Source organism: Schistocerca americana, chromosome X, assembly GCF_021461395.2.
Source record: "Schistocerca americana isolate TAMUIC-IGC-003095 chromosome X, iqSchAmer2.1, whole genome shotgun sequence".
NCBI lineage: Eukaryota > Metazoa > Arthropoda > Insecta > Orthoptera > Acrididae > Schistocerca > Schistocerca americana.
Genome location: NC_060130.1, coordinates 377,685,893 through 377,830,071, shown reverse-complemented (window position 1 = coordinate 377,830,071; position 144,179 = coordinate 377,685,893).

The following is a 144,179-nucleotide window of genomic DNA, read 5'->3' as shown; positions in this document are numbered from 1 at the left end:
GACATTTGTCATAGCGTTGTACAAACTTCCCAACGCCCTCATCGCAGATGGCAGTCGCCAGTGCTTTGCGCTAATTCTCTAAGCTGGTCAATAGCTCGTTGCCTGTGTCACATTTTCTCTTCATAGCCAGTGGTTCGTGTGAGCAGAAATGAAACGCTTAGGGAACCATTTACGGGCCGTATTGTCGATGATCAAAGACTTACCATCGATAACGCTGCAAGAGCGTCTTCATTGCCCCTGCGGAATGGGGCCGAGAATTGTGTTGAAGAAGGAAACGCATGACAGTCATGTTATGTGGGCTGCATCGCTTCAGGCGAAATTTCTGATCTGGTCTTCGTACTTGACAGAAGACACGATGGTTGTAGGCATCTTTATGTGCTCTCTGTGCGTTCAGAACTGAAAAGAGCGACGTGACGCCATTGGTGGGCGTACTAGACATACTGCCCAACACATATGTGCAAAGCTTCATCGGATTTTTCACAGTGGTTTGCATTTCGCGACCGATCGGGCCTTACTTTCCGGCCTTTAGCCTGAGTAAAGTCAGCACTCTTCTATTGGCAGCTGCAAGTTATTTGTAAGTTTCCATATCCTTTCGTATTCCTCTGTTTAAATGTCTTGATTGGATTCGTTTCCAACAAGTTTACTGTCCATTTCTCTCGTCTCGTCGTCTTGGTATTCCTCATCTGCATCTTTCTTATGTTTTCTACGTGCCACATTTAGACCTGGTTTCGCTTTCCTTCTAGGTGGCTTCTCAACATCTTAAGGTTTAATAGCCTTCTGTTTGTTAATACTTCCTACTGCTCTCTTTAGTGTGGTCTTCGCAAGATCTTGTGGCGATAACGAAAACTGTTTCCTTACAATCTTCTACTTTACTTCGCTATTAACCGTTTCAGTCACAGCTGTTGTGATTTACCTCAGCTCTTCATGGGGAACATTTGTGTCCACGTGAGTTTCCGTCTACATCTGATTTACACACTATATTGGTGTAACGTTATTGGACATCTGCCCTTGCTATCTGTGCCGATTGCTGTTCAGAGACTACTTCTGAGCTTATACTGCCATTTTCTACTGGCTGTTTCCGGTTTTTCTGATTTGCGTAAAAACTGGAGAGACTTTAATTTTCAAATCCAAATCGTTAACTTGCGCTTGGAATTGCATGGACTCTTTAGCTACTCTCTTGGAAAGTAGTTGCAGACTGGGAGGGGTTCAGTTCCAGTACTTGTAATCTTGTCCGCTGTTGCAGGTTGTCTCTCAGAATAAACATGCGTCATGGGTACTTTCCTCGAAGATATCTTGGTTCATAGCGCACGTGACGAGGGAGTTTGCCCAACATACCTTGTATATTACAATTGCCCGGCAACCATTTACAAGAATGTGGAACTGAGAATGGAACGTAACAGACATTCGTACAGATCTAATCCTTCTGCAACGTTGAATCTTGTATATATTAATCCACTTTTTCGAATTCGATACTTTTTACCTGTCCATATTTAAAAAAATGCCTGTATGAAATCCTTGTCTAGCTCTGATGGAAGATTTAGCACCCAGACCGTTTTCAGTTCGCATTTGGTCAACAGAACTGACGGAATCATCACGATACTTTGATACCTGTAGGTTCGAACAATACGCAGGTAGCACGGAGATGCAGCGGGAACTAAAATGGAAGTCCATGGAGAGAAGACGAAGCTTTCATCGAGGAACACTACTGCGAAAATTTAGAGAACCGGCATTCGAAGCTGACCGCATAACAATTCTATTTTCACTAATGTACATTACTTGTAAGAACTACGAAGATACGGTAAGAGAAATCAGAACCCATACAGAAGCTTATAGGCATTCGTTTTTCCCTCGCTCAGTTTGCGAGTGTAATAGGAAAGGAAATGACTAGTACTGGTACAGGGACGGGGTATCCTACGCCGCGCACCATACGGTGGCTTGCGGCTTATGAATGTAGATGTAAATGGAGACGAAGATGGAATTTAAGTGTGACCTACGTTTTCAGTAATACGTGTTGTGACTAATATAACTGAACTGTGCAGTTTAGCAAAAGCACAATATTTCTCAATATCCATTTGAATAATGTCAGCATTATCACCAGAAATACCGAAATTTTAAAGCAGCCTGTCATGAACTTCCAACGTTTACCACCAGAGGCGAACCTCAAAGTATTTTTCCTGAGCCAATCTATGGACAAAATTGGACATGATATACAAGAACGAAGCGAAATCTTTGCCTCAATGACGATACACAAAGGGGATGAACAAGAAGTATTACTATTTACGTGTTCCGTGGCTTCACAAGAAACTCGATACACATGTACACTTGACAGCAAAAAGTGGGTCACTGCCGAATACAACCAACATAACGTAGCTGTGTTGCAGGTCATCTAAACACCAAAACCCCCTGGGCTACAGTAGTTTGACTACACACACTGGGTACCGCAACAGACTACTATAGACCAAAGGTCTTTACGGCAGTCAGTCTCAGCGTCAACTAATATCAACATACAAATCATATTAGAAAACACGTTCTTAGCGATGAGACACCCCATAGCACTCATAAACTAACCTTAACTATAACAAGTGACATTCCAAAAGTTCTGAGAAAACGGATTATTTTACATACATCTTACAGCAATCCTTAGTCAAAATTAAATACTAGAGACAATATACGGAGTTACAAAGCTGTACGGCAATTGGAAAAACGTTTTTCGCTCTTGAAAAGGTTTTCCATCCACGTGTTGAACGTCGGTCAACGGCGAGTAGCTCTGGAAACTGGATATTGGACGAACAAGTAAAAAAACACGATTAACGGCAACAAGCACTCTACGGATATCTCAATATTAACAGCGAATCACAAGTAATACCACTGTTCTCGTAACACATCAACAGCTACGTGTACACAAATTTTAACTTTAAATTACATGACCAACGTCGTCGTTCTGGACCTGGATTCAAACCCAGCACCTATAGCCATTGCTAACCAAGCTAAGCTTTGTTTGTGCCTTATTGAGACCCGATCACTAGGCATAAAGAGACGTGAAGTATAGACGTTTGCACCAGTATCAGTTATCAATTCAGATCCTGAAAATAAATGACGAAAATGTTTGTATTGAACTGGGAATCCTGTCATAACAGTTACCTTCCTGGGAACTACCCCCAACGACGTTTAATATGGTGTCATTAACCAAGAACAAGGTATGCTCATGTTTAAAATTGAAATTCCATTAAAAAAATGGCTCTGAGCACTATGGGACTAAACATCTGAGGTCATCAGTCCCCTAGAACTTAGAACTACTCAAACCTAACTAACCTAAGGACATCACACACATCCATGCGCGAGGCAGGATTTGAACCTGCGACCGCAGCGGTCGCGCGGTTCCAAACTGAAGCGCCTAGAGAAATGCCATCATGTAAAGCTTGTGACAGGGATGCGAACCCAGCATCTAACCGGATTGTTAACGAAGTACGTAAAACCAGAAGTTAAATATCAAATGTTTTCACCAATAGCGAGATGTTGGAACCTTAAATGACGATAGAATTGTTTTTGCCTGACTGGGATTCGAACGCAACATCTAACACCGTCGTTTTCTAGCCAGGAACAGACGATAAACAACTATTGTTGGTCCATCAGTAGCGAGATGTGCGTATGTTTAGCTAGACATCAGGCAACGAAAAGTTGTGTGCTGAATGGAATTCAAACCCCACACACGTGGTCATGAAGACACTTTAACTCTCAAATTCTTTTCCAATAATAGCTAGGAGTGACATGTTTGTACTTTCAGTGATGTGATGGAAAATACTCTTCTGGCTAGAAGTTGAATCCACAACATATCGTCGTTGGTGATCACAACGAACACAACGTCAAACCCAAATCCGTTTTCGCCAGTAGGGTGGAGAGGAATGTTTGAACTTGAAAAGATGTAAGGAGACGTTTGATCCTGTAATGGTGTGCTAAAAAGCTCATCATGTGGCTGTGAGTTGAAACGAACACGTTACCGCAAACAACGAACGAAGAGACGTTGAAAATGCAACTATTTTTCTCTAGTAGTTCGGAGAGCACATGCTAGCGCTTGAAATGAAATAATGAATATTTTGTGCTGATCAGAATTCGAAAGCAGATGGGTGCCTTTCGAGGAGACGTAGAAGAGTTTGCAATCTTGGGAACATAGTGAAATCGAATTCGAATCCCAGTCCAGCACCACTATTTTCAACGTCTCAGTTTCAAATAAAGAGCCTTGTGAACTTACATGGCCATTGGTTCATTAAATGAAATATGTTTTCTAGTTTACGACGGCTTGCTGGTGACAGAATCTCTGCCTTCCGGGGTTTCTCCATCTGTCACAGTTCAAAATGAATGCCACTTTGCCCCACTCGGCAGCGAAGGGATGTTATCTTTACTGCGGATATTGAACTACGGAGCTTACTGGCGTTCTGCACTTGGCGTTACTAGGGATGAAGGAGAGTTACTTGTGTGTGTTAAGTATCTACGTCTGACGCGAGATTTGAACCTACACATTTTACACATCAATACAAGATTAATCCACCAGACCACAGACCCCCTGACAAGCTCATAATTATGAATTGCAGAGTATTCGTTTAGATGTAGATGCAGATGTCAGGGGACGGGTAACAGGAAGGAGGGCGGGATCTGGGAATGGATAGAAGTGCAGAAGTGCAAAATATAAGCGTGAAATGCTTCTAAAGTATTGCTTACTTAGATATGTGCCACAGTTCGTTCTATCGTAGGACCGAGAGATAAGGAAGGACTGTTTTCAGAACGAAGAATGGGTTATAGGGAAGGGGAGATCAAAGAATACGGTTTCATAGGTGTTGAGAGGAATGATAGAGAGTAAAAACAGCAGCAATTGAAAGAGAAAATGTAGCGTCAATAGAAAACGCTATATTTGTTTATAAAGTTTTGGGGGAATGGAATAGAAGGGCACTTGCGGCGATAATGTCAAAGAGAGAGAGAGAGAGTGTGTGAGAGAGAACAGAGGAGATATTAACAACGAGTAAACATAATATAAAATCTTTTGCGTATTGTGTGGAGAACGGAGGGTGTATTCATGGATGGAGGGGAAGAGAGAGATGTATTAGAAATATCAAAAACTACTGTGACAGAGTCCATCTACGCTGATTAGTTTGTAAGTATCTAGACAGGGTATAAATGAAATCAAAATAGAATATTTAACAAATTGTATATTCAAAAGAAACCCACTTGAATAAAAAAGGCAACTCAAAGGAAAACTAACCCGTACTGTATCTTTTCTGCTGCCACGCGATCTTCCACTAGCTCCCAATGAGGAAAAATGACTAAAGAGGAGACACAACAAAACATTTTAAGGACTCTAATATTTTATCCAGAATCCTTCATTATTTTGTACTTCTATCATGTGTCTTGGCATAGAGTGTATAAGCCGTTGGACGTGACAGCCGGAAGCCTCCCAGGCTTCCAGGACGCAGTCCCAAAGAGCGTCCGCAGTAGTTGGTTGGTTTCGTGGCCAGTTCTCGGTTAATGTTCTGGTGACCTCATCCCACAAGTTTTCCATGGCGTTTATAGCAGCCACCCGCGGCGGCCAGTCCATGACGTTGACGCCAATCGTGGAGAGCCGGTGCTGAACAAATGCAGACTTGTGAATGGGAGTATGGTCCTCTCGCAATGTGACGTCCCCTTCTGCGTACAGCATTCGCACCGACGAAAGCATCACATTTTCCAATTTGGGGGCATACTGCACGCTGTCCAGTGTTCCTTCTATCCTATGAAGAATTCCCGCCTCTCCCGCAGAAATCTAACCCCAGCCGGTAACGGATAGCCGGCCACTTCTTCTCGTCGTGGTTACATATTCGCGTCGATGGCGAGTACCTTACGACCTGTAAACGATTCGTGGACCGTCGTTGCTGGTGGAAAACACCTTCTCGTCAGTGAAAATGATGTTGTCCCACGACTCCCTCAGATGGAGCTCCGCAAATGCTAGCCAGTATAAAACATTGTCTTCGCTGAGCTCTTGTTTCACGGCGGACCGTCGTGCATACAGTCCAGCGTCCCTCAGCCTTCGGCGAATCGTGTCACTGGAGCCGGGGAAGTTGGTCTCCCGCCGCAAATGCTTCGCGTTCAGAAAGGGATTTTCTCTGCTCCTAGACACAAGGTCCCTGTCTTCCTGCTGTGAGCTCACTCTCTTCCTGCCTGAGCCAGGAGCCCTGTTGGTGGTGCCTCTTTCAAGGCAGATCTTCCACCATCTCGTTGCAGTGGGATGTGGTACGCCATACCGTCTGCCAGCTTTTCCGATGGAACATTCTCCTTCTTCAATGAGAACGATGACTCTATCTCGAATAGACCTCTCCCAGTGAGCCATTACGGCAGACAGCCTGATGTGTATTTCTGCTTGCCGCTCTTATACTGATGCCAGGAGGGGAGGTAAACATATTTACGTCAAACGGAGCGGCAGAGGCAGAGGCATGCGGCGCAGCCGTGCTGGCTCGTCCCGGGCTGTTGGCCCACCAACGCCACCATCAGCTCGCTCACTTCCGTCTCGCCTCGGCCAGCCTGGCTGGCCCGTAACTCGCGAGCCGCGGCTGGTACAGACCCGGGCCGCAAGGCCACGATCACCCCTTGAAGGATCAAAAGTTACACCTAACCTACCCAAGTCTGTAGTATAAACTAACGCAACTACAGCTATTATGCTATAACATGTGCAGGCACACCTACAGTTGACGATTCATTCAAATATTTGACGAACAATACGTTCCAAAATACATTAATTTTAAGCATAGCTACCAAAAAATACTTCACCTAGCTAGCAATAGCATGATGCAGGAAACTATTCTTTCTTGTAAGCGCTCTGCATCAGATATAGCCTTGAAAAACCGCGTATTCAACCACGACAACTAATCGGAATGAAAAAGTAAACAGGTTTTGCGGCACTTTCTCCAAATAATAGTATATACGTAGTATACAGGGTGGTCCATTGATCGTGACTGGGCCAAATATCTCACGAAATAAGCGTCAAACGAAAAAACTACAAAGAACGAAACTCGTATAGCTTGAAGGGGGAAACCAGATGGCGCTATGGTTGGCCCGCTAGATGGCGCTGCCATAGGACAAACGGATATCAACTGAGTTTTTTAAAATAGGAACCCCCATTTTTATTACATATTCGTGTAGTACGCAAAGAAATATGAATGTTTTTAGTTTGACCACTTTTTTCGCTTTGTGATAGATTTCGCTGTAATAGTCACAAACATATGGCGTACGATTTTAGACGAACAGTTGGTAACAGGTAGGTTTTTTAAATTGAAATGCGGAACGTAGGTACGTTTGAACATTTTTTTTTCGATTGTTCCAATGTGATACATGTACCTTTGTGAACTTATCATTTCTGAGAACGCTTGCTGTTACAGCGTGATTCACTATAAATACCACATTAATGCAATAAATGCTCAAAATGATGTCCGTCAACGTCAATGCATTTGGCAATACGTGTAACGACATTCCTGTCAACAGCGAGTAGTTCGCTTTCCGTAATGTTCGCACATGCATTGACAATGCACTGACTCATGTTGTAAGGCGTTGTCGGTGGATCACGATAGCAAATATCCTTCAACTTTCCCCACAGAAAGAAATCCTTGGACGTCAGATCCGGTAAACGTGCGGGCCATGGTATGGTCCTTCGATGACCAATCATCCTGTCATGAAATATGCTATTCAATACCGCTTCAACCGCACGCGAGCTATGTTGCGGACATCCATCATGTTGGAAGTACATCGCCATTCTGTCATGCAGTGAAACATCTTATAGTAACATCAGTAGAACATTACGTAGGAAATCAGCATACATTACACCATTTAGATTGCCACCGATAAAATGGGGGCCAATTATCCTTCCTCCCATAATGCCGCACCATACACTAACCCACCAAGGTCGCTGTTGTTCCACTTTTCGCAGCCATCGTGGATTTTCCGTTGCCCAATAGTGCATATTGTGCCGGTTTACGTCACCGCTGTTGGTGAATGACGCTTCGTCGCTAAACAGAACGCGTGCAATAAATCTGTCACCGCCCCGTAATTTCTCTTGTGCACAATGGCAGAACTGTACAAGACGTTGAAAGTCGTCGGCATGCAATTCCTGGTGCATACGGGTGCAATCAATGTTGATGTAGCATTCTCAACACTGACGTTTTTGAGATTCCCGATTCTCGCTCAATTTGTCTGCTACTAATGTACGGATTAGCCGCGATAGCAGCTAAAACACCTACTTGGGCATCATCATTTGTTGCAGGTCGTGGTTGACGTTTCACATATGGCTGAACTCTTTCAGTTTCCTTAAATAACGTAACTATCCGGCGAACGGTCCGGACACTTGCATGATGTCCAGGATACCGAGCAGCATACATAGAACACGCCCGTTGGACATTCTGATCACAATAGCTATACATCAACACGATATCGACCTTTTCCGCAATTTGTAAACGGTCCATTTTAACACGGGTAATGTATCACGAAGCAAATATCGTCCGCACTGGAGGAATGTTACGTGATACTACGTACTTATACGTTTGTGGCTATTAAATCGCCATCTATTACAAACCGAAAAAAGTGGTTCAAGTAAAACATTCATATTTATTTACGTACTACACGAATATGTAATAAAAATGGGGGTTCCTATCTAAAAAAACGCAGTTGACATCCGTTTGACCTATGGTAGCACCACCTAGCGGGCCAACCATAGCGCCATCTGGTTTCCCCCTTCAAGCTAGATGAGTTTCGTTCTTTGTAGTTTTTTCGTTTGATGCTTATTTCGTGAGATATTTGGCCCGGTCACTATCAACGGACCACCCTGTATAATACACGTTTTGTACACTTGTAACATTTACTCAGTGTCTCTGAATCAATACGTGCTGCACGACGGAAATTACTTTCTGCTGAGGCAGTTCACTTACATCTCAATGATACACGACTATTAGAGAACATTGCTCTTTACGGCAGCCACTCCACTTGTAAATTAACACCATGATATCGCAGATATTAGGCAACACGTTACTAGCGATGAGAAAGGCTTTAAGGTTTGCAACTAAACATGCTACTCCTAGCTACTACTGAATAAGAATTTGATTATTAATGTGTCTTCGTAACCATGTGTGCAGCGTTCGACTCTCAGTCGGCATAGACGTTTTCGTCGCTTTATTTCTAGTTAAACGTGCGCACATCTCGCTAATAGTGGACCAACATTGGACATTTCTCGTCTGTTCCTGTTCAGACAACGACGGTGGTAGGCGCCGGGTTCGAATCCCAGTCAGGCAATGTAACTTCAGTCATCATTTAAGGTTCCAACCTCGCTACTGGTGACAAACTGTGATATCTACATTCTGATTTTACGTACTTATTCAACAGTCCGATTAGGTGCTTGGTTCGCATCCTTGTCATCAGCTTTACATGATGGCATTTCAATTTTAAACATATACATCCTTTGCTCCTTCACAATCCAACAATATACAACGTCTTTCGAGGTTAATTACCAAGAAGTTAATTGTCATGTTAGGGTTCCTGGTTTCGTACAAACATTATCATCATTTACGTTCAAGTTGAGAATTGATAACTGATCCTGTTGCAAACGTCAATACTTGACGTCTCTTTCTGCCTAGTGATAGAGTCTCCAGTCTCGATAAGGCACAAAGCTTTGCTTGCTTAATAATGGCTTTACGTTCTGGGTTTACATCTGGATCCAGAACGAAGATGATGGTCATGTCATTTAAAGTACATCATCGTGTACAAGTAACTTTTGGTGAGTAATGTGAACAATAATATTACTTGTGATTCGCTGTTAATGTTGGGATTTCCGTAGAGTGCTTGCCGTCGTTAATCACTTTTTCTTTTAACTGCTTAGTATCACATAATGTTGATGCAAAACCACTCCCCGTTGAACGTTGATCGACGCTCAGCATATGTTGGGTAAACCTTTTAGACAGCAAAGTACTTGTTTCCAATTGCCATACAACTTTATAAATCCATATACTGTCTCAAATATTTAATTGTGCCTAAGCACTACTGAACGATTTATGTGACAAAGTTAGTTGTCCCATAACGTTTGAACTGTCACCTATTATAATTAAGTTTAGTTTACAAACGTTAAGGACTGTCTGATCTCTTCTGCACTATCGTGGTGTTACTTTACATCTGGACGGACTGTCATAAAGACCGGTGTTCTCTAGCAGTCTCTAGCGGTACCCATTGTGTATCCTACAACGACTGTACTGTGGAGGTTTGCGACGATGTGCAACACAGATTTGCTATGTTGGTTGCATACATTCAGGTGCAGCCTACACGTTGGAATTCAGGCGTGACCCACTGTTTTGCCGTCGAGAGTACAGTAACACCTGTTCACGTAAGCAATCTTTTACACAACGGAGCGGCGCACAGCACTTCCACGATTGCGACTCAAGACGCTGCTCAGTCTCGCTAGCTTATTCGCTGAGTGCACGGCCTATTGTCGCCACATAGGTGCGTGGAGTGGGGCTGGCTGACGCCACTCTACTAGACGCGAGGCCCACGAGATGTCTTGAGCCCCGACGAGATGGTGAGGCCCACTAGAAACCCGTGGGCCACTACAAGACCGAACTGCGACGAGAAATGTGGAACGCGACACGTGTCAGCCCGAGACAACGAGATCCAGTGCTGGGAGAAAGTATCGCATTATCGTTACGCAGCGGCAGGCTAAAAATTGTCACAGACCAAGCTGAACATGAGCGGTTGCCGAACAGGGTCCAGTAACGGTCACTGTTGATGACTGCCACCTCAGAAGATGCTGTGTTGAACACACTTGCTGATGGAACGTAAATTTTAGTAAATAAATTGTGAATAAAATGTAGTAGAGTTGGGAGGAATTTTCGCCCTTCTATGATAAATAAATGTAAACGAATATAGTTTCCAAATTCGAGATGCGAAAGTATTTGATTAATCGAATCGCTTCATTGGTGTAGCATTTTTCAACGAATTGCTGAGTCCGTTAACTACACACAAAACTATTTTCACGAAACATATATGATTATGTTTATTGTGATTGTTTCAGGTGTTGTTGGAAGACATACACATCTTCCATGTGGCTACGTTCAGTGCCAAAAGGAGATCTATACAGCACTGTTTGTTTATAAGGGAAACTCAACTGGAATGACCGTAGATGTAAGGATAATAGACACTTGTCAAGCGCTGCAGCTGCCAGTTCTGATAAAATATCCATTAGGGAAATATCCGCTTTGATGTGAGCAACAGACCTCCTACGTCATAACATTGTGGAAGTGGTGAGGACTTCACAAGTTCAGGAGCTGATAAATACTAGAGAGCAATACAGACAGATCATTGACCAAGAGATGCTATGTTCTCCAAGGACTGTACCATGCCCTATTATGGATTTGGATGAGGAAATCAAGGATGAACTTTTTCCAGAAGTGAAAGACGCGATTGTTAAAAAGTAGGGTTCAACGACATGCGATCTGTGGTCAGAGAGCCATTGTAAAACCCATTAATTGACTGTCACGAACATTTGTATTGATTAGTTGATGGATAAATGCAGACACAATAGTAGTATACTTTTAACTACAAGGTTTGCTGTTGTTGCCAAGACTGGTAATCACACCATTACGTGAATATATGAATAAATGGCAAAGTTATACATAACTTTCTCAGAGTGAGGGAAGGTTAATTTCGTTACAGATCAGGGGGGCTAACATCAAGAAAGCTCTAAAGCTACAGAAACTTCTAGCATGTGTGCTGCACTGTATTACTACAGCACTGAGGTACACATTAGTAAGGGAACAACACTGGCATCATCCTACATTGTGGGTTGCCTACTTTAAGGGCAAGTAAACATTCAGGGGCAAACCTATTGTTGTCTTTTGATTGACAGGACCTTAACCTATTGTTCTTCTAAGATGATTCTAACCCCCTTTCGTTATTGTGTTCTTTCGATTGGCAGGTCTTTAACCTATTGTTCAGTTAAGTCGTTTTCCATGTCATCCTCAACTCTCCCACTCCTCCTTCCCTTCCCCCTCCTCCTCCCACATCACTCTGGGAACTCCCTTCGCTGATACAAGCACACTTTTCATATCAATTTCACTGACTAGAAACCCAGAGTCCTCTCTCTCCCCTCCCCTAAGTGGAAGTTGGTGGGATGAAAAATCGACTGCAGTGTATGGAATATTGTTTAAACAGTTTAGACAAGGCGTAGAATATTGTTTATTTAAACAATGTATGGGATATAAGGCAGTCTTTGAAATATATTTTATTCATTTATAAAAAAAAGTTGACTCCAGTGTATGGAATACTGTTTATTTCAATAACTTAAGGGATGCAAGGTGGTGTATGGAAAATAGTCTATTTAAAGTATTTGTCAGGAAATAGACTGTAGTGCGTGGAATATTTAAACAATTGTGGCGCTTTTTCATTCTGGTCGTGTAAGGAAACAGATGATTACACTGTGACAGATCGGTTAAACAAATCTGAAAAACCCTCTCATTTCTCGCCACTTGCACATGCTGCCAGGAGTTGGTGGACGCTGACTCCGGAGGGGCTTAAAAAGACCAGCGGGCTCGCTGCACCACTGCTGGCTGCCAGCTGCTCCACAGCTGTGTGAAGTACCACACTAATTCCTGGCCAAAAGCGTCAGGTGGCGGTAACCCTTTGGAATTGAAACCTGAGAAATTCCCGTCGAAACACATTTTCTCTCTCTCTCTCTCTCTCTCTCTCAATGGCCTACTTCTTGTCACATGCCACTGCCGGGCCTGCATGTGCCGTCATGGTCGGACCGAATCCTAAACAAAGCTGCAGTTACCTGTTAAACACCCAGGTGTGGATGTCTTGGAAATATTCCCTCGCTCTATTAGACTGATGGACTAATTAATTAAATGAATATCCTTTGTGTGGGACAGTTTTTCCTTGCTTCCTACTGATGTATACTAGGACTGGAATATTTGGTGGGATTCGGTTCTGCAACCACCCGTCTTTCAAAGTCTACTGGATTTCTTTTTCCATTGCCTCCTATCAGCGGATAGGTACACAACTAGGTAACTTGGTAGGAAATCGAATGCGTTGAAGGTAGCTGAACATTTGAAGTTTCAGCCCAGCTACATGCTATGTTCTTAAACAATTTGCGGAACGGGCTGTACAGCTATGTGCTTGCAATACAACTGTCGGAAACAATAAATTGATCAACCGGGAATTTGACGTCGCAGTTAGGTTTTTAAAGAGCTATAAGATTGCTAAATTAGTTCTCTCCCATACTTTGGGAAGGAGTAAGGGCCTACTGCATGATAGGATAGAGACAACAGCAAATACCAAACCAAGACAGAGTCCACTGTGACGTATTGGGAAGCACTAAATACGACAACCTCAAACCTCTATCCGGTCCGTAGGGGTAGTTGTCTTGGCTGGATGTCGGAGATCGCTGAAAGACTCATACAGCCCTCGTGCTCATATTCCGACACCCACACACAGCACACTGATTAATTCATACACCGCTGGTGCTAACGCTCAGAGGTCAGTGAAAACTACCGCCGTGGCTTCAGTCGCAGTCATGGACGTGCGTATATGTCAGAGTGCACGGTGCCTGGTCATGGAGTACATCAGGGACGATTGTACTGGTAGAAATTCAGATGTTATCAATACGTCCAGCGCAGACACCCATCATGTAGAATCTCTTCTCATTCAACACACATGTCCAAGTCGAGCCCCACTCACCCAGCTCGCTGGTCATTTCACTAGCCCCTGCTACCGCAGACAAGAGCAGACACGCCGGCGCATTCTTTATACCTATCCGCCCATTACATGCTGGGTTAATCCGTTACTTCTGATCGCCAACTTCCCGTGACAGCCCTTGCAGCCTGCTGTAGTGCACAGTGAAACAAGCAGCTGTGGCTTGGATGAACATAGTAGTTCAAACCAGTTCCACCCTGGCATAAATCCCACTTCCAGTTTAAAAACACCCACTTTACACAATCCGATACAGTGACATTGTTGACCATACACCGAATTTCTCACGCGAAGAGTAAATTTCTCCCTTTTATACAAGTTAATTTTGAAGGCAGAAGAAATTAGGGTAAACTCGCTTTTTCACATTGATGAAGTATCGTTACTTGTTGTCAAAATCCTGTAACAGTATGGTATAGGTTACATTTCCCTTAAGTCTTTTCTTATCAGGTAGAAACAAATCTGTTCTAATCAGCTGAATATCTGTTACATCATGCATCACGGGACTAGAATACTAAACTCATTTTTGGCTTACGACGGAGTTCTATGATTGCCTGTTCACAGGTTGCCTCCTCACTTTTGAATTCCCGTAAAACGTCTCTCCACATACAAAGTCTCTTAAGGTAACAGCAGAGAGAACTTGAAAATATCAGGTTTGTACTACATATCACTTTATAAATTCGACAAACAATCCTGTTGGAAGAACATCCACAATTATAGCAGAAGTTGAAAATACCGGATCAATTGTAAATTTCTTTATTTTCACACGATCGGTTTCGGACTGTTATAAGCCCATCTTCAGGTGTCGTAGCTGTGAAGTGGTCTGCGAGCGCCGCGTGTACCAGCAGCGGTTTGCTGCCTATGAGCGCTCGGGGACCACAGCACAGCTAAGACACCTGAAGATGGGCTTATAACAGTCCGAAACCGGTCGTGTGAAAATAAAGAAATTTACAGCCGAACCGGTATTTTCAACCTCTCTATAAATTCGGTAATATATGTGATTTTATTACTATGGTCGTCTCTCCCTGTGTAGGTGGGAGATTGAAATTTCGTAAAAAGATGTTGGCGCAATGAAACAAAAGCCTAATTAGCACTCCAAGTCAAAAATAATGCCCGTGGTGCCCCAACCATCACATCCACCCGTCAGGCGGCATCTCATTGATTTCATATTTATAGGCTAATTAGTTAAATTGATCATGAGTCACTTTCATGGTGAGTAATTTTTTTTTCAGCAGTCGAATTCAACTCACCAGGTAGTTCAAATGGGGATCACTGTAGGGGAGACGATGTTCTTTTCCAGGAACACTATTGAGAACCGACTTTTGAAGCTGATCGCAGAAGGATTCTACTGCCGGCAACATGCATTTCGTGTAAGGATTGTGCTATTAAAAATACGATACACAGCGACTATGTTACTGTCATCCCACATAAAAAGCCGTTTTGGTTCTACAGGCGCACAAATGAGTCGCTGACAGTCTTATGCATTCTGGCAGAAATGCTGTCTCCGATTTGATATCAAGCCTATCCATTTAACTACATACTGGTTTTGGATCCTATGAAGACGCTTTTTAATAATTACAGCCACTGACGAATCATATTCGTGCCACTCTTACATCTCGAAACGAGTCACCATTTTCGAACCTATCTGCTAAGGATCACATACAGCAAAAGCCCAGAGTAGTTTCAGAGAGTCTCTCTGCATCCTGTAACTGCTCCTCGGTCTCTGCCAGTCCCTCCCTGCAGCTCTGTCAATTTGATCGTTCTAATTTAAGTGGGAGCTGAATGGAAGACAGACTATATCTAAGATTGTCTGCATCGCATGGAGAAACGGGGTGAGCTGAGTTACTGCGACGATCGTGTTTTGACCATTCGGTGGAGATGGGAACATTTTATAATGGCTCCGCCAACTGTGTGTATTGCATAAGGCCAGCTTTTAACGAAGCTTTCTCCTGTAACATGAGGTTGTAGAAAAATGGTATGAGGATTTATAATAGTATTTCTTATGGGAAAATTAGGATGGCTCCTCATCGTACAGGAACTGGAAGAGCGACGAGGATTATGCTACTGCATTATGATACGTGTCCAAACTACATACATGTACAGGAGTTCGATGGAGATCTGCATCTCTCAGGGTGCATTTATGTCTGTCACCCAAACATTCTGTCCCTCCTAGTTATTTTGTACCACCCAACACAGAAAAACTATGAACTAGAAAAACTCCACTGACATCACCCGGTAGAGAACACGATAAGGTATTACCGCGTGCATGTCTGCCGATATATCGAAAAGAAATACCATCAGGGTGCTGGCTTTGAGGATATGTGGTGACCCAGTTAAATATACAGGAATTGGTTCATTGGAGCAGGTGGCTCGTGCTCAAAGTCGATTTCACAGACCAGAGTAAGGTTTCGTTACCTGCAATGTAGGCGCGCCGTATCCTAAAGACTATCAATCCCAAGAGAGGGTCTTTGTGTTTTTTTTTTTTTTTTTTTTTTTTTTTTTTTTTTTTTTTTTTTTTTTTTTTTTTTTTTTTTGCAACACAGCCCAGCAGTGTGCGACTACAGCTGCATATACCGCTATCATTTTGTTTTTTCCACCACGAGTTCAAGGTTGTGTCAAGTGCCAAACATGCATTAACACGTCCCGATCCATTGGCTCTCACAGAAAACTGGACTTAGCATAATGTAAATTATGCTGCTGCTGCTTCCAAACAAACACAGTATTATTGAAATAAGACAGAGGCCGTGTTTATTATTGACGAAAAAATGGGGATATGTATTTTAGTGTTCGAAGCTGGATCCACCTTTAAGCCTTATCCCGGATCTGACATATTGTCGATATGCCTGTGAACATCGCTCCGGATGTAACACGTTGTGTGTCCACCTTCAGGCCTTTTCCGGACGTGGAACACTGTGGATCAACATTTAAACATCGTTTAGATGTAATGCGAGTCTGGGCACACTTGAACACTAACTCGGGTTTACTCTTTGTGATGGGAACCATCTGTGACACATGCACAAACTCATATAGAAAACAGAGCAAACGCACTGCACCCGAAGAATGTGTGATTGAGAGTGGCTGGATGCATTCAAGGACAGTACTACACTATGTCATCCAACCATAAAAATAGTGCATTTGCTCTAGATGTTGACAACTATACTACATTTACAAGCAATTTTAGAATACAGAGCGAGAAGTGATGTTATGATCGCATGGGCAGAAGTGACAGAAAATCGAAAAAGTTACGGAAAATACTTATGAATTAAGGGAAAGTACGCCAAAATGCGGGGAAATTGAGGGACATGACAGAGTACGTGCATGTCTTCTGCTTGGTACAGGAAAATTTTTGTACATGAGACTGTGTAGGCGACAGCAAGAGGAATACGAGAAAAAGCTGACCTGGGAGAACCCTGAACCAAGAAACGGGTCATTTTTCGTCGACAGCGATAAGGTGGTTGGAATAGAATGTGCAACGTAGATGGGGACCAAATGTAGTGTAATAAATTTATATATGTCGGATCACAAGCCCAGGTGTGACCCCAAAGTTATCGTCAACCACTGTGTAGGATTTTATAACGTGTCCTTAGCTACAAAGCTTTGTATTACCACCTTGCGGTCTGCAATATACAAATATAGAACAGATCGCGTGTTTGACACAGTGTAGGACAGTTTAGGTGTTTTTAACCCTATCAGTCGGTATTTGCAACGTGCTTCTCTTTAGTCTCCACCAATCACTACCGTGCAACGCCAGCTAACAAATACCTTACAAACAGTTGCTCTATAGTTTTTTAACAACATTCTACTGTATGTCTATTGAGATAATAGCACTTCATGGAAGTCGACTGCTGTCTTTTGTGCTTTCCTGGAAAAGAGAGCCATTTGCCTCTAAACTGACATGGATCAACGTCAAACGACGATAGAAAGTAGATGGAGCGACCATTTGAGAGGGGGAGAGGGAGACATTGCTGAAAGTGATTTATCACGCATTTCACCATTTTTTTCTGTTGTTCTCCTGGGGCGTACCATGATGTAATCTAACTGAAATCTTCCCGTATCACCCGGTCTTTTCCAAGTATACCTCCTCCTCTTGTGATCCTTGAACAGAGTATTCGCTATTACTAGCTGAAACTTGTTACAGAACTCCATTAGTCTTTCTCCTCTCACATTCCTTGTCCTAAGCCCATATTCTCCTGTAACCTTTTCTTCCACTCCTTCCCCTACAACTGCATTCCAGTCCCCCACGAGTATTAGATTTTATCCCCCTTTAAATACTGTATTACACTTTCAATATCCTCATACACTTTCACTATCTCTTCATCTTCAGCTTGCGACGCCGGCATGTATACCTGAACTCTCGTTATCGGTCTTGGTTTGCTGTCGATTCTGATAAGAATAACCCTGTCACTGAACTGTTCACCGTAACACACTCCCTGCCCTAACTTCCTATTCATAACGAATCCTACTCCCGTTATACCATTTTCTGCAGCTGTTAATATTACCCTATACTCATATGACCGGAAATCCTTGTCTCCTTCCCACTTTACTTCACTGACCCCTGCTATATCTAGATTGAGCCTTTGCATTTCCCTTTACAGATTTTCTAGTTTCCCTAACACATTCAAACTTTTGACATTCCACAACCAGACTCGTAGAACGTTATCCTTTCGTTGATTATTCAACCGTTTTCTCAAGGTAACCTCCCCCTTGACAGTCCCCTCTCGGAGATCCGAATGTGGGACTATTCCAGAATCTTTTGTCAATGGAGAGATCGTCATTACAATTCCTCGATTACAGGCCACAGGTCCTATGGATACACGTTACGTGTCTTTAATGCAGTGGTTTCCATTGCCTTCTGCATCCTCATGCAGTTGATCATTGCTTATTATTCCACCTTTAGGGGCAGTTTCCCACCCCTAGGACAAGAGAGTGCCCCGATCCTCTGTCCCCTCCTCTGCCCTCTTTGACGAGGCGTTTGGCAGAATGGGGGTTACTCGTATAAAAGGGAGAAATGTACATTTCGCGTGAGAAATTCGAGGTGTGTGATCAGCAATATCGCTGTCTTAGATGGAGTAAAGTGGATTCTTTTGAGCTGGGCGACTACATCGGGACGGAATTGGTTAGAGCTACTGTACACATCCAAGTTGCAGCAGTTTTTTTCGCCGCTGCTGGCTGCAGGGGTAGTCACGAGGAGTCAGCAACTGGAAGTAGTGGATTATCTCAGCCTGTGATGGGCGGTTAGGTATAAAAAATACGCTGGCGATTCTGTTCTTGTCTGTGGTAGTGGGGGTAACGAAGCGACCAGCGAGCTGGGTGACTGGGGATAGAAGTGGACGTATGTGTTGCGTGAGAGGACATTCAAAATGACGGCTCTCTGCACTGGACGTATTGATAACATACTAATTCCTACCACTACAATCATCTCCGACGTCCTCCATGGCCAGGGATGGCGCACTCGGGCGTCACGCAGTAGGCCATTCCTCCTTCCGAGTGTCGTGGAGAGAACCAATTCAAGAAGTCTATAGTGCTTTAAAAACCCAATAGTGACGTCAAATTCCCGTTTGATAGCGATCTCTGACTTACAGCCATGACAACTTATTACCAGGGATTGAATCGTGGTTTGTTTGTCGTGTTTAATGCCTCTCAATACATCGCAGTCGACCCTGTCTTGCAGCGGTATTTGCTGTTGTCTCTATATTATCACGTAGTAGGCCCTTCCTCCTTCCCAGAGTATTGGAATGTTACGTGGTTTTAGGAATTCCATAGTGCTTTAGAAACCCAGTCGCGATGACAGTTTCCCGACTAATCAGCTTACTGTTTCCGATAGTTGTATTGCGAGCATGCAGCTGTCCATCCCCTCCCACAAATTGTTTCAGGAGATAGCATGAAACTGAGGCGAAGTTTTAAATTTTCAGGTACATCCAGCGTAATGGACAACCCATCGTATGACGTTACTGTGTCAGTATCGACCAATACGAGGCAAGGGAAAACGAATCCAGTATGGTTTGAAACTGGGTGGTTGCAGGATCGAATCGGCCAAATATACCGATCCTAGGATCAACCGATTGGAAGCAAGGAGAAACTGGCCTACACAAAGGATATCGTTTTAGAGGAGGAGGAGGAGATTAGTGTTTAACGTCCCGTCGACAACGAGGTCATTAGAGACGGAGCGCAAGCTCGGGTGAGGGAAGGATGGGGAAGGAAATCGGCCGTGCCCTTTCAAAGGAACCATCCCAGCATTTGCCTGAAGCGATTTAGGGAAATCACGGAAAACCTAAATTAGGATGGCCGGAGACGGGATTGAACCGTTGTCCTCCCGAATGCGAGTCCAGTGGAGTCCAGCGTGCTAACCACTGCGCCACCTCGCTCGGTGATATCGTTTTAATTAATTAATCAATGAATCTGATAGAGTGAGGGATCATTTGCAAGACATCTACAGCTTGGGGTTTAACAGGTAAACGCCGCTTTGTTTTGGATTCCGTCCGGCCACGACTGACATTGCGTGCAGCCCCGGCAGTGGCAAGTGACATGATGTGGCCCTTTGAGAGAGAGAGAGAGAGAGAGAGAGAGAGAGGGAGAGGGAGAGCATTTGTTTCGACGGGAGTTTCTCAGGTATCAGTAGGGAAGAGTTGCTACCACCTGACGCTTTTGTTCGGCGGGGGTCTACGACGGACAACCAAGGAAGTGCTCTGGGTGTGTTCAACGAAGGTTGTTACAGCTGCCACGGGATGATCCACCCCTCACACCGCATCCGACTGTGCTCCCCATGACTTATGTCGCCGCATTACGCGACGACGTGAGCCGCGAGACAGAAGCGTACCATCCCACACAGACAGAGGCAGATCGTGGCGAGCCACGGATGGACGATGTTTCGCTGGACCGCCTGCAGCAATCACAGGACGCCCTCTCTTCGGTGCCGCTTGCGGCCCCTTCAGATAAGGCTCTTGCAGACGTCGATAATACGACGGCGCACGATTCCGACGTTCCCCACGAACAATCGGAGACAATGCTGACCTCTGCTTCCGAAGCCCGAAACGCAAACAGCGATCACCAAAACGCCGGAAGAAGCTCCGCCTCACGGTGGAGAACGACCAGTCTGATCTAGCATGCAATTCTGAGACTTTTTCGTGTACAGAGCAGACGACCATGGATACAGAAGAACTGTCTAGCTTGGATGCAACGGTGGCCAGCGGGACGGCGACACGACCTACCGCTGACGATGCTCCAGACACAGCGACGGAGTACGATCGAGGGCAACAGGCTACTAAGGAGGCTACGTCGCCTGCAACGCACGACACCGATAGGACGCTAGGGAACTGGTCAGAAGAGCCACCCCCGTGGGGAACAGACGATGCCGGAGGAACTGCTCCCACACCCTCTCCCGGTGTAAGGCCGGAAGAGTGCACGGAACAACGGCAGACCATATGAGGGGATGGCGGGGGACGTTAGTACGAAAGCAGCCTGTGTACGGCAGAATTAGCGACCGTACGGCGCCCTGTCTACGTTGAGAGCCATGCAACAAGCTTATCGGATAGGGTCTGTTAACATCAATAGCATTGGGACGCCAGTAAAAATCAAGATGCTCAGTGACATGATAAAGGCTGCAGATTTAGACGTAGTACTATTACAGGAAGTTCGGGTACTTCCCCCCTCGGACTTCTACGGTTACGACATTTACTGTTCCCCGTGTGACGAGACAGGCGTTGGCACAGCGATACTGTTAAAGGAAGGGATACGTGCAGACGAAGTAGAGTATTTGCCTTCTGCCCGTGGTCCGGCCGTGACCATATACGCACCGTCAGGCTCGGATAAGAGAAGGGACAGAGCAGATTTTTATGCCCATGAGGTTACACCGTTGTTCCAGGGACGATACGATGCTTGCATGCTCGGCGGAGATTTTAATTGTGTGCTCGACAGAAAGGACCAACATCCTAACTATATTACTAGCCAGGAACTTAGGGAGTTAGTCTACGGGATGGAATTAGTCGATACGTGGGACCTGAAGTATCACAACCAACCAGGATATATATATATTTACTAGCCACTCCGCGAGCCGTTTGGATTGGATCTACGTTTCAAGGGCGCAGAAATATGTCCGACAGCGTTTACAGATCACGAGGCATATATTAGTACGGTTAACCTTGCTAGACAGCAGGTATGGAGACGGAGGGGTAATTGGAAGATGAACGATTCCCACCTGCGTGATGCAGAATGCCGACGCATGGTGGAGGACGCATGGCATAGCTGCCTCCGTCGACGAAATTCTTTCGGTTCTGTCCTGCAGTGGTGGATCGAATGCGCGAAGCCAGCTTTACGGAGGACGTTAATAGGTTACGGGAAGGAGGTTTCTCAATGGCAGCGCACGACCACAGAGTTTTACTTTACTGCTCTCCGGGAACTGTTAACTCAACCACCTACACCAGAACGCCAGACGTCCGTCCACAGAGTCAAGGCGAAGCTGGTCCAATTTGCGAGCCGGCCGCGGTGGTCTAGCGGTTCTAGGCGCGCAGTCCGGAACCGCGCGACTGCTAGGGTCGCAGGTTCGAATCCGGCCTCGGGCATAGATGTGTGTGATGTCCTTAGGTTGGTTGGGTTTAAGTAGATCCAAGTTCTAGGGGACTGATGACCACAGATGTTGTCCCATAGTGCTCAGAGCCATTTGAACCATTTGAACCAATTTGCGACGCTGAGAATGGCGGGTACGATGATACGCGCGAGGTCGCAGGATTGCCTGCCCAACGAGGTTCCCTCGATGCATTATGTGATAAAAGAAAGACGAACAAGACGAAGGGCGTTAATACATGAGATCGATGTCGGCGATGACCGTCGTTTTACAAAACAAAGGGGGATAGCACAGGCGTTCACGGATCATTTTAGCAGATTCTATGCGAGCAACGGGGAGTGTCAGAGGGAGTTGGGGAACGTCCTGGAAGAGATCCCAGACGCGACGAGTGTGAACGGGGAAGCGGACGAGTTATCTGAAATTACGTGTGAAGAGTTGGAGGAAGCGAGTACACAAGGTGCCTGCAACAAGTCCCCAGGTCCAGCCGGATTCCCTTTGGAATTTTACCGTGCCTTTGTGCCCATTATGACGCTGATGTGGCTATGCATGTTTAATGAGTTTCTGCGGCAAGAAGTACCGGGTCACAATAAATTCATATGCCGGCCGGTGTGGCCGTGCGGTTCTAGGCGCTTCAGTCTGGAACCGCGTGAGCGCTACGGTCGCGGGTTCGAATCCTGCCTCGGGCATGGATGTGTGTGATGTCCTTAGGTTAGTTAGGTTTAAGTAGTTCTGAGTTCTAAGGGACTGATGGCCACAGATGTTAAGTCCCATAGTGCTCAGAGCCATTTGAACCATTTTGAACAATAAATTCACGGAAGGGCTCATGATGCCGATACCAAAGCCCCGTGGCGGCAAACGGCCTTGTGATTATCACCCCTTGACCCTCCTTAATAGTGACTACAAGATCTTCATGCGCATACTGGGCAGTCGTATCAAAAAGTCGCTGGAGAACCGAATACATGCCGATCAGACTTGTCTTGGTGGCATCAGTAATATCCACACAACCTTTGGAGACTATCGTGACGTCGTCGCCCTCGCGGCTGCATGCCGCCTCCGGGGGGCGACGGTTGCTGTAGATTTCGATCATGCTTTTGATCGCGTGGATCATGTGTACCTCGCGGCGGTGATGAACAGGATGGGTGTCTCGCCATTATTGACCACTGCTGTGATGCGGCTGTTGCACAGCGCCAGATCAGCGATGGTGATCAACGGAGGGAGAACTGAGTATTTTACGATCTTAAGATCAGTCAGAAAGGGTTGTCCCTTGTCGATCCTCCTATATGCGATCGCCTTAGAACCGTGCCTCGCAGGCCTTCGCCGCAGTCTTACCGGGATATCCCTACGGCATCTATCATTCAAATGCAGAGCATACGCAAATGACATTGTGTTCCTCGTGCGGAATGAGGGGGAGACTCAAACATCACTGGATTGGCTACAGACGTATGGGATGGCAGCTGGAAGTGAGGTAAACTACCGAAAATCACAATTCATGCATGTGGGGCGTGGATTAGAACCAGGAACGGAAGGACCGTTACCTGCAGTGCAAACCCTCCGCTGTTGGGGTATCACCTTTCACAGGGAAACGGCGGGAACGGCTGCGGACAACTACCGAAGGCTGTTACTCAGAGTCCTCACGGCAGTACGACTAAACGCCCTACTGTAGATGGATATGCTGCAGAGAGTGTTACTCGTCAACCTTTATCTCGCGGCCATGATGTGTCACCTGACACACCTTTTCCCCTTGACGCGCTCGATGGCTATGAGGATTCAGGCGGCTTTTGGGTACTATGTAAGCCTGGGACAGCTCTTTAAGGTACAATACAACACGCTTACCCTCCCAGCGCGAGAGGGGGGTGTTGGTTTAGTGAAAGTGCAGGAGAAGGCGCGTGCCGTGTGTATTAATACTATGCTCAAACGGTGGCCCAACAGGAATCACTCGCTTACGGGGACGATCATCGAAGAAATAGTACCAACATCGCATCTTCCTCCAGTCAGTGTCGGCCATATATCGCCCCCGTTAGCGTATGTGCGCATGTTCATCGTGGAACACAGTTACGTTCGAGAGCGTTTACCGACGACCCGACAGTCGACATCGAAGGACGTGTATCATCTGCTTCTTCGACAGATCGCCCGGAATAGGGTGGAACGGACACATCCAGCCGTTAATTGGCACGTGGTGTGGCGCACGGTACACCACCCCCACCTCCCTACAACAGCCAGATCAACATGGTACATTGTAGTGAACCGAAAATACCCTGCGAATGATAAAAAGTACGTAATACATTTAGCAGATTCGCCCATGTGTCAGCAATGTGGCGTGCTGGATACGGACGACCATCGGCTGGTCTGCGACGAGACATTGGCTGTCTGGACTCTAGCAAGGAAGATAATAGCCTTCATGCGGTGCAGTATCTATACAGCAGTCTCTTCTCACATAGTATTTTTTTCCAGACGAATCGTATTTTCCGCGTCATAAGACGAACGCAGTGGCGTGGATCACAGATATGACGGTCCATTACATCTATAGGGACACACGTCTGACCGTACTGAACGTACTGGATTACTGGCAACACTTGAAAGATGGACACACAAAACTGTTACGGCTATAAAAGTACAAGGATTGGTATGCCAAATTCCTAGTGACGGTTTTTGCGGACCCGCCATAAACTTGGGGTGTGCCGGGTGCGCAAAGATGAGCGGCGGTGCTGTTGTGAAACCGACCAAGTAAAGTGATCAGCTAAGAACAACTATGTTAGCACTGGGATGTGCTTCAAATTTTGTTTTAATGTCTATAAATACTTTTCTTTCGGGTGCCGGAGGTGGCCCCACTCTCACTTTGTTGTTATTTCACGCTGCAGGGTAGGACGGCAGCGAAGTTCCTTCCAGGACAGTTATAATATATAAGGAAGTACTATGTTTATTTTGTGAGTAATAAAGGTTTCTGTTTCTTCTACTTACCTTAATAAAAATAACATAAATAAAAAAAAGTGGTCAGCGCGACAGACTGTCAATCCTAAGGGCCCGGGTTCGATTCCCGGCTGGGTCCGAGATTTTCTCCGCTCAGGGACTGGGTGTTGTGTTCTCCTAATCATTATCATTATTATCATTTTATCCCCATCGACGCGCAAGTCGCCGAAGTGGCGTCAAATCGAAAGACTTGCACCAGGCGGGTGGACTACCCGACGGGAGGCCCTCGTCACACGCCATTATTGTTATAACACAACTACGGAAAGCATTATTCAGTTTTTTATTTTTAGGAGCGCAAGGACAGTATGGTAGGCAGAAATGAGCCAACACTACCATTTATAGTGCCATGGATTTTGAAACTGTTATATCGCTGCCAAGCTGGAGCCAAAGATGTAACAGTGTTAAAGCTAAGGGAAAAAAGCTGAACTGTTGATAAAACAAAGTTCTCTATGAACTATATGACGTTCAGTACGTGGCGACGTTCCTGCACCCCTACTTCAAAAAATTATTTGTTTTGTCCAAAGAAATGAAAGAAAAAATTCATCAAGACGTGCGATGTGTCAGGAAACGTTGTTGATACTGAATTAACCGAAGATTTCAGGCCCACAAATAAGAATTCAAAGTTGGTGATGGACCACCTCAGAATCGAAAGACAATCTTGTGAAATATATGGACTTGGAGAGCCCAAACGATTACTTCAGACCTCCTTTCATGGTGGAAAACAGCTGCTTGTTTCCTTTGGAAATTCAGCAAACTCAGCAAAGACGTTTCCCGTACACCTGCCACTAGCGCTTCTAGTAGATTTTAGTAAGGCAGGGATGGTATTCACTCAGAAACGCAGTTGTATAGATTCTGGCTGCGTTAGTGTTTTTATTATCATCCATAACAATAAGCCAACTAAATCAAACCAAATTTGAAGCGCGGAAGCAAAGGCAACTGTTGGCAACTGATTTCCTCAGACATTGCGTATGCAATCAAATATTGTATTGAGAAGCGAAAAGTATGGTAGCACACTTATACAGTGGATATCATATAGTTCGTAAAAGTGATGTAAACTGTCGTATAAATATGGTAGCAGTGCAATAAAGCGGATTCGGCGCACATTTGATACCAAATTTATATCACATTAAATATGAAAATTAATTAATTCATCAATTAATTACCACCCACACTCCCGATGACGTTGTGGATTTTCCATGGGTTGCAACTGTTCTTTTCCACCCCGCTCCCCCTCTGGACAATCCCTGCCATGCCCTTCTCCTCCCTTCCCATTCCCTCCCCTTCCATCCCCACCCCACCTGCCACCCCTGAAAAAATTATGGAACACTATAATTTTGGCGGGAAATACAAATCTTTGGACGAATATCCTAACCTACCAACCCCTCCCCACGCTCCTATGATGTGACCTATCGACCACCAACACCACCACCACCCCACCCCTGGAAGTGGCGCAAAACATTCAGTCTCTGTCCAGCTGCAAGTGAGGATGGTTAGGTAGGTATACTTTACTTGCTTTTAGTGCCAAAATGAAGTAAATATCGATCCCAATTACATAACTAATCATAATGATTGGTTCTAATTACACATCTGTATGCATAGTGCAACGCAGTGAGTACCTATAATTGCAATACAGCTCAAAATTGAAGATATCACACACAAGTGATATTACCCTGCTGGAAAAAATTTCATAGTACCACTCAAAACTTGAAGCAGGCGGACTCGAAATAGATAGTAACTGTTCACAGAGCACTGTAATTCTAAATAATACGCTCACCACTTTTCGAGTATCAGCTGCTTGTTTGAAGGCGCTGTCAGAGAGAAAAAAATTCAGAGTCCTACAGCTAATTTGGTGTCCATCACGTTCCTGAAACACTGAGTGGGATTAATTTATATTGGTTACTGGAGTCAGGGATGTAAAGACATTTATTTTTTATTTTCTTCACGTTTCAAAGCCAAGTTCTACATTGGGAAACTGACACTGGTGTCACAGACTCACAGCAGATCGATGTCTAAAAGATTCTCCTAGAGTCGCAACACTATCCCACAGATTAGAAAAATGGGTGAAATTTTCGGTGAATTTTCGATGTCCTACAACTACTAGTCTGGAGGTGCCCTAAAGCCACGATGGCGGATGGAGGATCGCACCCCGCCTGTCGGAATCAGAAAAGGCTAGTCTGCCTGGACGTGTCTTTGAACACACGAACAAAGAAGACACACTAACGTCACAGAAATTTCCATATATGCACTCTTCTGCCCCTGTCTTGTTCGAAGTAGTTTGTAGAGACTCCTATTCTCACCAGAAAGTATGTAGTTAGACTCTTTGACGTCATGGAACTTCCTATGAATGGAGCACTCCGATTTGTTCTTAACGAATTTTCAGGCCAAACTGCTACTGCTGGTGCGAGAGCACTGTCCGCCGCTTTCTACAGACGGAAAAATTACGAGACTTTCGGCGGAAAGTTATTTTGTACAGATCGATAAACATAAAGCAGTCATCTGGCACTGACAGTTAAACCACACAAAAGTGGTCTACGGATCATGGAATACGGAAACTGTCGCCAAAGACATTTCGTCAGTTACAGTGCTCTTCTCCTGTCGAGGAAACTTGAATTTTTTGGCGTGAAACCGATCTCTAACCAGGCTCTATCACCACAAACGATTCTTCCACCATACCATATCGTTGTAGTAAACGCAGTTCGTATCCTGCAACATACAATAACATCACTTTTGCATCCTGCATATAGATATCGACCACGAGAGACTCACACATATAACGCGAAGACACACAGAACCCAAAAACATAAGCACATGCAACGTGTATAGTCACAGCACTAGATCTTCCCCGCGAGGTAGGTCGGTCATCCACTGCGGCCAACGGTAACAGGACTACTGCCCCGCACACAGTGTCCTGATGCATGATGGGGGCACCCTCTGTAGACAGTGGTCACTGTCCGAAATGGTGCGCAAAGGCTGAACTGGTTCGTCCTGCACAAAGGCGTCTGCTGGTGGTAATGTTTCCGGTCTGGCCTGCTTGCTGCCGTAGTTTCTGCAACGTGCTGCGACGATACCCAGACACTGGGATTACTGTAATATTTACTTTTTGAGCTCTGTCTGTGAGAAATGATTCGTCAATCGTGAATTAATTTATCGATCTCGAAACCAATATCAGCTGCAATATTCGATTTTCACGTCGAAGATCTACGATATTTGAGACTCTTTTATCCTTACATCATCATTTTAGATCCTTCTCATGACAAATCTAATTACCCACGTAAAATCTTCATACCCTTTCCAGCTACTGATTCTTTGAAATCGCAATTTTCCACGTCTAATCTGTACCACTCATAAAACCTGACATAGTCCCACTCACTTCATTTTCATTGCACTTGTCTGAACTCTGGCCTCAGTAACTTTACCCTCCCATACATACACATTTCAGACAAGCATTGCAGTTATCTTTTATGTATGTATCGCATCCGAAAAAATTATCATATGTCCCCACTCACAGCAGCTAGGTGTTTCAATTCTCTCAGTTCTATAATATTATTTGACATTCCAGTCTTCCAGCCAGTCAGATTCGAGAGCAGACTGAAGCTACTTTCAGTCAGCATTCCCGGAAGGTGCTGCATCCAACCAGGACCCTCTCAAACAAGTCTTGTAAAGCACAGGCGTTCGGCACTACGTGATAATCAAGAGCGCTCATGCAGAAGAAAGGAGTGAAAAGACATCACCATAATGTGTTGGTGTAGTGTAATAAACACTGCAGTCGATAGTGCGACAAGGAACATGTGAGGATCTGCTTAGGGAAGGTGATGAAACGTTCTGCATATCGAATTTGTTACAGCAGTATTGTCTACCCTGTTTGTACACGATATCAGATCCAGTTGAACCCTTGCATTGCTATATTGTGCAGCTGTTTACAAAATGAATCTATCATTCGCTAATGCGTTGAAATTACAAGAATAGTAGTCTGATAACGTCCCATACAGGTCTGGAGATATATTGGAACACTAATCACAGTAACATTACGTTCCAAGAACATAACATTCCCTACAAATGGCGTGATCATCATTTATAGGTGTATAGTGTCCGAAAAATTGTTATGTCCACACTAACACCGGATGGATGACGTTTCTCACGGCATATCTTAGCTCCCCAGTAGCAAAATCCTCCCGCAACATCCTCGTTATCACATATTTGTAGAGGAATAAAGGGCTTAATTAAAATTAAAAGGCCATCGTGTCTCTTATTTACGTTACGTACATTCATTCACGATAGTTGCCGTTTGTCAGAGCATGGAGAACCAATACCCACAGCCAAGTCACAGATCCCCTATAATTCCTTCGAAGTCTCATCACATTCAGACAGCACTGTTCCATAGCTACAACGCCGTGTAGTCCTCGACAAATCCCTGTCTAGGTAGAGAGCTATCACAACAAGAAAAATAGCACCTAACTTACAGGAGGAATTCACAACCATGCAGAGTACACACGAACCGCATAAAGAAGTTCAGTAGCAAAACACCTACAATTCATCGATATCGAATGACAGTCTATAAATTCCTCCTGTGTATGTCCTCATCTTTATCATATTACTATGATTACCACGACAGAAATAAGACAATGTAATGGTGTCCGAGTCTTCGTTGATAGTAGAGTGCCTCTTTCTGTCTCTGTCTCATTCTGTCAATCTTTCTTTCTCCTCGCAATTTTTGTAACATACAGCGGTGTGGAACTACGAAAAATAAAAACTTCGCTAACGGCACCTGCCATAGAACTCAGTAAGATTTTACCGTCTCTCTCTATTCCAGTATATCAGAAGCAAATACCACCTGCGTGTTGACATCGACCATGTGACTGAATTTGCTTCCATGGACCTGTGTAAAGTTTTGTCACCAATACTGAGGGAAGACCATAGCCTGCAGACTATCAGTCACAAGGTCAGGATTCTTATGTTGTTGTTTCATAAGCAGTAAGTTATATTGTTTTTTTTTCTGTAACACATTGAAGCAGTGTATGACTACAACATCTACCATATTTCGAGGTCTGTATCAGATGCCCATCCAACATTAACACGTTTCGATGCTTTGACTCTCGCAGAAAGCTGGATATAGCTTTGGGTAAGCTAAGCTTCTTCCACAGCGCACAAGTTGGTTCAAATAAAAGACAGAGGCGGTGTTCTCTATCGACAAAAATGTGAAAGACATTATAACATATGGAAACCTTATGAATCTGCGACATTCTGGAGCATTTCCAAACAGCTGTCCAAACATTTTATCTCATCTTCCACACTGATGGGGTAGCATATGTGTCGGTGTTTCGTTTTCGAAGAGACCCAGAACATTGATTCTGCTAACAGTTGGGTAAATAGCACGCAGTTATTTCATCGCTGTTTCGGTGTCGTAGGTGCTAGTCATCCCGACCTCCTAATCTATGGACTCTGCGTCATTCATTTTTATGACTTACAATGCATACCCACGTCTGGAACAAGGGGGTATTCTGCATTATACATCTGCAGAATAGATTGCACATTTGGACCTGTGCAAGAATGTTTACGTGTTCCAAACTCTAACAAACAGAATGCACAATGTGCTTCTCTGTACCCTCAACAAATCCCAACCATACCGTGTCATTGACTGCTGCCCTAGATATTTTTGTCTAAAAAAGAAACATCTCCCTCTAAATTGACATGGATCTGTGTTAAAGAGTGACAGAAGGCAGATGGAGTAATCGATTGAGAGGAGTTGTAACATGGTGTGATTTAATGTTAAACTGATGACCTGTTCTAGAGAGAGGGAGAAGTTGCGACACGTCACTTATCACAGATTTAAGCATGTTCCTCCATTCTTCTCTAGGTAGCGTATCAACTATGTGGTACAATCTGCGTTGTACTTGTATACAAATGCGTGTTCTGTGTGTTACTTAGAGCGTTAGAGCGATAGAGGGATAGAAAACCTGAAGGTTGAATATATATCAGATGTAGGAAATATTGTTCCTGCATTGCAGTATTAACAGCGATTCATTCCACACCACTAATATATTGGAAATCATACTGCTTTAAGATTATAACATGCTTAAATGCAGAAACGTGTAGCCCTGGGAAGTGGATGTTTATGTTCTACGATCATTTCTCTCTTCCCAGTACCTTCTTAGTATGGAATCCCAACTCTACAACAATATTAAAGAACCGATTGCACAAGCGATTTACATAAAATGTTTCAAAGTCCTTCCATCTGGAGCGTCATCGTGCATAAACCACATGTTACGTCTTCTTCTTAATTGTCTCTTATACCACCACAACACTATTCAATGTATCAGGCTCGTATGTACTATATGCCAATAAGGAGTGCTAATCCTCTCAGCATGATTGCAACCAGGGAAATCGGTTGTAACGTAGGTCTGATGCTGAACTCTGGAGACGGAAAGGGCAGCTCGTTTCCAAATGAAGGATGGAGTGCTGCAACTGATATAATTCGTTTGTTCAGGTGGTGTGATCTTTCAATTTCCGACTTCATCTTACAAATGCGAGAATAAAGTGTGATTCCCATCTACATAGGGGAATTTTCAAATCGTAATACAATCTTCCCGAATTTATAAAGTGTTTCGGCTAAGGAATGTAGTTTTTACGCCTCTTCTCTGCTCTGGCTATTAACTACATTAAGAAACGGTATATGTGTTATGTGATGTAGGCAGTGTAACAAGTTTTGCGATATGTCCACATGTAAATGGCCCTCTGAAATTAATGGATGGGGCAGTATGGCAATGATATAGACATTGAGAACCATGGTGTAATGTCACTGGATGATAGCATCACGAGATCGACGCTATGAGACATTTTGTTAACGTGACTACTCGTCGAGAGTGGATGTTTGGACCTTGAGTAACAGGGTAAAATACGTTGAAATCACGGAAAACCCGTTAAAATTGTGAAATTGATGGATAATATGCAAAGTTGGTGATTATAAAACAAAAATATGGTGGGATGAGCTAACTTACATGCACGCCTGGATTTATGACTTTCATTACATTCCACCACCAGTGTGATTGGCAAATGATGACGCATACTATCTGTCCTCTCTGGGCTTAAGTCCTGCAGAATACTCTTTTTTTCCTGATGTGGTTATGCATTGTAAGTTATAAAAAGAAATGGCGCAGTGTCCAAAGATTTGGAGGTCAACATGACTACCACCTAGAACAGCAAAACAGCGATCATATACCTGGGTGCAATATGCACCACCAACATGAGGAATCAATGCTCTGAGTTTGGTCGAAAATGGACCACTGAGACATCTGCTTCCCCCTCACTGTGGAAGATGTTGGAAGCGCTCCCAATGCCGCAAATTCTTTCACTTTTCATTTGTTGCAGTCTTTTATACACTTTTGTCAATATGAAACACTGTCTCAGTCTTTTAATTTAACTATTCTGTGTGCTGTGAGAGCAGTATAGTTTACATAATGCGATGTCCAGCTTTCTGTGAGAGCCAGTGGCTCAAAACTGGTTAATGTCGATTTAGCATCTGACACAGACCTTGAAGTTCTAGTAGAAGAAACATAATGTATAGCTGTGTACACAGTTATAGTCATACACTGCTTCGATGTGTGTTTATCAGACTCTATATGAAACAACAACACAAGAACCATCTCTTTGTGATTGATAGTCTGCAGGTTATGGTCTCCCTCCGATACTGGAGACCAAACATTACGCAGACCCGTGGAAACGACTTTGATCACTGGTTGCCTGCTCCATTGTGCCAATGCAGGTATGTTTAATGGGATCACCACATATGGTTGATGTCAACATGCAGACAGCATTTATTTCCGATATAACTGGAAGGGAGAGTGGCGGTAAAACCTTATCGAGTTCTGTTCCATGTGACATTAGCAAGATTTTATATTTCGTAGTTCTACTCTCTCGAATGTTACAAAAATAACGAGAGGATGGAGAGAGAGAGAGACAGAGAAACGGAGGGAGACAGACGCAAGATCTCACCTCGCAATGGCGTCAGTGCGTTGCTGGATGCTTTGCATCATACTCTCAACACAGTTCTAACAACATCCAAGAGGCAAAAAACACAGTTACTTCGTTATGACGCAGAACCAATTCTGCCTCATGTTCCCCTACTCTGCAGACAGCTGTGATGTATGGCTTTGCTCCACTTTAAAGCCTTATCAAGATCTGCCTGGATATTAGCGTATTTTCTTTCAGATAGTAATTCTGAGATTAATAGTTCTGCCTGGTCATCCACTCGCCACACGACAGGCAAGGGAGAACGTGAAGTTACTTGCACTTTTATTGACGACTTTCCGTACAAGACAACATGATGCGCTCTTCCTGACAATAAATCAAGACTCCAGTGACAAATTTCATTTAGTATCCCATTTTATCGTAATAAACGTTGTAATACTGGCTTCTGTGCAATTTGATAATTTCAGGTGTTCCGATGAAAAGCAGAAAAAACTAGGCGAAAAACATAGAAAGCATAAACAGAAATGATTAAATTCTTGGAAACATCATATCGTAACGGAATAGTAAAATCGGACCACACAAAAATAAAGACTGATTGAAGAAAAAAGAATAAAATCAAACAAATTAATCATTCTGTTGTTTCTGAAACATTCGGTTGACAGTCGATTGTTGATATCGTTCTGTGTGCTGCCGCACCTTCTACTGGCCGAAGATCATGAGTACAAATCCCTAAAAGCAGTGGAAAAAATTATTCAGCCTCAACATAATATCAAAGACGCTTCTAACGGCTAAATAAATTTCTGTGGAGACTTTCAGCAGAAGGACGTTAACATCGTAGAAGGCACAATGCATTACCACTCTCAGGTGTCATTCTCTTCTGACAGTGACGGGAATGCGTCCATTTCGTTATCATTTCTGCCCTTTGTCGCCTTCATTATGACTGCTGCGACAGTTGAAGAATAGTGAAATTTCAGGATAGTATTGTGCTACAAACCACACTCGATACTAAAATACAAAGTGGAAATGGTAGTGTGACGCGATTAAAAACAATTATTGTGTTAAACGATAGAGAATTATTTAATGTGTTGTCCCGACAAGCAAAAGGTTGGTAACACCGCTACCTATGTGTGTTACCAGGTAATGAGGCAGAAACAATTAAGAGTCCGTCATAATTAGAATATTATCATTTAACATTAACGTGTTCGATCCAGTATCGAATAATGTTTTTAGCTTGAAGTTTCAAGTCAAAACACAGAGGGAATTAATTATATGAGACTCCAGATCCGAAGCATTGTTATCTGCTGTGCTAAGCGACAACGCTGGGGGAAAGCCGAAAGAGGCCTATGCCGCCTGTCTTCAGTTGACTCTGAACGTGGCGGTCGATAACTTGAAACGACGACAGTATAATAGTGGGTGCAGTCGAGAGGAACGTGCGATATCTCAGATGGGTGACCATGTTCCATGCACAGCGAGGAGGAAGCCTCCAGCCTCCCACTCCACATTCGTCCCACATAAAATGAAAAAATTATAGATTCTTTAACACAGGCAGGCTTCCAGTTGTCAGAGTCATGCGTGTTACATACGATACACTGTTCAGTGTCGTCACAAAATTTCTAGTTATAATGATGCAAAGTGCGAGTCGTATTCTTACGGTCCGAATCACCTTAGCTAACTAAAATATTAAAACGATAGGTCTCAGAATCTCATGCTCTGGGATGTCAACTTCAGACCACCAGTAGTTATTCATTGTACACTTACCTCCACTGCACAACGAATGACAGCGGAACATTGTTCACTATTGAGCATTAAAACTGCAACACTGTGAAAATGATATCCAAAACTCATCAAATTGATATGAAATGCACTACATGCAGCAGTATACAAATGATTCGCGTTTCAACCCAGCCGCAGTGGGTGTGGGTAATGGAATCTACATTCTGTATACAAGGAAAGATTAAACAGCGGGTTTTCAGTTCAGAAGTTACATCCGAATGATTGTTCTTAGTGTGAAGATCATGCCATGCCTCATGTACGAAGCAGAAACGTCTGCCAGCACGTGTTGGAACGGGACAGCCACTCGGTCTGCAGTATCGGCGGCATCTGAGACGACTGCACCTGCCGCACCGTGTGCAGCACACAGCTGTGTGTGAGACAGTACTTCTAAATCTTCCTCCAGCACACCGCCAGGTGAGCTCGCTCTTCCATCACTTACAGTCTCAGACGAGTGGCGCCACGAATACACGCCACCAGAGGACACTAAACTGACATGACTTCACTGCCCGCGGCTCTGACAGGCCGCGCGCGTCTCTATAATCAGCTGCAATCAGGTCTTTGCCCCACAGATTTATTACATCTATAGACTTATCAACACTAGTATGGGAGGCATCACCGCACCGTGACACGATGCTGCTATACATCAACAACATTCAGAGACTATCTAAGTGAACCAGCATTCAAGACTATTTTTTTCTAGAAGAACTTTGCACTCGTTGTACGTAATTCAGCACCACAGAACCAACAGCTATACCAAGTTTTGGATATCTTAGTTGTTAAGAGAACGTAGTGAAAATAAAAGGTATCTGAGTGTAATTCTTAGCCACATTTACAATCGACAGAACCGGAGTCTAACCTCTCGAGGCAGCCTTTATGGTTTCTGTTATCTCGGAGCCAAGGTAGCCCAGGAGGGCTGGCAGAACATGTTACACCACAGAGGACGGGGTTGTCTATGTCCAAGGCGTACCAAAAACACTATGGCAAACACCGGCTATTTACATACAAGATAACTGAAACAGACATTCCGAGCACCACTTTCTGCAGGGGGAGCTCGAGCCACGGCCAGCAGGAAGTATCACTACGCCAAAACCTGATTAGCTGCAGACAGCTATTTAGGGGCTAGAACCAGCCCCGAAGTTAAGTTCACTCTGGATGCCGACCTTGTGGACTTCAATCGCTGAAGATTACGTCTTCGTCTCTGACTTGGACTTTTACTAGTGTGTGTGTGTGTTACCATGAACCTTTTGTTACTCAGTCATCAATCTTGTATACTTACATAAATAAAAGTTGTGTTTGTGAAAATCTGCGAATTGTCAGTCACAGCACAAGTGGCAACGAGTTGGTGCCTGAGTGTGTCTAGCTCATGGAGCCAGTTGTACTTAAGCAGCTGGTCCCAAGTGTGCACGACTTATACTACAAGGTTTTCAACAGTTTTGCAAGAAATCTCAGGATACACAGGAACGTTTCTTTTTGGAGCCTTTGCAAAAATGCCCGGTTCCGCCACCCCCCTCGGTTCCCGCTTTCAACGAGGATGCTGAAGACTAGGAAACATACGAGAAGCGGCTCCAGCAGCATTTTCAAATCCACCCGGTTGTCCAAGAGGCTGCTCGTCGTTCCTATTTTTTATCCTGGAACCAGTCCAGAATGTATGTTCTCTTGACGAAACTCCAACCTCGACCTCCGGATTCTTTGACTTTCTCCCAGATTTGTGAGGTTATCACGGTTTACTACTGACAACGGTTCCACATATTGGCTGCCCGTGTCGAACTTTACCAGTGTCGCAAGAAGGCTGGCCAATCCTATCGCCAGTGGGCAGCGGAACTGCAAGTTCTAAGCCGGAAATGTCACTTAAACACACGAATCTCCAAAGAATCCTACGCAGAGGAGATGGTCCGCGATCACCTCATCCAGGCCGCCCCTGACGCGGCTTTCCGGCGCGGCGCACTCAGATTCGACGATCCTACCCCGGACCAGACCGAAGTCTACGGCGGCCGAGAAGCGTTTGGAATCCTGGGCGGAAGTGCGGCCCTCCGCAACCACGACGCCTTCGAGCCCATCGCATCGCTGGCAGAGGTCGAAGACGTTGCCGCCGTCCGTTCCGATGACCGGCGCCGACCGTCCTGTTCAGCGTCGACAGGACAGCCGCCCTGTCTAGGATTTCGCGCCCTCGGATGGCTCCGTGGGACCGGCGCAGACCGTCGCTGCACGGAGGTCCCCGCGCCCTCGCCAGCGCCGCCAGACCCTCCGGCTATTGTCCTGCCCGAGATGCTTTAAGAACCACGCACGGGGAGACTGCCCTGACAGGTGGGCATATTGTGCAGTGTGTACCCGTAATGGACATGTCAGTTCGGTCCCCTCGTCATCCGGCCAATGACCGTTGGGGGCCTATACCCATGGATATCAATCAGGTGCAGTCTTCAGGATCTTCCAAGCTGATGATCAACGTTCAGGTCAACGGTCGGTTGCTGCAGATGCAGGTGGATACCGGAGCCGAGGTCTCACTGACCATCTATTCCTCTTATGTGAAGACTGGGGAGCCCCCTGGCTCCCACACCTCAGCTTCTCATTACTTATACTAAGGAAGCAGTCGCCCTCTTGGATCAGTTCAGGGCTTGCGTCCTGTATAAATCGGTTCGCTGGGAAGTTACCTTCCTTGTGATCAACAATGAAGCCACGTCAGATCTCTTCAGGTTGGATGCCTTCTGGGCCTTTGGCTTCGCCATCGACGACAATGTTCATCTGGTGTCTTCCCAGGTTCCGTTTCCAGCAGTCAATGCCTTGTGCATGGAATTCCAGGACCTCTTCTCGCCGGACATCGGCTGTGCTCGTGATTTTCATGCTTCACTCCAGCTGAAATCGTCTGTCCACCCGAAGTACTTCTGGGCCTGGTAGGTTCCCCACACCCTCCAGCAGCCTCATCAACAAGAAATGGACCATCTCACCATGGAGGGAGTCGTCACTATGGTCCGTTACAGTTCGTGGGCGACACCCTTGGTCGTCCTCAAGAGACCAGATTGGCGTCTTCGAGTTTGTGGCGACTTCAAGACTATGCTTAACCCTCAGCTACAGGTTGAAGACTATCCCTTCCAACGTCCTGAGGACCTGTTCTCCAAGCTCGCAGGGGGCCAATTTTTTTCGAAGATCGATCATGTCAAGGCCTACCTCCTAATACCTTTAAATGAGCCTTCTACTCACTTGGCTATCGTCAACACACCATTTTGGCTGTCCCGGTTGAACTGCCTCATTTATGGCATAGCTAGTGCACCGGCCATCTTTCAGCATTACTTGGAACAGCTCTTGCAGGATGTGCCAGGTTGTATCAACTACCTTGACGACATCGTCGTCACCGGCCGTACCTTGGATGAACATCTCAGTCATGTGCGACAACAGTTCCTGTGCCTGCAGACTGCGGGCCTAAAATGCAACCTTGCTAAATGCTCCCTTTTTCAACCTGCTATCTCTTACCTGGGTCACATCATTTCCCACGATATCACATCACCTACTTCCTCCCACATTGCCGCTATAGCGGCCCTTCGTTTGCACTACGTACACCAATTGCGGTCTTTCCTGGGTAAAATTGCTTACCATCGGAAGTTCATTCCCTCTGCCGCCCACATTGTGGTACCCCTCCATCACCTATGCCGAAAGAAAGTGCTTTTTTATTGGTCCCCAGGTTGTGAATCGGCTTTCCAAACCTTAAAGCGGAGGTAGCACTCTGCGGCCTGTCTCATGCCATACAATCGCTCTCTTCCTTTACTATTGGCTACGGACGCCTCAGACTATGGTGTTGGGGTTTTCCTTTCGCACCGTCTACTGGATAGATCGGAAACCTGGTGGCATACATATCTAAATCCCTCACAGATGCCCAATGCAAATATTCCAAAATTGAGAAGGACGCCCTAGCCACTGTGTTTGCCTGTACGAAATTCCTCCCGTACCTTTATGGAATGTCTTTTTGCTTAATATCTGACAATAAGTCCCTCGTGGCCCTAGTTTCACTGTCAGCCCAGTTACCCATGAAGACTTCCCACCGCCTGCAGCAATGGTCGTTACTCCTTTCACGTTTTAGGTACACCACCCATTTCCGGTCCACCTCCCAGCAGGCCAATGCTGATGCCTTGTCTCAGCTCCCTTCTGGCCAGGATTTAGCTTTAGATCAGTCACACTACCTTATTTTTCAGGTCGATGACGACATACAAGATGCGTTAGCTGCATTCCCAGTCACAGCTGAGACGATGGCCGCAGCGACAACCGCAGATCCGCTCCTGTAACTGGTGCACCACTATGTTCTCAGTGGCTGGCTGATGCTTCCTCAGCCTCGCACCCAGGTTGACCTCCGACTCTTCTCCATCTGCCACCAACTAGTGGCTGTCAACGTGGTGCTCCTCCATGCGGAAAATGACGCCAATCCACGAGTCATCATACCAACTTCCCTGCAGTCCCGGATTCTCCACGTCTTACATCAAGGTCACTGGGGTATTTCCCAGACGAAAACCCTTGCACTTCGCCATGTTTTCTGGGTATACATGACAGCGGAATGGAGCACATGGTCTGGATTTGTCAGCATTGTATCCAGGCCGTTCCCACACGACACCAGTCCCTCCAATGCTGGCTGGCTGCTTCCCTCCCATGGGAACGCATCCATGTGGATTTTGCGGGACCCTTCCTCGGCACTTACTGGTTACTCATCAAGGATGCCTACTCCCACTTCCCTTTCATTATCCGATGCTACTCTATCATCACAGAGAATACCATCATGGCCCACTCAAAAATATTTTCCACTGAAGGCCTTCCCATCACTTTGGTATTTGACAATGGCCCGCAATTTTGCAGTCAAGAATTCACTAAATTCTGCCACAGTAATGGTATCCACCACGTCTTTACCCCTCCTTTCCATCCCCAATCAAATGGACTGGCCTTGTTTGCACTTTTAAAACGCAGATGAAAAAGTACATGGAGGACCATTCTCCAGAAGAAGCTCTTATGTTATTTCTCAGTTCCTAGAGGGCCACACTGGTGGGTGACAAGAGTCCAGCCGAACTTCTCCATGGTCGCCAGCCTCAGACCCTACTCCATCTCCTCCTGCCACAGGTTGGACCTCGCGCCCTGCCCAACGCTTCCCGATATTCATCTGGCTCCAAGGTGTGGGATCAAGGTTTCGGGCTCTAGCCCAGCTGGCTTTCAGGGGTCGTTATCTGGCCCCATGGTCGACAACTGTTTGATGTACACCTGGACGACAGGGTGGTTTCGCGTCACTGCAACAAACTGCGTCCTCGTTTCCCCAGGCAGCTGCAGCCCCAAACGCTGGCTCCTCTCTCCCTCCCATTGCCAGTTCGTTTCTTGGGGCCTATGTTGATGCCCTCTCCTAAGTTGGTGGATGATTTTCCCAGAGATAGCCAGCAGACGCCGGCTGCTAGCCCTGCGCTGCCGTGTACTCCAGACCCGGTTGGTTGGTTGGTTGGTTTTGGGGTAAGGAGACCAGACAGCGAGGTCATCGGTCTCATCGGATTAGGGAAGGACGGGGAAGGAAGTCGGCCGTGCCCTTTGAAAGGAACCATCCCGGCATTTGCCTGGAGTGATTTAGGGAAATCACGGAAAACCTAAATCAGGATGGCCGGACGCGGGATTGAACCGTCGTCCTCCCAAATGCGAGTCCAGTGTCTAACCACTGCGCCACCTCGCTCGGTACTCCAGACCCGGGACAGCCCTGGGACCTTCCTCAGAACCCACTTCCCGGGTTCCACCACCTTCTTCAGGAGGACTTAGATGTAGATCAGCCTACAGCACTGAGCTATATTGGTACACTCTCCCCCGTGGTCGTCCGTGCCGCGCCAGCTTTTCCAAGGGGGGAGGGGTGTTACGCCAGAGCCAAGGTAGCTCGAGAGGGCTGGAAACCCATATTACACCACAGAGGACGAAGTTGTCTATGTCCAAGGCATACCAAATGCACCTTGGTACAAACCGGCTGTTTACATACAAGATAATGGAAACAGCCATTCCGAGCATAACTTCCTGCAAGGGGAGCTCGAGTCATGGCCTGCAGGAAGCGTCACAACGCCAAAACCTGACTGGCTGGAGACAGTTATTTAGAGACTAGAACCAGCCCTGAAGTTCAGTTCACTCCAGATGCCGACCTCGTGGACTTCAACGGCTGAAGATTACGTCTTCGTCTCTGAATTAGAGATTTACTAGTGTGTGTGTGTGTGTGTGTGTGTGTGTGTGTGTGTGTGTGTGTGTGTTACCACGAACCATTCTGGAAAATTAGAAGTGAACTTTTGTTTGCCTCAATTGGGAGATTTTTGCTGGCATCGTTAATGTTACCTTTCTTTTGTTGTTCAGTCATGAACCTTGTAAACTTACATTAATAAAAGTTGTGTTCGTGAAAAACTGCGAATTGTCAGTCATAACAATTTCACATTGTTGCTTCTTGCATTGGTCGGGATCCCATGATGTAATGAAATCGATGGGCCAAGGTATGTCATACAAACGTCATGCAGAATCTCAATGGCCCCATGCAATTAGTATGCTAGGGGACAGCCATACTGTTTCTTCGGCCAAGGATAGTACAGGCATATCATCAGAGTTTGCATTGAAAGATATAGGTGTTCGGTTTTTCCGCGCACTTTTTCGATATTGGAATAATAGAGAACTATTGTGAAAGTGGTTTTATGTGCGTTCTGCCAGACACTTAAAAGTGATTTGCAGAGTATCCATGTATATGTAGATCTAGATGTACTTTGGATCAGGAAATGAGCCCATATGCTGTAAAAGAAGCAAACACAAGGACGTTGGGATGATAACTGGAGCATCAAGGACCGACAGCACTATGACCATAGTTGATCCCACTCACAACACTGGACAGAAGTGTGATAACATCTAGTCTTTTAGGACGACGAACTCCGTTCCTACAAAGTGCATCTCAATAGATTATACCATGGGTGGAGGCTCCAGACGAGCATCAGCAGATTATAATTGTCACCGTGGTACAGGCATGGTGAAATGCTTTGCTTTTCAGTACACAACACACTCACCTAAAGTTCGCACAGTAAGTAATTTGGACAGCAGTCATTAAATATCTGACATGTTAAGGGTGGTGGCTGTATCCTGTCTTCGAGGTCTCAGTGCTCAGCTCTTGAATGGCCATGACGTTCTCCAGACCCCTAACCCACTGAAAACATCTGATGATGGAATGCAGATAGACTAACATGCTACCACTCACCAGCCGCTACTATTGATGAACTCTGACACAGAGTTGAAGCTGCAAGGAGGATTGTACCCGTTTACCACCCAAGCTCCGTTCGATTGTATTCCACAATGGGTTGGAGCAGAAGCTGATGCCGGATGTGACATCCTGCATACCTCCGAACCACCTACAAATTAAATCAGACGTTCTTCCTACCATATGATATATACAAAAAGTAAAATTTCGTTATCTATCTTTTTTCTGATTTGCAGTTTTAATGGTCAGCAATTTAAATATATATATATATATATATATATATATATATATATATATATATATATATATATATATATAACGTTCATTTACGGCCCACAGAATTAGTTTTCTTTTGTTAGGAAGAACCTTTAGATGATATCTTCCATGACAGTTTATTTGGAGGTAAATCGTCTACTACATACAAGTAAAGATAAATAAATACATTAAAAGCCATGCTCACATGTCATCCGTTCGTGGTGGCATATATTCTCTACTGAGCCCTTAATTTATTTTGTGGAGGAGGGGGATGCTATTTATATAGTACACACATACGCAGACACTCTTCGCATAAAACAAATGGGGTTATTCATGGTGAGAAATATCTGAGTATCTATTACGCCATCTTTTGTAAACCATGAGTTGTTGACCAATTTAGGGATTTCGTAGGATATAGGAATGTGTGATGGGCTTGAATATTCACAACTCAGTTATTATCAAAATAGGACTTTATTACAATAACCAGATACTCACACAAAGAGTATCGAATGTTATCAAATCGATATTGAAAGAAAAGACTCATTGAAAATCCTGGTATATGTGGCTTCTTAAGAAGTGCGTAAGAAAACTACAGAACTTCCCAAAAGAGCGAAAAACTCAGATTTTCATACAAACAACTGGAGTAGTGTAGAAATGGACATCATCACTTTCCCACTGAAGCCACTAAACTCAATAACTTTATTTATACTGCGTTCCCACCACACAAACAGGAATTCATTCTGCATAGAATACTTTGGTCTATTCAGTGGTGCCACCTGTGACCATAAAATAGTCACACTTGGCCATAGCACAACAAGACAATTGAACCCTGACACACGAGAAACGCTTACAAAATCTGAAATGAAGTTAATGGCAGCATACATGATAGCCATAGATAAATCTCGGTACATGCTTACCCAACTAAACAGTTATAGCCCTCGCACAACATGGGTATGAAACTGAAATTCATTACTCAGGATTTCTAAATTATTTACGTCCTGAAAGTTCAATATAAAAATACTTGATCCAACGAAATACGATGTTCATAAGTTGACTGAAATGAATTTTTACTGGTAGAGGCACACGAAGAGATTCAAGTTAACGGACATACGTGCGGAAGGTACAACAAAAGGCAATGCTAAGTTCAGTCATTCCAGAATAAATACCAGTTACAATGCGAGTAAAATTAAAAACATATTGAAGACATAACTGAAACAGCTGAATGATTCCCTGACAAAGAATAACCGTTTAATCAGACTAACTCAAATGGGGTCATACCGAGCCATGCTTCAGAGAACAAGGAGATACTCGCAGTTCAGCGGAGACCACCTGAGTAATTTAAAAATTGCTGGCCAACGATCACTGATGCGAAGACCAGTTTGTCTTAGCGCTTGGGGCGGTCCTCTAGCCAACTGTATGGATCTGGAAAGCTCAGGATCAAGAGGTAACTACTTTGTCACATGTCTCTGTAGGAATTCTAAAAAGCTGACATTATTCTAAGAAAGAAAAAAATAGGTTCTCTGTTCCACAATCGGCACATTACATGAGTCACTCATTCACATATTCACGCTTACTGATACCATTTACGGACTAGGTAAAGATGTAAAAGATTACTGTTTATAATAATGAATTAAGCTTAATCACCAGATGCGTATTGCATTTCAGAGGACTATATTAAATAGCACGGATAACAGCTGTGTAACCCCGTAAACATAATAACAAGGCCGATAGATGGAGAAAAGTGAAAGGGGTCTAAAATAGTAAAATAGCCCCCTTTCACCACCTCATCGTTTGGAAAGAAAGTTGCACAGGTGCTGTTTTCCTTTTAGAATTTAAAATAACGGGAAAAACGAATTTTTTCTTTTCATCTTCTGACGTGCCATTCCGACGTGAGTGGGCGTTACATTCAGTTAAGGTTATGAAATAAAGTTATAAAAACTTCGTCAGAAGTCATTATTTCCTGACATGAAGACCAAAACAATGCTGAACAATGAAATCAATGAAACATTGCCACGACGTGGGTGTCAAGGCAAAATAGGCATGGAAAAACAAACATTGGCTCATCAGTACATCATTTCTGCCATCTTACAATGGAAATATAATAGTTTAATTGTAGAATTAACAGGAAGAAATTTTATTACTATCATCTCCACGAAATCAAAAGAAGTGTATGTCCTTTGTCTATGGAAACCAATGTGTATGTGACTGTATTACATGAATGATAACCAGTAAAATAAATAAACATAACGCTTTTACACTAGTAGATGCTATACAGATGAGCTGTTAAAGCACCTGGATACTAATAAAATAGGAAATAAAATACGTGATAGCGAATTTCTGCAATGTAAGTTTAAGGGGGGGTTACATAACTCTCAGAAAACAGTGTAAAGGTAGGATAAGATCCTTCCAATTAGCACGAGAGGGTGCGTTTCTGGATGAGGTATCGAATATATTGCTTCCCCCTACTTATACTTCCCGAGGAGATCACGAATGTAAAATTAGAGAGATTAGAGCGCGCACGGAGGCTTTCAGACAGTCGTTCTTCCCGCGAACCATACGCGACTGGAACAGGAAAGGGAGGTAATGACAGTGGCACGTAAAGTGCCCTCCGCCACACACCGTTGGGTGGCTTGCGGAGTATCAATGTAGATGTAGTAGATGTAGATGCACGATAATGTACATGAAAAGTACACTCATACTAGTATTTTATGAAATCCGAAACCTAAGAATAAAAGAAAACAAAAAGAAAAGCAAAAATTAAAACATACACTGACTTACATGTGAGGCTTGCCATTGTTAATTTATTTTGTCGCACTACGCACACAAAACTTGAGGGTAGAAGAGTAGATTGTTGCAACGGTTACACGTGGATTGAGGGCACTTTCTTCCAAAGACACTTGAAACTTGGGTACGCGTGGAAAATGTTGTCACTGAAGCGAGGCCTATTCGAAGTCCATGTGCAACAGTTCAACCTATCACCAAATCCATTGACTTTCCTCTTCCTTCCAAAATTCTGTGGATTCAGTTCTTCCTAACTCTGACTGATTCATGTTTTTCTGTGAATGGCATAGTTCATGAGTAATTTCTCATATCTCACACACTCACTCCAGACAAACAGTGTTCCTGTGAAAGCTCCACTGCGTCGCTTCATATTTCTATGACTGACATCTCGTTTATTCTGCTTGAAACACGGTAGTAGTTGGCTGTGTGCAATCTCAATGTGCTTCAGACCCGAGAGACAGCTGTTCTACGCGGTCGCTAAAACTTCTAGTTTGTTGACAACCTTATTGACTTGCTCGTCATGATGTAAGATTTTCTCACGATGGACTTCGTGCTGGGAGACACCTTGTAGGATCTGTGCATGCTCTTTTTTAACTTCAGCTAAGATTTAGCGTATCATCGTTAGGTCACTCAACGTACCGTATCCTCGAAATATGATGTTACTTTCCACTGGGGTGGGTCAATCTTTGAGTCATCCGACCAGTTCTGCTTGATTTCCAATTACTCTCTCCGCCTTATCACTAAAATCTCGGCTGTCATTTATGGTTCCAGTATCAGTCCTTATTCCGTTCCTTCCTCCTACTGTCTTCCACAGTATGTCTGCTTTCTGCAGTGACTGCATATAATTTCTTATTCAGACCTGCGTTCTGTTCACCAATACCTGACTTTTGAGCTTGGAACTTTTCTAACTTTAGAATCTAAAAGGAAGTGAGATTGAAGGCAACGTTAGGCGCAGGGGTTGGCCGAACCGCACAATAACCGTGGGTTCGGTGTGAGGTGGATGTGGGACGGGTGGACTGCTGTGGCCTGTTATAGGGTTGTGAACCATTGAGGGTTACGGCGAGATGAAGCCTCTCCGTCGTTTCTAGCTCCCCAGTTTAATAGACAATATAACATTAATACTTACATTTTGTGCCGATGAACTTTTACGGACTATATCAATTAGTTAAAATGTATAATTATAGTACCTGAGCCCACTGAATAAAAAACAAGGAGGAACATTTCCTTTCAGTGGGCACAAAGAGTAATGTGGGCTTTCAGTCTGGAAATTGTGGTCACTATATTCTCCATCGCCTCCTGGCTGACCCCAAAAATAGTTTCAGACACTTGTAGATGTCGAAGGTAGGTAGAAAGCATTCATTGATAACTGAAGAGCCTTTTCATAACGAAATAACGACCATTTGATTATTAACAGGCGCCATAACTAGGGCTGGATCCATTTATATCTCCGGCTGCATCTATATGCACACTCTGAAAACCACACTTAAGTTCCTGGCAGAGGACTGAATCAACTTCAGAATTATTCTCTGCTATTCCACTCTGAAAGAGCGCGCGGAAAAAACGAACACCCACATCTTTCCGTGCGAGCTCTGATTTCCATTGTTTTATTATGGTGTTGGTTTCTCCCTACGTAGGTTGTCATCAGCAAAATATGTTCGCGTTCGCAGGAGAAAGTTGGTGACCGAAATTTCGTAAGAAGATCCCGCCGCAACGACAAACGCCTTTGTTTTAATGATGTCCACCCCAGATCCGGCATCACGTCCGTGAAACTCTCTCCTCTACTCGATAGTAGAAGACATGCTGTTCTTCTTTGAACTTTCTTGATGTTCTCCGTTACCCCTACCTGATAAGGATCCCACATCGCGCAGCAGTACTCGCAAAGATGACGGACAAGCGTAGTGTAGATAGTCTCTTTAGTAGACCTGTTCCATCTTGTAAGCGTTCTGGCATTAAAACGCAGTCTTTGGTTCGACTTCCCCAAAACATTTCCTGTGTTCTTTCCATTTTCAGTTGCTCGTAATTGTAGTTCAGATGTATTTAGTTGAATTAACGGCCTTGAGATTTGATTGATTTATCGCGTAATCGAAATTTAACGGATTTATTTTAGCACTAATGTTGATGACCTCACGCTTTTAGTTGTTTAGGGTCAGTTGCCAACTTTCGCTCCATACAGATTTCTTATCTAAATCGTTTTTCAGTTTGCTTTGAACTTGTGATGACTTTACTAGACGGTAAAGGACAGCACCATCTACAAACAACCTAAGACTGTTGCTCAGATTGTCTCCTAAATCGTTTATATTGATAAGGAACAGCCGAGAGCCTATAACGCTACCTTGGGGAACGCCACAAATCCCTTCTGCTTTAAACGATGATTTTCCGTCTATTACTACGAACTGTGGCCCTCTGACAACAAATTAATTGAGACGATATTCCATAAGCACGTAATTTCATTACAAGTCACTTCTAAGGTACTGTGTCGAAACCCTTCTGCAAATCTAGAAACACGGAATCACTTTGAAATACATTGTCGGTAGCATTCAGCACTTCGCTTGAGTAAAGAGCTAGTTGTGATTCACAAGAACGATGTTTCCTATATCCGTGTTGACTGTGTGTCACTAGACCGTTCTTTTCGAGGTAATTCATAATGTTCGAACACAATATATGTTCCATAATTGTGCTTCATATCCACTTAATGATATGGGCCTGTAATTTAGTGGATTACTCCTATTGCGTCTATTGAATATTGGTGTGACCTAAGCAACTTTCCAGTCTTTGGCTACGGATCTTTCGCCTAGCGAGTGGTTGTATGTGATTGTTAAATATGGAGCTATTACATCAACATGCTCTGAAAGGAATCTAATTGGTATGCAGTCAGAACTGGAAGACTTGTTTTTAATAAGTGATTTAAGTTGTTTCACTACTCCGAGAATATGTACTTCTAAGTTACTCATGTTGGCAGTAGTTCTTGATTCGAATTCTGGAATATTTACTTCGTCTCTTTTGGTGAAGCAATTTAGGGATGCTTTGTTTAGTAACTCTGCTTTAGCAACACTGTCATCGATAGTATTTCCATAGCTATAGCGCAGGGACAGCATTGTGTGTTGCCCTATAGCATAGTTTACATAAGACGAGAGTCTCTGTGGATCTCCTGCCAAGTTCTGAGATAAAGTTTCTTTATGGAAACCATTTTAAGCATTTAGCACTGAAGTCCACTCTGAATTTCGAGCTTCTGTAAAAGATCGCCAATCTTGGGGATATGGCGTTCGTTTGAATGTGATACGCTTTTTTCGTTGTTTCTGCAACAGTGTTGTGACCTGTTTTGTGTATCATGAAAGTCCAGGTGCGTCCTTTGTTAATTTACATGGTATGAATCTGTCAATCGATGTCGATACTGTTTCTTTGAATTCAGGCCACTTCTAGGCTACAATTACATTGTTAATTAGGAAGGAGTGGAGACTGTCTCTCAGCAAGACGTCAAGTGAATTTTTATCTGATATTTTGAACACATATGTTTTTCATTTATTTTTGTGGATTTAGGAGTTACGGCATTCAGTCTCGCTGCGATAACCCCGTGTTTACTAATCTCTGTATACGGTTTGATGCATGTTAGTGGCTCAGCACCATTTGCTGCTAAGAGGTCAAATGTGTTTTCACAGCCATTTACCATTCGAGTGGGCTCATAAACTAATAACACGAAATAATTTTCAGAAAATGCGTTTAGCAGACTTTTGGATGATGTATTATGCTTACCTCCGGATTTTAACATGTATTTTCGCCAATATATCAAGTGTAAATTGAAGTCAACACCAACTATAAATGTATAAGTCAGATACGTGTTTGAAATTAGACTAAAGTTTTCTTCGAAACTTTTTAGCAATTGTATAATATGAGTTTGGAAATCGGTAATAGAATCCAATTATTATTTTATTCCGGCGGCCAAGAATGATATCCACCCATACTACCGCACAGGAGCAATCTACTTCAATGTCGCTACAAGATAAAATGCTTCTGATAGCAACAAACGCACCACACACCTTTCTGAACAACGTCAGGTCCTTAGTAAAAATTTCGATAGTACTTATCTGCAACATTAGCCAGCTTTCAGTGCCTATAACGACTAGATCATCAGTACTTTCTATTAGCGCTTGGAGCTCTGGTACTTTCCAAACGCAGCTATGACAACAGCATATATACTGATGGTTCCTATATCCACGTTCTTCCTGTGCTCAACCTGAACGCTTTGAGACTGAAGCCCTTTCTGTGTTTCCTCGAGACCCTCAAAGGAGAAAACTAGCCAGTCCGCACCACACGCCCTCCTCCCCCTACGCGTGTAGCTGCCTCCTGCGTGTAATGGACTACTGACCTGTTTAGCGGAACCTGAAACCCCACAACCCTACGGTTCAAGCCGAGGTATCTGCGGTCAGGTGTCTCTCTGTGAGCCATTACCGATGTTGCCACCAGTGCGGGGCTCTAGTATAGCTGTTCTGGGAGTGGGCTGTCTTCACTTGTTTCTTGATTCAAGGGTCCTGCACTTTCTGCTTTCCGTGACAAGTTGGCATCGGCTCCTCTCTTGCTACCGTGACTGTTCAGCCCTGTAAATGCACTGCCTACCGTTTCTTGTCCAAAAGCGCCACGTTCTTTGCAGCTCAACCCCACTGAACTTTTCGTCCTTGAGTGAGACGTCATTTGCATTGCCAGTTTAACTTACAATGAGAGCTGATGAAACTGTTAAAAAAGCGAGACACACTTTAATTAACACCATAGTTTATTTAATAATAGAACCTATTCACAAAAAATTATATTTACCCCCAAAAGGAAAATACACATTTATTAGGCGACGAATGAAATAATGCCATTGTGCAACACTGTATGCCAAAAAGTGCAAGCAGCAATGCGTGACAGCTGTAAAGAAAATTTTTTTATTGTACTTGTACACACCATAATTAACTGCCTTGCCAGAAGACAATAGTAATGCGTAATCATGGCAGGCATTGCTAAGTAAAAGCCATATACTAGTTTTTATTTCAAGTAATTCTGATACGAGCTCCAAAATAAAAACCTTCTACTCCCTTCTCCAATTAATTCTTGTATGGGTCTTAATTGGCTAATTTTGCGTTAATTCAGTACGCCCACTTTTGCCATATAGCCATGGACTTTCTGTTCTCCCTGGACTAAAAAGCGGAAAGATGAATATTATGTCCTGCATTACACAGTAGTCTAGTGCGCGTGCCATGTCGTCTGTTCCAGGTAGGATACGTTTTTCTTAAGTTCTGAACAGCAACGGAGGGATACTAAGGATACAGTATGAACTCATGCAGACGCTATTCGCATCAAATAATAGATTTCATGAAGGTTGAGGAATATTTGAGTATGTATTACGTTATCTTTCGAAAAACATAAGTGGTTGACAACTCCAGATATATCATACGATCTAGAAATGTGTGACGCGCTTAAATATTCACAAATCTGTTACTATCAGAATACGTGTTTATTACAACACTCTGAATAACCACACGAAGTAGGTCAACCATTATCGATTGTACACTGAAAGGAAAATGGCATCTTAACATACGCAATACCCGGCAAAGACTTAGCGGGAATGCAGGCACACGTGACTAGGAACTTCACAAGAGGGAGAATAATTCGGTTGTCCATACACACAATCAACTGTCCTTAGAGGTTTTACGAACTTACGAACTTTACTTAAAAACCATGAAACCATAAAAAGGACAAGGAGGACGGAATACTGTGGGATAAAACTCGACATCATGGCTTTCCCACGAAAGTCAATATATTCAATCACTTCATTGAAATCAGGTTCCCGCCAAAAAAACAGCCGCTTAGTCTGTGTAGAAATTTTGGTCTATTCATTGGCGATGTCCATGACCATAAAATAGCTACTTTCATTACACTTGGCCATATCATGACACGAAGGTTGAAGCCTTGACACAAGAGAAAGCTTGCACAATATGCACAAAAATTAACTGAAGCACTCACGAGAATTATGGATAAGACGCTGAAGGCGGTTACCCAACTAAACAGTTACAGCCTTCACATAGAACGCGTGTGACTATGAAATTCATCACGTAAGATCACAAACTTATTTACGTGCTGAAAATTCATTTTAAAAATACTTGAGCCAACGAAATATGATACTCACAAGCTGACAGAAATTAATTCTTGGAGACACACGAAGAGACTCAAGTCAACAGACACGTGCTGAAGGCACCTGGCTGTCTTATCAGAACAAAAGGGAGTGTTAAGTTCGCCCATTTCACAGTAAATACATAGGAATTGCACTGTGAGTAACATCGAAAACATATCCGAGCGTCTAATTTAGAAAGGTGAATGATTCCCTAACAAAAAAGTGAGATCTAACTCAAACGAAACTACATCAAGGCATGTTCCACAGAACAAGGGCGTACTCAAAGCTAGGTGGCGAATCTCAGAGTAACTTAAAGATGTACTGGCAAAATTCTGTTACCGTGAGGACCGGACCGGTTTCTTTTTCTTTTTTTTATGTAGTAGAGTGAGGGCGGTCATCCATCCATTCGTACAGACGAAAGAAGCTGGAAAGCTCAGAATTTGTCAGACATCTTTGGAGGAATTAAATTAATCTGCACCAGGAAAAAGAAACTGTGTGCCACAATCGACACATTTGAAGACTTAATCACTCATACTTTCACACTTATAGATACCATTTATGGACAATCTGATGATGGCAAAGGTTACTGTTCATTAAAAGGAGTTAAATACAATAGAACCCTGCGTTTTCACTTTCCAAGAACTTTATCAACGCAACGCATAAACATAATAATAAGGATGATAAATGGAGAAAAATGAAATAGGACTAGTGTAGACTGAGAAAGGAGAAGTAACTCTCGTACCTATTTTTCGCATATGGAAAACTATTCAAGATTTCATTACAACCTGACGTACCTTGACCGAGACTCTAGAAAGTTAATGGCCTGAGCAGACATTGATGGAGCCTGGTAGGGCGCTAAAGGTGTTTTTATGATTCTTAACTAGTAGAAATGGCTTGTTGGGAGTTGAAAGCAATTGGCGGTGTGCCCATCCCTTATTGGCTTGGCTCTGAGCACTATGGGACTTAACTTCTGAGGTCATCAGTCCCCTAGAACTTAGAACTACTTAAACCTAAGTAACCACACATCCATGGCCGAGGCAGGATTCGAACCTGCGGCCGTAGTGGCCGAGCGGTTCCAGACTGAAACATCTAGAACCGCTCGGCCACTTCGGCCGGCCGGCCGCGGTGGCCGTGCGGTTCTAGGCGCTGCCATCCGGAACCGCGGGTCTCTTTTTGCCGTGTGTAGAGGAGTAACTCGATGTGGCATGGACTCAACAAGTCTTTAGAAGTCCTCTGTAGATGTACTGCGCCATGCTGCCTTTGCCGGCCTTGGTGGCCCAGCGGTTCTAGGCGTTTCAGTCTGGAACCGCTCGACCGCTAAGGTCGCAGGTTCGAATCCTGCCTCGGATATGGATGTGTGTGATGTTCTTAGGTTAGTTAGGTTTAAGTAGTTCTAGGGGACTGATGACCTCCACTGTTCAGTCCCATAGTGTTCAGAGCCATTTGAACCATGCTGCCTTTACAGCGATCCGTAATTGCGAAGGTGTCGCCAGTGCAGGATTTTGTGTACGAACTAACATCCTGATTATGTCCCCTAAATGTTCGATAGGATTCATGTCAGGATGTCTGGATGGCCAAATCATTAACTCCAACTTCCCAGAATGTTATTCGAACCAATGGTGAACAATTGTCGGCTGGTGACATGGCACATTTTCATCCATAAAAGTTCCTTCTTTGTTTGGGACCATGAATTATATGAATCGCTACAAATGGACTCGAGGTAGCCAAACATAATCATTTCCAGTCAATAATCTGTCCAGTTGGACCATAGGACTCAGTCCATTCCATGCAAACACAGCCCACACCATAACGGAGCCACCACCAGCTTGCACAGTGCTTTGTTAACAACTTAAATCCATGGCTTCGAGTAGTCTGTGCCGCACTCGAATCCTACCATCAGCTTTTACCAACAGAAATTGGGAACCATCTGACGAGGTTCCGGTTTTCCAATTGTCTAGGGTGCAACCGGTACGGTCAAGGGCCCGTGAGAGGTGTTGCAGGCGACGTCGTGCTGTTAGCAAAGGCACTAGAGTCGGTCGTCTGCTGCCACAGCCTGTTAACGCCGAATTTTGCCGCACTGTCTTAACAGATACGTTCGACACACGTCTCACATTGACTTCTGCGGTTGTTTCAAGCATTGTTTCTTGTCTGTTAGCGCTGACATCTCTACACAAAGGCCGCTGCTCTCGGTCGTTAAGTGAACGCCGTCGGCCACTGCGTTGTCCGTGGTTGAGATAATGCCTGAAATATTGTACTCTCGATACACACTTGAAACTGTAGATCTCGGAATATCTAATTCCTAGCGATTTCCGAAATGGAATGTCCCATGCGTCTTGTTTCAACCACAATTCTGCTTTCAAAGACTGTTAATTCGCGTCATGCGGCCATAATCAGGTCTGAAAGGTTTTCACATGCATCCCCTGACTACTAGTGACACTTACGCCAGTGAACTGCCATTTTATACCTTGTGTACACAATACTGTCGCCATCTGTGTATGTGCACATCATTATTCCACGATTTTTATCACCTCAGTGTGTAGTATATATTAAAAAACAGAGTATTTAATACGATGTTTGACACTCAATAATTAGTTTCAGTAAAGGCCCCCTTGACCCTGTCATTCTGTACTGCTATCCTACATACTGGTTCTTGTCACAAGTCTCCCTCACCCGGATTATGTTATATGCGCTTCCGCTCACATTATTTGTCAAGTATGTTTCCGTAGACAAATAATACAACAACTCCGATGAAAGTGATACAAGATCTGAAAATGTCTGCAACTTAAGATACTACTCAGTTTAAATATACACTCCTGTAAATTGAAATATGAACACCGTGAATTCATTGTCCCAGGAAGGGGAAACTTTATTGACACATTCCTGGGGTCAGATACATCACATGATCACACTGACAGACCCACAGGCACATAGACACAGGCAACAGAGCATGCACAATGTCGGCACTAGTACAGTGTATATCCACCTTTCGCAGCAATGCAGGCTGCTATTCTCCCATGGAGACGATCGTAGAGATGCTGGATGTAGTCCTGTGGAACGGCTTGCCATGCCATTTCCACCTAGCGCCTCAGTTGGACCAGCGTTCGTGCTGCACGTGCAGACCGCGTGAGACGACGCTTCATCCAGTCCCAAACATGCTCAATGGGGGACAGATCCGGAGATCTTGCTGGCCAGGGTAGTTGACGTACACCTTCTAGAGCACGTTGGGTGGCACGGGATACATGCGGACGTGCATTGTCCTGTTGGAACAGCAAGTTCCCTTGCCGGTCTCGGAATGGTAGAACGATGGGTTCGATGACGGTTTGGATGTACCGTGCACTATTCAGTGTCCCCTCGACGATCACCAGTGGTGTACGGCCAGTGTAGGAGATCGCTCCCCACACCATGATGCCGGGTGTTGCCCCTGTGTGCCTCGGTCGTATGCCGTCCTGATTGTGGCGCTCACCTGCACGGCGCCAAACACGCATACGACCATCATTGGCACCAAGGCAGAAGCGACTCTCATCGCTGAAGATGACACGTCTCCATTCGTCCCTCCATTCACGCCCGTCGCGACACCACTGGAGGCGGGCTGCACGATGTTGGGGCGTGAGCGGAAGACGGCCTAACGGTGTGCGGGACCGTAGCCCAGCTTCATGGAGACGGTTGCGAATGGTCCTCGCCGATACCCCAGGAGCAACAGTGTCCCTAATTTGCTGGGAAGTGGCGGTGCGGTCCCCTACGGCACTGCGTAGGATCCTACGGTCTTGGCGTGCATCCGTGCGTCGCTGCGGTCCGGTCCCAGGTCGACGGGCACGTGCACCTTCCGCCGACCACGGGCGACAACATCGATGTACTGTGGAGACCTCACGCCCCACGTGTTGAGCAGTTCGGCGGTACGTCCACCCAGCCTCCCGCATGCCCACTATACGCCCTCGCTCAAAGTCCGTCAACTGCACATACGGTTCACGTCCACGCTGTCGCGGCATGCTACCAGTGTTAAAGACTGCGATGGAGCTCCGTATGCCACGGCAAACTGGCTGACACTGACGGCGGCGGCGCACAAATGCTGCGCAGCTAGCGCCATTCGACGGCCAACACCGCGGTTCCTGGTGTGCCCGCTGTGCCGTGCGTGTGATCATTGCTTGTACAGCCCTCTCGCAGTGTCCGGAGCAAGTATGGTGGGTCTGACACACCGGTGTCAATGTGTTCTTTTTTCCATTTCCAGGAGTGTAGATTGTTAACATCTACAATTTATTCATACAAACTTTGAAAAATGATAAATTCAGGAGACCGTCCTGTGCCTCACAAATCACTTCAACAACTTCTTGTAGGTCGTCACCAAAGAAAACTGAAGGGAACGCAAAAATAGCTATTTAGGAAATAGTATCTTGTATGTTTCAACGACCTGTAGATCCAGTACTAAGGCAATAGCTAGTTTTCATTATATGAACGACATTTTTAGTGTATTCGATCACTGTAACTATCATGTGAATGTGGACCACCTGAATGCTACACCCGAAAATGCAAAAGATGGCTATGGACTCTATTAACGGATATTTTGAAGCTGATTATTATTTCACTAACAGCATAGGAGTTCATCTGAATCTTACTAAATCGCATGTAATCTCCATACCTCACCAGAGAACCACCAGTTCATGAATCTTATCAGAATTTCGTTCCAAATAACAAAAATTATTTTCAGTTTAGGATTTCGAAACACTTGCTTTATACGTCGTGACCATTTAATCTATAGTGAACGTCCCTATTTTTATGCTAGAGCAAAACTATATTACTTCACATTACACAAAAAAGTACGAAAAAACAGAAAACAGAGATATTAGAAGCAAAATAGTCCAGAGCTCCGTACTGGCAATCGTTGAGACTGCTGTGTTGTCCAAATAATTGTATGGCGTTCAGGCCTTATCACTGGCTCCTTTGTGACATAAATATCTGGTACAAGGTTTTATGAAATTATACCTTTTCAAAGTGAACTATTCTGGTTATGTACAATGCTTGGCAACCATAATGGCACACATATTCTCTCCATCGATTCTTAAGTAATCACAACACCAATAATCCAGTTTAAAACATTACATTCCTGTATTAATAACACTCAGAAAATATTTAATTCATACATTGAAAATCGGTTCATTTCCTCCTTGTACCACACCCAGTTCATTTGTGTTGGAAGTACTCGACTGTGGAGTAACCTACAACCTAACTTCAGAAACGTTACGCGTTTTCCTATTACAAAAAATCTAAATTTACGGTCTTGGTTTAGCTACAAAGCTATTTTTGCCTATGCTTTTCTCTGGGTACATTTTTAGCCTATCATTTCTTGGCCGCTCCTGTGTGCTCAGCCTGTTCGCTGTTGTGGACGACAGGGTGAGTTTCTGTTAGCGGGGGATGATCACATGTTTCAGCCCTGATATGATAGGCTTGCTATAATCCTCCTAAATGGGTGTTGTCTAGACATGTTAAGAGGATTTAACTGGTGAGTAATTGTTTCCGTGATAGTCTGTGTTTTCCAACACCTGTTTATAGAAAGTTCTGAAAATCCTGACGAGAAGCAGCACTTTACAAAAGGACTACTAATGGAGCAGAGAAGAGCCAATAAAGATGATTACACCCTGCTCCTGATTCTGATTGGCCGAGAGGACTAAAAGCTTAATAATAAGGTGGAGAGGTTTGGAGTTCGCGAAGTCTTGTATTCGGTCTGCAGCACTCGTAGAGTTAAGATGGCTCGTCGCACGGACTCTAGGACAGGAACGCTATCTAAAGAGCTCATTTAACGTCGACAAATGGAGATCTTTCATGAACAACAACCTTCCTTTGAAATAAAAAAGTTTACAAAAATAAGAAGTGCGTTTCTGAGCACGGCTGCGCAACTGATTTCAGTATTTTTATGGTTTTTATAGGCGATAATGGCCTTTTAATGAGATTGCAAGGGCTCGTTAGGAAGACTCATGTTATATGAGGTTGTGGAGCAAAATATGTAGCTAGATGTTAGTGTCTTATTAGATGGTACTTACTTGGCGAGGTTAATTATGGGGTCGTGCTGAAAAGTAGTGCCTCAGAATTATTCATGTGAAATCTCTTACAGCTTTTTAAGTAAAACGAACGATACCGATATTAACATTCTACGTCCTGATTCTTAATGTCTACATATTTGCAGCCCTCAACTCCGAATTGTAGCGTTTAACATGGTGGCATGTAATGTAGCAAGAGAGGGGAAGAAAACCAATGTGCACTCCGTGTGAATACCGGGGGGAGTCATTCCAGATGTGGAAAGGGTCCTTCCGGATGCCATGAAGGGTACATGGTGCACCCATCTGCAGGTGGTCGCTCATTTCGGCACCAATGATGTGTGTCGCTATGGATCGGAGGAAATCCTCTCTGGCTTCCGGCGGCTATCTGATTTGGTGAAGACTGCCAGTCTCGCTAGCGGGATGAAAGCAGAGCTCACCATCTGCAGCATCGTCGACGGGACAGACTGCGGACCTTTGGTACAGAGCCGAGTGGAGGGTCTGAATCAGAGGCTGAGACGGTTCTGCGACCGTGTGGGCTGCAGATTCCTCGACTTGCGCCATAGGGTGGTGGGGTTTCGGGTTCCGCTGGATAGGTCAGGAGTCCACTACACGCAGCAAGCGGCTACACGGGTAGCAGGGGTTGTGTGGCGTGGACTGGGTGGTTTTTTAGGTTAGATGGCCTCGGGCAAGTACAGAAAGTGCAGCAGCCTCAAAGCGTGCGGGGCAAAGTCAGGACAAGCGGGGACCAAGCAGCAATTAGTATTGTAATTGTAAACTGTCGAAGCTGCATTGGTAAAGCACCGGAACTTCAAGCGCTGATAGAAAGCACCGAAGCTGAAATCGTTATCGGTACAGAAAGCTGGCTGAAGCCAGAGATAAATTCTGCCGAAATTTTTACGAAGGCACAGACGGTGTTTAGAAAGGATAGATTGCATGCAACCGGTGGTGGAGTGTTCGTCGCTGTTAGTGGTAGTTTATCCTGTAGTGAAGTAGAAGTGGATAGTTCTTGTGAATTATTATGGGTGGAGGTTACACTCAACAACCGAGCTAGGTTAATAGTTGGCTCCTTTTACCGACCTCCCGACTCAGCAGCACTAGTGGCAGAACAACTGAGAGAAAATTTGGAATACATTTCACATAAATTTTCTCAGCATGTTATAGTCTTAGGTGGAGATTTCAATTTACCAGATACAGACTGGGACACTCAAATGTTTAGGACGGGTGGTAGGGACAGAGCATCGAGTGACATTATACTGAGTGCACTATCCGAAAATTACATCGAGCAATTAAACAGAGAACCGACGCGTGGAGATAACATCTTGGACCTACTGATAACAAACAGACCCGAACTTTTCGACTCTGTAAGTGCCGAACAGGGAATCAGTGATCACAAGGCCGTTGCAGCATCCCTGAATATGGAAGTTAATAGGAATATAAAAAAAGGGAGGAAGGTTTATCTGTTTAGCAAGAGTAATAGAAGGCAGATTTCAGACTATCTAACAGATCAAAACGAAAATTTCTGTTCCGACTCTGACAATATTGAGTGTTTATGGAAAAAGTTCAAGGCAATCGTAAAATACGTTTTAAACAGGTATGTGCCGAGTAAACCTGTGAGGGACGGGAAAAACCCACCGTGGTTCAACAACAAAGTTAGGAAACTACTGCGAAAGCAAAGAGAGCTTCACTCCAAGTGTAAATGCAGCCAAAACCTCTCAGGCAAACAGAAGCCAAACGATGTCAAAGTTAGCGCAAGGAGGGCTATGCGTGAAGCGTCAGTGAATTCGAAAGTAAAATTCTATGTACCGACTTGACAGAAAATCCTAGGAAGTTCTGGTCTTACGTTAAATCAGTAAGTGGCTCGAAACAGCATATCCAGACACTCCGGGATGATGATGGCATTGAAACAGAGGATGACACGCGTAAAGCTGAAATACTAAACACCTTTTTCCAAAGCTGTTTCACAGAGGAGGACCGCACTGCAGTTCCTTCTCTAAATCCTCGCACAAACGAAAAAAATGGCTGACATCGAAATAAGTGTCAAAGGAATAGAAAAGCAACTGGAATCACTCAACAGAGGAAGGTCCACTGGACCTGACGGGATACCAATTCGATTCTACACAGAGTACGCAAAAGGATTTGCCACCCTTGTAACAGCCGTGTACCGTAAGTCTCTAGAGGAACGGAAGGTTCCAAATGATTGGAAAAGAGCGCAGGTAGTCCCAGTCTTCAAGAAGGGTCGTCGAGCAGATGCGCAAAACTATAGACCAATATCTCTGACGTCGATCTGTTGTAGAATTTTAGAACATGTTTTTTGCTCGCGTACCATGTCGTTTTTGGAAACCCAGAATCTACTCTGTAGGAATCAACATGGATTCCGGAAACAGCGATCGTGTGAGACCCAACTCACTTTATTTGTTCATGAGACCCAGAAAATATTAGATACAGGCTCCCAGGTAGATGCTATTTTCCTTGACTTCCGGAAGGCGTTCGATACAGTTCCGCACTGTCGCCTGATAAACATAGTAAGAGCCTACGGAATATCAGACCAGCTGTGTGGCTGGATTGAAGAGTTTTTAGCAAACAGAACACAGCATGTTGTTGTCAATGGAGAGACGTCTACAGACGTTAAAGTAACCTCTGGCGTGCCACAGGGAAGTGTTATGGGACCATTGCTTTTCACAATATATATAAATGACCTAGTAGATAGTGTCGGAAGTTCCATGCGGCTTTTCGCGGATGATGCTGTAGTATACAGAGAAGTTGCAGCATTAGAAAATTGTAGCGAAATGCAGGAAGATCTGCAGCGGATAGGCACTTGGTGCAGGGAGTGGCAACTGACCCTTAACATAGACAAATGTAATGTATTGCGAATACATAGAAAGAAGGATCCTTTATTGTACGATTATATGATAGCGGAACAAACACTGGTAACAGTTACTTCTGTAAAATATCTGGGAGTATGCGCGCGGAACGATTTGAAGTGAAATGATCATATAAAATTAATTGTTGGTAAGGCGGGTGCAAGGGTTGAGATTCATTGGGAGAGTCCTTAGAAAATGTAGTCCATTAACAAAGGAGGTGGCTTACAAAACACTCGTTCGCCCTATACTTGAGTATTGCTCATCAGTGTGGGATCCGTACCAGATCGGGTTGACGGAGGAGATAGAGAAGATCCAAAGAAGAGCGACGCGTTTCGTCACAGGGTTATTTGGTAACCGTGACAGCGTTACGGAGATGTTTAGCAAACTCAAGTGGCAGACTCTGCAAGAGAGGCGCTCTGCATCGCGGTGTAGGTTGCTCGCCAGGTTTCGAGAGGGTGCGTTTCTGGATGAGGTATCGAATATATTGCTTCCCCCTACTTATACCTCCCAAGGAGATCACGAATGTAAAATTAGAGAGATTCGAGCGCGTACGGAGGCTTTCAGGCAGTCGTTCTTCCCGCGAACCATACGCGACTGGAACAAAAAAGGGAGGTAATGACCGTGGAACGCAAAGTGCCCTCCGCCACACACCGTTGGGTGGCTTGCGGAGTATAAATGTAGATGTAGATGTGGGGGCGTGAGAGACATAGTGCTATAATCAAGTTTCGAATTCGAAGAGTACGTCCACACATGGAACAGCCTCTCCTTCAGCATGACAGTGCGAGAAAACACACCAGCGCTGCAACATCTGCAACAATCCGACGGCATGGGTTCACTGTCATCGCTCATCGTACATGCTGCCCCGATTTGTTCCCGTCTGATTTTCATCTGTTTCCAAAACTTAAAGAACATTTTCGAGGATTTGTCTTTGATAGTCATGAAGAGGTACAAGCATAGGTGAGGCTGTGGCTCCGTCAACAATATCAAACATTCTACAGTGACAGATCAACAGACTGGTCTCTCGTTGGGAGGTATGTGTTCGCCGCCAGGGAGTCTATGTTGAGAAATAAATATGAAGACAATAAGAATAAAGATGTAGAATGTTAATAACATTTGATTTATTTAAAGAGTTTTAAGAATATTCGTATAACAAATTCGGAGGCATAATCGTTCAGAGCGCCGTTATACAACCAGTATAGCTCATAGCTTCGTTAATGGCATCATAATCAAATTCACAAGGACGTACTGACAGAAGGAACGGTATATGAAACATTAACTAATATTATTTGTCAGATTTCTGTAAACGTACTTGCTTAACTCAGAAAAATCACATTTCGTGAAGTCACATCAAAAGCATGACGTAACGTTATAACACGAAATAGACGCAATATGTAAATTGGCCAGTTCAAAATTGCTAAGTGTGCGTATAGATAAATCTTGAACAAAAACTCACATGTTAAAAGTTTACTTGATTGGTCGAGTACAACGCTGTTACTCTGCGCGTGGCTGCAGAGTTTGTTAATAAAGTTGGTATTCTCTACGCGTTGTTTCATATTATTGTCATATGCAACCGAAATTATCTACGGCGTTTTGTGGAGATTACATGCTTACACCAGAATATTCGTATTATAAACTAAGATCTAAGAATTGCATAACGTAAGCATTCTCAGACTCCTAGTGGCAACTGTTCGCATTACTTAACATTAATATTACAAAACGTACGATCCCTTGAGAAGCTTGTTAATAACTAGTATAGTATTTCTTTTAAAACATACAATACCAGGTATGAAAATAACCTCCAGTATTTAAGACTCATCTTCGTCATAGCACAGATAAAAGTAAATTACGTAGCCACAAAAAACAAACAAGATGCTAAATCGACCATCTATCTCTTGAATTAAAGCTAGTGACAGATAATAATACCAGTTTCAAAATAACCGGAATTAATTTTTTCTTTACAACTGCTTCTATTCCATGACGCATTTTTAACGTATAATATTTTTGTGTTTTCATTAATTAATTAAAACCTAGATTAAGTTTGATTTAAATATAAATACAAACTGAAACGTATCATTTCCAACCGTGTAGGGATGGGCTACATACCGGTAAATTATCCGATCCGGATTTTAATTCGGGCTGTAATTTTACGCACATTAAATTTTGTCTGAGTGAGTACCGCAGCTGGGACGTAATTGCTCTGCAAATGAAATGGCTTTAGGCGTTTCCATGTGCGCATGAGATATACGTCTTGTATAGAGATACAGCTTTTTCGTGTGCCTACGATTATATGGAAGTCTCTAAAACGGACGGTTAAGTCTTCTGGAAAGGTCCACTACTGACAAAATTTTCAGAATGGCGCTTCTATGCTGTCCTAAGCTTAAAGTGGAAGAGTTTTCTTGATTGAATTACTGTGAATAATTGTAAACACTGTGTCGTATATAATTGTTTGTGAGATGTTGACAAAAGGTAGCACCAAAAAGAAGACTGCAATTGCCACAATAGGGGCAGAACCGGGGAGAATAACTCGCCTCACTGAACGGAAGTGACGCAAAATCTGATGTTAAACGCATTTGCTGTGTTCGTTGGGACTCGAATCTTCGGAAAGTTTATCGCAGAACCGCTCGTATTATAAAAGGCGGGTAGCATCCTGAGGGATGCAGAATGGAGGTGCTCATTTTCAGCAGTTTTTCATTTGCTTAAGAAAATATTTGTGGTTCATAGTGGTCGTCAGCATTACTCTTCAAGTACTGTGAGGTATATTGAGATAAGAGTTACAAATTCTTTCGCAAATGATGAATTTTTTCTGCCACCTAATTGTGTTATGTTAGACAAGACCGCTATTATTCGCTGGGTGGAAACCACCTGTTGCACTGTCAAGCTAAGAGTTAGTTGTTCAATTGATTCAACTGTGAATGCTTAGTGAAACATTGTAAATTATATAAACTCAACGTAAAAAATGTTTGGCCTTCTTTCACAAACTTTATTATTACCATACTACCTAGGTTTTGTGTTCTAAACCTATTTACTATGTTCCGGCATAATGTGAAGTGCCGGCACGTCGGCCTGGAACGTTGCTGCAGAGAGGGCTGTGAGACGACGCCAGCCAATAAGTAAGCTGACTAGGACGACACCAAAACAGGAGCGGCATCTATACCAAGAGAACTATAAGTGACGCGTCGCGTAGCCGCGGCCGCAGTAGAAGACACGCCGTCATACAAACGCTTCAGCAGTGACTTATGAACTGATTGTTTTGCTTGCATTGAAATTGTATATACCATAGGACACTGTTTATTTTCATATCGCCATTTGCTTGCGACACAGCTTTGTGAATACGTAAACTTAAGTATTGTCAATTTAACTTACTGTAATAAAAAAAAAGTAGTGTGACTAGGGCCTCCCGTCAGGTAGACCGTTCGCCGAGTGCAAGTCTTTCGATTTGACGCCACTTCGACGACTTGCGCTTCGATGGGGATGAAATGGTGATGATTAGGACAACAAAACACCCAGTCCCTGAGCGGAGAAAATCTCCGGCCCAGCCGGGAATCGAACCCGGGCACTTGCGACTGACATTCTGTAGCGCTGACCACTTTTTTTTTCTTTTTTAATCTCATTTTGTTCGTTTTCGTTCGTTGTATCTGCTCTGGGCGGACGTCGAAAGACACCCGTTCCAGTTCGTTTTTTATTACAGAGGGCGGCTAACCCTCTGACCGAACACGCTGAGCTACCGTGCCGGCACCACTCAGCTACCGGGTGCGGATAACTTAGTGTAATAAACTTCATTAATACGATTTTCTTGAATTTTTGTCTAGGGATCCGAGGAACCAGCTACCTAGGCGCCCTATATTAGACGAGTGGGTAGGATACTACATTCTAGATTAGCTATGTACTAAGAAAACGGCTTATAAACTGAAACGTAGGTCGTACAGTAATTATAAAGTTTGTGGAACAATGCTAAAAAAGTGTTTCGTTTAGTAATCGATTTGACCATCGTTCATTATAGTGAAAATGGGAATAAACATTATTCTTTCAATGGGAATCCCAGGATCTTATTTGTGTGACTGCTTTGACTCTCATACTGTTGGATCCGCCAGAGGTGGGTGTGGAGGAATAGATGCGCTAGAGCGTAATCGTCATAAAAGGTCACAATACAGAGAAACTACTAAAAACAGTGCTGAGGAATCTGCTAGAAGACTGGACTAGCCTCCTTGCTGATTCTTCTTGTGCCGGCTCGATGGTGGCATTACATGCGCGTGCAGCAGGTGTGCATCTCACCCGACCGCGGATCGGCGGGCCACTCACTTGGTTTACTGGCTACTTCGGGATGCATTCTACCTGCTGTGGTATCGATACTATATGACTCCACACATACTTCTGAATTTTAAATCGGAGACATTCATTTTCCGAAGTGCCAAGGGTGATGCAAGGAATATTAGACGGCTTAAGACGAAATCATTGTGGGCTGTGATGTCTCGTCCAGCATTCTCATTTTGAAATTTTTGTGAATGGATTCGGAGTTCATATCAGTAATGTCAGAGCCGTGACAGTGTAAAACTTTCAAGTGTATCAAAGGGAGACAGCTGACACTTTATGAAAGAAAGTTCTGCACGTAGTAGGCTGATCTGAACATAGCAACAGATGCTTTAACCAACGACCATAGAGTAACTATGTCTCATAGTGAACTCGGTTGACTAGCACATAACGAGGACGATAAGCGAACTCGTGCACTTTGAAAATCTCTCGGACTACATGGGCATTAGCCACGATTGTTCTTTCGCTGATTCCCGGGAAGAAAAAGAGAAAGACCCTTACAAAACCAGTTACGTAAATGCTTGGCTTGAAGTCATATGCTCGTTCTTACTTTTAATACGTATATAAATCTGCTGACACTTTAACGATACAGCGAGATGTGTCTTACAAGATGCATGGAACGTGCAAATTAGTAACTTTCATACTACACTGGCGTGATAAACATAAGGATCAAAGTAATTTCGTATGTTGAGACGCTGCTAACTATAAGGGTGAGTAACATGACCGTTTTCCCGTGAAACTGCACAGCACCATATTTCAAAAGAGTGAGTAAATTCCCGTAATCAGGTAGTCGTTCAGTTACGCTGATCTCTACTGAATTAGTATCCGTCAGTGGCTATGTTTGTTTTTGAGCTATATAAGAAATTTCTATACAGGTGTGGGTTCCCTCGTTACGTCGTTTCGGAATAATGTTCGGTTCAAACATTCAGAATTCAGCATTCTGATTGGGGAGTGCAGTTAGTTTTGGGAGATCCCGTGCTTTATCACTGCGTCTACGTGCAGAGCATCGCACAGGCCCTTTTCAGATTTGTGCCACGGAGTGGAAGAGATTTTCTGCCTACCTCCACATCTAAGAGCCCTGTCGGATCAACATAGATAAAGTGTACAAGATTGTTTAACATCTTCACTTGAGTGTTACCGGTCGGCATTTGGAGTCTTGTCCAGTATTGTCTTGGAAACGAAAAACAGCAAACTTTCGGTCAGCCAGAAGGAGAACACTTCGTTTTAGGATTTTGAAAAGTTAGTAATTCAGAGTTACGGTTCCAAACATAATCTACGAGTACACTCCACATAAGTTTCTGGCTCCTCCTGCCAGGCTTAATTATTGAAATCCCCCCATCTTCTGATTTTCTTAGTCAAATTTTCTGTCAACACATTTTAACAGGAAAAGTGGGATGAACACCCAATAACAATTGAACTTCATCATATCTAATCTAATTTTAAATACATGCTCTCTTACTAATTTGTGTTTTTTATAGCAAACAACAGAAGGTTCGTGAGTAAAAGTCCGTCGTCATCTTATGATTACGTTGTTGAAATTTTTGTGGAAATATTTAGGAATTTCAGTGCGTACCGTATTGTGTAGATCAGAACTTTGATCATTTCAGAAAAAAATGTGTGGTACCTGTGTCAGCTTTTGGTAATGCCAAGGTTTTCGCGCGTTCGGCCACGCAGTTTGGAAGGAATGGGGTCTTTAAATTGCGAGGAAAATTCGTAAGTCGCGAACTTGACATGGAGATGGTACAAGGCAGTTAGCACCGCTCAGAAATGGTAGATAGTCGGGAAACTCAGGTATTACACTCCTTAGCTACAAATAGAACCACATACGTCGCGCAGATCAATTTAGAACGATCAGGAGCTGAAGTTTTGTGCGACAGGAGTGTGACTATGTCACAGGCAACGGATCATCCCGTGGCCGCTGGCACCGAAACGTGACACAAGATGTTGCTGACTGCGCTCAAGATTCATATTCACTGCCAGCCAGTATGTGGCTGTCTTTATTCGTTGGAAAAAAGACGAAGGGCTGAAAGGACAGACAAAAATTTTAAAAAGATAGACGAAAATTTTGAGAAGACACACTAAATATCAAGAAGATAGACGAGAATTTTAAGAAGGTAGACAATAAAGATGAGGTATGTTCTAAAAAAAAATTCAGGTCCATTTAAGAAACAGGATGATCACTTTAACATATTAGAACAACAGTTTACTGGTCATGTGCAAGTGTGTGATAAATGGATGTGAAAACTTCACAAAGATCGGGGAAGAGATTAAGAAATCAGAAGAAAGGACCAAACAGACCATTGAGGACGAAGTTACCAATTGCGATGATAAATTAAGCATGGCTACTCAGGACGAGAAGAAAACAACTGAGCTACGAAGGGATGTTTACAGAATTAAAGAATAGAAATAAATAGTCAATGACGACGTTTTACAAGTAAATAGCAAGTAGAAGATTTGACGTCAAACAGTGACACAGGTTCAGACAGGATCGTTCTTGTGGATTCGAAGATTCAGGAAGAGATAAAAGTGCTTTTTCAACGCAAGAAAATTCAGGCAGATATTAACGGTCGGAATCACGAAACGTTGGTCGAATAATTTATGCAGAGTCAGCAAAACAATGGTTCTACCGACAGTACGCGAATCAGAGAAATATTAATGAACAAAGAAAACAGGCGCAAAGAAAAATAGGAATTGCAGGGATTAACTGACAGGCTCTGTCGCATTCGCGGTGATCCGAAACCACCTCCGGTGATCATGGAATCATCGGTAACCATATGCATAGATTATCGGGACGTGGACGAGGATGAAATACGAAAACATTTCCTCCCAGCAGATCCTGGTGCATAGGTTACGAGATTAGGTTTGTTTTCGTACACGCGAAGAACCAGCCTCGACTATGTGCGCGAACGCGAGAAATTGCAAAGCGTTTGAGGAATTTAAAGACGCATTTCTGTACGAATTTTGAGCGAAGGAGAAGCAGGAACGTACAAAATTAGGCGTATTAATAAATGAACCTTTCGTGGACTCACAATTTATAAGTTTTCCGCAATACTTAAATGAAATGGTTAAATGAAATCATTATTTGGACACTCCGTTTGAGGCGAAGAAACTCATACGAATCTGCCAATCGAAACTGCTCATGTGAGTCCTTAGGGACATAAAATTATCAGGTCGTGGTATGAATGGCGCAGTCGCATCCTTGTTTTTGCTTGGTGAACTTGGGTACGACCATGAAAACAAGGTCTGTGAACCAGTGCACTTTGTGCAAACGCACTACGATTCACCACAACGTGGTGTACTGAAAGTGAACTGGAGAGAAAGGCGCCCACCCCGCAGAAACGGCAACAAGTGGAATAGCAATCATCAGCAAAATTCTAGGCCACAACCATATCGAACCGGCGATAGAACAGATCACAGCGGAAACAGAAATATAGATGAAAGGATGAAAGGTCTTTACAACAATTTATAGGTCCTCCAGTTCAAGTGCCAAGAGAGTTGTAGGCCATTTTCTTTTGTGCGTGTGGCATACACTCAGGGGAAAGCATACATTCAGGGGAAAATTAGCACCCTCCATTTAAATTATTGTTAATTAGTTTATGACCACATATGGGTTGCTTTATGACCTCCTGAGGACAATCTGTTTTTCTAAGAAACCTCCAACACATCACAGTCTCCCACTCATCTTGGAAATCCCCTAAACCCCCTCAATTCACCAATGTGAGTACACTTTTGATATCAAATTAATCGCCTAATTAATCAAATTGATCAATTAATTACCCCCTCCCTCTCCTGGGAAATCACCCAGTAGTCTACCCCCACACTGCACCCTCCCCTCCTAAACTCGTGAAATGGCGAGAAAAAGACTCAGTCTCAGTGGAGGGATCTCACGATATGAAATTCAAACCAATGTCAAACAGTCTGTGAGAGACAGGGCTCCCTCCAGTTGGGTAGAGCTCATGTCTGCAGCCCCCATTCCCAAAAAAAAAAGTTCAGATGTGTGCGAAATCTTATGGGACTTAACTGCTAAGGTCATCAGTCCCTAAGCTTACACACTACTTAACCTAAATTATCCTAAGGACAAACACACACACACACACACACACACACACCCATTTCCGAGGGAGGACTCGAACCTCCGCCGGGACCAGCCGCACAGTCCATGACTGCAGCGCCCTAGACCACTCGGCCAATCCCGCGCGGCCCCCACTGCCACATCCCATGACATAGTAACTGTAAGCAAAGAGGAATGGAATGAAGTGCAGTATATTAGCCGCCCTTTTGCATCGCCCACACAGGTGTCAGTCTTCCAGGCGCCGCCATCAACAAGCACCCAGTGTGCTAATTAGAGGTCACAATACTAAATACCAGTGACCGTGGACCGGACGTCAGCCACCTTTGATTTCACCACCCCAAGCAAAGCATCACATGGTGGCATTCGTTTGATTGGGAAATTCCAGACTAACTTTCAGTCTCTGTCTGTCTCTCGAGTGGTTAATTCCTGTTTGCAGTAATATATGCATCAACCAACACGTCCAAACATGCAGACACAGGTTTTCATCCCTCCTCTGAATACTATGTTCCTTTTGGCTAATGTTGGGGACGAAGGGCGGGCTGGCGCAAATGTGATACAAAAATAGCGGTAAACAATCCATCTGCACTACCCTATGAAATTAATTGTTTATCAACTTACAACAGTCAAATAGATCGCTTAAAATCCTCACCGTCACCTTACGTGACCCGTCTTCTTCGTAATAAACCATAGTTCCAGCTTTTGAGAACCACCCACAATCATTTCGCAGATCAAGCATTTACATTTCCTTCACAAATAGCTCATAGCGCTAAACGTATCGGAGGTCTTGTATGCATCATACATTTGAGAACGCAAGCACCCTCCTCCATCACAACGTTCCACTTTGCACAAAACATATCTGGCGAAAAATACTTTCCAGTCTCACAACCTTGCTATCATGAAGCATGCACATTCCACAGATAGTTGTGAGGTGCGGACACATCAACCGCGTGAGGACTAGAAACCCACAGCGGCCACATTGGCACTTGTGCGCACATAACCATCAGTATTAGACACTCAGAAGTTGCACAAACTGTAACCGTGGCTGCCAAGCAGTCAATCGATCAATTTATACGTCCAACAGATATACTCGCCATATTTAATCTTCACACGCAACACACGCGTCCGCTTCTGTCGCTAGTCCACCAGCATATAGGCTAGTTCACTATTCAGCCGCGCAGAGAGCTCTGAGAAGGCTGCCTCTGGGACTTCTACATCTACATGAATACTCTGAAAATCACATTTAAGTGCCTGGAAGAGGGTTCATCGAACCACCTTCACAGTTCTCTATTATTCCAATCTCGTATAAAGCACAGCAAGAATGAACACCTATATCCTTCCGGACGAGCTCTGATTTCCCTTATTTTATCGTGATGATCGTTCCTCCCTATGTAGGCCGGTGTTAACAAAATCTTTTCGCCTTCGGAGGAGAAAGTTGGTGATTGGAATTTCGTCCGTCGCAACGCCCTCGTGGCTGTGAGCGAGAACCGACGGTCGCCCAAGGCTAAGCCGCATCTACTGGACCACGAATGACCGTAGACAGTGTGAGAAGCTGGTTGGATTTGGACGTATAGTTCTAACTGCAATTCCGACATAGACTGCACACAGTCTAAAAAATCCACTTTACCCAAGTCCAAATGTGAATGTTGTTGTCGATATACCTCGAATTTCTCACGCGAAATGTAGATTCCTTCCTTTTTATCTGAGCTATTTTGGAAGAAAGTTGTGAAAATCCTGTACAACTGAATGGCATAGGCTATATTTCCTCTAATTACTCTCCCATAAGGTTAAAAAAATGATATTATCAACTTGATATCTGTTATGTGCTGCATCACAGGACTAACTAATTTTTGGTCCATGATGTAGTACTACCTGTAACACACGATACCTACTCACCTTCGAATTCTCTTAAAGTAGCCAGATGCCCCGTAACCCACAATGGTTCTTAGAGTAGCAGCACAGAGGAGTTGTAAGTATCAAGTTAACACTATGTATCACTTTATAACTTCGGTAATGCAACTGATTTGATTACATTGGTCATCTCTCTATGTAGGTGGGACGTTGAAATTCCGTTTCAAGATTTTTAAGCAACGAAAAAACGTCTGATTACTGCTCCAACTCTCAAATCAAATCTGTGCTTCTTTCGGTCTCGCCACCATGCTCTCGGCGGCACGTCATTGACATAAAATATATTGAATAACTAATTAATTTGATCATGAGTGTTCTTTTGCATGGTGAGTAAATTTTTTATCGAAGTTGGATTACACTCGCCAGGTAACCATTACACATGCTCCCACATGCTCCCACAGACTAGGAAGTTACTTCTTCTCATATCAGAATGAGTAGCCACCTTCGTCAAATATCTGAAGATATCCAACATTAGTTACGTTCTGTCTGTTGGGTACCTTATCATGCTGGTAGAAGTAAATCACCTAGAATCCAGGTATACCGCTCCTGAAGTAATCCTACTGATACCTGACGGTCTATGGTGGCAGTAGGAAGTTTCACTCTCTTCTAACACCCCCGCGACGCCTCAGCCACCGGGTCGCGTGTGACCAACTGTCACGGGGTCGTGAACCGCCGCTGGTGCATCAGGACTGTATCGGTCTCGGCCGACAACCCACCGCTCGCCATACCAGGCAACTGTTAATGATTCCAGACTCGTCAATGTTGCTCTATTCTTGAAAGAAGGACTGTGTGCTTAAATGCAGCTGGGGTAAATATCAGGATGTTGAACAATATTATTCTCCTCTTTCCCCACGGAAACCGAAACGTTCTTTTTATAAATATCCCGGAAAGGCTCATAAAGTGAGCAATAACAAAATATCTGTCAACTGACCTCCACACCCCAAACGTGAACGAGTCTGCTGACCTAGGTTTCCCTCCGAATACAACCCCATAGAGGGGTTCATATTGGCCCTCGCCAAATCAGTGGACGGATGATTCGAGAACTCGAATGGGAACCCCTGGAGGGAAGGCGATGTTCTTTTCGAGCAACGCTATTGAGAACTGATATTTAAAGCTAACCATCAGCATACATTTCACATGAAGATCAAGAAGATGAGATACGAGGTATCAGCGCTCGTAGCGATACATATAGGTAGTCCTTTCCCTCGCTGTATCTCCTAGTGGAATAGGAAATGGAATGACTAGTAGTTTTACAGAATACTATCCGCCATACACCGTACGATGGTTGCGACGTATGTATGTAGATGTTAATTAGTCTTCCTATTAAGATGTCAGTACGTCCATTTATAGGCACGCAAAACTCACGGAAGAATAATCTCTCTTATTTATCGAGAAAACAAAAGACAAAACTTCTGCTCCTACATCTACATCTACATGGATACTCTGGAAGTCAGGCTGGTGGAAGTGTCACTTAGATTTCCAGCATACTCACCACGAAATAATCCTGCTGAGACCTGTTGTTCTATGAGATCAGTAGGATGATTCACTCTCTTCTCTACCACCTCGATGCATCAGCCACCGTCCCTGTCATCGCCACAGGCCTGCTTGTGAACACCAGCCACCACTGCTACGGTCACTACCGCGAAACGGTTATGAGTCTGCAGATATGTGTTTCCCTCAAAATAAAACCTTATAGTAGCATTCTTATTGGCTCCTGACAAATCAGTGGGCAGATGATTCGGGAACTGAAATGCGAATGCCTGGAGGGGGTCCAATGTCCTTTTCGAGGAACACTATTGAGAACCGGTATTTGAAGATGACTGCAGAAGGGTTCTACTGCCGCCAACATACATCTCGCGTAAGGACCACGAAGATAAGAATTGAGCTCTCATACGGTTGTCATACAGACAGTCCTTCTCTCCCTCTCTCTATTTACGAGTGGAGTTGGATAGGAAATGGCTATTAATGGTAAAGCCGCGCGGGATTAGCCGAGCGCTCTCAGGCGCTGAAGTCATGGACTGTGCGGCTGATCCCGGCGGAGGTTCGGGTCCTCCCTCGGGCATGGGTGTGTGTGTTTGTCCTCAGGATAATTTAGGTTAAGTAGTGTGTAAGCTTAGGGACTGATGACCTTAGCAGTTAAGTCCCATAAGATTTCACACACATTTTTTGAATGGTAAGCAGTACCCTCCACCACACACCCCCGTACAATGGCTTACGAGGTATACAGATGGATACAGATATAAATTTAGTCTACCTACTAAGATGTCAGTGCAGCCAATTATAGGCATGCAAAACTCAAAGAAGGACGTTGGCTTTCATATCTATCGAGCAAACAAAAGCAGGAACCTTAGCTGTTGACTGTCTCTAGGTGAAAACCTTGGTGTTGTCCACTAATTTTATGATTGCAGTCACTTCGCGAAAGGTACGTGAGAGGCTGTAAGATGTTTCTCCAGAATACTTCGAAGAAACGGTATAGAGCTCATCTCTCAACTGTCCTTTCGTCAGAGTATCGCTTACCTGCTGTATTCTCACTAACCCCCCAGTTTTCCATATATAGCATTTGAATCAATGTAATATTAACAAGTAAGAGATGTCGCCCTCAAAACCATTATCCCCCGCAAATTCTTTCGAAATGACACCACGATTAGACAGCAATGTTCCCTTAGTTAAGACACTGTCTAGTTTTCCACCCGTCAATAGCTAGGTAAAGAGCTATCACAACGAGAAAAATAGCACTCTAACTTACAGGAGGAAATTCAAAGCCATGAGAGTGTACGTGGGCTGCACAAAGAATTTCAGAAGTATAGCACCTACAGTTCATTGATATCGAATGACTGTACGTAAATATCCCCTTTACATATCCTTATCTCCTTTATCGTACTTCCATGATTTCTACGCTAGAAATACGCCACTGAAATGGTGCCAGAGTCTTTGTTGACAGCACTGTGTATCTCTTTCCCCTCTCGTTGTTTTTATAACAGCGAACGGAGTAAAACTACGAACTATGAAAACTTCGCTAACGTAATCTGGTAGAAAACTCTCGGAGATTTTACCACGTCGCTTTCTTCCGATAAATCGAAAACAAATACAGTCTGTGTGCTGACATTGACCACTTGTGGTATGTATTGGTCCACCGCAGCAGGCGGCCAATTATTGAAGTCTCTTCCACGGACCTGTGTAGTGTTTAGTCGCCTACACTGGAGGAAGACCATGCTCCACAGACTATTAGCACAATAGATGGTTCTTATGTTGTTGTTTCGTCGGGAGTTTGATACATTGTTTTTTGCTGTAACACAATGAAGCACTATGACTACAGCTTTGTAAACCGCCATAATTTTGTTTTTCTTCCATGACTTTAAGGTCTATGTCAGGTGCTAAACCGACACTAGCGCGTTTCGATCCACTGGCTCTCACAGAAAGCTGGACCTTGTAATGAAAGCTGTTCCCACAACACACAGGATGGTTGAAATAAAAGACAGAAGCAGCCTTTCTTATTAAAAAAGATCTTGGAAGACATCGCAACATATGGAAACTGGAAGAGTTTGAAGCATTGTAGATCGTTCCCAAACAGCTACCCAAAGGTGATATCCTCTACATTTAATCTCATCTTCGACAATGAGGGGGGCAGATGTCTTGGTGTTTCGAAGAGCCCAAGAGCACTAATTCCTCATATTTAAGGTGCATATTTCACTCAGGTATATGATAACTTTTTCGCTGACCTAGATGGTGGCTGTAGTGACCTCCAAATCTTTGGACGCTGCGTATTTCATTTTTGAAGCTTACAGTGCATTATCGCTGGTGGAAAAGGGATATTTTGCAGGACTTAAACTCGTGGCACACGAGTAGTATGCATGAGCAGTTGTCAATACCACCGTTGGAGGAAAGAAATGATTTTCACACACGTAGGCTAGAATATAAGTACACTCATTCCTCGACAGTTTTGTTGTATTTTCATCAATTTTATGTATTCTCCAACAATTTCGTTATTTTGTCAGGTTGTCTGTAATTTTGTGGTATAATGTCTGCTATTGAAAGATCTCACCAACAGCTTTGATGATAACCACCCTAACAAGCGAATCATATCCATAGCAGTACTCTGCCTTCTGTTTCGAAACGAGCTGCACTTTCGTGTACCTAACGACTAAGTATCCTGAGGAGAACTCTAGATTATCTCTCTACGCATCTTGTAACGGTTCCTCTGTCTTCAACCAGCCGTCCCAGCAACATTGAGTCCGATTTAATTTGGAACTGACCAGAACTGTGACGGCCTAGTCCTACTACATTACACGTCTCGTGAAGGAACACAATGAGCTGAGTTCCACGTAATCAACACATCGATACATTGTTTACAGAGAAAGCATAACACGCGTTCCAAACTTACACAATCGACAATCGCTGGTGATGTAGACCGGCATTCTCATTCCAATACTCGAACTGCTATTCGGCAAAAATTGTTCTGTACCAACATTATTCACGTCTCCCATCCTATTACACATGATTTCTCTAGATGCACTCATAATTTCTGTCTGGTGCATATGTGCCTCATACATTTTAGAGTGTTATTATAAGAGACGGTTACGAAGAAGAAGAAGAGGAAGAAGAAACGTATGGTTTATGCATCATGGTGCTCCAGACGGAAGGAGTTTGCGACATTTTACGTAAATCACATGTGGTGTCAATTCTGTAGTATTCTAGTAGTGTTTGGATTCCATAGCAAGAAGGTACTGGGCAGGGAGAAATTATCGTAGAACATAAACGCGCGCTTCTAAAGCTACACAGATCTGCACTTAAACATGCTATAATGTTAAAGCGCTGTGGTTTCTGATATATGAGTCGCGTGGAATGCAATACTTTTAATACTCCAAGCAGGAAATATATTTCTAACATCTGATATACATTCACTCTGGACGTTTTCTATCCCATTTACTATGGTGAGAATCTTTAAGATGATAAAACAAGCAACTTCTACACCAAAGGGAAAACGATAGATTATTTGTCATACAAGCACTGTATAGCTTTCTGGATGCGCATATCGCCCTTCGTCCACGTCTGATTACGGTTCGGAAAAGATGCTACGCTCGCATCAGTCCTATAAATGACCATCAGCAACGGAAAATGTATGAAACAACGGCATATTATGAGGAAATAGACAGATGTATAGCAGCGGTGTTTGACATGTGAAATTACATGCCATGCAGCACTAACTCTGTGAACGAACATAGTCTCTTCCATACGCAATTGTCAAGTGAATGTGGACACAGGGATTGCTGTACCTCACAAAACCGTGCCACTGACTTATAATCACTGTAGTTATGAAACTGAAATCTGAATTTATGTCCAGCTAAACCAAAATTAGAATTTGATGCTAGAAGTGACGTGATGATCAAATGTGAAGAAGTGACATAAAATCGGTAAAATTACAACAAAATGGTGGAAAACGCATACAAATTGAGGGAAAATACACCAAAATACGGGAAAATTGAGGGAGGATGAGAGAGCACTTACATGTATGCTTGGTGCAAGAAAATTCTTGTACGCTGGAACGAGTGTATGACGACAAGAGAAATACGAGAAAAAGTCGACATCAAAGCACTGGAAACCAGGGAAAAAGTAACTGATCGTTAACAGCGGTAGTAAATTGCTTAACATGAGTGACCAACAAACGTAGAGTAATAAATGTATGTATCCCTGTTCACGAGCCCTGTTATGACTCCAAAGTTATCGGCAACCGCCTTATAGATAAGCTTTATGTCCTCATTAGCTAAGGAGCATTGTACTACTAGCTTGGTGACTGCAATATAGAACTACCGAATGGATCGTGTGTTTGACCCAGTGCAAGACTGTTGAAGTGTTTTAAACTCTACCAAACAGTATTTACAGGGCTTCTCTGCACTGTCTACTAGTCACAACCATGTGCTGTGAGCTAACAAATACCTTACAGAACAGTTTCTGCCTGGTTTTTAACAATATTCTGCAGTATGTCTGCCGAGGTAATAACAAGAAGAAATTCATGTTCACGGAGTAATCAGTTGAGAGGGTTCGTGTAGAGGCAGAAGTTAACGGTATACGGAAGATGCGATCTAGAGAGAGGGAGATTTTTGGCATGTTATATATCGCAAATTTAACCATTTTTCCTTTGTTTTCTCAGGTTGCATCACTAGTGTGGTATAACATGCGTTAGACTCGTACACAGTTCGTATTCTGGGTGTGACTTAGAGCGCTATCTAACGGAGGTATATGTGAAGAACTCCAGTTCCATGCCACATCTTGGACATTAATCGAATCTTCAGATTCATAACCACAGTGATTCTAAGTTAGTGACAGGGGTTTTTGAGTTACAGCAATTCCTATGTGCACATTTGCTTGACACTGTGTGTGGAAGAGACTGTGTTCTGTTCACAGAGTTAGAGCAGCATGGCATGTAATTTCACATGTCAAACACCGCTGCTTGCAGTTGTCTATTTCCTCATAAGATGTCGTTGTTTCATGTATTTTCCGTTGCTGGTGATCATTTTATTATCCTGATGCTAGCGTAGAGTACACCCCGAACCGTGACCAGACGTGAACGGTGGGCCATATACACTCCCATAAAGCTATATATTGCATGTATCACAAATAATATATTTTTTTCCTTTGGATCAGAAGGTAGTAGTTTTATCATCATAAAGTTTCCCACCGTAGTGAGAGGGATAGAAAACTTGCAGGGTGAATGTATATCAGGTGTTGGAAATATATTTCCTGCATTTGGGAGTTAACACTATTGCATTCCACACGACAAATATATCAGAAACGACGCTGCTTTAACATTATAGCATCTATAAGTGCATATCCGTGTAGCCTTAGGTGAGTGTGTTAAGGTTCAAAGATCATTTCTCTCTTCCCAGTACCTTCTTGCTATGGAATCCAAACACTACTAGAATACTACAGAATTGATACCACGAGTGATTTACGTAAAATGTCTGAACTTCCTTCCGTCTGGTGCTCCGTCATTCATAAGCCATACGTCTCTTCTTCTTCTTCTTTTTCTGCTTCTTCTCCTTCTTCTTAACTGTCTATTACATCACCACAACATTCTAAAATGTATCAGGCTCGTACCTAGTATACACCAATGAGGAGTGCTAATCTCTTGCCCCTGCGCTAGTTCTTGGGGTTTGGAAACTTGTGAATGGATTCTAACTTCTCCTCTCTAGCACGTTTATCTTCACTGCTGCTGATATGAACAAGAATTCTACTCCCTGGTATGCTAATCTACATTTTCCTAACCTCAGGGTCATAACAGCAGGAGCCTCTGCCTATAACACCTCTCGCAGGTTTTCGCAGTGTTCTGTGAACCTCGTGGAGGCGATTACGACGTCGTCCACATGTAGTATGACTTGTCTCGAATTGTCCGAACTCAAGGCTGTATCCAGAGCACGGATAAAGGTTGCGAAACTCAGATTTAAGCCAAAGGGTAGGACTGTATACTCGTAGCTCCTCCATTTTATTAGGAACACCGAATACTGCATTGATTGTTCCAGAGGCAGTATTCTCCAGTATGACGCGTTGAAAAATTTAGCACTCTCAAACCTCGGTAAGAGATCCTCTATAGCTTCATGCTGGTCTCGTTCTGTAATTAGGCTCTTGTTGTGATTCCTGGCGTCTAGCACAAAGTGAATACCACTTCCCGCTTTGTCCAATGCTAACACCGCACTGTTATAAGAAATGTTGGGGTGCCTATTCCTTTCCCATCTCAACGTTTGCTTTATCTCCCTTTCCTCGGATTTCCGTTACGACAGGGGTCGGGGAGGGACGCGAATAAAATTGTTTTCCTTCCTTTACGCTCAGATGACAGGTGTAGCTGGTTAATCTTCCGGGTCGGTCTTGAAACGCACAAGCTTACTCTTTCAACTACGCAAACAAGGTGGACTGCTGCTCCAAGTTGAGAGGGTTCCATTCTCTAATCCTTTTCTGCAGGTCGTCCTAGGGCACAAAAGGGTGGGGGGGGGGGGGGGGGCAGTCTCGCCTAGCAGAACCACCCGTTGCCTGCAGGGGGCTGCAAGGCCTCCCCAAGGAATCCACCTAGACCGTCAGTGGCTGGGCAAGCCGCACTGCCATGGGGCATCCATCTACTCTGTGTACCGCTAGTGGTTCACAAAATGGCAGGGTATGTTTGCTCCCGTTTACTGAGATGATGACTTTTTTGTGCTCACAATTAGTTATGGCACTGGTGCGACTCAACCAAGCAGCACCCAAGATTATACACTCCTGGAAATTGAAATAAGAACACCGTGAATTCATTGTCCCAGGAAGGGGAAACTTTATTGACACATTCCTGGGGTCAGATACATCACATGATCACACTGACAGACCCACAGGCACATAGACACAGGCAACAGAGCATGCACAATGTCGGCACTAGTACAGTGTATATCCACCTTTCGCAGCAATGCAGGCTGCTATTCTCCCATGGAGACGATCGTAGAGATGCTGGATGTAGTCCTGTGGAACGTCTTGCCATGCCATTTCCACCTGGCGCCTCAGTTGGACCAGCGTTCGTGCTGGACGTGCAGACCGCGTGAGACGACGCTTCATCCAGTCCCAAACATGCTCAATGGGGGACAGATCCGGAGATCTTGCTGGCCAGGGTCGTTGACTTACACCTTCTAGAGCACGTTGGGTGGCACGGGATACATGCGGACGTGCATTGTCCTGTTGGAACAGCAAGTTCCCTTGCCGGTCTAGGAATGGTAGAACGATGGGTTCGATGACGGTTTGGATGTACCGTGCACTATTTAGTGTCCCCTCGACGATCACCAGTGGTGTACGGCCAGTGTAGGAGATCGCTCCCCACACCATGATGCCGGGTGTTGGCCCTGTGTGCCTCGGTCGTATGCAGTCCTGATTGTGGCGCTCACCTGCACGGCGCCAAACACGCATACGACCATCATTGGCACCAAGGCAGAAGCGACTCTCATCGCTGAAGACGACACGTCTCCATTCGTCCCTCCATTCACGCCTGTCGCGACACCACTGGAGGCGGGCTGCACGATGTTGGGGCGTGAGCGGAAGACGGCCTAACGGTGTGCGGGACCGTAGCCCAGCTTCATGGAGACGGTTGCGAATGGTCCTCGCCGATACCCCAGGAGCAACAGTGTCCCCAATTTGCTGGGAAGTGGCGGTGCGGTCCCCTACGGCACTGCGTAGGATCCGACGGTCTTGGCGTGCATCCGTGCGTCGCTGCGGTCCGGTCCCAGGTCGACGGGCACGTGCACCTTCCGCCGACCACTGGCGACAACATCGATGTGCTGTGGAGACCTCACGCCCCACGTGTTGAGCAATTCGGCGGTACGTCCACCCGGCCTCCCGCATGCCCACTATACGCCCTCGCTCAAAGTCCGTCAACTGCACATACGGTTCACGTCCACGCTGTCGCGGCATGCTACCAGTGTTAAAGACTGCGATGGAGCTCCGTATGCCACGGCAAACTGGCTGACACTGACGGCGACGGTGCACAAATGCTGCGCAGCTAGCGCCATTCGACGGCCAACACCGCGGTTCCTGGTGTGTCCGCTGTGCCGTGCGTGTGATCATTGCTTGTACAGCCCTCTCGCAGTGTCCGGAGCAAGTATGGTGGGTCTGACACACCGGTGTCAATGTGTTCTTTTTTCCATTTCCAGGAGTGTAGATACTGACAGTTGCCCCACAACTGAAGCCGGCTGAAAGCACGTAAATCCTTAAAGTGACAATTCTTATTACACCTGCTTGCTTGCCGTCTTGGAATGCGTATCACTGGCGTCCCCTATCATTACTTCTGTCACTGGGGAAGTTTACAGTCTAGTACTCTCCTTGAGGATGTCCAAATTCACCTACGAAATTGTAGAGATAGTTGCACGTGTGTCAACGAGTATCTTCTGTGTGGAACCAAAACGGTATAAAGTTATGTGTGGACTCTGATACGCCTATTCTGACATGAGAAATTCTTCCGCCAACAGATCTTCCAAAGGATTCTGCGGGCAGTTCACCTCCCTTTCCGAGTCACACACAGCCAGCAGGAGTAACTTGATTGTTCTCTTTATAGTTTTCCGATGCAACTTCCACAACTTAAATGGCCGCAGTTATTATTATTCTGAAGCGGCACGTGGAGCCTGCTGTTCTTGCATTTCCTTTCTTTCGAATTAAAACACTGTACTGACATTCCTGTCGTACTGATTATTCGGGTGGGAGTTGCTGCGTTCTCCTCGACTGTCTGACCATTGGCTTCTCCAAATCTCTTAATACTAGACTTTTGATTCTCTTTCGTACGGTAGGTATAGAGTGACAGTTTCTCTCCTCTTGGAAGACGTCGAGCGCCGACAGTATTTCCAAAGAGTGTTTTATACTGACGATCGGGACAGTTAATAATTGTCGCCTCACCCATTCTGGCGTCCTGTGGTGTATTAATGGAATCATTTCTTCGGAATCCATGGATGGCTGCAGGTGTTGTACAGCTTCGCAAAGAAAAACTCCCACAGACCCCTGCCACTGCGACTGAAATCCGGACCTGTCATCAGAGATCACCTAACACTTTGTTGAGGTGCACGGTAACAGTAATGAGCCAAGAACGCACAGCTCAGATTCACAGGGTATGCACAGTATCATCCGGCTATTTCCAACAACAGGCTCGCTTCGGATACGAAGTATTGTCCAAAGGAGTTTAGTAACTGCCATTGACTGGTGTTACCAGATTCGTACCAATATCCGGAAGTCTATAGGAAGTCCAAGGGGTGGATTTCTGAATTCATTCCACTAAAATGCTCCTAGTTAGGGGGAGTGTAAAGAATGGTCTGTTGCACAAACGGATGGCTGTAGCTACCAAGGGACTGGGGTAATTCTTCTCCAGGTGTGCCTGTTCTTCTCTAAGTTCGCCCGCCCGCACGGCAGTCGCCAAAGGTGCGATAACAGAGCCAAATCCTTCGGAGAGGCCGCCATTCTCTGTGACATGTTTCCTCGGAGCGACCACTCGCAACATTCCCCTCCCCAGCCCTTTCTAGGGCAACAGCTGTTCCGTTCCAGACTCAGAAATTCTCTGGACAAGCACTGCACTGGCAAACTTATCAACAATTTTAGATACCAGTTTTAACTCAAATTCTGGGTACTGCGAGGCAGCCGGCCGGAGTGGCCGAGCGGTTCTAGGCACTTCAGTCTGGAACCACGCGACCGCTACGGTCACAGGTTCGAATGCTGCCTCGGGCATGGATGTGTGTGATGTCCTTAGGTTAGTTAGGTTTAAGTAGTTCTAAGTTCTAGGGGCCCGATGACCTCAGATGTTAAGTCCCATAGTGCTCAGAGCCATTTGAACCATTTGAACTGTTCGCAACGGTCACTTACCTGGTTGTGTTTTGCATCTGCAACTTATGGTGCGGCGCGGCTGTCTCCTCGACTTCAGTGTGCTGAAGGGCGGCGGTGTCGGCGTCGACGTCATCAGTGGCACTGTGTGCCGCGTTGGCGTCGGTCAGCGCTGCGGTGGCGGCGGTGGTGGCGACGTCGTCGTTGGTGGCATCGGAGGTGGCAGCGTTGGTCGTAGCTCCGGCCAGCGGTTCTCGTTCGAGGGACAGCGCTCCTCGGTGATCGGTCATCCCACCCGCCTGGGTCTCAAATGTTCAAATGTGTGAGAAATCTTATGGGACTTAATTGCTAAGGTCATCAGTCCCTTAGCCTACACATTACTTAACCTAAATTATCCTAAGGACAAACACACACAGCCTTGTCTGAGGGAGGATTCGAACCTCCGCCGGGATCAGCCGCACAGTCCATGACTGTAGCGCCCTTAGACCGCTCGGCTAATCCCGAGCGACGCCTGGGTCTCAGACTGTCGTCTGTTAGTAGGGCCAAACCCCATACAAAGGCCGGGTTCCACTACTTCTGGGGGGAGAGGCTGTGCACGGAGCGACGCGTCCAGCTTTTCTCCTCCTCCATCTTCCAAAGCACCTGTCCTGTTCTGAAAGCGTTCACTAAGCTTAAATTACTTAATAAAGGCAAGGCTACCGGTCCAGATTGTATGCCAGTCAGGTTCCTCAGCTTCATATTTAGCAATTATCTACAACCGCTCGCTCACAGAAAGATCCATAACTAAAGACTGGAAAATTGCTCAAGTCACACCAATACCCAAAAAAGGAAGTAGAAGTAATCAGTTGAATTACAGGCCCATATCACTAACGTCAATTTGCAGTAACATACACTGTATTCGAACATTATGAAGTACCTCGAAGAAAACGATACATTGACACACAGTCAGCAGGGATCCAGAAAATACCGTTCTTGCGAAACACAACTAAATATTTATACTCATAAAGTAATGAGTGCTATCGACAGGGAATGTCAAATTGATTCCACATTTTTAGATTTACAGAAGGCTTTCGACACCGTTCCTCAGAAGCGACTTCTAACCAAACTGCGTGCCTATGGATTATCGCCTCAGTTGTGTGACTGGATTCGTCATTTCCTGTCAGTAAGGTCACAGTTCGTAGTAATAGACGGAAAGTCATCGAATAAAACAGACGTAAAATCCGGCGTTCCCGAGGGTAGTGTTATAGGCCCTCTATTGTTCCTGATCTATATTAACGACATAGGAGAAAATCTCAGTAGTGGTCTTTGATTTTTTTGCAGTTAATGCTGTCATTTGCCGTCTTCTGAAGCCATCAGATGACCAAAACGAATTGCAAAATGATTTAGATAAGATGCCGGTATTTTGCGAAAAGTGGCAATTGACCCTAAATAAAGAAAAGTGTGAAGTTATTCACATGAGTACTAAAATAAATCCACTAAATTTCGATTACACGATAAGTCACACAAATATGAAGGTTGTAAATCACGTAAATACTTAGGGATTACAATTACAATTACCCTAAATTGGAGCGATCACATAGATAATGTTATGGGTAGTGCCAACCGAAGACTGCGATTCATTGGCAGAACACTTAGAGGGTGCAATAGGTCTGCTAATGAGACTACTTATACCACGCTCGTCCGCCCTATTCTGGAGTATTGCTGTGCGGTGTGGGATCCGCATCAGGTGGGACTGAGGAATGACATAGAAAAAGTACAAAGAAGGGCATCTCGTTTTGTATTATTGCGAAATAGGGGAGGTTGTGCCACAGATATGATACACGAATGGGAGTGGCAAGCATTAAAACACAGGCGTTTTTCGTTGCGACGGGATCTTCTAATGAAATTTCAATCACCAGTTTTCTCCTCCGATTGCGAAAACATTCTGTTAGCACCCAACTACATATTGAGAAATGATCATCACGACAATATAAGAGAAATCAGGGCTCGCACAGAGAAATTTAAGTGCTCCTCTTTTTTCTCGCGCCCCGTTTGAGAGTGGAACGGTAGAAGACAGCTTGAAGATGGTTCATTGAACTCTCTGGCAGGCACTTTATTGTGAATAGCAGAGTAGTCTCGTAGATGTATTCGTAGATGTAGATGGTAAAAGTGCTGCTGCTTGCAACGAGGGAAGATTAATGAAACCCGCACTCCCAGTGAATTTAAAAATGAATGTCAGTCGCCATCTACAGAGTAAGGGGTAGGTGGAAACAAGTCGTATTCCTGTCACCGTTATGACTCAGCCAAAAGTGGCTAACAGTAGCTGGGGTGAGCGCCTGAAACTAAGGACCACAGCAGACAAAAAATGTAGTGGCTGTGAAACTGCTATGTAGCAGGCCGTCTGGCCTCTTCATACACTTATTCAGGGCCATCAAACCAGCTTATGTTGTCTTTCTAAAATCTTAATTTGAATACTCGCAAATTAATGTTATTTCGCAACTGTAGTGCACAGTCATGTAAAACAAGTAATCGGATGCTATGTACAGGCATGTTCACGATTAAGAATAGGATACAAGTCTTCTGCTCATTACATAGGAGACTAGCGGGAATTTTTGGGCTGTGAATAGGCTAGCCACTCAGAGAGCAGGAGGTGGGGAACATCTGCTCATTGGGAGTTGTGAGCAGAGTCCCGACTCCTGGCTGGCGGCTGGCGGCTCCCTCTTTTGAAGTCGGATTTCAGTGCCCAGTGCGACGGACGCTCGCTGCTTTTACAGTAGTTGGGGACAGTTCTCTCACAAAAGCCTCATGTTTTGCGGAAGAATGGGCCTACTCTGAGCTAGAGCTGTGCTATTGTCTGGAACGTTTCGGAGAAATGGTCGCTGAACTCAGCGGGATAGCTGAGAGAACGGCACCACCCGAAGCACCCCAATGATCGTATTCCATTTGCGCCTGCAGCCAAAAAGCTTCCCACGCAAAGTCCTGGTTGAGGATATGATGGGTTTCTCAACTGTTACGTCAGCACACCTTGGTTGACGAAGTACGGTAGTAGCGGTCTAGACGATTCTGCCGTAGGGGCGTAATTGGCGAAACCTCTGTTTATCGGCGATGACTAACCACGTTCTTAGACAGTGGAGCGACCGCTTCCTGGGGCGGAAGAGAATTGGGAGAGTTGGTTCCGGGCCGTCACAGGAATCGGTCGCGTACTTTTCCGGCCTTGCGGCAGAGTAATTTTATTCGCAGTTTCACTTGTCCGACTACCCAGACAAACACTTAGCTTTTTTCGCTCTCGCGCTTCGATCGGTCTCTAAGCCCCACCTGCATGGAGCACAGCCGTCATCAGCGCTCCACTGTCGGTAATATACGCAGCTCCAGCCTGTTGGCTTTCAGCTGTTTTTTCAGCCACCCAAAATTCAAATTGAGCTATCTCAACAATGGCGTCCACAGAACCACTTTGCCTCCTTATCGTGGTACTGCATTCGATTACCCTCTTGGTTATCGATATTATACGTTTCATCTGTTCACTTTGCTTCCCCTTCTCGTAGTAGAGAAGCACACTTGACTCTATGCAGTTTCGTTTGTACTAGGTTCTCACCAAACCCTTTATGAAGCGAGGACTATTTGCACGTTTACTTTAAGTTGATATACGCATCTCGATCCCCTCACTTCGAAGTCGACAGATTACAGAGCCTGGGCTACCCTCAGGGTGCAATCTACAGTTTCGAAGTGCCTCTTGCTGTTACTGTCTGTCCGCCTGTCCGTCTGCGTGCCTGCCTGTCTGCCTGCCTGCCGGCTGGCTATTGTCGTCCGTCCACCGTCACCGCCTTCCGGTGTTCGCCGCCGCCCAGTTGCCACCCGTCGCCCGTTGCTCGCTGCCGCACGTTGCTCGCCTCCACCGCCCAGTGCTCGCCGCCGCCGCCCGATGCTCGCTGCCAGCCCCCGTTTCAATTCCATTCCCACAACCACCCTCCTGTCGCCAGTGGACGCCCCACTACCACCATCTTGTACACCTCCCCTTCCTCTGCCCCACTGTAACCTCGTGGAGTGCTTACTCTGGATTTAACCCGTCTCATCCACCTCCCCGACTCACAGCCACCTTCCCTTCTATCTCCTCCTCATTCCTGTATCCCCACCTCTATGTTGTTCCTTCCCCTACTCCTTCCCCTGCTCCTTCTACTGCTCCTGCCCCTGCTCCTGCCCCCTCTCCCGCTGCTGTCGCCCGCCATGACGACTTTCCCCCCTCCCAACCTGCCCCACTACAACGACTACTCCAACTTCCATCCCCCACCACCGAGTAATTGCCCTCCGCGCCACAGTCGCCACCACAGAGTGCCCCACCCCCTTATCGAGTGCTGCCTTCTCACAAGAGGGGCCTGCCTCTCACCATCTCCCTGTCCATCCAGTCCCTCCTCCTTCCTCCCAGGCCACATCCGCCAAAAAAATCTCAAGCACCCAAGTGGCTACCTCACTTCCACCCCGTCCTCCAAAAACCCACCACCTGCTCTACTTCCCTCTGATCCCGCTACGGATACCACCTCTAGTCCTGCCTCCCCAGCCCCCACCCTATATACCATCATGCTTCCCAATCCTGATCCAAAATTCCTAGATGCCCTTACCCTCACCCTTGAAATCTGGAAATACATCCCCAGTGCACCAATTATCCAACTTATCCCTCCCAGAGACTCTGTTCTCATCAAGTCCTCCCCTCCCTCTTTCTATATTGATTTCCTCCAGCACCTTCCCTGCGTCCCCATGTGTCCCTCACCCCTTTCCTTGCTTCCTCCTCTCCTTGTCAGCCCAAAGCCCATCATCGTCCGCCAACCTTCACCGCTATGACCACAAACCTCAGGCCTATGTTCACGCAGGTGGAGATGTTGGTGGAACTGAATGCCCATTCTGCCCTGGAAATCCCCTTGGCCCACCGAATTTACAACTCCTCTGGCCCTACCTTCCTCATGCGTATCTTTACTGAGTCCGCCTCCTCCTTCAGTTACCTCCTCACACAGGGAGCCCTGATTTTCAACTGCCACCACCCTGTTCACCTGTCTTATTCCCCTCCATACCTTCTCCACCTGTGAGTTTGACACTGACCTCAACATCCACAGCTGTGACCCGGACACCCTTCAGCGGTGGCATCAGTTCCATGTCACCCTCCATGGTGACATTGTTCCTCTCCCACCACACACCCATGTTGCAAGTAACTCCATCCCCAATGTTATCCACAATATCCCCAACCTCCTTGGTTGTATCGCCGTGGACATCCTCGATCCTGTTGTTAGTGACCACCTCCCCATCCTTCTCACTGTGTCCTTTGCCTGTGATCTGGCTGCAGCCTCCTACGCAACTGCCCCCCCCTCCCCAAAGTCCATCCATAGCTACCGCCATGCCAACTGGGATGCCTACCTGGAATCCATTCCCTCACAGATCGACAGCCACCCCCTCACCTTTCACCATCCTGCTGACATCACCCATGCCTCATCTTTCCATCATAAGACCATCACTGACGCTGTGGAGGCCCATGTCTCTACCAAACTCATCCACCCTCACTGCCCTATGCTTCCATTGCAGGCTGTCATTCCTCTTCATGAATCCCCCAGGCTCTACTACTACTTCCTCCACACCTGTGACCAGGACACAATCATACATCAATGGCAATTACAGTCTTACATCCGGAACCTCCTTACAGCAAAGAAACGCTGGGACTAGCACAAGAAATGCACATGCCTCAACTCCACCATCCCTGTCAACTCCTTCAAGTACTGGTCAGCCTTCCACTGCCTTACTGGTAGCCATCCCACAACGCATTATCCTGTCCTCCACGACGAATGCCCCTTCCCTGACAACCTCAGTAAGGCTAACCATTTTACTTCCCACCTCTCCAAGGTCTTCTCCATTCCTAATCCACATTTTGATTCCTCCCACTTCCCCACCATCCTTGACTGCACTGATACCGCTGCCCACTGCTCACCCATAGCTTCCAGTACTTGAATCAGTTACCCCCTCGGACATCAACACTCCCATCACGGGACATGACATCACACTTGTCCTCCACTCCAAATGCACCCCCCCCCTTGTGGTCATGATGGCGTCACCTACTGCCACCTAAAAGAATCTTCAATGTCCTTCTGGCTGTCCTTGCTACCCTGTACAATGTCCTCCACTCCACTGGCTTTTACCCCAACCTGTGGAAGACATCCCATATCCTGCTGTTCCCTAAGCCCAACAAACCCCCTCTGATACCTCTTTCTATCAACCCATCTGCCTCACCTCTGTGTTCAGTAAGTTCTTCAAGACCATCCTCTCCCACCATATTCACAGCCACCTTAACTAGCACCACCTCCTTCCCCTTACCCAGTGTGGCTTCCAGCCTTCCTTCTCAGCTGACAATGAGTTACTTAACCTTACCAGTCTTCTTTCCCTCCAACTTGACTCCTTTCACTGTGCTATCTTTGTTTCCCTTGACCTCCAGAACGCCTATGGACATGTCTGGCATCCAGGGCTTCTCTTAAAACTCGAGACCTATGATTTCCCTATCAATTTCGTACATCTCGCTGCTTCCTTCGTCCCCCATCGTCCCTCCTATGTTACCATCCACAATTTCAATTCCCATACCTTCTATCCCTCTCTGCTGTGCCCCAAGGCTCCGCCTTTTCCCCTGTCCTCTATCTCGTGTACACTGCTGATATGCCCAAACCTCCCGCACCTGTTCACCTCCTCCAATTTGCTGATGACACCGCCTTCCTAACCCTTTATCCTACAAATCAGTGGTCCCAACATACCCTCCAAACCCACCATGACCAGTCTTCCATTTGGTGTAACCAGTGGTTCCTTCATATCAACCCCTCCAAGACCCAAGCAATCATCATAGGCCACACTAACTGCTCCTTCCATCTCTATGATTTCTACTTAACCATTTATGGCCATCTTATACACCTCACTCCTACCCTCAGATACCTTTGCCTCACCCTCAACCACCACCTCACCTGAACTCCCCATCCCCTTACAATCCAACACAAAGCCCACAACAGACTCCACCTCCTGAAACTCTTGTCCAGCCAGATATGGGGACAGCATCTTTCCACCATCCTTCACACCTATAAATCCTTGATCTGCTCCATCCTTTGTTATGCTAGTGTTGCTTTGATTTCCCCCATCCCAGGTTCTATAATCCCTCCAAATTCCCGAGTGCCACGCACACCGCCACACCTTCCGTATCCACCTTCAGTCCCCCATGTGCATCCTATACGACCTCATTCCCTTCCCCCACCTTCTTTTTTTCCTTGAACACATCCACACCCTGTATATTGCACACCGACCCCATCTCCCTCATCCCTGGTGTCCCCTTTCCACTCCACCCTCAGCCCATTGTCGCGTCTTTACCGTTGTGTCCTGACCTCTCTCCATCTCCACACCCTCTACCTCCTTTCCCAATGCAACTTCCAGCACCTACCCCTCCCGGACTTCTCACTGATGTCTACCCCCCCCCCTACCAACTCTAACCCCACCTTCCTCCTGCCTTCTCCTCGGGGCTCCCTCTCCTCCCCCTCCCTTCTCCTTAGCTGCTTTCCCCCTCCTACGCCCCCTCCCTCTCCTGTGCTCTCCTTCAGTGTCTCTGTATTCCCTACTGCCTTGTGTTCCTTCTTCATCTCCCGCCCTGCCCATCTCCTGGCCCTTGGTGTGCCTCCTGCCCCCTTTCTTCCTGTTCCTCCCACCGCCCCCTCCCAGCCTCCCCACTGCATCTTTGTCCCCTCTTTTCCCCTCCTCTCCAGCCTCCAGTCCCTCGGAAGGTCCCTACCACCGGTTTTTTTTATTTTCATGAGTGCTCAGATCGTTTCCAGTGGTTTTTTAAGTGTCATGATCTGTGTGATTTTTATCTTGCAGCCGACTTTTGATTTGTGTTTGCCTCCAGTGTTTCTTTAAGTGCACTTTGATTTGCCAGCTGTATTCTTTTAACGTTATGTCTACTTTATAACTGTTCCCCAGTGCATGTCCCCATCTTAGTGCGTACTTTAACTCTCATCATCTCCGTTTACTGTGTTTTTTTATGTCCCCCTTTTTATCCCCCATTTATGTAATCACCCTTCTGTATTTTTGTAAAGCCAATTGGCTGAAGTGAAGAGCAGTGGCCTATGCCGCTGCCAGCCCTCCACTGCCAATATGGGGCAGGGGAATGAAATTACAATAAAGAAAAAAAAATGTTTATATACATGATCGTTCCTTGTACAAATTCATGATCAGTTCTGTATTCCATTTAAAGAAAAGAAGTGTGACAGTAAATTTTTAGGATGGCATTTATGTGTTAAACAGTCATAATTACCAGAATCCTTTTCAACTACCATTTTTGAAGCGGAACTTTGATTACTAGCTTAACGAATAAATTATATGAGAGGCTAGTAACCCCACATAGGATTTATATCAGAACCATTATAAGATCACATTACACATGCTGTACAGATTCAATATAAATCCCCTTGGGTGTGATTTGCATAACATCGTGACTCTGCCTCCTAACTTCCTTATCTGTTAAGGGTTCCATGACAGCAAACACAAGGCTAGTTTCCAAAACCTAGGCGATCCTGTCACAATCACCACGTCTGTATCGTTTGTCTGTTGGTGGGTGTAACTGTAGCAGATTAGCAAAGAAGCATCGACTAACACTGCTCCATAGCAGAGCACTCAACAGCAGATCCTCTGTCCCAGGCATCGAAATTCAAATGGCTTTAAGCACTATGGGACTTAAAATCTGAGGTCATCAGTCCCCTAGACATAGAATTACTTAAACCTAACTAACCTAAGGAGATCATACACATCCATGCCAGAGGCAGGATTCGAACCTGTGACCGTAGCAGGCAGGTGGTTCCGGAATGAAGCGGCTAGAGCCGCTCGGCCACAGCGGCGAGCCAGGCATCGGACTTTATTCGTTACAGCAGATGTTTCATCGCCTAGTAAGGAATTGATTTACAAAAGGCGCAGTAGGAAAGCTGTAGACAGTGAAAGTCGGGATAATGTGGAGAAACATATACTCAAACAAGAACACATAAATGAGAGGAAGCCCTGTCACATGTTCCCATAAATTGGAACCCACGGAATGTAGGCGCTGCTGAACAACAGACTTGCTGTAGGACAAGATGAAAGTACCAAGTTCACACGATGGTCAGTCGGGCCCGTATAGCTCGTCTGTGGCCAGAACGGCTGTTTTATCTTTTTTTTCCACTATTAGCGTCGGTCAACCGACCATCATCAGCTATCATTTAATTATTTACTTGAGTATCTACGGTGCTGTTCTTACTGTGGCGTCAAAAAGTAACTCATGGTGGTTTTAACTAGTTTTTTCTTGCCACAATAAGAACGATACGGTACAGGCTGAAGTAAATAATTTTACGGTAGCTGATGGTGACTGATTGATCGAAAACGGCTACAAGTAAAGGATTATTTTATCAACAGCTGTTAGTGCTTTTTAAATATGAGTTTTCGGAGATTTTTAATAATATTATTTATCTGCACAACTTTTAGTAAGTAACACAGTGGCAACCAAAGTCACATCTTCCACTTTCTACTCGGACATTACAGCGGTGCACAAGATGTTATTCAATACCTGCACAAAAATTCCTATTTGGATTTTTTTGATCGTTTGCAGATTAATTTTCATTCTCACTTTTGTTTATAACTTTTGTCTCACTCCGTTTGTCTGCAAGGATTATTTCTCCTCAAAGTGTTAATTAACACGGGCTCTTCTTCTTCATTTGCTCGTAATAAGTATAACTATAGGAGATTAGCAAAGATGCATCGACTAACGTTGGTCCCCAGCAGATCACTTAATAGCAGATCTTCTGCCCCAGGCATCGGAATTCATTCCTTACAACAGGTGTTTTATCGCCTGGTAAGGAATTAATTTACAAAAGCGGCAGTAGGAAAGCTGTAGACAATGAAAGTCGAGATGATCTGGAGAAACATATTCTCGAAGGAGAACACATAAATGAGAGAAAGCCCTCTCACAAGTTCCCATAAATTATCACTTATGGAATGTAGCCGCTGCTGAGCAACAGACTTGCTGTAGGACAAGTTGAAAGAACACAAGCTTACACAATCCAACTCACACAATACAACCGCCTTCAGAATAAATGCCAGTCCCCACAGAACGAACAGAAGTGAAATAACAGAAGAAACTGACATTGGATCATGCTTACGATAACAGAAACAGGGGCCGTGCAAAACAGCTTACCACACCACATACCGATCTGCAGCGCTAGTATCTTGCGGCGCAGCTATAGCGGTAGTGCAGTCGCAACACTGTAATTGCGGGTGCTTAGTAACTCCAACATGAGTGGTTTGCGGATGACTGACCAAGAGAATGGGAGGCACCAGCCACCAAATAGCAGTAACTGTCGTTCACTGAACTGCGCGACGTTGACATCCCTAGAAACTGCAACGGAAAGGGCTGGAGAGCTGCTCCCAAGTTTATTTAAGGACTCGGTCGATGAGCTACGGTGCACCTCCGGGGTACACGAAAAGATCCTTGTAGCCACTCTAACAGGGATGAGAGGTGGATCCGTTCCCGCTCTCCTGGCAGCCTGGAGTGGCCGAGTTCCGGCTCTCAAGTTGGGTGATAATATTTGGAGAAACTCCAGCACTGCCACGCACTTCTTAGGCGACCGGACTCGTTCTCACCTAATTCTCAGAAAGCGGGAAAAACGTGTGTGCTTCCGCAACCGCGAGGTTTCAACGACGATTCACAATAACGGCCATAAATCAAGATAGATTTCGCCATCATGGGCGTATCCTGTAATAATTGAACGGGGAATGTTTAAGTTTGCTTGCCTCCTGAGACGGATGTTCCTATATACAGGGTGTTACAAAAAGGTACGGCCAAACTTTCAGGAAACATTCCTCACACACAAATAAAGAAAATATGTTATGTGGGCATGTGTCCGGAAACGCTTAATTTCCATGTTAGGGCTCATTTTATTTTCGTCAGTATGCGCTGTACTTCCTCGATTCACCGCCATGATTTCATACGGGATACTCTACCTGTGCTGCTAAAACATGTGCGTTTACAAGTACGACACAACATGTGGTTCATGCACGATGGAGCTCCTGCACATTTCAGTCGAAGTGTTCGTACGCTTCTCAACAACAGATTCGGTGACCGATGGACTGGTAGAGGCGGACCAATTCCATGGCCTCCACGCTCTCCTGACCTCAACCCTCTTGACTTTCATCTATGGGGGCATTTGAAAGCTCTTGTCTTCGCAACCCCGGAACCAAATGTAAAGACTCTTCGTGCTCGTATTGTGGACGGCTGTGATACGATACGCAAGTCTCCAGGGCTGTATCAGCGCATCAGGGATTCCATGCGACGGAGGTGGATGCATGTATCCTCGCTAACGGAGGACATTTTGAACATTTCCTGTAACAAAGTGTTTGAATTCACGTTCTGTTGATGTGTGTTTCCATTCCATGATTAATGTGATTTGAAGAGAAGTAATAAAATGAGCTCTAACATGTGTGTGTGAGGAATGTTTCCTGAAAGTTTGGCCGTACCTTTTTGTAACACCCTGTATAGACAACACCTCGGTAGCGCCTGTGAACTTGGGAAAACTAATTTAGTAGTATCAGCTAAGTAATTAAAGTTGATGAATTGTTAATTAATCAATCGACAGGCACGAGTTAGATATCAGTTTACTCGGAATTTCATTTTGAGTTCGAATCTGGGATCAGAATTAAAGGATTAACTTTATTATTCTTTCTTCATTTGTGTCGAGGACTGGTCTGCCACGTGACACGTACGTTTGGTATGTACGCATTGATCACGCAGCTTGCCTACTATAAGACGATGCGGTTATCTTAGTCAATGATCACGGACTGGGCTGAGTGGTACTAAGTTCGGCCCCACGAAGAGCAGTTGTCACAGTGTAGCGAAATTTTTGTGGGCGATGCTACGCCTGTGTCACTCATTCGTCGATGCGTCTTGCAGCGACTATATTCCATTGCGAGGCACCCTTGCATTGCCATCTTCCTCTTTGGACGTCACCACAATACGCGTGACTTCCAAATGCCGGCATTACATCCTTCGGAACAAGTAATCTATGTCTTGTTAACATGAACTGATGAGGTTCTCACACTCAGATGAAGCAACAAAAATGTTGCATATCTAAAAATATAAGAAGCTGCAGAGGAACATTTCATAAGTGATTTAGCTTATATTCATATGAAATAGATACCATATAAGAAACGCTGCATTTTTTATGGAATTATATTGGGTGGTGCATCAGTCTGAAGCGTTTTCTGGTGGTTTAATAAACACAACAGAGACAGATACACATAACAGAGGCTTTGGTCATCATTAATATATTATCCTTCGCTATTCTGTATTCACGAAGATGCAAAACTGCTACTTTTTGCCGATGATACAGGTATAGCTATCACACCCAACAAACAAGAATTAACCGTTGAAATTGTAACCGATGTTTTTCAGAAAATCATTAAGTGGTTCTCTGCAAATGGGCTCTCATTAAACTTTGACAAAACACAGTATATACATTTCCACACAGTAAATGGAATGACACCATTAATAAATATAGACTTTCACCAGAAATCGGTAGCTGAGGTAGAATATTCAAAATAGCTAGGTGTGTGCATTGATGAGGGGTTGAACTGGAAAAAACACACTGAAGATCTGCTGAATCGTTTGAGTTCAGCTACTTATGCTATTAGGGTCATTGCAAATTTTGGTGATATACATCTCAGTAAATTAGCTTACCACGCCTATTTACATTCTCTAGATTCGTATGGCATCATATTCTGGGGTAACTCATCATTGAGTAAACGAGTGTTCGTTGCAAAAAAGCGTGTAATCAGAATAATTGCTGGAGCTCATCCAAGATCATCCTGCAGACACTTATTTAAAGAGCTAGGGATCTTCACTGTAGCCTCCCAATATATATATTCACTTATGAAATTTGTTATTAACAATCCGAACGAATTCAAAAGTAATAGCAGTGCATATGGCTACAACACTAGGAGAAAGGATGATCTTCGCTACTCAAGGTTAAATCTAACTCTGGCTCAGAAGGGGGTAAATTATGCTGCCACAAAAGTCTTTGGTCACTTACCTAATAGCATCAAATGTATGACAGATAGCCATATAGCATTTAAAAGGAAATTAAAAGAATTTCTGAATGGCAATTCCTTCTACTCATTGGATGAATTTTTGAATACAGTAAGTAGGTAATTTCTCCACCCCCCCAAAAAAGTAATAAGTGTCACGTAAAATTTTGTGTAATGTAATATCTTGTGTAGACAACTTTTATTAACCTGACACGTTCCACATCATTACGAAGTGTCGTATTCATGATCTATGGAACAAGTACTAATCGAATCTAATTTGCAACAGTCTGCCAATGCTGGGGTAAATTTTCGATACCGCGACTGTACAAATCACGTGGTTTTGAGGCAAAAATCGCATAGAGCCACGTTCGGAGCGCATTTTCATTTCGGAAGAAAGTTCCTTGAAGATTGTTCTATAGACAGCGGAAAAGGTGAAAAGCTGAGGGTGCGAAGTTAGGTCAATAAGATGGGTGCGGGGTGATTGTGCAACTCAATTCTTGTATAGTGTTTTCTGTCAGTCTAGCAGAATGTGGGACGGTGTTCTCGTGGAGCAGCACCACTTCACGCAGTCTTCTTGGTCACTGTTCTTAAACTGCGTCTGCAAGACGTCTCAGTTGTTGACAACAAATGTCAGTAGTGATGGTTACATCTCAGGGAAGCAATTCGTAGTACACCACACGGTCGCTGTTCCACCAGATGCATCACACTGTCTTTTGTGTGTGAGAACAGGTCTGTGAACGCGGAGTTGTTGCCTTATTTGGATTCAATCTTTTCCACATGTTAGTATAAAGACACTATTTCTCGTCAACAGTAATGACACAGGATAGAAATGGTCAGTGTTGTTCAAGAGCCAAATCATGACGAGCATGCAGAGCTGCACATATGGCCACCCGCAGATTTTTTATGATTTTGGCTTAAAGCATGCGGTACCCATACACTCGAGTTTTGTACTTCCTCAGTGCATGAAAATGTCACACGATGGTGGAAAGATCACAGTTCAACACATATTACTGTGTCTAGTAAACTGACGTGGGTCATTGTGGATTCATACGTTTAAACTATCCTCATCAGACCCCCAAAGTCTTCCTGAACGTAGAGAGTCACTAATATCAAAACGATCCTCCTTAAAACGAGAAAACCATTTCCTTGCCTTGCTCTGTCCAGCGACATTATCCTCGTACACGGCGCGAATGTTTATGGCTGCCTTCGGTGCTGTCACTTTTCTGTCAAACTGAAACACGAGAATACGTTCCGATTTCTCCACTTGGCACTCCATTTTAAAGCGTCTTCAGCTCTACTCTATCTCCAAATGACAAAATGTAAACTCAGACAGCAATGGTGAATATACAAAAAAATTAACAGTCCATAAATACCCCTTAACAAAAACGTTGCGAACTTATTTACCAGACTTAGAATCTGACCGAGCTCAGAATACGTAACAATTTATTCCTGTTTCCACCAATGGCTGAAGGCCAAGTGAGAATTTGTTGGGATTACAAGCTGAATGGAAATAAGAGTATAGAATGAGACTATGAAGTAAGTTAGAGTCGTTTCAGTGTTAGATGGATAAAGAAATGATGGATAAAGAAATGACAATATTTACTAAATTTAAAAAGAAACGGCAATTAGTTCGATTTAATTTAAAGAAAACAGTAGCTGCCATCACGGAGTAGATGTAACAGATGAAATTTCACGATGTTTCTTGTTCACTGTTGGCTAAAAACACTATTGGTAGTGAGTTTCAGCTAAACATTCCTGTGTTGGTTTATTTAGGGGAAAAGTGATGTAAACTCTAGAGCACTTAACGGAAGTGCTTTTAGACAAGAATGTAATGTTTGGTAAGGGAATCTAGTTTTTCACTGACATAAGCAATCTACAATTACTATCAAAAACTTATTCTTATGATGTGGCGGTGTATATAACCTGCGCACTACTTCCTCTAAAAAGTGGAAGTTACAAAAAATTCCATTCCATGTACCTTTGGAAATATCGTATTAAATCTTACCTGAATGTGTACATCTACTAGCGAACTGATACACTGATTAATCTAGGTAAATAATTTTTACGGACGTAAACTGTTACCACAATCGTAACACAGGGGTGAGACTAATTTTGATTTCAATTACTATTCGTTTTTTCATATTAAGCTTATGCAGTTAATGGAAGAGTACCTTACAATAGACGAATTTCGCTTTTATTTACAAAGTATCTTCTCCTCTCATTCTGGAAATATCGATACATAGTATGCTTGTAAATTTTGTTTTTATAGATCAAAACCATTTTTCATTATAACGTTCGCATGCAAATGACTATGGTATTCCTGCCTTTTTGTTTACATATGCTACATACTACTTCTTTTTCTTTCGTTGTTAATGGAAACTGAGATCGAAAGCAACTTGGTTGTTGTTGACTCTTGGCAATTACTCGTATTTTTTGAAACTACTTTTTCTTACTCTGCATCACTAACTCTCCTTTGTATCCAGCTATCTGTACTATGGTGTTAATTTCATTTTGTTAGTTGTCTGTGTCTAATTGTAATGTGTTTAGTCTGTGGAGCATGGATGTAAGAATTGCTTTGTTGTGAGAGTTTGGGTGGCTTGATGTCGGGTGTATTACTGTATTTGTCGTTGTCTGTTTTTGGCATATGCCAAACGTCTGCTGCTAGTTCTGAATCTTTCTAGTAACGTCCAAGAAAATTAACTGTATATTTGCCTGTATCTGAATTGTAAAATTTATCTGTAATGAAAATAATTTGTCTTTATCACGTACAAGATGTTACCCACATATCTAATTCGGAACAATGTTCTATATGGCAATATTTTAATAAATAAGACATGTTCCACGCGGTTCATAAATATGTTTGACATTGTTCCTGCCACTTGAGTTTCATTTGGTAGTCATTCACTATGTAAACAGAACTGGTTATTGAACTGCAAATAGTTCCGCTCTGTTATCCGCTCTAGCAGTTTGACCGTTCCTTTGATGTATTAACATGGAAATTTACAATGTATCTTAATATTTTTTGGGTGATAGTACTGTTTAGATCACTCGTCTGCTACAATACACGTTACATCAGCTGCAAGTAGGAAGGCTGTGTCTGGAACCTGTATGTCATTTATGTAATGAATTACTTGTATATTATACGTTATATCTCTGCGCTCATGTAATTTTTAGTTTTGTGATATGGTTTTCAAGATGTATTGAAAGGTGGCAGGCCATTATCCCCATCCATCTCTCATTCTGCCTATGAAGGGAAGGGTTAGAGAAGCACAAGTAGTAGGAAAGCAAGTGGTGTTCAGTTTCGGACAATAAGAGTCACCTGGAACTACCTCGAAGACGTTGGGTTATTAACCTGATGAGTGGTGGTAGAGACAAGCAAACTGAATGGAATGTCTTGTTTATGATTAGATATAGTACTTAAGATCTAGGAAAAATGTTTAATTATGAATAATGGCCAGCTACACTGATATGTAAGTTGTTTATGTTTTATCTCATTCACAATCAGCCCATTCCTACAAATTGTCATCGCCAGGTGCTCTGTAAATACACAGATAAGCGATGGTCTTGATATAATGGTTTTGTTACTATGATATGAAAGTTTATATCATTAGGTGTTTTACCTTACACGTAACATCGTTGCTGCCACGTCGTATCTGTTTTGGAATTATTACTTTCCCCCTGGTGTACAGAGGAGCTGTATATCGGATGTTACTTGATTTGTGTATATGCTACGTTTCTGGCAGCGTGGATGACAGTGGGTCAGCGATGTTACGTCTACATCTACATCTACATCCATACTCCGCAAGCCACCTGACGGTGTGTGGTGGAGGGTAATTTGAGTACCTCTATCGGTTCTCCCTTCTATTCCAGTCTCGTATTGTTCGTGGAAAGATACACTCCTGGAAATTGAAATAAGAACACCGTGAATTCATTGTCCCAGGAAGGGGAAACCTTATTGACACATTCCTGGGGTCAGATACATCACATGATCACACTGACAGAACCACAGGCACATAGACACAGGCAACAGAACATGCACAAGGTCGGCACTAGTACAGTGTATATCCACCTTTCGCAGCAATGCAGGCTGCTATTCTCCCATGGAGGCGATCGTAGAGATGCTGGATGTAGTCCTGTGGAACGGCTTGCCATGCCATTTCCACCTGGCGCCTCAGTTGGACCAGCGTTCGTGCTGGACGTGCAGACCGCGTGAGACGACGCTTCATCCAGTCCCAAACATGCTCAATGGGGGACAGATCCGGAGATCTTGCTGGCCAGGGTAGTTGACGTACACCTTCTAGAGCACGTTGGGTGGCACGGGATACATGCGGACGTGCATTGTCTTGTTGGAACAGCAAGTTCCCTTGCCGGTCTAGGAATGGTAGAACGATGGGTTCGATGACGGTTTGGATGTACCGTGCACTATTCAGTGTCCCCTCGACGATCACCAGTGGTGTACGGCCAGTGTAGGAGATCGCTCCCCACACCATGATGCCGGGTGTTGGCCCTGTGTGCCTCGGTCGTATGCAGTCCTGATTGTGGCGCTCACCTGCACGGTGCCAAACACGCATACGACCATCATTGGCACCAAGGCAGAAGCGACTCTCATCGCTGAAGACGACACGTCTCCATTCGTCCCTCCATTCACGCCTGTCGCGACACCACTGGAGGCGGGCTGCACGATGTTGGGGCGTGAGCGGAAGACGGCCTATCGGTGTGCGGGACCGTAGCCCAGCTTCATGGAGACGGTTGCGAATGGTCCTTGCCGATACCCCAGGAGCAACAGTGTCCCTAATTTGCTGGGAAGTGGCGGTGCGGTCCCCTACGGCACTGCGTAGGATCCTACGGTCTTGGCGTGCATCCGTGCGTCGCTGAGGTCCGGTCCCAGGTCGACGGGCACGTGCACCTTCCGCCGACCACTGGCGACAACATCGATGTACTGTGGAGACCTCACGCCCCACGTGTTGAGCAATTCGGCGGTACGTCCACCCGGCCTCCCGCATGCCCACTATACGCCCTCGCTCAAAGGCCGTCAACTGCACATACGGTTCACGTCCACGCTGTCGCGGCATGCTACCAGTGTTAAAGACTGCGATGGAGCTCCGTATGCCACGGCAAACTGGCTGAAACTGACGGGGGCGGTGCACAAATGCTGCGCAGCTAGCGCCATTCGACGGCCAACGCCGCTGTTCCTGGTGTGTCCGCTGTGCCGTGCGTGTGATCATTGCTTGTACAGCCCTCTCGCAGTGTCCGGAGCAAGTATGGTGGGTCTGACACACCGGTGTCAATGTGTTCTTTTTTCCATTTCCAGGAGTGTAGATTGTCGGTATGCCTCTGTGTGGGCTCTAATCTCTCTGATTTTATCCTCATGGTCTCTTCGCGAGGTATACGTAGGAGGGAGCAATATACTGCTTGACGGGGAAGGTATGTTCTCGAAACTTCAACAAAAGCCCGTACCGAGCTACTGAGCGTCTCTCCTGAGGAGTCTTCCACTGGAGTTTATCTATGATCTCCGTAACGCTTTCGCGATTACTAAATGATCCTGTAACGAAGCGCGCTGCTCTCCGTTGGATCTTCTCTATCTCTTCCATCAACCCTATCTGGTACGGATCCCACACTGGTGAGCAATATTCTATCAGTGGGCGAACACAAGTACTGTAACCTACTTCCTTTGTTTTCGGATTGCATTTCCTTAGGATTCTTCCAATGAATCTCAGTCTGGCATCTGCTTTACCGACAAGCAACTTTATATGATCATACCATTTTAAATCGCTCCTAATGCCTATTCCCAGATAATTTATGGAATTAACTGCATCCAGTTGCTGACCTGCTATATTGTAGCTAAATGATAAAGGATCTTTCTTTCTATATATTCGCAGCACATTACACTTGTCTACATTGAGATTCAATTGCCATTACCTGCACCATGCGTCAGTTAGTTGCAGATCCTCCTGCATTTCAATTCAATTTTCCATTGTTACAACCTCTCGATATATTACAGCATCATCCGCAAAAAGCCTCAGTGAACTTCCGATGTTATCCACAAGGTCATTTATGTATATCGTGAATATCAACGGTCCTACAACACTCTCCTGCGGTACACCTGAATGACATGCTGCGATCTGTTATCTAGGAACTCTTCAATCCTATCACACAATGGGTCTGATAGTCCATATGCTCTTACTTTGTTCATTAAACAAGTGTGGGGAACTGTATCGAACGCCTTTCGGAAGTCAAGAAACACGGCATCTACCTGGGAACCCGTGTCTATGGCCCTCTGAGTCTCATGGACGAATAGCGCGAGCTGGGTTTCACACGATCGTCTTTTTCGAAACCTATGCTGATTCCTACAGAGTAGATTTCTTGTCTTCAGAAAAGTCATTATACCCGAACATAATACGTGTTCCAAAATTCTACAACTGATCGACGTTAAAGATATAGGTCTATAGTTCTGCACATCTGTTAGACGTCCCTTCTTGAAAACGGGATGACCTGTGCCCTTTTCCAATCCTTTGGAACGCTACGCTCATCTAGAGACAGACGGTACACCGCTGCAAGAAGGGGGACAAGTTCCTTCACGTACTCTGTGTAAAATCGAACTAGTATCTCATCAGGTGCAGCGGCCTTTCCTTTTTTGAGCGATTTTAATTGTTTTTCTATCTCTCTGTCATCTATTTCGGTATCTACCATTTTGTTATCTGTGCGACCATCTAGAGAAGGAACTACAGTGCAATCTTCCCCTGTGAAACAGCTTTGGAAAAAGGCATTTAGTATTTCGGCCTTTAGTCTGTCATCCTCTGTTTCAGTATCATTTTGGTCGCTGAGTGTCTGGACATTTTGTTTTGATCCACCTACCGCTTTGACATAAGACGAAAATTTCTTAGGATTTTCTGCCAAGTCAGTACACAGAACTTTACTTTCGAATTCACTGAACGTCTCTCGCATAGCCCTCCTCACACTACATTTCACTTCACGTAATTTCTGTTTGTCTGCAAGGTTTTGGCTATGTTTATGTTTTATGTGAAGTTCCCTTTGCTTCTGCAGCAGTTTTCTAACTCGGTTGTTTTACCACGGTGGCTCTTTTCCATCTCTTACGATCTTGCATAGCACATACTCATCTAATGCATATTGTGCGTTGGTTTTGAACTTTGTCCACTGATCCTCAACACTATCTGTACTTGAGACAAAACTTTTGTGTTGAGCCGTGAAGTACTCTGAAATCTGCTTTTTGTCACTTTTTCTCAACAGAAAAATCTTCCTACAATTTTTTATATTTCTATTTACGGCTGAAATCATCGATGCAGCAACCGCTTTATGATCGCTGATTCCCTGTTCTGCGTTTACTGTTTCAAATAGTTCGGGTCTGTTTGTCACCAGAAGGTCTAATATGTTATCACTACGAGTCGGTTCTCTGTTTAACTGCTCAAGGTAGTTTTCAGATAATGCACTTAAAAAAATTTCAATGGATTCTTTGTCCCTGCCACCCATTAGAAACGTATGAGTCTCCCAGTCTATATCCGGCAAATTAAGATCTCCACCCAGAACAATTACATGATCGGGAAATCTACTCTAAATATTTTCCAAATTTTCCTTAAGGTGCTCAGCCACAACAGCTGCTGAGCCAGGGGGCCTATAGAGACATCCAATTACCATGTTTGAGCCTGCTTTAACCGTGACCTTCACCCAAATTATTTCACATTTCGGATCTCCGTCAATTTCCTTCGATACTATTGCGCTTTTTATATCCATTCCAATCTCAGTTTAGAATTTCATTACTGTTTACATCTGGTTTCAGCCAACTTTCTTTCCCTAGTACCACGTGGGCACTGTGACCGTTTATTAATGAGAACAGTTCTGGGACCTTTCTATAGACGCTACTGCAGTTTTCTATTACCACATTAATATTGTTATTCCTTTTTGCGTTTTGCCTACTACTACCTTGTCGCATCTCAGGAGGCATCTTGTCGGGCGTAGGAAGGGAATTCTCTAACCTAAAAAACCACACATGTGCACTCCACAAGTACTCTGCTACCCTTGTAGCCGCTTCCTGCGTGTAGAGCACGCCTGACCTATTTAGTGGGACCCTACATTTCTCCACCCGATAGCGGAGGTCGAGAAATTTGCACCCCAGATCTCCGCGGAATCGTCTGAGCCTCTGGTTTAAGCTTTCTACTCGGCTCCAAACCAGAGGACCGCGATCGGTTCTGGGAACGATACTACAAATAGTTAGCTCAGATTCCACTCCGCGAGCGAGGCTTTCCGCCTTCACCAACTCCACCAACCGCCTGTATGAACTGACGATGATCTCTGAACCCAGACGGCAGGAGTCATTGGTGCCGACATGAACAACAATTTGCAGTCGGGTGCACCAAGTGCTCTCTATCGACGCCGGCAGGGCCTTCTCCACATCTCGGATGAGACCCCCCGGCAGAGTTAACACTGGCCTTCTTCCCCGACCTTTCCGCTATTTCCCTAAGGGGCTCCATCACCCGCCCAACGTTGGATCTCCCAATCACTAATAAACCCCTTTCTCCGTGTGCCTGCTCGGACCTTGCTGAAGGAGCGGCCACATGTCAACTCACAGGCAGAGCATGCGATGTCACACGGCCAGCTTCCACATTGACCCTCCGCCTCGTGCGCCGCGAACGCCGCTGAACCCGCCACTCCCCTTGAGGAGAGGGTGGCCCAACCGCGCCCGGTACCCGCGAAGATGTCTCGACAGCAGGGACCGTGGGTGAATCATGTAACAACTGGGGTATACCATGCGACGCACCAGACTCCCCACTGCCGCTACACTCCGAGGCAGCAGCCTGAACACGCCTGACCGCGGCCATCAACACGTTCATCTGTTCGCGAACAGTAGCCAGCTCCTCCTGCATCTGTACACAGCAGTCACACATCCTATCCATCCTAAGAAATCAACAATTCACTGTAGAGAGATGATCAATTTTTAACTAGACTGCTAATTCACTAAAGGCGACTGATAGCTGACTAAACTGTGGTTACTAGACACTTCTTGTTGAAAAGAATGAAAATAAGCACTACCCGTCTCTGGACTGTATTCAAATCAAACACTAGCACTACTGGCACTACAGCTGACTAAAGGGACTCTCTCTGACTCTATTGAAAACAAACACGAAATCTATGGGACACTATTACGAGTACACGAAAATTAAAGCTTCCTAAAAGAATATACACACGGAAGAAGAAGTGACACGTAAGGAAAATACAGTTAATACTTAAATTAACGTAGCTCTCTGCGCAGAACATGTGAAGCATGTTTACACAGTTACCATTATAAATAAGTGATGTGTGAAATTCAGTTGTTTATTATTATTTTTCATATACGTTTATTCCTAATTGTGTTTTTGCCTAAAGTTAGTTTCAGTTTTATTTGACATCTTCATTTTACGTTTGTAAGTTTTTTCATAATAATTGTTGTTGTCTATAATTTATATTGGTTTTCTGTCTCTGCTTTATACTACTCATGTTGTTATCGCTGTTACTATGGATATGTGTATTTTTAAGTCACTGATATTATTATTTTACCCGTTTTCCCAATTTCAAATGTGAATAAGGTTTTCTATATACTTTTTTTGCTTTAGGTCGGTTTGTTCGTTCAGTAAATTTCTTGGGTTGCTGTATGCATGTTAATATATTTCTTCAAGGATGTTCATCAATATTCTCTTTTGTGTAATATGGAGGATTTCTAGTGCTTCGTTTATGGGTTTTACATAGTGTTTCTCTGTTTGTAAATGTTGAAGAAATGTGGATGCGTTGTTTTCACTTTCTCTGGTGTGCTCTTTGTATCTAATTTTGAAGTTTCTACCAGTTTGCCCTATGCTGGATGCAGGCAAGGCACCCCTGCTGATACTTTCAGCCACAGTGTGTGGAATTCGTTTCACTCTCCAGTGGCACAAATGAAAGGGACGAGCAGTACTACGTGCACCCCTCTGTCGTCCTTGTGCTGCCCCCACTGCCGTCACGTCAGCTGGCTGTTTGCGCTGTCACATCGAAGGGGAGGGAGGGATGTCGCCTGTAGCTGACAGCAGCCGATGTGGCCATGCAGTGACGTCACATCAGCTGGTTGCTCGCCCAGGTTGGTCATCCTGCCGGCAGCCACGTCTGATGTCCCTCTACGTTACGCCAGCCCTGCCAGCTGCGCTGTGATATGTAGCACGCAGCCATGTCCCAACGGTCAGCTTCTCGCTCGCCGTTTGGAATGCCACGGTCCTCTGCACAATCCTTAGCCCATATTTTAGTGCTGTGTTTTTACAATGAATGTTTATAAAACCACATACACAGGAAATAATAATAAAGATATAAACTGTTGTAGTTGAAACTTAACAATATGATTAATGCAGATAAGTTCCTTACTGTTTTCTTTCATTTAAACAACGTTACAACTAAGGTTCTTTTGAAAAAAAAATCACGATTATCGATAATTACTAACTTATCTAGACGACATAAACTAACCCTTTTCTAGTGTTGCTGTAATGTACATTTCAGTGTATAGTTAGTTCCCCAAGACCACTCAGGCACCCCACTGGGCTAAGTTGGCATGGCCTGCACATGCATACTTCAAGCACTCTCACATCATCCATCACTTATTTCCAATTATTCTACCCATTATCAAGTCTAGCTACCTCTAACCCTTTCTACTGTAGGCCAAACTGGACTTTGATACTTCTCCTGATGCCAACTTATTGGATGGTGGCGCTGACGCCGAAATCTGGCAAAGACTCTAGATTGAATACCTTTCACTGCCATCTGTACACCCCACATTGTGGTGTGAGGACGGATCTGACATCGGCAGTAATTCACCTTTCAATCTGACGCTGACCAATAACTCTCAAAAATTCGTACAGATATCATCAAATAACAGCCGCTGCAAAGACAAAAAATTCCAATTTTTTTTAATAATTGGTAGTGCATAAGGATAATTTTCTGTTTTTATCTGGTCACCTTCGCCAAATCTTTCCTATTAATCTAAAAACGTACTACCGTGACTCGCCGTCTATGTCCTCACACCACGTACAACAAAACTTCGTCGACGACACGCTTTTGGCGCTGGCGATCCACAATCGAAATACCACAAGGGAAACATTATCGCACTATTGACGATAATCTATAAGCGATAACCACAGACGAAAAAGTACCACTAGTGAAAAATATCGTACCAAAGGTGATTATCCAGAAGCGTAACCACATTCGGAAACCACCAACGAGAACACCTCGCTCCATTGGCGATAAGTCTAATCGAACCACAGCGAGAAAAAACCATACTCTAACGTCAACACGTCTCTGGCGTGGACGACCCATGTCCATCTCGCGAGGTACCCCTATCGGTACCTGTGTCATCATGAAAATCCCACCAATATTCACTACCGGATCGCAAATCAACTTCCAAGGCCTCCTCACCCTAACGGTGAAACAGACTGTACATAAGCACTTCTGGCAGTGAACACAATACCAACGGAAGAAACCAAAACATTCCTACACTCCAAGATGAATTCTGCGAAAAATTGTGCCTACCAGACTTGTGCAATTATTTCTGAACCAAAAATGCAATTTTCACGTTGTTCAACACATACCTTTGTTGTGGCGTGACAAACTACTAATATAGCAATGTTCAAGTGTTAAACTAACCAGTTTTGTCATAAGCTCAAGAGGTTTCCATCGAGAAATAGGCACATTCCTATTCATGAAATAACTTCCTATCTGTGAAACATGTGAGGACAGCGGTACGTCTAAAAATTGTGGTAAATTATCCAAATGAAAATGCTGTACAGAAAACTACAAACGCAAAACTCATTGATCAGATGCCACAGGAGAAGATCTTATCCTATAATTATAATAATAAATCATCCAAAAAGTGTAAGTGCAAACAAACAAAAAAACAGGGCACTAAATGGCTACAAAAATGAATCGAAAACAAATGATTCATAACAGTAACTTATGATTTAACGAGGCCACAACGACCGACTGTCATGTCCCACGCAGACTTCTGCAGCAGTTTCTCTTTGAGGGGTTAAGTGGTCTGATTTCCTCTACGTCAGTCTGGTGATCATGTTGCGGACTTCGTCTACCAATCCCTCCATTATTCCTTGTTTGCCTGCGTTCCAGACCGGCTGCATGAAGTGGTTAGAGTTTTACAATTTAATCATGTTGTTATTTCCGTTTTCTTGAAAATTACCACCATACGTCCTCCGTCTGCTTCTGTCATTCCACTGAGGTTCACTTCTATATCCTTGCCCTTCATATTGGTTTCTTGTCACCCTGTTTCTATCTGTGTTTTTCCCGTCATTATTTCCACCTGATGCACCTTGCGAATTCCGTTCATAATGTCTCAAGCCAACCCTCGCGTTTTGTGCTTCCTTGACAAAGTCTGCCTCTCGTAGAGGGCTTATGAATGACTCTATTGTATCATTACATTTGTCAGTGAGCAGTTCCTCGTACCTCAAGGGCAGTTTCATGTAGCACAGTCGCATTATCTCCTTATCACTATACGGTTGGTCCTGATAATAGTTCTTGTTGACAACCGACTCGAAAAACTTTACCGGGCTGCGCCACCCTATCACTTCCCAAGCCTTCCCTAACTCAGTCTCCTGTTTAATTTTTCTTGGAAGTCCTGTGACCAATAGATCTTTAGAAAAGCCTGTCTGAACTGGCACCAACGGCGGCAGTTTGCTGCAACGCTACGCACGTGGTCTGTTATTGAACCTTAAAAGTATCCACAGACAAATTCCAATTTGTATATTAATGGCCATGACTCGGGAACTACGCTATCATACTGGAAAAATCCATGACTTTGGATGTAATGAGTTGTGGTTGTCTTTGCAAACTTGAAAATTTTGAGCTGAGAAAAATGTTTTAAGTCGAAATATTCGTAATTTTGTGCCCCTGCACTTTATCTAAATTCTGGCGCTCGTGCTCCCAAGATTTCATGGCCGACCGATCCGTGAATGCTGTTGTATCCTCGTCTCGTGTCATCAGAGTCATGTAGTAATGTTTCCGTACGTCTGAGTCCCGCGCAATTGTGGTCCGGGTCGGTACTTTGTGCACTCCGCTCCCCTGACTGTGCGGTCTCGGCCGAGCACCGTAACCCGTTAAGCGAGCGCTCCTGCCGTTTATCGACCTGTGCCAGAGATGTGACTCCAGGTTGTGTAGCAAAATTCTGTCTTTGACATTCCTTGTGACCAACGAACTCACGACGACGTGCTACTGCTTCTGGCTTAATTTCTACACGAGCAACCGGCTCGCACACTTGTCTCGTCTCATCCGCCAGCTCATTCTCCTCGGTATTGAGACGCGTTTCGTCGGCTTTGATTTTTATCATTTCACCCTGTGTCTTTCCAGCTACACTCTGTCCCTGTTTTTGAGAGCAGAAATAGCCTTCTTGGTTGCGCTCACTTCGATCTTTGCCAAAGCTGCCTGATCTCGCAAAATTTGGCATTTTTTCGCGCATCTCATGCTATGAATCTGACTGGACTCTACCACTACTTCTCGCGTCTTATCTGATGTTTACCTAATGTCTTCAACCTCTGTTTTTACTCCCTTAACTTCATTCCTGACCTGATGAACATTTTCGACGAACACATCAACCATCCTTTGAATTTCCTTAATTTCTTTCACTACTTCGTCCTGTCACCTTTCCTCCTTGTAGTGTCGCTTCTGAATTTCCCTAGTTGCATTAATGAGGATCTCTTGTCTTTGGTCTTCTTCCTGCTGTCGTCTCTTCTCTGTCTCTTACATTAACTGAATGATCGATTGTAATAGCGTACCTCCAGTGACATTTCCTGGACTAGACGCACCTGACTCAGGTGCTCTATGCTGCCTTGTCAGCGAAATCGGACATTTACTTTTCCCGACTGTATCGCACCTCTTTCATATTTACAGAATCTACATGATCTGCCACCTCGGCGTGTTTTCACTTTTATTTGGTTCAAATGGCTCTGAGCGCTATGGGACTCAACTGCTGTGGTCATAAGTCCCCTAGAACTTAGAGCTACTTAAACCTAACTAACCTAAGGACATCACACACATCCATGCCCGAGGCAGGATTCGAACCTGCGACCGTAGGGGTCGTGCGGTTCCAGACTGTAGCGCCTTTAACTGTTCGGCCACTCCGGCCGGCCTCACTTTTATTTCTTGCATGAACTAAACCCACATCATCGCAGTATTCTGCGTGTGATATTTGCGCCCTGTTTGCAGACTCATTTAAATGAATTTCTTCCGCCATTCTATCTTGTTCAGCATCAGTGCTTGGCTCGTGTTACGTGTTGAACGACATTAGCGTGCAGCCTTTCTCACTATATAAACGTGCTTTTCTTTTCGCAGGCATCGAAATCGGTTGCTACTTCCGCAAGTTTCCGATTATAAAGCAACACATGCCACAACTCTACCATGATCTTCTTTTAAGTAATGCACGCATTTATGCCAAATTCCATGAAACAAAGCCTATTCTAAAATGTTGTACACATCCCCATAGTTAAAATTGTTGTACAAAAGCTGCACAGCGCTGTTAGCAACGACACAACGTCAGACAAGAAGTGACGCAGATGTCACTGTCAAGACACAATGAGAAACAAACAAAGAAATAAATGATACAAACAAAACATACAGTGAAGTAAAAAGACAACAACGCATAGAGCAAAACACAAATCTAAATGTTTTCTTCACACCGTAGTCACAGTTTGAAAAAAAGAAAAAATACGCTCCTGGTCCGCAAGAAAACACGCTTACTACCTCACAAAAGTGCCATGAATCGAGATTCTGGCCATGGGACGCCAATTGCGAGCCACTGCTTGCTTTAATCTAAACATATGTCTGAGTGATGCTAAATATAAATATAAATCAAGAAGAGCTGCCAACATGAATACCGTAGAAGTAAATATCCTCGGAGTAGTGAAGCAACCTAAATCACTTAATAAAAGCGAGTCTTCTGGTCCAGACTGTATACCAATTAGGTTACTTTCAGAGTATGATGATGCAATAGGCCCATACTCGACAATGATGTACAATCGTTCACTCGACGGAAGATCAGTACCCAAAGACTGGAAAGTTGCACAGGTCGCACCAATATTCAAGAAAGGTAGTAGAAATAATCCACTAAATTACAGACCCATATCTTTAACGTTGATACGCAGCAGGATTTTCGAATATATATTGTGTTCGAGCATTATGAATTACCTGGAAGAAAAAGGTCTATTAACACACAGTCAACATGGATTTAGAAAACATCGTTCTTATGCAACACAACTAGCTCTTTACTCGCATGAAGTTATGAGTGCTATTAACAAGGCATTTGAGATTGATTAGGTATTTCTGGATTTCCGGAAGGCTTTTGACACTGTACCACACAAGCGGCTTGTAGTGAAATTGCCTGCTTTCGGAATATCGTCTCAGTTAAGTGGCTGTATTCGTGATTTCCTGGCAGAGAGGTCACAGTTGGTAGTAATTGATCTCTCACCAAATGAAAACGTCTGGTCAATGGTGGCCGAGCAATCGGCTAGTCACAATACACCAGTCACTACTCTTGATGAACTGTGGTATCGTATTGAAGTTGCATGGGCAGCTGTACCTGTACACGCCATCCAAGCTCTTTTTTGCCTGAATGCCCAGGTGTATCAAGGCCGTTATTACGGCCAGAGGTGGTTGTTCTGGGTACTGATTTCTCAGGATGTATGCACCCAATTTGCGTGAAAATGTAATCACATGTCAGTTCTAGTATAATATACTTGTCCAATAAATACCCGTTTATCATCTGCATTTCTTCTTGGTGTAGCAATTTTAATGTCCAGTAGTGTAAATCCACCCTCTGGGAAACCCTCCTCCCAACCATTCCCCTCCCTCCCCCTTCGGGAAATTGGCGAGAAAAAGACTTAGTTGATCGGTTATTTGCAGGAAAATCGGTTGCAGTGTGTGGAATAATGTTTATTTAAACAGTTTATAAGAAAGGAGGCCATGTATGGAATACAACACATATATTTATGTAAAAAGCTTGGCTGTTGCCGAGAAATCGACTACGGTGTATTGGAATATTGTTAAACAATTTAGACATAGTGTGGAATATTGTTTATTTTCTTATGGCAATGTATGGAATATAGTTTATTTACTTATTTATTAAAACAATTGGTGGGAAATCGGTTGCAGTGTATAGAATATTGTTTAAATAATCTAGACAATAGGAGGAATGTTGTATATTTAAACAATTTATGGAATACAAGGAAGTGTTTTGAATTTAGTTTATTTATTTTGTTAAACAATTTGTCAGGAAACTGAATGGGGTGTATGGCATACAGTTTATTTAAACAATTTACAGGATACAAGATTATGTAAATAAAGTAATGAAATTTCCACCACAAATGGATAGTAACGCTAAATATGTCATAGGTCTTGCACGCACAACCGTTTGAGAGCACAACTTTTCCACTAAACATACCTGATGATTAAAAGAATCCTACCGATCACACAAACTAGCGATCGCTAGTCGCGCGCCGTTCACCGTCTATAGTGTAGCCCCCGTCCGCATGCATGAGTGCATGCAATACGGTACGACTATCGGAAACAATAAATTGAGCAGTAGGGAATAAAGTTATGCATCAGCCAAGAATTTGTTTCCATCAGTAGATAAAAATTTCTTGGCTGGTGCATTACCTTATTTTTAAGTTTGTTTAGTTTTGTTAGCGTAAGTGCTGAATGGTGTAATTGCATATGTAATTTGTCGAAAATGGTCATTGAACTAATTTTACATTAAGGCAAGGTTCTATAAATTATGAAGTTGAGATGACTATCTTTGCCTATCACCATCATTGGATTATCAACTTCAGAATCAGTAATGTACTTGAAAATGGGCTTGTAACCCGAAACCTAATTTGTGCAGCTACAATAACAAAATTTGTGAAACAAGGCGAAAACAGTGTTTTTTTAGTTAACTTAGTATTGATGTTTAGCCATATCAGAGACAGATCAGAACTTTCTTTCTTCTACTTGTTCTACCTTTCCTTTAATTTTTGGAATGCATTGGAAAAGGTCGTGCTATGTATCTTAGCCATCAGATTAGTTTTTGAGTGGAATGTGATGAGAGGTGAGAGGCCAGTTTCGCCAGATATCTCTCGTTTTGCTTTTTACTCACGAGATTGTCGGACAGGTCTACTTTCGTTCAATTTTGTGTTTTAGTGGATACATCAACTTGAATGACTCCAGGATGAACGAACTAGGAATTTAGGTTAACGACTCCTTACTTTTCTTTCTCATTAGACGATCAAACTTACTGCAGTCATTGCTTTCATATTATTTACAATTTAGCTCTGCTTTGGGAGGGAAATACGCGATGTGGCGACTTGGGATGTCCTTCAGTGCCCACTGCTATGCCGACGACGGGAGCTCTCTTTGTGGTGGTCAACACTAATCTTCTTACAACGGTCAGCTCGGAGGCCACCAGAGAGCAGTACAGCCCGTGAGTAACACAGCTCTATGGCTGGACGTTCCGTTAGGCAAGAATTGTTTGTGTTCGCTTGGAGAAGGGGTTTCTGGAAAATGAGATAAAATATTTCAAAACATTCTTGAAAAGCAGATGAGAACGAAGTTTCAGGGCTCTATCCACTTGCACTAGCCTGTGGATTTTCCGGCCCAAATTTTGCAAGCGCAGAAGTTACTATCATAATTCTGTCATTCGAAGAGCGTTAGTGCCATGCCCTATGATTGGCCGTAGCGTCGAGGATAGAGCGCCTCAACAAAGTTTATGTGAAAGTTAAGGAAAATTGGAGAGGACAACTTGGTTCAGAAATCGTTCAATTAATACATTGTTATTCTGCGCTTGGTCTGGAGCAGGCACAGCACTTGCGCTGGATTCGTAATTTTGCGACTTGGCCAAATTTCGCTGATGAGTCGGGAAGGCATGCTGTACATCAGCCCTGGTGCCATGAATATGACGCGGGTGTTTCGTAAGACTGCAGAGTGATGGTACAATACCGAGGAACGTTCTGATAATTTGTTTAGGACAAATAGACAGATTTCACGTTTTCGGATAATCTGAGATATGCTGGAGGCAGGGGGATCACTTGCACAACCTCTCACATTCTCCTTTCACTGTGTAGTCATTCAACTGTTCATTCATGTTGTCTAGCAAACTAAATGCAATTCATAACCTTTTAATCACGTTTCTTAACAATCTTCCGCTATGTTGGTTCTGATTTATTTCGGTTTTGTCTCTCATTTTTCCCCTGTTCCATTTTAGTTTTTACTCTGTTTTTCATTTTGTTTTTATGCAATTCTCACTGACTACTTTTTGTAAGTTAATGTGGAAGTCTATGATACGTCCATCACCGTCATTCAAATGACGGAATTTTCCAACGATATTTCGATGGTGAAGACCCAAATCCAATTTTATCCCTTTTATTCTTTATGCTTTTGTTATTCAGTTTTAAAAACAATCCTATGTCAATAGAGCTTTCGACGATAATTTCTCGTAGATTAGCATTAATAAAATATATTTTACCAGATCAACCTATTTCTTTTATCAGCTAGGAGTTTGACCTTCGCGAATATTAGGAACGAGTTATCTCAGCTACCAGCTGAAGTGTTATGACTGATTTAAATGTAGTAGGGCTGTTATACAAGGCACAGTGCACAGTCGTAAAGTAATCATCAGCTCTGTGGGAGCGCCCTGGTTCAGTATATGTGGGGTGGCAGGCATCAGCACAAGTTACCATGTCCATCCCCGATGTGCCTCGTAGGAAAGCGGAAATGTGATAGATAGATCTCAGACATTGGGCGCAGTTCACAGACACTTGTCACGGCGTTTCACAGTTTCTTGATAGAGGATACTGTGTTGCATAGGCACGACATGGTATAAAGATCGTATTAGTAGTACCACAAGTACTTCCAATGGTTATTATACGTTGCATGTGTAAAGAAGAGCCTTGTATAGATTTGAAAAAGGAATTTGCAGGTGTGAAGTTTCTGGCTGTGTCTACTGCAACAATAATTTTAAGAACATGACAACGAGATCATGTCTGCCTATATCATGTACACTTGACAGCAAAAACAAATGGGTCATGCCTGAATTCCAACGTGAACGCTGCACCTGAATGTATGCAACCAACGTAGCAAATCTGTGTTGCACATCGTCGCAACCCTCCATAGTACAGTCGTTGTAAGATACAAAATGGGTACCGCTAGAGACTCCTAGAAAACACCGGTCTTTATGACAGTCCTTCCAGATGTAAATTAACACCACTATAGTACTGAAGGGATCACACAGTCCTTAACGTTTGTTAACTAAACTTAGTTATAATAAGTGACATTTCAAACGTTATGGGACAACTAATTTTGTCACATAAACGGTTCAGTAATCCTTAGACACAATTAAATATTTGAGACAGTATATGGATTTATAAAGTTGTATGGCAATTGGAAACAAGTTCTTTACTGTATAAAAGGTTTACCCAACACATGATTAACGTCGTTCAACGTTCAACGAGGAGTGGCTTCGCATCAACTTTATGTAATACTAAGCAGTTAAAAGAAAACGTGACTAACGGCGGCAAGCAGACTATGGAAATCCCAACATTAACAGCGAATCGCGAGTAATATCATTGTTGACATTACTCATCAACAGTTACTTGTACACGAAGTTGTACTTTAAATAACATGACTAACGTCTTCGTTCTGGATGCGGATGCAAACCCAGAATGTAAAGCCATGGTTAACCAAGCAAAGCTTTGTGTCTTATCGAGACTCGATCACTAGGCAGAAAGAGACGTCAAATATTGACGTTTGCACCAGTATCAGTTATCAATTCTCAACTTGGACGTAAATGATGATAATGTTTGTACATAACCAGGAACTCTAACATGACAATTACCATCTTGGTAATTAACCTGGAAAGACGTTGTATATTGTTGCATTGTCAAGGAACAAAGGATGCACATGTTTAAAATTGAAATGCCATCATGTAATGCTGATGACAAGGATGCGAACCCAGAATCTAATCTGATTGTTGAATAAGTACGTAAAATCAGAATATAGATATCACAGTTTGTCACCAGTAGTAAGGTTGGAACCTTAAATGACGACTAAAGTTGTATTGCCTGACAGGGATTCTAACACGGCTCCTACCACCGTCGCTGTCTAACCAGGAACAGACGAGAAATGTCCAATGTTGGTCCACCATTAGCGAGATGTGAGCACGTTTAACTAGAAATAAGGCGACGAAAACGTCTATGCTGACTGAGAGTCGAACGCCGCACACATGGTTATGAAGACACGTTAATAATCAAATTCTTATTCAGTAGAAGCTAGGAGTAGCATGTTTAGTTGTAAACCTTAAGGCCTTTCTCACCCCTAGTAACGTGTTGAAATGGCTCTGAGCACTATGCGACTTAACTTCTGAGGTCACCAGTCGCCTAGAACTTAGAACTAATTAAACTTATCTAACCCAAGGACAGCACACACATCCATGCCCGAAGCAGGATCCGATCCTGCGACCATAGCAGCAGCGCGGTTCCAGACTGTAGCGCCTATAACCGCACGGCCACTCCGGCCGGCTGTTGCTTAATATCTGCGATATCATGGTGTTAATTTACAAGTGGACTGACTGCCGTAAAGAGCAATGTTCTCTAGTAGTCGAGTATCATTGAGATGTAAATGAAGTGCCTCAGCAGAAAGTAATTTCCGTCGTGCAGCACGTATTGTTTCAGAGACACTGAGTACATGTTATAAGTGCACAAAACGTGTATTAAATACTACGTATATGCTATTATTTGGAGAAGCTGCCGCCAAATCTGTTTACTATTACATTCCGCTTAGTTGTCGTGGTTGAATACACGTTTTCTTAAGGGTACATCTAATTCAGAGCGCTTACAAGAAAGAATAGTTTACTGCGTCATGTTATTGCTAGCTAGGTGAAATATTTTGTGGTAGCTGTGTTTAAAATGAATGTATTTTTGAACGTATTGTGCGGCAAATATTTGAATGAATCGTCAATTGTAAGTGTGCCTACACATGTTATAGCATAATAGCTGTAGCTGCGTTATTTTATACTACAGACTTGGGTAGGTTAGGTGTAACTTTTGATCCTTCAAGGGGTGATCGTGGCCTTGCGGCCCGGATCTGTACTAGCCGCGGCCCGCGAGCTACGGACCATCCAGGCTGGCCAAGGCGAGACGGGAGTGAGGGAGCTGGCGGTGGCGTTGGTGAGCCAACAGCCCGGGACAAGTCAGCACGGTGCGCCGCATGCCTCTGCCGCTCCGTTTGACGTAAATACGTTTACCTCCTCTCCTGGCATCAGTATAAGAGCGGCAAGCAGAAATACACATCAGGCTGTCTGCCGTAATGGCTCACTGGGAGAGGTCTATTCGAGATAGAGTCGTCGCTCTCGTTGAAGAAGGAGGATGTTCCATCAGAGTAGCTGGCAGACGGTATGGCGCACCACATACCACTGCAACGAGGTAGTGGAGGATCTGCCTTGAAAGAGGCACCACCAACAGGGCTCATGGCTCAGGCAGGAAGAGAGTGAGCTCAGAGCAGAAAGACAGGGACCTAGTGCCTAGGAGCAGACAAAATCCCTTTCTGAACGTGAAGCAGTTGCGGCGGGAGACCAACTTCCCTGGCTCCAGTGACACGATTCGCCGAAGGCTGAGGGAGGCAGGACTGCATGCACGACGATCCGCCGTGAAACAAGAGCTCAGCGAAGACAACGATTTACGGAGTTCCATCTGAAGGCGTCGTGGGACAATGTCATTTTCACTGATGAGATGGTGTTTTCCACCAGCAACGACGGTCCACGAATCGTTTACAGGTCGCAAGGTACTCGCCATCGACACGAATATGTAACCACGGCGAGAAGAAGTGGCGGGCTATCTGTTACCGGCTGGGGTTCGATTTCTGCGAGAGAGGCGGGAATTCTTCACAGGATACAAGGAACTCTGGACAGCGTGCAGTATGCCCCCTTATTGGCAAATGTGATCCTTCTGTCAGTGCGAATGCTGTACGCAGAAGGGGACGTCACATTGCAGGAGGACCATTCTCCCATTCATAAGCCTGCATTTGTTCAACAGCGGCTCTCCACGATTGGCGTCAAAGTCATGGACTGGCCGCCACGGGCGGCTGACATGAACCCCATCGAAAACATGTGGGCTGAGGTCACCAGAACGTTAACAGAGAACTGGCCACGAAACTACTGCGGACACTCTTTTGGACTGCGTCCTGGGAGCCTGGGAGGAAGTTGCTTCTTCAGGCTGTTACGTCCTACGGCTTATACATTCTATGCAAGACACATGATGTAAGTACAAAATAATGAAGGATTCTGGATAAAATATTAGAGTCCTTAAAATGTTTGCTTTATGTCTTCTTTTTCGTCATTTTTCCTCATTGGGAGCTAGTGGAAGATCGCGTGGCAGCAGAAAAGATACAATATGCGTTAGTTTTCCTTTGAGTTGCCTTTTTAATTCAAGTGGGTTTCTTTTGAATATACAGTTAGTTAAATAATCTATTTCGATTTCATTTATACCCTGTCTAGATACTTACAAACCAATCGGCATAGATGGACTCACAGTAGTTTTTGTTATTTCAAGTACATCTCTCTCTTTCCCTCCATCCATGAATACACCCTCCGTCCTCCACACAATACGCAATCGATTTCATATTATGTTTACTCGTTGTTAATATCTCCTCTATTCTCTCTCACACTGTCTCTCTCTGACACTATCGCCACAAGTGCCCTTCTATTCAATCCCCCAAAACTTTATAAACAAATCCAGCGGTTTCCATTGACGCTACATTTTCTCTTTTAGTTGCTGCTGCCTTTACTCTCTATCATTCCTCTCAACACCTATGAAACCGTATTCTTTGAACTGCCCTTCCCTACAACCCATTCTTCGTTCTGAAAACAGTCCTTCCTTATCTCTCGGTCCTAAGATAAAACGAACAGTGGCACACATCTAAGTAAGCAATACTTATGGTGGATTGCGGAGTATGTATGTAGATGTATATGTGTAAAACGTGCAGGTTCACATCTCACGTCAGGCGTAGATTTATAACACATACAGGTAACTCTCCTGCAAACCTAGTAACGCCAAGTTCAGAACGCCAGTAAGCTCCGTGGTTCAATATCCGCAGTAAAGATAACATCCCTTCACTGCCGACTGGGGCAGAGCGGCATTCGTTTGAGCTGTGACAGATGGAGAAACCCCGGAAGGCAGCGATTCTGTCACCAGCAAGCCGTCGTAGACTAGGAAACGTATTTCATTTAATGAACCAATGGCCATGTAAGTTCACAATGCTCTTACTTCATTTGAAACTGAGACGATGAAAATTGTGGTGCTGGACTGGGATTCGATTTCGATTTCACTGTGTTCCCCAAGATTGCAAACTCTTCTAGGCCTCCTCGAAAGGCACCTATCTGCTTTCAAATCCTGATCAGCACAAAATATTGATTATTTCTTTTCAAGCCCCAGCACGTGCACTCCGAACTACTGGTGAAAAACAGTGCATTTTCAACGTCTCTTCGTGCGGGGTCAGCTGTAACGTGTTCATTTCAACTCAGAGCCACCTGATGAGCTTATCATCACAACATTACAGGACCAAACGTTTCCTTACATCCTTTCAAGTTCAAACATTCCAGCTCTATCCTACTGGCGAAAACGGATTTGGGTATGACGTTGTGTTCGTTGTGATCACCAACGACGATATGTTGTGGATTCAACTTCCAGCCAGCAGAGTATTTTCCATCACATCATTGAAAGTACAAACATGCCACTCCTAGCTATTATTGGAAAAGAATTTGATAGTTAAAGTGTCTTCATGACTACGTGTGCGGGGTTTGAATTCCATTCAGCACAGAACTTTTCGTCGCCTGATGTCTAGCTAAACATGCGCACATCTCGCTACTGGTGAACCAACGATAGCTACTTATCGTCTGTTCCTGGCTAGAAAACGACGGCGCTAGGTGCTGTGTTCGAATCCCAGTCAGGAAAAAACAATTCTATCATCATTTAAGGTTCCAACATCTCGCGACTGGTGAAAACATTTGGTATTTAACTTCTGATTTTACATACTTCGTTAACATTCTGATTAGGTGCTGGGTTCGCATCTCTGTCACAAGCTTTACATGATGTCATTTTAATTTTAAACATGAGAATACCTTGTTCCTTGTGAATAACACCATATTAAACGTCGTTGGTGGCAGTTCCCCGGAAGGTAACTGTTATGACAGGATTCCCAGTTCAGTACAAACATTTTCGTTATTCATTTTCGGGATCTGAATTGATAACTGATACTGGTGCAAACGTCTATACTTCACCTCTCTTTATGCCTAGTGATCGGGTCTCAATAAGGCACAAACAAAGCTTAGCTTATTTGGCAATGGCTGTATGTGCTGGGTTTGAATACAGGTCCAGAACGACGACGTTGGTCATGTAATTTAAGGTTCAAATTTGTGTACACATAGCTGTTGATGTGTTACGAGAACAATGATATTACTGGTGATTCACTGTTGAGATTTCCGTAGAGTGCTTGTTGCTATTAATTGCGTTTTTTAGTGGTTCGTCCAATATCCTGTTTCCAGAGCCACTCGCCGTTGAGCGACGTTCAGTACGTGGATGGAAAATCTTTTCGAGAGCGAAAAACTTTTTTCCAATTGTCGTACAGCTTTGTAACTCCATATATTGTCTCAAGTATTTAATTTTGACTAAGGATTACTGTACGATATATGTAAACTAATTCGTTTTCTCAGAACTTTTGGAATGTCACTTGTTGTAAATAAGGTTAGTTTATGAGAGTTACGGGGTGTCCCATCGCTAAGAACGTGTTTTCAAATATGTTTCGTATGACGATATTTGTTGACGCTTAGACTGACTGCCACAAAGACCTTTGGTCTCTAGTAGTCTCTTGCGGCACCCATTGTGTGTGGTCAAACGACTGTACCGCACGGGGTTTTGGTGTTTAGAGGACATGCAACACAGCTACGTTATGTTGGTTGTATTCGGAAGTCACCCACTTTTTTTGCTGTCAAGTGTACATGTGTTTACAATTGAATGAATCACAAGTTCGAGCAATCGGTGCTTAATCATCTCCGCAGTGACATCGTGATAGAATTGTACTATGGCCTCATAACAGATAAAGAGTTCAAAGGCCGAACAGTTTTACCATCCGTCTCGGTAGTTTAATTGTAAATGAAAATGGTAGACAATAAATACACATTCGACAAGTTCACCTGATCTTGTCACATATATTCTTGACGTAGACTTGCTTAGCATGCTAATGTTCAGCTGTTGGAAACGTGGCAATTTTTTTCAAATATGCAAGGGGAATCTTTCATTTATTTATTTGTGTCATTTGTTTCAGCTGTATTTAAGGTGGCAAATTAAGAAGAAAATTTTCCTAGTCCCTTTTCGTGTATTAGGCTGCGTCATTATAAAACAATGTATCAAAACAAGACATGATTGTCTTATTGGGATAGCCACGATCGTTCTTTGAATAAAAATATGGCATTTCAGTCTTTGATCGCTATTTTTAATTTTTAATTTTTTATCTATTATGTTTTATTTATTTTCATTTTTTTATTTTTTTAAAATAGCTATCAAAGACTTAAATGCCTCATTTTTACAAAACACTATAGCAACCAAAATGCCGATGTTTCAACTGGTTTTGCAGCAGTTCTCTTCAGGGCCACTAGATGCTGGATTCAGGCACTGGTCTTCACCTATTAATTCTCATATTTTGATTGTCAGGAGGCTACAGAGTCGCTGAACAATTCAAAGCAAAGATTTCTGTGGACGGATGGCTGCACAACAGGCTACTGCGTGTGCTATTTTGGCAGGTGGTTGGGAGGCCATAGCGAATCGGCAGCTTGTACCTAAGGGTAGGGTTTTCCTACAGCTAGACGTCGATACCGCACGATAGTTCTCTTATGGCGGTTTGTTTATGCTGAACGCCTGTCATGTTGAGCTGTTAGCTGGCGAACACACGCTGTCCTATGGACTGGGATCACAAGCAGCCAGGCTGTCGGCAACTTGTAACCGTTCTCCCTGCTCATGCTCTTAGGACGTTTAGTTTCGATAACCTGTCGTACTTGTCGCTGCTGCGTCCAAGGCTGCACAGAATGTTCTTGAGAATTAGTAGATTGCCCAGAGTCCTGGTGATGTTCAGCTATATTTGTTTTGCTGTATTGCCCCAGTCGTTTGTTGCGTTTATGCTACGGTATGTGAGAGCTAATCAATGTCTCCTTTTCGTAGACGTAGACTTCACCGCAGCCAGATCAGATTCGTAGACGCCTGCAGTGTGAACAGCATCTACGGGATGTCCTGTGGGCGTCAACGGATCACGGATCTTTCAGCCACTCTGGAATATTGTTTTCACTCCATCGAGACGCTACACCTTGCGTACACGTCCGACGACGCCTCTCGCGTAATGTAAGTCAGCAACAGGAAGAAGTTCCTCTGTTCTGTTGTCTGTAGTATCTTCCCTGTACATCATAGCTCGTTTTAAGCTTTTGATGCTTCATCCATTCGCACGGATTATTATCCGAAGCTCGTTCATTTCATATTGGAAGATGTCACTGTCGCCATGCATATATGTGTTGGTGTTTGTTTCCTGTACACCATATATCCTACCTTCCCCCTAGACGTTCTGTGCACTTCCACGTCCACAAAAGTAGTCGCACTGGTATTTTCTACTCGTATTTCGGGTGAACTGCATATTTCGACGTAACCTATTGAGGTGCTGATAAGATCTTCGTAATTATGGTTTCCCATTTGGCCATCTGATGAATGTGTCGGCAACGCACGTCAATCGACAACGTGGGCTCAGTGGTGTGGAACTTTACAGTGTTCTAATCTGTTCATGATTACGTTAGTTGTTGCAGGTGAAAGGGGAGAGCCTATTACCGCTCCATCTGTCTGCAGATAACATTCGTTCTGCTAACTAAGACACGTTCATGAAAAGCACATACGCAACAAGTCGTTGAAATCTGGTGGCATTTTCTCTTGTAGGTTGTACGTGATTTCAGCCACCTGCACGTTGATAAACAAAGACTTTGCCAAAGCTGACCTGTAGATCGATAGCCACTATTTGCTGTTCTCGTATGAACTGAGTGAAATGTGTTGAATCCTTAAAATAAGACTCAGCACGATCAACCAGTTGGCGTAGCTTGTGGTGCAGATGTTTCGCCAGATAATAAGTGGTCGTTTCAAATTTCGATGAGAACCCCTCAGCTGTGTCAGCATCGATTCTAGAACACTTAATTAGGGCTTGCATTGGTATATCTTCTACGTAGCGTCACGTTCCTCTTCTTTGTACATGCTGTCATCCAGCAAATCGCTCATTTAGGCTTCACGCGATGTGGTGGCGTTTCTTTTGCCTGCTCGTAAAAACGCAATATCTATGTTGTTCCTTTGCCCACGTAGGGCGACTCTTTCTACAAGTGATATATTCTGCTCCGGAGGCTTTGCATGCTGCAAGATTCTGACTGTTTCCGGTCGGATATTTTCTGCTTCCACTGGCGGCAGTTTTCAAAGCAACGCTTTTATCCTCGTACGGATATGTTTCTTCTATTTAATGTTTATCGTGGGGATAAGAAAAAACCTGTCTTTTACGACTGAATGATAATTTTGTTTTTGTCCGAACATGTTTCAGCTATTTGTACTAGGAGTAATCAGTTGGTTATAAGGTAGAGAAAATTATTTAATTATACAAGTTTTTTTTTACCTCTGTAGTGGTTCCTGGCACCATACTTATATGACCTAAGTATCTGCAATAACAGTGTTGCGATTTATCATTTATTTCCATTTGTGTGTTCTTTTAATGTTTTCCTGCTAGTACTGGACGCACAAAATATAGGTTTTCAAATGATAATATGTTACATTTACACATTTCAATACACATAAACTCTACTGCTGCACATGGCACACGTCCTTGTTTACTTGCTGGCAGCTATAGAGGGTGCGAGTGAAGTGGGGTGTTCAGATGGGGATGGAACTTCCAAAAGTTTTTTTATGACAATATATGAATTAGTGAGAATATTGTCCTTGTGCTTTTGCTTTTGTGTCAATGAACACATTTCCATTTTCTTTTATGACCTGTGGGAAATTCTCTACCTGAAGACTGAACAATCCCTTTCCTCTGTTATTATGGCATAACATTCTCATGTCTCCTATTTTCTCAAAGTGACAGCGATTTTCATTTATTACATGAACTGCAGATGTGGAGTGTTTATATTCACACTTCAGTAGACATAAATGCTCTTTGCATTCGATGTTAAAATTTTATGTAGTAATCCCAATACATTTAGACATGCAACTATTATATTTTAATTCATTTATTCCTGAACTATTGTATTTACCTTTCTCTTCTCTTACAGTATTTAATTGTCTTGTATTGTGGTATTTGTGTTGAAGGATGTATCGATTCTTTCTTTTTTTGTAAGACATCCATAATGGATGTAACTGGCATTTGATAATGTGGGATTAACTTTAATTTAATTAATTAATACTGGTATGCGACTTTGTCATTGGACTAGAGAACTCTGCTGCACACAAAAGAGATTGGCTGCCGATTTTTGTCAAAGTTGACGATCTGTGGAGGTAAAATCCTACGTGAAGATCCTTTTCAGTTTCATATTGCGATTTAAATAAAGTCATTTAGGTGTTTCTGGAGCCTAGTAAACTACACTCCTGGAAATGGAAAAAAGAACACATTGACACCGGTGTGTCAGACCCACCATACTTGCTCCGGACACTGCGAGAGGGCTGTACAAGCAATGATCACACGCACGGCACAGCGGACACATCAGGAACCGCGGTGTTGGGCGTCGAATGGCGCTAGCTGCGCAGCATTTGTGCACCGCCGCCGTCAGTGTCAGCCAGTTTGCCGTGGCATACGGAGCTCCATCGCAGTCTTTAACACTGGTAGCATGCCGCGACAGCATGGACGTGAACCGTATGTGCAGTTGACGGACTTTGAGCGAGGGCGTATAGAGCGCATGCGGGAGGCCGGGTGGACGTACCGCCGAATTGCTCAACACGTGGGGCGTGAGGTCTCCACAGTACATCGATGTTGTCGCCAGTGGTCGGCGGAAGGTGCACGTGCCCGTCGACCTGGGACCGGACCGCAGCGACGCACGGATGCACGCCAAGACCGTAGGATCCTACGCAGTGCCGTAGGGGACCGCACCGCCACTTCCCAGCAAATTAGGGACACTGTTGCTCCTGGGGTATCGGCGAGGACCATTCGCAACCGTTTCCATGAAGCTGGGCTACGGTCCCGCACACCGTTAGGCCGTCTTCCGCTCACGCCCCAACATCGTGCAGCCCGCCTCCAGTGGTGTCGCGACAGGCGTGAATGGAGGGACGAATGGAGACGTGTCGTCTTCAGCGATAAGAGTCGCTTCTGCCTTGGTGCCAATGATGGTCGTATGCGTGTTTGGCGCCATGCAGGTGAGCTCCACAATCAGGACTGCATACGACCGAGGCACACAGGGCCAACACCCGGCATCATGGTGTGGGGAGCGATCTCCTACACTGGCCGTACACCACTGGTGATCGTCGAGGGGACACTGAATAGTGCACGGTACATCCAAACCGTCATCGAACCCATCGTTCTACCATTCCTAGACCGGCAAGGGAACTTGCTGTTCCAACAGGACAATGCACGTCCGCATGTATCCCGTGCCACCCAACGTGCTCTAGAAGGTGTACGTCAACTACCCTGGCCAGCAAGATCTCCGGATCTGTCCCCCATTGAGCATGTTTGGGACTGGATGAAGCGTCGTCTCACGCGGTCTGCACGTCCAGCACGAACGCTGGTCCAACTGAGGCGCCAGGTGGAAATGGCATGGCAAGCCGTTCCACAGGACTACATCCAGCATCTCTACGATCGTCTCCATGGGAGAATAGCAGCCTGCATTGCTGCGAAAGGTGGATATACACTGTACCAGTGCCGACATTGTGCATGCTCTGTTGCCTGTGCCTATGTGCCTGTGGTTCTGTCAGTGTGATCATATGATGTATCTGACCCCAGGAATGTGTCAATAAAGTTTCCCCTTCCTGGGACAATGAATTCACGGTGTTCTTATTTCAATTTCCAGGAGTGTATATTAAATACGTTATAGCACTGAACAGGATTCACTGATCTCTGAGAAGAGAAGCTTTCACTTAAAACTTTGAAATACCTAAACAAAACTTTTCGTCTTGGAGGCGCTTACGGGATAAAACATGTCATTTATATATACGCCAGTCAAATTCCACCAGTATCTTATTTATTTATTTTTATTTTACACGTCTAGCTCCGCAGGGCCAAATTGAGGAGCAAATCTCCGTGGTCATGGAACGTGTCAGTATATGAAATTACAACACAAAAGTAATAACAGATAAAATAAAAAGTTCAGGAATCCTAAAAAGACGTCAAGCTATAAGCTTATGTAAGCGCAATCAACAATATAATACACAATCATTTTCGCAAGGAACTCCTCGGCAGAGTAGAAGGTACTATCCAAGAGGAAACTCTTGAGTTCAGATTTGAAAGGGCGTGGATTTCTAGTAAGATTTTTCAACAGAGTAGAAGGAACTACCCATGAGGCAACTCTTCAATTCAGACTTGAAAGGGCGCGGATTACTAGTAAGACTTTTGAATTCTTGTGGTAGCCTACTGAAAATGGATGCAGCAAATACTACACGCCCTTCTGCACAAGATTCAAGGAACTGCGATCTAAATGCAGATTGGATTTCTGCCTATATTAACTGAGTGAAAGCTGCTAATTCTCTACATCAACATCTACATACATACTCCGCAATCCACCATACGGTGCGTGGCGGAGGGTACCTCGTACCACAACTAGCATCTTCTCTCCCTATTCCACTCCCAAACAGAACGAGGGAAAAATGACTGCCTATATGCCCCTGTATGAGCCCTAGTCTCTCTTATCTTATCTTTGCGGTCTTTCCGCGAAATGTAAGTTGGCGGCAGTAAAATTATACTGCACTCAGCCTCAAATGATGGTTCTCTAAATTTCCTCAGTAGTGATTCACGAAAAGAACGCCTCCTTTCCTCTAGAGACTCCCACCCGAGTTCCTGAAGCATTTCCGTAACACTCGCGTGATGATCAAACCTACCAGTAACAAATCTAGCAGCCCGCCTCTGAATTGCTTCTATGTCCTCCCTCAATCCGACCTGATAGGGGTCCCAAACGCTCGAGCAGCACTCAAGAACAGATCGTATTAGTGTTTTATAAGCGGTCTCCTTTACAGATGAACCACATCTTCCCAAAATTCTACCAATGAACCGAAGACGACTATCCGCCTTCCCCACAACTGCCATTACATGCTTGTCCCACTTCATATCGCTCCGCAATGATACGCCCAAATATTTAATCGACGTGACTGTGTTAAGCGCTACACTACTAATGGAGTATTCAAACATCACAGGATTCTTTTTACTATTCATCTGCATTAATTTACATTTATCTATATTTAGAGGTAGCTGCCATTCTTTACACCAATCACAAATACTGTCCAACTCATCTTGTATCCTCCTACAGTCACTCAACGACGACAACTTCCCATACATCACAGCATCATCAGCAAACAGCCGCACATTACTATCCACCCTAACCAAAAGGTCATTTATGCAGATAGAAAACAACAGTGGACCTACCACACTACCCTGGGGCACTCCAGATGATACCCTCACCTCCGATGAACACTCACCATCGAGGACAACGTACTGGGTTCTATTACTTAAGAAGTCTTCGAGCCACTCACATTTTTGGGAACCAATCCCATATGCTCGTACCTTAGTTAGGAGTCTGCAGTGTGGCACCGAGTCAAACGCTTTCCGAAAGTCAAGGAATATGGCATCTGACCGATACCCCTCATCCATGGTTCGCAAGATATCATGTGAAAAAAGGGCGAGTTGCGTTTCGCAGGAGCGGTGCTTTCTAAAGCCGTGCTGATGCATGGACAGCAACGTCTCTGTCTCAAGGAAATTCATTATATTTGACTGAGAATATGTTCGAGAATCCTGCAACAAACCTATGTTAAGGATATTGGTCTGTAATTTTGAGGATCCGTCCTTCTACCCTTCTTATATACAGGCGTCACCTGCGCTTTTTTTCAGTCGCTCGGGACTTTACGTTGGGCAAGAGATTCGCGATAAATGCAAGCTAAGTAAGGAGCCAATGCAGTAGAATACTCTCTGTAAAACCGAATTGGAATCCCATCAGGACCTGGCGATTTATTTATTTTCAACCCATTCAGCTGCTTCACAACCCCAGGGATGTCTATCACTATGTCCTCCATACCGGAATCTGTACGAGACCCAAACGGCGGTATGTTTGTACGATCCTCCTGCGTGAAAGATTTCTCAAATGCTAAATTTAAAATTTTAGCTTTCGTTTTGCTGTCTTCCGTTGCCAGGCCCGACTGATCAGTGAGTGACTGGATGGAAGCCTTCGACCCACTTACGGATTTTACGTAAGACCAGAATTTCCTTGGGTTTTCAGCAAGATCTTTTGCTAAGGTATGACGGTGGTAGTGGTCGAATGCTTCGCGCATCGCTCTTTTTACAGCAGCACGAATCTCTACTAACTTTTCCCTGTCCTCATTTTCCCGATCTTACTTGTACCGCGAGTGCAACTGCCTTTGCTTCCTGTGCATTCTCCGAATTGCGCTGTTAAACCACGGTGGGTCTTTTCCGTCCGTAACTCACTTTTTCGGCACATACTTCTCCAATGCGTGGTTTACAATGTGCTTAAAATTTGCTCATAATTCTTCCACGTTCCTCGTACCGGAAGTAAATGAAGTCGATTCATTTACTAAGTGGGATGCTAACAACTGCTTATCTGTTCTTTCTAGTAAGAATACTCTCCTAGCCTTCTTGACCGACTTTTTAACTTTCGTAACCATAGTCGTAATGACAACGTCATGATCACTAATCCCTGTCTCAACACTAACACCGTCGATGAGGTCTGGTCTGATCGTGGCTACCAGATCTAAAATATTTCCATTACGCGTTGGCTGTCGATTTAGCTGCTCAAGACAGTTTTCGGATAATGTGTTCAAAAGTAATTCACACGACGGCTTGTCTGTACCACCTGTAACGAATCCATAGACATCCCAGTCTATACTAGGTATGTTGAAGTCGCCTCCGTCTAATGCAGCATGATCCGGGTACTTCTGCGATACAGAATGTAGACTCCCTCTGAATGATTCTAGAACTGTCACGGTGGAACCTGGTGGCCGGTAATAACACCCCACAATTAGTTTCATCTCCCCTAGCCCTGTTAAACGTGTCCATATAACATCAAAATCACACTCTACTTCGACATCAGTAGACAGAATATTTTTGTCAACTGCAATGATGACACCACCTCTTACGGTGTCTAATCTGTCTTTCCGATATACGTTCCAACCCTCACTAAATATTTCAGAACTTCCTACCTCAGGGTTCAGCCAGGTCTCAGTCCCGAGAATAATTTGCGCGCCACACACTTCCTGGAGGGCAGTAAATTCAGGAACTTTATTCCGAACACTCTGAAAATTTACTGCTAATATCTTGATAGCTGAAGGGTCTTTACACTGAGCGCGTTTTGGTTTCCCTGCCTGCACGTCGACTGGTGAGTGTTCATCAGGACACCTCGCACTACTGCTTAGCCTAAAAAACTCCACGTGCACGCCACAAGTACTGTGCTACCCGGGTAGCCGCTTCCTTTGTGTAGTGCACCCCTGAACTATCTAGGGGCGTCCTACAATTCCCCACCAAATAGCGCAAGTCTAGGAATCTGCAGTCAAGACCGTCACAGAGTCGAAGAAGCCTCTGGTTGAGACCCTTCACTCGGTTCCAAACCAAAGGACCCCGATCTACTCTGGGAACGATGCTGCAACTAGAGCGTGCGAGGCCAGCGGTCTTCACCAAATCCGCCAGCCGCCTGTGCGAACTGAGGATCGCGACAGGCATCATTGGTGCCCACGTGAGCAACTACTTGCAGGCGACTGCACCCCGTACGCTCGATAGCTGCAGGCAAGGCCGCCTCCACATCTTGGATGAGGCCCCCCTGCAGACAAACCGAGTGCACGTTGGATTTCTTCCCAGCCCTGTACGCTATTTCCCTATGGGGCTCCATCACCCGCCTAACGTTGGAGCTCCCAATAACCAGCAAGCCCTTGCCCCCGCTTGCCTGCTCGGGCCCTGCTGAATTAGCGGCCACCTGCCCACTGACAGGATGAACGGGTGTGCCAGCCGGCCAGCCTCCACATTGGCCCTCCGACTCGAGCGACGCGAACGCGTTGCAGTCCGACACTCACCCTGAGGTGAGGGCGGCCCCAACACGCCGGGTACACTAGAAGGTGCCTCGGCGGCTGAGTCAGCGGACGCAGCAAGCGACACCTGGGGTGTCTCAAACGACGCGCCAGACCCTCCGCCGTCGCTGCACCTCGAGGCAGCAGGCTGAAGGCGGCTGACCATTGCCAATAGCACGCTCAGATGCTCGCGAACCGCGACCAGTTCCTCCTGCGCCCGCACACAGCACGCACACACCCTATCCATCCTACTGCTAATATCTAACGACTCCGCAAATTTATACACTACGGCTGTCAATAAGCAATATTACTCCTCTCAAATACGAGAACACACAAGGATTTTATGTAATTAAATATGCAAGCGCACAAACACTCGGAAATAAATTAAGAATCAAATTACAAAACAAATATGAAAGCTAAATATGCGACTCGCTACTGCTGCACTTATACTTCACCAGCGGCTGCTCAAGGCTCACTGCGGAATAAGCTGATATTCTTAACAAGAAACGTCAGTAAAGAATATATATATAGAGGCCATGTCAGAATAACCAGACTAATAATCAAGGTTCTAGAAGAGGTTCACGAACTTACACCATGTATTGCCCGAACCACCCGTTTCTGCGTCAGACATACCCTTTGAGAATGGGAAGAGTTACCCAAAATATAACAACACTCGTCGTAAGCGAATGAAAACACGCAAAGTAGGATACTTTTTCCGTCGAACTATCACTTGCTTCAGATACTGTTGTAATAGTAAAAATGGCAGCATTAAGTCTTTCAAGAGAATTATAAACATAGGCGTCCCTCGACAGTATACTATATACTGTATGTATGTATATATGGTGTCCCAGCTATCTTGTCCACCCAAAATATCTCTGGAACAATAACAGCTATTGGAAAACGACTTTCACCGGCATCAATGTAGGGCTGAGGCCCATGAATGTACATATTTGTAAATATTCTAAAACGAAAGCGTATGTGTTTTTTAACACAAACTTATGGTTTTTTAAATGGACCTCCTATATTTTTTCTTCAGCAATCCATAGCATGACAAAGCACATACACAATGGCGTTGATTGCATCGCAATATTTCCATTACATCTCGAGATATTAAGACGTGAATTTGACGCTTTAAACACCCGACATGCGATGCTATCGCACGTCCTGAGGTTCAGGCGTGAACCCCATGCTGCCCGTAATCGCGATGTGATTGACATGCGTAATCACACTTCCATACTTCTCAAGTGATCCGAAACGAATAATATGGTCTGCTGCCATCCTGCATTAACGTCGTATATTCCAGCAGGTATTTATCCCATAGGCTAGGGGTGATGCGGTTCTGTAACATATCTGTGTACCGCAACGTTTGTCACAAACTTAACTTCGCTTATCGATAATCCGTTACTAAAAAAGGTAATGCCGTTCAGCGTTAAAACTTTACTTTACTGTAGATCTATCGCAAGTGACAGTCAATCATTCACTCGTAATAGTAAAATTCATGTTGATGGTTTTAGTGAAACGAGCAAGTGGACTAAAAGTTTTACCGTTGTTTAGCTAAAAATGTTTTGATTTGGGAAGTTCAGGTAGGACATAGAAGATGAATGTAAATATGTTTAACCAATTAGTTTTATTATCACATAATTATCAATGTTATGTTTATCTAATGCGTTAAATGACAAATTGTTGCAAACAAATGTTTCTTAACATCACTGGGTAAAGTGGCCCTTTGTAGAAACTTCCACTGTGATACCAGCACCACATACTAAGCATAGCGTTCACATCTCATGCTCAAAGTGATGCCCATTGGCTTGCATACATAGGGTCACTCTGCGGATGAAGGATGCCCTACTGCGTGCTACTGTTTCCTCTTTGATGGCTGTACAAGCATCAATAATGCGTTGCTTCATGTCCTCTGGTGTTGTTGGTTCATGTTGGTAAACAGCATCCTTCACTGCTCCCCAAAGAAAATAATCCAGCGGTGTAAGGTCCGGATATCGGGCAGGCCACCTAACTGGGCCACCTCGTCCAATCCACCTACCAGGGAACATACGGTTCAGAAGTCGTCGTGCTCGTAAGGCGTTATGTGCAGGGCATCTGTCATGCTGATACCACATGACCATTCTCCGGTTCAGAGGTACGGTGTCCAAGAGAACAGGAAGATTGTGTCGTATAAATCTGGAGTATTGTCTGTCATTTTCGATGTCATTTATAAAGAAAGGTCCGATAATAGTATCTCCTATAATTCCACACCAAACATTAACTTTCCACGGACGTTGATGCTCTACCTGACGGAGCCATTTTGGATTGTCTGCGGACCAATAATGCATATTCCTCATATTGACAATTCCTTTGTTGGTGAATGATGCCTCGTCGGTAAAGAGAACATCTGCAAAAAAATTTTGATTAGTCAGAAGTTTTTGCTGAGCCCCCCGACAAAATGTTACCCTATTGCGGAAAGGTGTACATGAACATGGTAAGGATGAAATTTATGACGTTGAAGAATACGCTGTGCACTTGATTTCGACACACCAACTTCACGTTCAGTTTGACGTGTGCTGATTTGAGGATTCACCGCTATGGTAGCGAGCACAGCAACTTCAGCACGTTCATCTGTGCGTGTTCTAGGACGATGTCGAGGTCTTGGATTTAAGCTTCCCGTTTCACGTAGACGAGATGTGAGACGACCAAACATCCGGCGCGAAGGCGATGGCTTGTCAGGGAATCGTCTTCTGTACAGTCGTTCTGCCTGAACAGCATTTCGTCCACCTACAACAGGGTACAGTACAGGTATGTAGAGTAGGGTTGGAAACAGACATATTAACTAAATAATCATAATGTTCGCTAACAGTACTATCAACAAACAAGCAATCTCATAACGTATTTTCCGTCAACGTACATTCTCCATAGATCAGCAGCATTTCTGCCATATCTTCATGTGTGTACATTATACTGTACAGTATAAGTTCCACAACACAACGTTTATGCACAATGTGTACTACTTCCGTGCCGTCACTAGATTACTCTGATGCACGACTACACTGGCAAGCGGTGTACTGCACGCCAAAGCAACAACAAATGGGATGCTCGGAGGGTGGTGGAGTACAGGAGTTTGCATGGGTCGCAAATCATAAACAATGCGAAGTTGTAACTGTGGTGGCAGTAGTGGGAACTACGTTGGACACTTGACTAGGTAGAGCCAGGCCCTGCGCGACAGGCACAATGGGTCATATAACGCATTAGATAAACCTTATTTTGGGTGTGCAGGATAAATAAGACAACCTGATGGGTGTACACCGATCGGTACTGGTTCATATTGTGTACGTAGATACGTAAAACGTGCAAGAAGGAAACCATTATGTGCTTATGAGAGTTGATGGCAGCAGACCGTATTATTCGTGTCGGACCTCTTGATAAGTATGGAGGTGTGATTACACATGTCAATCACATCGCGATTACGGGCAGCTTGGGGTTCACGCCTGAGCCTCAGGACGTGCGCTAGCAGCGCATGTCGGGTGTTTCAAGCGTCAACTTCGCGTCTCAATATCTCGGGATATAATGGGAATATTGTGATGCAATCAACGCCATTGTGTATGTGCCTTGTCATGCTATGGATTGCTGAAGAAGTAATATAGGAGGTCCATTTAAAAAAACATAAGTTTGTGTTAAAAAACACATATGCTTTAGTTTTAGAATATTTTCAAATATGTACATTCATGGGCCCCAGCCCTACATTGATGCCGGTGAAAGTCGTTTTCAAATAGCTGTTATTGTTCCAGAGATATTTTGGGTGGACAAGATAGCTGGGACACCCCGTATAAACAGGGTGAGTCACCTAACGTGGCCGGCCGGTGTGGCCGTGCGGTTCTAGGCGCTTCAGTCTGGAACCGCGTGACCGCTACGGTCGCAGGTTCGAATCCTGCCTCGGGCATGGATGTGTGTCATCACACAGGTTAGTTAGGTTTAAGTAGTTCTAAGTTCTAGGGGACTAATGACCACAGATGTTAAGTCCCATAGTGCTCAGAGCCATTTGAACCTTATTGAACCTAACGTTACCGCTGAATGTATTTCGTAAACCACATCAAATACTGACGAACCGATTCCACAGACCGAACGTGATGAGAGGGGCTAGTGTAATTGTTTAATACAAACCATACAAAAATGCACGGAAGTATGTTTTTTAACACAAACCTACGTTTTTTTAAAAATGGAACCACGTTAGTTTTGTTAGCACATCTGAACATATAAACAAATACGTAATCAGTGCCTTTGCATTGTAAAATGTTAATTACATCCGGAGATATTGTAACCTAAAGTTGACGCTTGAAACCTCCGACGTTCAGTTGCGTGTTGTAACAAACACGGGCCACGGTCGGCGAGCAGCAACTGCAGGGACATGTTTACGATGACGACCGTGTTTACGAGCGTGGCTGTAGTGCACTGTTGTGGTTTGGTCTAGCTGTCGCAGTGTCCGCATGTAGCGCTTGCTGCTATTGTTATTCTGCATTCGTCTGCGCACGCAGACCAACTGTAGTACACCGTGTTCAATGGCTCTGAGCACTATGGGACTCAACTGCTGAGGTCATTAGTCCCCTAGAACTTAGAACTACTTAAACCTAACTAACCTAAGGACATCACAAACATCCATGCCCGAGGCAGGATTCGAACCTGCGGCCATACCGGTCTTGCGGTTCCAGACTGCAGCGCCTTTAACCGCACGGCCATGTACACCGTGTTACCAGACGTCTGTGATAGTGTAGTGTTGTAGGAACTGTGACAATGGTGTATTCGAACTCTGAAAAGGCGGAGATGATACTCAACTATGGCGAGTGTCGACGAAATGCAGCTGAAGCCTTCAGGGTGTATGCAGAACGGTACCCGGACAGATAGCATCCAACGTGCCGCACATTACAAAACATCTACCGCCAACTGCATGCAACAGGTATGGTCGTAGCACGCAAACGGGTCCGTAACAGGCCCATCACAGGAGAAGCGGGTGCAGTTGGTGTGTTAGCTGCTGTTGCCATGAACCCACACATGAGTACACGGGACATTGCGAGAGCCGGTGGACTGAGTCAAAGTAGTGTCATGCTCATACTGCATCGTCACCGCATTCACCCGCTTCATGTGTCGCTACATCAGCAATCACATGGTGATGACTTTAATCATCGAGTGAAATTCTGTCAATGGGCATTAACAGAGAATGCGTTCAGTTCTACCTCTTTACCGATGAAGCGGGTTTCACAAACCACGGGGCAGTGAATCTACGGAACATGCATTACTGGTCCGTGGACAATCCTCGCTGGCTCAGGCAGGTAGAGCGACAGCGACCGTGGACTGTAAATGTATGGTGCGGAATCATTGGCGACCACCTCATTGGTCCTCACTTCATTGCAGGGGTCCAAACAGCTGCAACATACATCGCGTTTCTACAGAATGATCTGCCAACGTTGCTCGAAAATGTCCCACTGGAAACGCGTCGACGTTTGTGGTATCAGCATGATGGTGCACCTGCACATTCCGCAATTAACACTAGGTTGACCCTTGACAGGATGTTCGACGGGGGTTTCATAGGACGTGGAGGACGCATAAATTGGCCAGCCTGTTCTCCTGTTCTTACACCTCTGGACTTCTTTCTGTGGGGTACGTTAAAGGAGAATGTTTACCGTTATGTGCCTACAACCCCAGAGGATATGAAACAACGTATTGTGGCAGCCTGCGGCGGCATTACACCAGATGTACTGCCGCGTGTACGACATTCATTACGCCAGAGATTGCAATTGTGTGCAGCAAATGATGGTCACCACATTGAACATCTATTGGCCTGACATGTCGGGACACACTCTATTTCATTCCGTAATTGAAAACGGAAACCACGTGTGTACGTGTACCTCACCCCTCATGGTAATGTACATGTGCGTCAGCGAAAAAGACCAATAAAAAGGTGTTAGCAAGTGGACGTAATGTGCTGTTCCCGTCTCTTCTGTACATAAGGTCCATCACTGTTCCCTTTGGATCCCTACGTAATTCGGTGCTCTCCGATACACACGATCGAACAGCGGAGGACTGGTACTCAACCGTCAACTTTAGGTTACAATATTTCCGGATGTAATTAACATTTTACAATGCAACAAACGGCACTGATTACGTATTTGTTTATATGTTCAGATGTACTAACAAAATTAACGGGGTTCCATTTAAAATAAACGTAGGTTTGTGTTAAAAAACATACTTCCGTACATTTTTTTATGGTTTGTATCAACCAATTACACTAGCCCCTCTCCTCACGTTCGGTCTGTGGAATCGATTCGTCAGTATTTGATGTGGTTTACGAAATATATCCAGTGGTGGAGGAGGAGATTACTGTTTAACGTCCCGTCGACAACGAGGTCATTGGAGACGGAGCACAAGCTCGGATTAGGGAAGGATGGGGAAGGAAATCGGCCGTGCCCTTTCTAAGGAACCATCCCGGCATTTGCCTGAAGCGATTTAGGGAAATCACGGAAATCCTAAATCAGGATGGCCGGACCCGGGATTGAACCGTCGTCCTTTCGAATGCGAGTCCAGTGTGCTAACCACTGCGCCACCTCACTCGATATATCCAGTGGTAATATTAGGTGACTCACCCTGTATATATATATATATATATATATATATATATATATATATATATGTGTGTGTGTGTGTGTGTGTGTGTGTGTTGGTGGCGCGGGGAGGTGGAGAGATGGATGAAGTCGGTCTCAATTTGTCAGAACATCTGAGCCTTGGAAAATATCAAAGACGTCTTCCGCACCTGAATGAGTACAGACATTCGACATGTGATCGTCGTGTACTCAGCGGGACTACAAGCGAATTACATTTTATTTGAATGCGTAGTGTCTGTTCCTTCGAAAGAACAGACATCACCCAAATCCAGCTGCTGTGAAATCCTATCTGTAAATTGAAGGGGGATAACTGCCATCAGCTCCAGCGTGACATTAAGCGGCATCAGCGGCGACGAACGAAAATGTGTCCCGGTCCACGATTCGAATCCCCGGGTTCCCGGGTTCGATTCCCGGCGGGGGTCAGGGATTTTCTCTGCCTCGTGATGACTGGGTGTTGTGTGATGTCTTTAGGTTAGTTAGGTTTAAGTAGTTCTAAGTTCTAGGGGACTGATGACCATAGAAGTTAAGTCCCATAGTGCTCAGAGCCATTTGAACCATTTTTTGAACGATTCGAATCCGGGATGTCGTGCTTAATAGGTACGTGAGGTAACCAGTGCACCATTCGGGACACAGTGTTATTGCAACTGAACGGACTACCTCGGTACGCCACACGGCCGATTCATAATCCTATCGAGCGCCACCTATCCGCAGTCCCTGTCCATTACACTCCTGTTCGCTACTTAGAGATTCCACAGGAGGTCGGAAGTATTTGTGCATTCGCACTGAAGAAAGTGTATCCATTGCCCAGCGAGGCTTATCAGATATTTGAATGCGCAGTGTCTGTTCTTTAATGGACAGGACCTACGGATAGGTGGCGTTTGATGGGAGTGTGATTCGTCCTTGAGGTGTACCGAGATAGTTCGTGCAGTTGCGATAACACGGTGTCCCGGATGGCGCAATGGTTACTACACCTGCCTAATAAGCAGAAGATCCTGGGTTAGAATTCGGTCCGGTACACATTTTCTGTCATCGCTGCTGATTCCGCATAATGTTCCACTGCAGTTGACAGCAGTGATCCCTCTGCAATTTGCGTATAGTGTTTCACAGCTGCTTGATAGGCGTGGTGTCTGTTCTTCCGAAGGAACAGACGTTCTGCATTCAGATAACTGATAAGTGTGGCTGGGCAATGGATCTACTTTCTTCAATGAGAATGCACAAATACGTCCGACCTCCTGTGGGAATCTCTAAGTAGCGAAGCAGATTATAATGGACAGGGACTGCGGATAGGCTGCGCTCGCTGGAAATGTCGATCGGCCGTGAGGCGTACCGACAGAGTCCATGCAGTTGCGAAAACGCAGTGTCGCGGATGGAGCAGTGGTTATCGCACCTGTGTAGTGAACACGAAATCCTGGCTTCGAATCTGGGTCCGGTACACATTTTCGCTCGTCGCCACTGTATCCGCCTCAATGTCCCGCTAAAGCTGATAGTGATCTCCCTTCAATTTACACATGGAATTACATTTTGTTTAGTGTAGCATTTGTTGTTTACAGGTTCTACTTATTTGTGAAGAAGTGTAGATAATCATTTTGTTTCACTCTGTCTTGATGGTCTGTGGATTTAACAAACTACAAACAAGTAAATACACGATAATCTGGAACAAAATCCGTGTTTTTCACATCATATCACTCGGCCATAATAATGCAAAGATGAATGTGAATGTGTAAGAGAAATTGAATTTTTCAGCCATCAGTGGTTGTAAAATATAGCAACAAACTAACAGAACCGACAAAAGGTGTACATCTGTTTTAAGTCTCCCCCCAACTGGAATGTCCCAGAAGACATTCCCACGTGCGCGATAGTCTGTGCGCACAAACTGTGAGCGAGCGTGACTTCGCACTATTCCATGTGATCCCTTTATTCTACGTGCAGCAGTCGAAAGCACATAGTGCTTGTACAAATTTCCACCGGGCTAAAACTGTCTGGCGTGTATGTGAAACCAGAATCACAGTTTTTTTCTTCTTTGCTGGTTGTATGAGTGATCAACGGTAGTGCTTGACGCACTAACAGTTCTTGGGTGGTATTGTTGACGATGAATTGAGTAGCTGACATGTTTCATGCTTTTAGTACTGTATTACAATTTGCGGAAAGTTCGGAGTAAACTACTTGATCGTATCACAGGAAGAAGGGTGAAGAGGGAGAGGAAAATGAGGAAGGAGAAGAAGGAAGCACGAAACTGGGAATGTCATAGGAAAACGAACAGCAACGCTAGAACTGAGACACGAAATACCAAAATTTTGAAAATAAATGATACTCATAACGTCATGCTTCCTCCACTATACAGGGTGTTACAAAAAGGTACGGCCAAACTTTCAGGAAACATTCCTCACACACAAACAAAGAAAAGATGTTATGTGGACAAGTGTCCGGAAACGCTTGATTTCCATGTTAGAGCTCATTTTAGTTTCGTCAGTATGTACTGTACTTCCTCGATTCACCGCCAGTTGGCCCAATTGAAGGAAGGTAATGTTGACTTCGGTGCTTGTGTGATTGTGCAATCACGTCATCAACACAGATTTTCTGTGAACGTTTGGGCAGGCGTTGTTGGTGATGTCTTGATTGGGCCCCATGCTCTTCCACCTACGCTCAATGCAGCACGTTATCATGATTTCATACGGGATACTCTACCTGTGCTGCTAGAACATGTGCCCTTACAAGTACGACACAACATCTGGTTCATGCACGATGGAGCTCCTACACATTTCAGTCGAAGTGTTCGTACGCTTCTCAACAACAGATCCGGTGACCGATGGATTGGTAGAGGCGAACCAATTCTATGGCCTCCACGCTCTCCTGACCTCAACCCTCTTGACTTTAATTTATGGGGGCATTTGAAAGCTCTTGTCTACGCAACCCCGGTACCAAATGTAGAGACTCTTCGTGCTCGTATTGTGGACGGCTGTGATACAATACGCCATTCTCCAGGGCTGCATCAGCGCGTCAGGGATTCCATGCGACGGAGGGTGGATGCATGTATCCTCGCTAACGGAGGACATTTTTAACATTTCCTGTAGCAAAGTGTTTTAAGTCACGCTGGTACGTTCTGTTGCTGTGTGTTTCCATTCCATGATTAATGTGATTTGAAGAGAAGTAATAAAATGAGCTCTAACATGGAAAGTAAGCGTTTCCGGACACATGTCCACATAACATATTTTCTTTCTTTGTGTGTGAGGAATATTTCCTGAAAGTTTGGCCGTACCTTTCTGTAACACCCTGTATACTTAAAAACATTTTCGGTAGAATGCCAATAACATGTGCACAAAAACCGCGAGCGACAGCTACCTAGTATACAGGGTGGTTGGGTTTCGGGTTCCGCTGGATGGGTCAGGTGTCCGCTATACACAGGAGGCGGCTACACGGGTAACAGGGGCTGTGTGGCGTGGACTGGGCGGTTTCTTACGCTAGAGGGTCTCTGGAAAACACAAGAAGGGCTTCAGTCACAAAGGGTGCAGGCCGAGCACAGGAAGAACGTAGATACAGGAACCATCGGTATAACAGTTGTAAATTGTCATAGATGTGTTGGGGAAGTACCAGAGTTCCAAGCACTAATAGAAAGCACTGATGCTCAAATCGTTATAGGCACTGAAAGCTGGATAAAGCTGGAGATAAGCACAGCCGAAATTTTTGCGATGAACCTAACGGTGTTCCGAAATGATAGGCTAAACACGGTTGGTGGTGGCGTGTTTGTTACTATTAGAAGTAGTTTATCTTGTCGCGAAGTTGAAGCAGATAGTTCCTGTGAGTTAGTATGGGCAGAGGTCATTGCTGCCACCCGGAATAAAATAATAACTGGATCCTTTTACTGACCTCCCAATTCTAATGATACAGTTTCTGAAATATTCAAGAAAGCTGAAGCTTCATTTCAAACACGTACCCGACTCATACGATTATAGTTGGTGGTGACCTCAATTTACCCTCGATATGTTGGCGTAAATACATCTTTAATTCCGGAGGTACGCATAAAACATAATCCGAAACTGCGCTGAACGTATTCTCTTAAAATTATTTAAAGCAGTTAGTTCATGGGTCCACGCGAACAGTAAACGGTTGTGAAAACACACTTGATCTCTTAGCAAAAAATAATCTTGAGTTAACAATGAGCATCAAAACGGATACAGGGATTAGTGAACACAGAGTTGCTGTAGCGAGATTGAAAATTGTAACCCTAAAATTCTCCAAAAATAAACGAAAAATATACCTATTGAAAAAAGCAGATAAAAATTCACTTGACGCCTTCCTGAGAGACAATCTCCACTTCTTTCAAATTAATAATATAAGTGTAGACCAGATGTGGCTTGAATTCAAAGAAATGGTATCGCCAGCAATAGAGAGATTTATAGGAAATAAATTAACAAACAATGGAGCTTATCCTTCTTGGTACACAAAACGGGTCAGAACACTGTTGCAGAAACAACGAAACAAACTTGCCAAATTCAAAAAGGTCCAAAATTCCCAAGATTGGCGATCTTTTACAGAAGCTCGAAATTTAGCACGGATTCAATGTTAAATGCTTATAACAGTTTCCACAACGAAACTTTGTCTCGAAACCTGGGAGAAAATCCAAAGAGATTCTGGTCGTATATGAAACGTGTTAGCGGCAAGAAAAAATGAATGCCTTCTCTGCGCGATAGCAGTGGAGATACTATCGAAGAACTATCGAAGACAGTGCTGCCAAAGAAGAGTTAGTAAACACAGCCTTCCTAAATGCCTTCACAAAAGAAGACGAAGTAAATATTCCAGAATTCGAATCGAGAACAGCTGCCAAGATGAGTAACGTAGAAGGAAGTATCCTCGGATTAGTGAAGCGACTTAAATCACTTAATAAAAGCAAGTCTTCTGGTCCAGACTCTACACCAATTAGGTCACTTTCGGAGTATGCTGATGCATTAGCTCCATACTTAACAATCATATACAACCATTCACTCGATGAAAGATCCGTACCCAAGGACTGGAAAGTTACACAGGTCACACCAATATTCAAGAAAGGTTGTAGGAGTAATCCGCTAAATTACAGGCCCATATTATTAACGTTGATATGCAGCAGGATTCTGGAACATATATTGTGTTCGAACATTATGAATTACCTCGAAGAAAACGGTCTATTGACCACACATTCAACATGGGTTTCGAAAACATCGTTCTTGTGAAACACAACTAGCTCTTTATTCGCATGAAGTGTTGAGTGCTACTGACAAGGGATTGTAGATCGATTCTGTATTTTTGAATTTCGGAAGGCTTTTGCCCCCTGCCGCCGTTGGATAAGCAGCTGCCAGCAGCAAGTCGTATATCCCTAGCTCACTTATTTGTTACATAGTTTAATCCTTAATTTCTTTGCGTGTTTTTGGGTACTTGCATTACTTAATTCATAAATTTCGGGCGTATTATAGTATTTGGGAGTTGTAGCATCGCGCTTTAGTGCCTGAATAGTGTAAATTTGCGTAGTCGTTTGTCTTCCGTTTTTGTTTTGAACGGCCAGTGTCGGTTGGTCACAGCCATTGTGCTTCCTGCCGCCGTTGGATAAGCAGCTGCCAGCAGCAAGTCGTATACTCCTAGCTCACTTATTTGTTACATAGTTTCGTATAGGAGATGTAATTTCGAGTTTTAGTTACTGTAATCGTAAATTCAGGCACATTGTAGCGCAGTCGTTAGGCATTTGTACAGGTTAGATCATACATTCTTTGCGTGTTTCCCTTGCGTTATCTCGGCACGGACTCATGTTTCAGTAACTGTTGTTTAACATCGATTAGAATGGACAGGGACTGTGATTGCTGTGTTTGGATGAGGGCTGAGTTGGCATACCTTCGCTCACAGCTGCAGGCGGCGCTGACTTCGGTCGTGCAGCTTGAGGCTGTTGCCAATGGGCACCACTGTGGGGAGCCGGACTTGGGTATCACGGGGATGTCAACCTCGTCCCGTCTGTCCCCAGATCGGTCTGCCGCTGTGGTTGCTCCGTTTGGTGCCCGCAGTGGGGCTGAGCCCTCGCCTGTGGTTGATCGGGAGGTCGTTCCAAGGCGTGGCAGGCAGCGAAATACGTCCCCAGAGACTGATCAGAAAGCCTCCCCGGTGCGTCTGACAAACAGGTTTCAGGTACTGTCTCTGGCTGAGCCAGATGCAGCTGCCTGCCCTGTTTCAGAGGATGATTCTCAGCCTTCAGGGTCCGGGCAGTTGCAGAGGGTGGGCTTATTGGTAGTTGGGAGCTCCAATGTTAGGCGCGTAATGGGCCCCTTAGGGAGATGGCGGTTAAGGAGGGGAAGAAATCCAGTGTGCACTCCGTGTGCATTCCGGGTGGAGTCATTCCTGATGTGGAAAGGGTCCTTCCGGATGCCATGAAGAGCACAGGGTGCAGCCAGCTGCAGGTGGTGGCACATGTCGGCACTAATGACGTGTGTCGCTTTGGATCTGAGGAAATTCTCTCTGGATTCCAGTGGCTATCTGATTTGGTGAAGGCTGCCAGTCTTGCTTACGAGATGAAGGCAGAGCTCACCATCTGCAGCATCGTTGACAGAACCGACTGCAGAGCTTTGGTGCAGAGCCGGGTGGAGGGTCTGAATCAGAGGCTCAGACGGTTTTGCGACCGTGTTGGCTGCAGATTCCTTGACTTGCGCCATAGGGTGGTGGGGTTTCGGGTTCCGCCGAAAAGGTCAGGAGTTCACTACACTCAGCTGGCGGCTACAGGGGTAGCGGAAGCTGTGTGGCGTGGACTGGGCGGTTTTCTAGGTTAGAAGGCCTCAGGAAAGTACGGGGTGTTTTTTTGCAATCTCAAAGGGTACATGGCAAATACAGGACGTGCTTGGATCAAGGAACAGTCGGAATTGTAGTTGTAAATTGTTGTAGTTGTGCTGGGAAAGTCCCTGAGCTTCAAGCGCTAATAGAAATCACAGAAGCTGAAATCGTTATAGGTACAGAAAGCTGGCTAAAGCCTGAAATAAGTTCTGCAGAAATTTTTACGAAGTCTCAGACAGTGTTCAGGAAAGATAGATTAGGCAGAATTGGTGGTGGAGTGTTTGTGTCTGTCAGTAGTGGTTTATCTTGTAGTGAAGTCAAAGTAGATACTCCGTGCGAATTGGTATGGGTGGAGATTATACTTAACAGCCGAACTAAGTTAATAATCGGCTCCTTCTACCGACCCCCAGGCCCGATGATATAGTTGCTGAACAGTTCAGAGAAAATTTGAGTCTCGTAACAAATAAATACCCCTCTCATACGGTTACAGTTGGTAGGGACTTCAACCTTCCCTCGATATGTTGGCGAAAATATTTGTTCAAATTCGGTGGTAGGCAGAAAACATCTTCCGAGGTCGTCCTAAATGCTTTCTCCGAAAATTATTTCTAGCAGTTAGTCCACGAACCCACGCGAATTGTAGATGGTAGCGAAATCACACTTGACCTCTTAGCCACAAACAATCCAGAGCTAATAGAGAGCATCATGACTGATACAGGGATTAGTGATCACAAGGTCGTTGTAGCTAGGCTCAAACCGTTTCTTCCAAATCCATCAGAAAAAACGCAAAATAATTTTATTTAAAAAAGCGGATAAAGTGTCACTACAAGCCTTCCTAAGAGACAATCTCCATTCCTTCCGAACTGACTATGCAAATGTAGACGAGATGTGGCTCAAATTCAAAGATATAGTAGCAACAGCAACTGAGAGATTCATACCTCATAAAGTGGTAAGAGATGGAACTGTTCCCCCATGGTACAAAAACAGGTCCGAACGCTGTTGCAGAGGCAACGGAAAAAGCATGCGAAGTTCAGAAGAACGCGAAATCCCGAAGATTGTCTAAAATTTACAGACGCGCGAAGTTTGGCACGGACTTCAATGCGAGATGCCTTTAATAGGTTCCACAACGAGAAATTGTCTCGAAATTTGGTAGAAAATCCGAAGATATTCTGGTCGTATGTAAAGTACACAAGCGGCAAGACGGAGTCAATACCTTCGCTGCGCAGTGCCGATGGTACTGTTACCGTCGACTGTGCCGCTAAAGCGGAGTTATTGAACGCAGTTTTCCGAAATTCCTTCACCAGGGAAGACGAATGGAATATTCCAGAATTTGAAACACGAACAGCTGCTACCCCTTAGGGGTTGCGAAGCTACTCAAATCGCTTGGTACGGGCAAGTCTTCGGGTCCAGATTGTGTACCGATTAGGTTCCTTTCAGATTACGCTGATACAATAGCTCGCTACTTAGCAATCATATACAACCGCTCGCTCACCGATAGATCT